This window comes from Bacillus rossius, chromosome 1 (assembly GCF_032445375.1).
Source record: "Bacillus rossius redtenbacheri isolate Brsri chromosome 1, Brsri_v3, whole genome shotgun sequence".
Taxonomy (NCBI): domain Eukaryota; kingdom Metazoa; phylum Arthropoda; class Insecta; order Phasmatodea; family Bacillidae; genus Bacillus; species Bacillus rossius.
This window is the reverse complement of record NC_086330.1, coordinates 11,515,668-11,659,846: the sequence shown is the minus strand read 5'-3', so window position 1 is coordinate 11,659,846 and position 144,179 is coordinate 11,515,668. Positions and strand designations below refer to the sequence as shown.

Genomic DNA, 144,179 nt, shown 5'->3' with positions numbered 1-144,179 from the left:
AAAGAAATGACGAAAATTGTGACCGCACTGTTGCTAACAGTACACTTAAGCAAAGCGGTGAGTTGGGTTGAATGTACCAAGGTTGGGGGTCGGCCACGGGGCCGATGGGGAAGGATTAGGAATAACTTTAACTATTGCTGCTGCTAGACATGAGAACAAGCAGTGATGACCCCGTGGTGCACGCACATCCGGTCCCTGAACCGGTCAGAGGACGGTGGTCTTGTTTCTCGTGCAAAGTACACAGTGTGTGGGAACGACTCGGACCGAGATTTGTGGCTTATTTGCACAGTGAATAATACTTGTTTTATTAATAAAGAATCATGATTATATTTTAATCGATAGTTAACAATTCAAGGAAAACCTAATAAAGTTTGGTGATTATATTTAGCGGAATGATACATGAGATTCCTGCGGAGGAGCACAAAAGTGTCGCGTGATAACTACGTGGGTGGTTATCGATATATCGGCTACGGTATCGTTGTACTCGCTGCACCGTTTTTACATTGCTGTGACGTTCGTGGCGCGCAACATGCTACAGGACTAGCGTCGATGTGACATAACGTCCAGTGCGACAAGAAGTACCGATGGTTGGCATCACCTTAACAGATGGAGGGTTTTTTCACACAAAAACTATACCTCTTTTTTTTATTGATGAACTTTTTTTATTACAAAAGAGTGGGTGAAAATTTACTTGCATGTCAATTTTATATCTGATTTATTTCAACAAAACTATTCAGTTGTATGTCGACCGATTCTAAGGATAACCCTCATAGAATAAGCGATGAATTATAACATAAAGTGTATCATCTATACGTTTGCTTACTCTATGTTTTGAAGCCGCTATTATTTGAAATCGGGATTTGTTTTATTTTTGCGCAGGAAAAAATTAATTCAAATATTAAAAGTAGTCTGTTAGGTGAGCTACATTAAAACACTTTAAAACACTATGGACGGTTAGTTCGGTTAGTATAGCTACATTAAAATAAACAGAGAAATATAAATAATTAAATATATTTAAATAAACCCGAGGGTGGCCGAAGGTGAATATTCGGGCGTGTTCGGGCAGGGACAGAACTTGATGGACATCTTAGGCTTCCCGCCATTATTTTTTGTTTATTTTATGAACACTTGTTTGGTTGTTGATGGTTCAAGATTTTTGTGAAATGTCATGAGCGATCCCTATAATTTATTTTTTTATTGCACAGTATGTCATGTGTGCAAGTCGGCTGAAAATGTTAAGACATGCGGGGGATGTAAAATTATATCGTATTGTAGTGTATCACATCAGAAACAACATTGGTCCATACACAAGAAATTTTGTAAGTGTATTCAGAATCTTGCTACAAAAAAACATTTATCATTCTTCGAGATGGTGAAGAAAAGTGACGAAACTGTGGAATGGCTGTGGAATGATTTTGGTTGTATGGTCATCATGGAGACATTTCTGGCGCGTAAGCTGTTGCCATTTGAAATTCAAATGTTTATGTTCCCAAAAGTGTGCGAATTTTGTAGAGAGCTGTGCCAAAATGAGATGTACACTTGCAGTGATTGCTTGTGTGTATCTTATTGCTCTATTTTTCATAAAGAAACGCTGTTCTCGTGCCACAAAGAAGTATGCAATTCCTTAAAACTGTGTTTTCAGTTGGATAAAATGATTTTACGCAGCAGTGATTTGTTTGGTGACTATTCCGTTCCCTTCCAGGAATCGTTGATATCGCTACCGCAAGACATGTGTGCATTCATTAAACATAATTTTAGTTCAGGACCAGATCCATCCTCACAACAGGTGGCTTTAGCATCAGAGTCGCTCACGTGCCCGTTAAGTTTGCTTTACTGCCTAGAAAATAGATTTAGTAAGAATAAATTAATCCTTCATGTGGTTGGTGCTAGTGTTTTTGAACTGACATTCGTACATGCTTGGGAATCAGTGTTACATTGGATACCTTGCATATCATCCTTATGTATTGTTTTTATTGGTCCTGAAGTTGCAGAATCCATGAAATGTAAGTGTGTAAGTAATGTCTTATGCCAAAAATGTACAGAAAAGGGGGGAGTAATGATTACTAAGTTCTATCGTAGTTTTTACCATGAGTATGTCAACTCTAAGTTTTTTGAAATGCCAGATGTTGTGTTAGTCTTCAATTGTGGATTGCATGAAAATGAAGGTACTGGGCATGATACGTGGAAAGAGTCAGTGCCGTATCTAGTGGGCTATGAGGATGTGTACTTATTGATTAGTTCGTACACTGAAGTAGAGGCTGAAAAAGACCTTGATAGGTTAAACCATAGTAAAGCCAAGGCCACACATTTGAAAGTATGTGTGAAAAATCCTTTTGCAAGTCTGAGGCCAATGCGCACGTGGTTACATAATCAGCTTGGTGTGTATTATCATAATAATTATTTATCTTTCATAGGGTTGGGAAGAAAACCTTTTAATAGTTAATAATATAAACAAAGTAAATAGCTGTGTAGGCTATTATTTTTCTTGAGTAATTTTTCATAAGAATATCCCAGCTTAAAAAAAAAAAAAAAAAAAAAAAAAAAAAAACATGTCTGTAACAAATCAATATTTATGGTCTGCAGACCAAATTGTAATGAAATGGCAAGCAGGACCTAACACATAGTAGATACTACTTCTTTTAATGCTTATAACAGGTATTATAATTAGTTATAATTGTGTTTAGGCTGAAAACTTTTGTGTGTTTAACTGTCTTGCAAATTTGAGAGGGTAAAGTGCATCTAATTTTGACAGCTGGTTTCAATGTACACGTTTAATAGCAACTGTCCATACAGGCAAATCAATTCAGAGGACGGTGAAAATCACCAAGTAATTTTAAACGACGTGCTTCAGCTTGAACCACAGGGCTTTGTTTGGTGTAAACCTAGGAAATTGTTTATAAATATCTTACTTCGCGGCTTTTCCGCAAAGTTAAAATAAAATTACAAAAATACCATTTTCAACACTAGAGACTGACGTCCCTCGGCTTCAGGTCCCCGTTTTCCCGTTGAAATAAATGTCCTGTTATGCCCGTACTGCCCTCGTCGGAGAGGTGTGGGTCCAGGCCAACGTGGCCGGGACCGGGAAAGGCGGGACCTGGAGGGAGAGTGAAGTGATTGCGAGGAATGTTGGTAGGTTGTCGCAAGCAGAACACGGCATTAACGAATTTCACGAGCCGTCTTTTATTAACGCTTATAAAGTCCTGCCGCAGCCTGGCGGAACCGTCGCGGAACAAGTGCCCTACCACGGCGACACGGACTCCCTGATGACGGGGCGGTTCTCAAATACGTTTCGGCGCGAATCGTAAAGTTTATTAATGCTAGGCTGACCCAGTGAGAAAGGGCCCGAAGACGGAACGCTGTACATACGCGGCCCGTTACGTAATGTTCCGTGGACGGCGAAAAGTTCAGAGACTCGTAGCACCACGTTCGCGTTGTAGAAACTGCCCGCTAGACACGTCTCCCGATGACTCGTAAGTTAACAATGCTAAGCTGATTCGCGGTGGCAGCTCAGCTGCCGTGACCGACTGCGGACTGAGCGAACGTTCAATCCCGAGCGCAACGTGCGCGGCTCGCGGAGCAACGAACACGTCTGTCTCCGCTCGAGACCAGGACGCGACTGCCTCTCCCCGCTCGCCCGCGGGCCGGCGCCCGCGGGTGGCGGGGAGGGAGGGGAAAATCGGCCGGCGTGGGAGAGAGCTCCGTCCCGCGGCGCGCCAGGCTGCAATTACATACTACGGCGAAACACTTCAGAAAAAGTTATTGAATTATTTACAAAGACATACACGAGACATTAATTACACAGCGAACTTGCACAATGAATAATAAATAAAATAAGTTAATTACACACATTCAAATCCCTTAATCGTTTACAAATATATACACACTGAAATAAAAGATAAAGTCACATAGAAAAAACACTCGTTGGCATGCTAGGGCGCACGCGGGTGCGTCCCTGGCCGTCGCACACACTGGGGTTCACTGGGGGGGAAAATAGGCCCCCTCAGGCCCGCGTCGGTGGCCAGGTACGGCCTCTGTATCTGGGAGGGTACGACGACTGTCGTCATATGCCCCCCCTCTCCCGAGGCCGTCCCGGCCCCCGACGCCGACCTAGACCGGCAGCTGCGTCCGCGTCCGGCCACTTGTCTGGTCGTCGGAGCTCGTCACGTCATTCCGTCCGGGTCGGGCAAACTGGGGCAGGAGCTGCATCACGCTGCAGCGTAACCCCCCGTCGGTCGTTTGTCTTACGTCGCGGGGTTTGCGCTGACTCCCCCACTCGTAGTCCCGGAGGTAGTGGGGGGCCGTCTTCTCACGCGTGGACCGGCGCAACGCCGGTCCCCTCCCCGCGTGAGCGGTCATCCTCGGCTCCCCGGAAGGCAAGTCCAGGACCACCTGCTGGGCCCTGTCGACATCGCCCTCCCCACTGAGGAGCCGGACCGTTACCCCGTCTGTCACGTCCTTGCTCACGTCCGTCCCCGTCACCCGCCGTTCCCAGGAGTGGACGTACCTCCGTCCACGTCTCTGGGTAGGCTCCGGCAACGTCACCACTGGTTCACTCAGGTCGACCAGGTCGCCCTGAGCAGTGTTGTCATGTGTTACGTCCTCGATGAGCGGTCCATCAGTGTCGTTGGCGTAGGCGCTGACGTCATCAGGCGGGAGCACCCGGTCCACGAAGCGCTCCAGCTCTGCCATGCTTGCGCCACGCGGACCCCTTCCGCCCCTTCTGACGGGCGTCCGTTCCCCGCCCCCTCTTGCCAGTTGCCAACCACCGTTCCCCTTTTGCTGTCCCCCCGTAGGAGGCTGAGTCGGTGTCGTCGTGGGGGCCCGTCCATGTGTCGTGCCCCAGGTGTCGTCGTCCCTGTCAACGTTCCTGCCAACCCCCCGCAGTGACTTGGGGTGGGCGTGTCCTCGTCGACGTCCCTGATCCGGCTCCGGTGGCGTCACCACGGGGTCACCGAGGTCGACCAGGACTCCTACTGCGACGTTGTCATCGGTCCTGTCCCGTGTGTCGTCGTCCCTGTCAACGTTCCTGCCCACCCCCCGCAGTGACCTGGGGTGGGCGTGTCCTCGTCGACGTCCCTGATCCGGCTCCGGTGGCGTCACCACGGGGTCACCGAGGTCGACCAGGACTCCTACTGCGACGTTGTCATCGGTCCTGTCCCGTGTGTCGTCGTCCCTGTCAACGTTCCTGCCCACCCCCCGCAGTGACCTGGGGTGGGCGTGTCCCCGTCGACGTCCCTGATCCGGCTCCGGTGGCGTCACCACGGGGTCATCGAGGTCGACCAGGACTCCTACTGCGACGTTGTCATCGGTCCTGTCCCGTGTGTCGTCGTCCCTGTCAACGTTCCTGCCCACCCCCCGCAGTGACCTGGGGTGGGCGTGTCCCCGTCGACGTCCCTGATCCGGCTCCGGTGGCGTCACCACGGGGTCATCGAGGTCGACCAGGACTCCTACTGCGACGTTGTCATCGGTCCCGTCCCGTGTGTCGTCGTCCCTGTCAACGTCCCTGCCAACCCCCCGCAGTGACCTGGGGTGGGCGTGTCCCCGTCGACGTCCCAGGTCCGGCTCCGGCGGTACCACCACAGGGGCGCCGAGGTCGGCCAGTACACCTTCGGTGACGTCATCCTCGGCCTCGTCACCGTCCACTGGTCCGCTGTCGTCGTGGTCGTACTCGTCGTGCGGGTCGCCTATCAGTCGAATGTCGTCCCTGTGCACCTTAGTTGTCCGTCCGTCGGCGCGACGCACGAGGTACGAGGTGGTGCCCAGTCTGTCTACGATCTCCTGTGGCCCCGCCCACTTAGGAGCCAGACTGGCGCAAAAGCCCCGCTCGCCAGCCGACAGGTGATGACACTTAACAAACACCTGCTGGCCAGGCTCTAGTCGTGCTGGGGGCTGGTGCGTCTGCGGCGTACGTCTAGTCAGGTAGTCAGCTTGGCGACGTCGGGCGTCTTCGCGCAGATCGTCCGTGGTCATGTTGTGCAAGTCGGGGGTTGCGCGCGCTTCCCCGGGCAGGGCGAGGTTCCGGCCCTGCACCAGTTCAGCGGGGGAATGGCCCGTGACCGCGTTCGTCCGACGGCGCAGGCAAAACAGCAGCGTCGGCAGGTGCAGGTCCCACTTGGTGTGGTCCTCGTCCAACCGGATGCGCAGCTGAGTTTTAATGTCCTGATTCCGCCTTTCGGTCGGATTCGCGCGCGGATGGTAGGTGGGCGTCGTGTGATGCTCCACCCCCCAACCCGCGCAGGACACTCGCCAGCTTCTCCCCGTGAACTGCACCCCGTTGTCCGTCAGCAGGACCGCGGGGTACCCGTATCGCGGGAAGAACTCGCGCTCGAGCAGGGCAATCACGGTGCCGGCCTTCACGTTTGGTACTGCGAACGCCTCCGCCCAGCGGGTGAAGACATCCGTGACCACAACAATGAATCGCCGACCACGGGACGTGCGAGGATACGGCCCCATAATATCCACCGCCACAGTGTGGAAGGGATTCCGGGGCCGTCGTGGGACCTGCTGCTCCTTGCCGTCGGGTCGCCTGGACTTCCGCTCCTGGCAACGCAGGCAGGCCCGCACGTAGCGTCTTACTTCTGCCGCGTCGCCAGGCCAGCGGAACGTCCGTCTGACCTCACGCAGCGTCTGCTCCGCGCCCGGGTGTCCCGCCAGGGGGTGGTCATGCAGGTAGCTCAGGACCCAGCGCCTGGCCTCGGGCGGCACGTGGGTCCGCCACCCGCTCGACCTGTGAGCCCCCCTGGTCTGGAGCACCCCGTTCAGGCTCCGGCAGCCCGGTATCACCCCCTCCCCACACTCTGTCAGTCGGGTCCGGGTGTCGGGGTCCCGGAGTTGCGCCGCGTGGACCCACGCCAGCAGGTCAGTCATAGTCTCGGGTCGCGCGTCAGGTGCAGGAGCAGTGGGGCTTGTCAGCGCGTACAACGCGCACGGTCGCGGCACCGAGTCCTCTACCCCGCGCTCACGCTCAGGGAGGAGCACTTCCTCCCAGCCCTGGTCGTCGTGGAACTCATTCTCAGGGTCCGGATTCCGGGACAACTCGTCGGCCAACTGATTTTCACGTCCAGGAATGTGCTCGACCGTGAACGAGAATTCCTGGATCAGCATGGCCCACCGAGTGAACTTAGACTTCCGGCCCTGAGCGGAGTCCAACCAGCGGAGGCATTGGCTGTCGGTTCTCAGCGTGAATGAGCGGCCCTCGACGTGGTGACGGTACCTCTGTAGGGCCCAGACCACCGCAAGGCACTCTTGCTCATTCACGTGATACTTCCGCTCAGCCTGCCCAAACTTGGCGCTGGCGTACTCGATCACGCGCCTCTCGCCCCGGTCATCCATCTGGTACAACACCGCCCCCATCCCCTCCTGACTCGCATCCGTCTGGATGAAGATGGGGCGGCTGGGCACCAGGCGTGAGAGCGTGTGACAGTTCCTGAACCGGCGCTTCACCTGTCGCAAGGCCTCGTCCGCGGCGGGGGTCCACCGGAACTTAGTCCTCGGCGACAGTAGGTCCGTCATCGGGGCCGTCACCGTGGCGAAGTCGGGGACGAAGGACCGCAGCCAGTTGAGCAGCCCCAGCAGCTTCTGGAGCTGCTTCCTGGTCTTCGGTGCCCCCTTTCCCTCTATTAGCTCCAACTGCTCAGGTCGGGGGCGGCACCCCTCCGCCGTCACTATGTGTCCTAGGAACTCTATTTCCGTGGCCCCAATGTGGCATTTCTTTGGGGCGCACGTCAGTCCGTGTCTGGCCATACGTTCTAGCACCAATGCCAGATGGTGCGCGTGTTCCTCCCACGTCCTGGACCAGATGATAACGTCGTCCAGATAGGCACTGGCGAACTCACCAATGTACCCATCCAGAACACGTACCATCAGGGCCTGGAACGTGGCAGGGGCGTCCATGAGACCAAACGGCATGGCGCAGAACTGGTAACGTCGACCGTCTGGTGCCGTAAACGCCGTCTTAGGGCGGTCCTCCAGACATACCGGCACCTGCCAGTAGCCTGATTTTAAGTCTAGTGTCGTGAAAATAGTGGCGTCCCCCAGTCCTGCCAGTGCGTCTGTGATATTGATCTGCGGGGGCGGGGCGGGAATGGTCAGTTTGTTTATCGCCTTGAAGTTTACGCAAAAGCGTAGACTTCCGTCTTTCTTGGTGGCCAGCACCACCCGTGAGTTATACGGGGAGGTGCTGGGTTCCACTACCCCGTCACGTAACATCTCGTCAATTTGAGTCTGTATGGCCTCCCGTTCCCGGATGCCAAATCCGTATACCTTCTCAAAGGGAGGGCGGTGCGGTACCATCGGTATCCGGTGCTCCGTCACGTTTGTCCGTCGTAGCCGGTCCGCGGCCGCAAATACCTGTGCCTGAGAGGTGAGGACATGGTTGATGACATCGACGTACTCCTCTGGAACACCGTGCTGAAGGTCTTCTAGGCGAATGACTGACTGAGGGGGACTGGGGGGAACCTGGTGCACGCCGTACACCGTCCAGCGCCCCTGGGTGCCGAAGTGCATCCGGCCAGCTCGTACTTCCACGGTGGCGTCGACCTCGTGCAGCCATGGGACCCCCAGAATCAGCCCCTCGCGGAGCTCGGGGACCACCCAGGCCTCGACGTGGCTAACGTGACCAACGATGCTCATTGTTACCTGAGTGATGCCCCCTGCTGCAACGACGGCATCCCTGGTGGCCAGCTGCACCAGCTCCCTCCGCGGTGTCACTGCCTCCGCTCCCACCAGGTGGGCCGCGATGTAGGTTCGGCTGGCGGCGGTGTCCACCAGGGCCAGCATCTCCCGCCCGTTAGCGCGGACAGGAATTCGCAGCAGCTCCGGCTCCTCGGGGCCGACCTGCCCCAGCTGTGCAGTCGTCTGTCCCCCACCGCCCCCGGCCACCTGGCCGTCCGGGCGTGGGGAACTCGCGGCGAGGTCCGCGGCTCGCTCCGGCGCCGACGTGTTGACGTTCCGGTGGTCCACCTCGTCGACGACAGGTCGACGAGGCGGCTGGTCCGGCCCTGGTATAACCGGCCTCAGGGCCGCGGCGGTGGCGCCGGCAGTCAGCTGTCCCTGCACGGAGATGGCCGGCGGGATGCCTGCGCTGATGCTCTGGTTGTCCGCCCCGTCGACGGCGTATCGACGAGGCGGCTGGTCCGGCCCTGGTCTACCCGGCCTCAGGGCCGCGGTGGTGGCGCCGGCAGTCAGCTGTCCTTGCCCGGAGATGGTCGGCGGGATGCCTGCGCTGATGCTCTGATTGTCCACCCCGTCGACGGCGTGTCGACGAGGCGGCTGGTCCGGCCCTGGTACACCCGGCCTCAGGGCCGCGGTGGTGGCGCCGGCAGTCAGCTGTCCCTGCCCGGAGATGGCCGGCGGGACGCCTGCGCTGATGCTCTGATTGTCCACCCCGTCGACGGCGTGTCGACGAGGCGGCTGGTCCGGCCCTGGTATAACCGGCCTCAGGGCCGCGGTGGTGGCGCCGGCAGTCAGCTGTCCCTGCACGGAGATGGCCGGCGGGATGCCTGCGCTGACGCTCTGGTTGTCCACCCCGTCGACGGCGTGTCGACGAGGCGGCTGGTCCGGCCCTGGTATAACCGGCCTCAGGGCCGCGGTGGTGGCGCCGGCAGTCAGCTGTCCCTGCACGGAGATGGCCGGCGGGATGCCTGCGCTGACGCTCTGGTTGTCCACCCCGTCGACGGCGTGTCGACGAGGCGGCTGGTCCGGCCCTGGTATACCCGGCCTCAGGGCCGCGGTGGTGGCGCCGGCAGTCAGCTGTCCCCGCAGTTGCCTCGGCATGGGGACAGCTGATGAGGAGTAGTCCCGTTGTCCCCTGCTTCCCGGCGGCATACAGGACGTTAGTGCGGTAGGCGCCGGTGGTGGTCGACGTGTTCTGTCAGTTACTGGGACTGCCGGTGGCTGGCGGGCCGGGGAGCGGCACCCAGTTGTCCCTCCGCCCCCGGTCCTGCGTTTCCCGCCTGCGACGTGTTGCCTTCGCGCGCCTCCTCCCACGCGGCTCTGGTGGGGCAGAGGCGATGCCAATGGTACGCGTCCGGGCAAAAACGGCATCGCGGCGGACGTTCGTCCCTCTCTCTCGTATCTGTCCGCTCGTGACGTCCTCCTCCTGTCGCAGCTGGTTCCGGGCGTTCCCTGGTGCCACCGCGGTCTGTTGTCCTGCGCGGTCCCGCGCCGCCGGCGTAGCTCACCACGGTCAAGTCACTGTCCGTGACCTCTGTGACGGTGACCCCTCGCGGCCCCGAGCGAGCACGGGGAGCTCTCGCGCCCCTGAGTGCCGTCCTCCACTGCGACATGTCACGTTCGATCACGCGGGCGAGGGCCACGAACTCCTCCGTGTCACGACCAGCAGCCGTCCTCATGAAGGGGCGAAACTCTGGCAGCAATTGTTCGACAATGGTTGGCAACGCCGCACTCACGTCCCCACTTGTCCCCAATCGGCGGAACATGCGTAACTTCTCGTAAATGAACTGCTCTGCACTCTCGTCCTCCTCCTGGTTTCGGCAATAAAATGTCCGCAAACACATTGCCCGCGCCTGATCGTTATCAAACCTAGTTTTGACTTGGCGCACAAAATGTCCCCACTCGGTATCAAAACTCCCGGCCATTGACCACCAGTTCCTTGCCTCGCCGCGGAGCTGTCCCGCCACTCGCGGCGTCCACTCCGCCCGTCGCACTTCGTACAGTTTTAGGGGGTGTTCACACTCCCGCAAAAACTCCCGCGGGTCCTCGTTGTCTCTCCCCGCAAACTCTGGCAACTCAAACTGCGTGCTCACGTACCGCACTACCGGCCCATCTGCGTCCGCGTGCCTGTCCCCCTGTTCCCGTTTACTGTCCTCAACTGTGCTGTCCGTGCTGTTTGCGCCCTCGGCCGCGCCGCCGGACCCGCAAACCTCGTTTTTTACGTCCATTTTCGCGGAGTCTCCCTCCTCACACAAGTCCGTTTCGAAACTGATTAGATCGTATCTTTCTTGTCCCGCCTGTTTCCACGCCATCCTGTCCTCCTGTGCTACTGATCCGCGGATCGTGAACACAATCTCCCCCAGTAATACAATACGATCCTCCCCAGCGCGTTATCTTCAGTCCGGGATACCGCTGCACCGCCGTCTTGTATTTCTGTCCCCCACGACGCGCTATCTCTCGCCGAAACGTCTCGTGTTCGCGCCGTTCCCGCGCTGCGTTATCTCCCGCCGGCGCGCCGGCGCGACGTCTCGAATTCGAGCCGCTCCCACGCCGCGCAGCCGCACCTGCTTCCGTTCTGTCCTGCACCTGCGCGCTTGCGTGCGCTTGCGTGCGCTTGCGTGCGCTTGCGTATGCTTACGGCCACACTAGTTGGGCGCCAAATGACGTCCCTCGGCTTCAGGTCCCCGTTTTCCCGTTGAAATAAATGTCCTGTTATGCCCGTACTGCCCTCGTCGGAGAGGTGTGGGTCCAGGCCAACGTGGCCGGGACCGGGAAAGGCGGGACCTGGAGGGAGAGTGAAGTGATTGCGAGGAATGTTGGTAGGTTGTCGCAAGCAGAACACGGCATTAACGAATTTCACGAGCCGTCTTTTATTAACGCTTATAAAGTCCTGCCGCAGCCTGGCGGAACCGTCGCGGAACAAGTGCCCTACCACGGCGACACGGACTCCCTGATGACGGGGCGGTTCTCAAATACGTTTCGGCGCGAATCGTAAAGTTTATTAATGCTAGGCTGACCCAGTGAGAAAGGGCCCGAAGACGGAACGCTGTACATACGCGGCCCGTTACGTAATGTTCCGTGGACGGCGAAAAGTTCAGAGACTCGTAGCACCACGTTCGCGTTGTAGAAACTGCCCGCTAGACACGTCTCCCGATGACTCGTAAGTTAACAATGCTAAGCTGATTCGCGGTGGCAGCTCAGCTGCCGTGACCGACTGCGGACTGAGCGAACGTTCAATCCCGAGCGCAACGTGCGCGGCTCGCGGAGCAACGAACACGTCTGTCTCCGCTCGAGACCAGGACGCGACTGCCTCTCCCCGCTCGCCCGCGGGCCGGCGCCCGCGGGTGGCGGGGAGGGAGGGGAAAATCGGCCGGCGTGGGAGAGAGCTCCGTCCCGCGGCGCGCCAGGCTGCAATTACATACTACGGCGAAACACTTCAGAAAAAGTTATTGAATTATTTACAAAGACATACACGAGACATTAATTACACAGCGAACTTGCACAATGAATAATAAATAAAATAAGTTAATTACACACATTCAAATCCCTTAATCGTTTACAAATATATACACACTGAAATAAAAGATAAAGTCACATAGAAAAAACACTCGTTGGCATGCTAGGGCGCACGCGGGTGCGTCCCTGGCCGTCGCACACACTGGGGTTCACTGGGGGGGAAAATAGGCCCCCTCAGGCCCGCGTCGGTGGCCAGGTACGGCCTCTGTATCTGGGAGGGTACGACGACTGTCGTCAAGACGTTCCATGTATTTATTCTGAAAACAGGGTTAATAAATAATAGTTCATGAGAAATCACACTTTCAACTTACATTATAATACCTGTGTATGGACGGTGCCAACGCCATTTATTGTTTACTCATTCATGTTTCTGTGTTCATTTTGGAGAACTTAGTAAACAGAGGTATTATAATAAAAGTTGTTAATATAACGAAGTATTGCAGTTGTAGGGAAGTATTAATGTTTTTATTTTCTGTTTGTTGTTTGTTTGTCCAAATTTCATTGAAAGAGGCAGAGGATACTTGCGGAAAAAGGAGAAATGCAGCGTAGAGATCAGGAAATAATAAAATTAAAGACAAACTAACAAAAAGTTGAGGTGGTTTTAAATTAAAAAAATATGAATGAGAAATGAAAAAGGATGTCCAAAAGAAAATAAGACAACAAAACTACACAGATCATACACTTTTTTCTCAAAGTGCCATATGTAAAGCAGTTGTTTGAGTGAAAAAGGCATTACCTTATTCGCCAAGGAAAAGTGTTGAGGTTCTTGAAAATCTTGTTAGAGCCTTTTTCACCAAACAAATTAAGTAAATTTTTGGATATAGCAGGGCTTAGTAATAATAAAAAAAGTGGTAGTTGAAAGGAAATTAAGAAGACATGCCTTTACAGACGAAACTGTGAGAACAGTAAAATACTTTTTTTTTTTTTTTTTTTAAGAGATGTGCAGGTCAGAAATGCTTTGTGACTGTCCAAACTGCAAAATGCAGAATGTGGTATCAGAAACTTCTATTGCTTGTGAACTTACTGAAGCAGTCAGTATTTTCAAGAAAAAATTCAGTAATGTTTCATTAGGGTATTCCAAATTCAAATTGTTATGCTCTAATCTTATAGTTCCTATTTCTCTTACAGATCAGGATGTGTGTATATGTAGTTATCATGGAAATGCTGAAATGCTTATAGGCTCATTGAGTACATAGTAACTTTGAAACTTCCCTAATTCTCTAAGCAAAGTGATTAACAAACATTATGCGACACAAATAATATTCATTGTATAGACAGAGAATGCAATCACTATGGAACTTCAAATTTAGACATTAATTTTGATGACACTGATTTCAATGGAAGTAGTTCCTATTATAAGTGGGGAACAGAAAATTGCAGACTTGTAAAGCAAAAAATACAGACATTTAATCAGTAAAATGTAAGCTTTACACACAATTATGATATCTTTTTTGGCACAGTTATAATTCTAAAAGATAATGTAGTGAACTTGAACTTTAAAAGAAATGCTTCCAGAAAACAAAATAATTACTTGGGAAGACTTTGCAGAAAATTATTTAATTAAGCATGTCTGAAATCAAGCAGGCCCACTGGAGTTCACGCAGTGTTAGAATTTTCATTGCATTAGTATAGTATTACAAATTTGAAGGTCAATTACAACATATTTGCTGTGCAATAGTTACAGATTCATTGAACCATAATAAAGACAGTGTGCATGCATCCAACGAAACCATTTTCAATGATTTGAAGACAAGGCTTGACACCGTCCCGAGCTGTGCCCTTCTGAGCCCGATGTGCCACCACCTCCCCCCTTACACGCTGCGAGCCCCCTCCTTCCACCTCCACCCTCTACGACCGCCCGCCGAAGTGTGTGTCGGCCCGCGCCCACCGGTGTGACGTCAGTGCTCCGCTCCCGAGAGTTGCCGAGCGAGGACGAACGGTCAGTGAGTCGCGAGCGCTGCGAGAGGAAGGAGCTTCATGCACCTGTCGTCGTTCTCGGAGGTTTTGAGTGCTACAGGGGGAAACGGGCCTCGCCACACACGGGCTACGTCACGGCCCTGAGAACAGAGTAGCAGAGTCCATATGCCCATTGTACATGTGGTGGCGCCCTAGGCTTCAACGAACACTTCAACCCCCATTGCGGTAGCAAGCTACTGTTTTTTTTTTTTTTTTTTTTTTAAATTTTTTTCACTATTTTTCTGATGGTGCAACAAGCCAATTCAAAAGCAGGTATAAAGTATGTGATCTTCTTTTCCATGAAGAAGACTTTGGCTTTCCATCTGATGACTGTTACTTTGAAACGTCCCATGTAAAAGGGCCCCATGATGGTGTTGGCGAAGTAAAGAGAATGATATTAAGATCGGAGCTTCAAAAAAAAAAATTAGTAAATGGAACTCAAGATTTTACAAATTTTGCTGCCAAATGAATATAATATATTATTCCACTGTATGTTCCTGAAACTAAAATACAAGATATTGCATGCAAGCTATATAATTGAGAAAGTTGTCTCCCAGTGCTTGAACTCCGTAAGTACCTATCTCTATGTGGGGACAGCTGAAAAAGCAACAGTGCTTTTCCGTTAACAAATTCAGTGTTTTATGGACGGGAGAGTAATGTGAAATTATTAAGAATGTTAACACTATACTACTTACCAGGAAACATTGCAAAACTCTCCAGAGACATTGTCACAAGAAAGTATTAGTTTGGAAGTTTAAAACTCTAAACTAAGTCAAGGTAAATGTGTGCTATGCAAAGTGATTTCTTAGAAGAACTCAGTGTTTTGTTACTAGTGTATAATTAATGAATTATTATCTCCAAGTGATTTTTAACTAATGGGGTTGAATTCAATAGACAACCAAGTAATATAGTGAAAGTGATATTTACAGTTTCAAAAAGTGATGTGTTGCTTTTACTCCCTGATCCACTAATGGAATGTCTAATTGGTAGTGATGGGGTTATTGCTCCTACTGATATAAATGATGTTTAATTTGCTTCTAACGTGTGTGTGTTCATTTTACTATGTAATATTAACAATTTATTAAGCCCTTGAATTTATAAACAATAATGGGACAAAATATATTTCTATGATGGTACTAAGTTTTTTCATAACTGAAAAATGTTAGTAAACAAAACCATAAAAAATTTTGTTGTATGAAAATGAGGTACATACCTGGAATATTAAGCAAACAGAGCCTTGTAAAATTAGTGTTATACTCAGAGGTAAAAAATGCAATCTCACATTAAATTGACAACAGTATGTCTTTTTCCTGTCCCTCCGTGATGTTACACGTTATAATTTTTATAAATTAATTGTACATATATTAAAAAGCTAACTTGTGTCAAACCATTCCCATCATCTTACATTTTCTTGCAAAACAATTTATTAACTAATATTTATAATACTCAGGAAATTATTATGATTGAATTAACATGCCGTCCTTCCGTAACAAAAAAAAATACTGTGGCCTGACCATAACGCTTAATATTTTCCAATTTTACAGGAAAGCAGTTGCCATTTGAAATTCAAATGTTTGTGTACAATATTGTAACAGCATTTTATCTGTAAACGTATTATTCTCTGTGTATCACAAGGAGTAAAATGTCAATTGGACTATAAAAAAAGTGTTTTCTTTTGATTTACCAATAACTATATTTATGTGTACACTAACCGAACTGTGGTTGATTGACCCTAGTTCTGTAGCAATTAAAATTCTACTGCTAGCCTTAGAATTAAATACTTATTATTTAAATAAACTTATAAAAAACACATATAAAAAATCGTCTACAATTTTCAACAAATTTTGTTAATTCTGTTATTTTTTTAAATTTCTGATATGTAATAGTAATAACTTATAAAACTTGTCATTTTGAAACTTAAAATTACTACCTATCTTTTTATCACACCCCCTTGCAATGAAACTATCTTTTACTTTCCAATATTCTTGAGAACTATATCTAAGTTTCACACCAGTACAGCAAGAACATGGTACCCACTACAAAATATTATACACCTGAGTTACCCAAAGTTTGGGTAATCCTTGCCTACTGTTTATCCAAAATAATTATGCTTCAAAAGGTATATCTCGTAGTAATAATGTTGTGTATGACTTTCAGGATATTACCATAAATTACTTCTTTCATGATAATAAATGTCATAATTTTTTAAGTGTAGCATTGTAAATCTTCCAAAACGTTAGTCATCTTCAGTTGTTTGGACACCTGAAGCAGGGTCGAAATTGAAGATTCAAGAGGGGGTAGGTGCGGGGGTGGTGGAGGCAGGAGCACTCCGAGTTTACTCGCTGGCTTCGTTCACATCATTCTCTTCTTGGCTCAGTTCAGTTAAATTCAAGACTTTGTTTGCAGTCGGGCTTTCGCCCAGCGGCAAGGAGTAAGGAGTACTCTTCTCTCCCCCCCCCTCCCTCCTCTTATAACCTCTCCCGTTTCCCGAAGCTTCGTCCGTAAGCCCTTCCCACTTATCACAGCCAGTATCTTCCCCTCAAGGCCATTTCTCACCTCTTTCTGTTTTGTCACCACTCCCTTTGGATATTCCACTGATGATCTCTCTGTACGCACCACTGTGCAACCCCAACCTCTCTCCCCCCCCCCCCCCCCATTACCATGTCAAACAGTCTTAGCAGCCTTTCTACCCACTTCCTACCCTGCAGTGCATTTAACCCCAGATCCATGTTTATCACCAATGGTCTACGCATTTGTTTATTTTATTTTTGTTCCGTGGATCCCAAGTGGAATCAAGGCTCCGAGATATAGAACGTGACAAGCTGTACAAGTTGTACAGCATGTAAAATATGTATGCACATATATTGCTATTTACATAAAATAAAATTTAAGAATTCAGATGTTAATTCCTCCTAAAACCAACGCGGTGGATACGTCAATCATGTGCCGTGTCCCCAATGATACCCAAAACATTGACAACGTAGCTTATTTGAGTACCTAGTAAATAATGTATTGTGAATGCATGTCTGTTGATGTCATTCAAATACTACCGTAAAACATCAAAGTTATGAGGTTTGATTTGTCTTTTCCATTTTTAATGTTAAAATATAATTTAATTATATTCAAAACCAACAATCGCTAAGGTTTGTGACGAATCTGAGACAGAATTGACTACATTTAAGGATTCGTGATTCAGTTAATATGTATTACACCTAAATTAAATATTTTACGGGTTTCCTTTGGATGAATCTTTTAACAGACCATTAAAACAAGCTTTTCGGAGAGAAAACTGAAAAAGACCAACTAGCAGATTGTGTTCTGTTCATTTTCAACCTGGTGTGATTGTGTGTGTATAAAGCAAGTCAGATTAAAGAAAAATGCAATTCCTGTGATTTTTCATGAATTTCCAGGTCATTTTCAGCATGTAGGTTTTTTTTGCAGAAAAGTATTTCTTAAGCCTACTCAAACTGATGAGCACATTGTGAGATAGATGATACTGTAAGTTATAAGTAGTTGAAAAACTACTTAGAGCCCTTAATATTGCATGCTTGTTCACTTTTTGTCTAAATTTTGCAGTATCTATTTCATAAAAGTTCAGGCAATTCGTTTCAGTGGATTAAATCCTGTTGCAACTCTCCACGTTCGTAATTATGGCGATGGGCACCACGAAAATCAAAAATTAAACATATGAAATTTTTTTTACAACTTCCTTACATTATTTCTGTTCATTCTGCAATAGGGCATTTGTGATATTTCTATAAGTTTGTATGTTATTACCATTTTAACAAGTCCATAGTTTAGATTAGCTACATTTGAAATTTTTTTAAATCATGTGGACGGTTGGTTGCACAATTTTTATCTTTTTTCCATAACACTGTTACACACCAAAGACTGCCAGACTAGCTCAGATATTTTACGTTTTGGTCTTCGAAGGGTAACTCGTAACTCAGGATACACTTGCATACTCGGATGCTGAAAAAGTGAGGTTATGTTTCCCTCAGAATATTAGTTATGGGCGATTGTTGAATTTCAATGATGTCTCTCGTACACACAATGTTTTTTTTTACTGTTTATTTACTTATACCTTACGAATTCATGAGACATTTGCCGCCATCTTGCGACCACAACATTTACAAGTTAAAATAGTATTTTCCTTTCCCACAACAAATAAGTTTCATTCATTTGAATCACTCGCTCACTGGCCGAAAATTGAATATAAAAACAGTTCGAAGTTAACTCACGCAGTTGCACTCAACTTTCGGTACAATGCCGAAGAACAATGTCCTCAAGAAACAATGACGAATTTTACTAAGTCCTGTTTTGGGCGATTACCGACGACTGTAGTCTAAATCAAAGATTATGTCTAAATTCAAATTATGTTAAAAAAAAAAAAAAAAAGGTTGACTATAAACTGGAGACGCCCAGACCACAGCCGCGAAATTTACTCTTTAAATAATCTTCATAATTAAGTTTTGAGCCACCTGCTCAACTAGTCAACTCCTCAGTCGCTGTTCAGTAGATGACTAAGGACGGTATTCCAAGACGTTTGAGTAACGTAGCGAATATGCACTGCCTTGTTGGGCAACTGCCGTACCCTAACTCTCGGGTCATATTTGAAAACGTGTCCTAACTGAACCCCTGTAAGGTATCAGATCGGCAGCCATTTTAATAAACGAGGACTTGTGCGAGGCTATAAACAGTTGTACTTCGTGGAATCCATCGTAATTTTAGTTTATTTTTTAAAACTATGGAATTATAATGTGAAATAAAATATTTAATTTTGGTTGTACAAGTATAAGCGATGAATTTTTTGCCGTATTTATGTTTGCTGTTTTTTAATATATTAGGAGGGGGGGGGGGAATTTTAATAGTAAAAGTTCCGTTAAAGTTCATTAAAAAGGAAAAATATATATACAGTTATGGATGAAATCGGTAACAGATAGGACACCAAAAATCAGTGCCCTAAAAATAATGGACTGGCTGTGTCCTATCGTGCACTTGGAATATGGTTTGGGTAAAGTTATTGCATATTCAACACCTAAACCCTTATTTTTTTGTCTTGGAATACGGCCCTAAGGGCCCTTACACACGGGCGACTTTCTGTTGCAGCGACTGAGCGACAGAAAATCGCAGCTTCTGGCGACAGTCGCTTGACCTTGCACACGAGCGTCTTTTTTGTTGCAGTATCGAGATAGATTTCGTAGAGTTATCATGCCTTTCTGTACTTCTTGTTCGAAACGCACGTGATAAAAGAAAAAAACGAAGTCTGCGATTGTGACGTCGACCCAAATGTCTCACCAGCTCCTTCAGGCTGTTGTGCCTCGCCAGCGCCATCTCTTGCGTGTGTAGTGCGACGCAAGTGAAAGTGACGTGCGAAGTTTTGTTTCCATACAGGATTTGACATATTATTTTATTGTAAATATATTTTTGTTTTACGTTTTTGTATATATTTTGCTTATATTTTATTATAATTTATTTTGTATTGAAGGGTTATGTATTAGTGTAAGTTTTATTTGTTCACCGGGTGCCAAGGCCGTGGCTTCCGCCTGTGACCAATCAGCGTGTTCCGTGAGCTCGCGGAGAGGGGAGAGACGCGGGCGCTCGGTCGCGCCAGGCGGGGGAGTCGTCAGTCGTCAGTCAGATGCGAGTGGCACCGGTCACAGAAGTGGGCCGCTCCGCGCTAGTGAGAGTCAGTCGTGGACCCGGCACGAGAGGCATCGGACGTGTTGGTGACGTCGCTCCGGGACGGTGAGATTGAACGTGCGCGGTATTTTCAGGAGCTCTAGACTTTCTCATGCTGAAGCGATTTCAGTTTTGCCGTCGAGTTTGTTACTTTGTCATTCAGTCGCGTGCTCTCATTTTGTCATTTTTTTGCTCATGTGTGTTCTCTTAATTTTTGCGAGTCGTGGTTTATTTTTGAAAACTGGACATTCGCCATCGTATGCTCTGTGCTTTTACTTTTCTTCCCGGTCATTTCGGTGCACAGTCGGACAGACATCCTATTGCGCGTGGGTCATAGAGAATTCTATTCCTTATAGTGTAAGAAATACTCGTCGCGGGTGGGACGTCCCATATTTTCATTACCATATTAGTGCGCGGAACCGGGCTTAGCCCCATATAGAAATAGTCACAGGCGGAAACGCGGCAGCCCCATGTAAAGTGTTCATCTTCTTGAGGATAAAGAACCAGGAAACTTTATTCGAGTTGTTCTCATTTCAAGTCAGGAGACTAAGGGCCGTATTCCAAGACAAAAAAATAAGGGTATAGGTGTTGAATATGCAATACCTTTACCCTAACCATATTCCAAGTGCACGATAGGACACAGCCAGTCCCTTATTTGACGTCCCTCGGCTTCAGGTCCCCGTTTTCCCGTTGAAATAAATGTCCTGTTATGCCCGTACTGCCCTCGTCGGAGAGGTGTGGGTCCAGGCCAACGTGGCCGGGACCGGGAAAGGCGGGACCTGGAGGGAGAGTGAAGTGATTGCGAGGAATGTTGGTAGGTTGTCGCAAGCAGAACACGGCATTAACGAATTTCACGAGCCGTCTTTTATTAACGCTTATAAAGTCCTGCCGCAGCCTGGCGGAACCGTCGCGGAACAAGTGCCCTACCACGGCGACACGGACTCCCTGATGACGGGGCGGTTCTCAAATACGTTTCGGCGCGAATCGTAAAGTTTATTAATGCTAGGCTGACCCAGTGAGAAAGGGCCCGAAGACGGAACGCTGTACATACGCGGCCCGTTACGTAATGTTCCGTGGACGGTGAAAAGTTCAGAGACTCGTAGCACCACGTTCGCGTTGTAGAAACTGCCCGCTAGACACGTCTCCCGATGACTCGTAAGTTAACAATGCTAAGCTGATTCGCGGTGGCAGCTCAGCTGCCGTGACCGACTGCGGACTGAGCGAACGTTCAATCCCGAGCGCAACGTGCGCGGCTCGCGGAGCAACGAACACGTCTGCCTCCGCTCGAGACCAGGACGCGACTGCCTCTCCCCGCTCGCCCGCGGGCCGGCGCCCGCGGGTGGCGGGGAGGGAGGGGAAAATCGGCCGGCGTGGGAGAGAGCTCCGTCCCGCGGCGCGCCAGGCTGCGATTACATACTACGGCGAAACCCTTCAGAAAGTTATTGAATTATTTACAAAGACATACACGAGACATTAATGAATAAATAAGTTATTTACATTTAAGACCCTTGATCGTTTGCAAATATATATACACAGACATAACCCTCACTGGCATGCTAGGGCGCACGCGGGTGCGTCCCTGGCCGTCGCACTCCACTGGGGACACACAGGGAGGACGTTGACGAGGCATAACGGCCTGAGGGAGCCGAGGAGACACTTGGGTCGACGTCAAATGCCCCCCCTCCGACGAGGCCGTTATGTCCGTCAACGCCTCTCATTTATTAAATGGACATGAAGCACCAGGCCGTGGCACTGGAGAACTGACCTGCTGAGTCCGGGACCCTCGTGACAGATGGAAGGGGCGTGGCACCTTTCGCGTCGCGCGCGGCAGTGGGCGGCGGCGTCGCGTCAAAGGTGCCCACGTGATGGTCCGAAGGGGCGTGGCACCTTTTGCGTCGCGCGCGGCAGCAAGCGGCGGCGTCGCGTCAAAGGCGGCCCGCATGACAGTCCGAAGGGGCGTGGCACCTTCCGCGTCGCACGCGGCAGCTGGCGGCGGCGTCGCGTCAACGGTAGCCCCCGTGACAGTCCGAGGGGGTGTGGCACCTTTCGCGTCGCCCGCAGCAGCTGGCGGCGGCGTCGCGTCAAAGGCGGCCCACGTGACAGGTTGAAGGGGCGTGGCACCTTTCGCGTCGCCCGCAGCAACAGGCGGCGGCGTCGCGTCAAAGGTGGCCCACTTGACAGTCCGGGGGGGCGTGGCACCTTTCGCGTCGCACGCGGCAGCAGTCGGCGGCGTCGCGTCAACGGTGGCCCACGTGACAGTCCGAAGGGGCGTGGCACCTTTCGCGTCGCGCGCGGCAGTGGGCGGCGGCGTCACGTCAAAGGTGGCACACTTGACACTTAGAGGGGGCGTGGCACCTTTCGCGTCGCCCGCAGCATCAGGCGGCGGCGTCGCGTCAAAGGTGGCACACTTGACAGTCCGAGGGGGCGTGGCACCTTTCGCGTCGCCCGCAGCAGCTGGCGGCGGCGTCGCGTCAAAGGTGGCCCACGTGACAGTCCGAGGGGGCGTGGCACCTTTCGCGTCGCCCGCAGCAACAGGCGGCGGCGTCGCGTCAAAGGTGGCACACTTGACACTCCGAGGGGGCGTGGCACCTTTCGCGTCGCCCGCAGCATCAGGCGGCGGCGTCGCGTCAAAGGTGGCACACTTGACAGTCCGAGGGGGCGTGGCACCTTTCGCGTCGTCCGCAGCAACAGGCGGCGGCGTCGCGTCAAAGGTGGCACACTTGACAGTCCGAGGGGGCGTGGCACCTTTCGCGTCGCCCGCAGCATCAGGCGGCAGCGTCGCGTCAAAGGTGGCACACTTGACAGTCCGAGGGGGCGTGGCACCTTTCGCGTCGCCCGCAGTAACAGGCGGCGGCGTCGCGTCAAAGGTGGCACACTTGACAGTCCGAGGATGCGTGGCACCTTCCGCGTCGCACGCGGCAGTTGGCGGCGTCGTCGCGTCAAAGGCGGCCCACGTGATAGTCCGAAAGGGGCGTGGCACCTTTCGCGTCGCCCGCAGCAACAGGCGGCGGCGTCGCGTCAAAGGTGGCACACTTGTAACTTCGAGGGGGCGTGGCACCTTTCGCGTCGCCCGCAGCATCAGGCGGCGGCGTCGCGTCAAAGGTGGCACACTTGTAACTTCGAGGGGGCGTGGCACCTTTCGCGTCGCCCGCAGCATCAGGCGGCGGCGTCGCGTCAAAGGTGGCACACTTGACAGTCCGAAGGGGCGTGGCACCTTTCGCGTCGCCCGCAGCAACAGGCGGCGGCGTCGCGTCAAAGGTGGCCCACTTGATAGTCCGAAGGGGCGTGGCACCTTTCGCGTCGCGCGCGGCAGCAGGCGGCGGCGTCGCGTCAAAGGCGGCCCACGTGATAGTCCGAAGGGGCGTGGCACCTTCCGCGTCGCACGCGGCAGATGGCGGCGGCGTCGCGTCAAAGGTGGCCCACATGACGGTCCGAAGGGGCTTGGCACCTTTCGCGTCGCGCGCGGCAGATGGCGGCGGCGTCGCGTCAAAGGTGGCCCACGTGACAGTGGTCGCGGCACGCCCTTGTGTGTGCAGAGCGGTTGTGTCAGCACAGCCGGTTCGCACCGCGTAGGCTCCTCGTGAGCCCCTACGGCAGTTGGGGGCGGCGGCGTCAGGGGCGGCGTGTCTGAGTCGGCCTGCCGTATCCACCCGGACGTCGCGTGCCAGTCGTACCACAGGGGCTGGACGGGTGCGGCTTCCTCCGTCTTCAGCGATGTCCTGCTCGGCGTCTCCACCCCATAGGGCGGGGGCTGTGTTGGAGGCGGTGTCGGAGGCAGCGTCGGCGGCGGTGTCGTGGGCAGCGTCGGCGGCGGCGGCGGTGTCGTGGGCAGCGTCGGCGGCGGCGTCGGTTGCAGTGGCGTTGGGAGTATCGCCGACTCCTGCAGCGTGATGGCGCCCGCCCAGTGTGACCACTCGACCTTCGCGGTCGAGACACTTGCGGCACCACCCACGCCCAGTTTCGCTCGGCACTGGTCACACGTAAAGCAGGACGTCCATTCCTCTTCTCGCGCGACCAGTTGTGAACACTCCCTGTGCCACAGATTCCCGCACGTCCCGCAGATCCGCCCATCCGATGTCCCGCCGGGGCACGAGTCCGCACCGCACATTGTCCTACCATACGCCCGGTACTCAAAGCAGAAACCGCACTCGTAATCTGCGAAGTGCTCGCAGCACTCGCCGGGCTCCGGAAAGTCTGCTTCCGCCCATGTCTCGTACGCTTCCTGGAAGTCGTCCATGTTTATCGGGAGTGTCTCTGTTCGGTAATTCAGTCCGTGTCTTCCTCTCGCGGCGTTATCTTGAACCGAAGATCCCTGCTGCGTCGCGATCTCAGGTTCGTGGCGCTCCCACGACACGTTATCTGTCGCGCCACCGATCCCTGTCGCGTCGCCCGCCGTCTCCGGTTCACACCGCTCCCACGTCGCGTTATCTTACGCCGAACGTCTCGAGTTCGCGTCGCTCTCACGCCACGGTATCTCTCGCCGAAACGTCTCGTGTTCGCGCCGTTCCCGCGCTGCGTTATCTCCCGCCGGCGCGCCGGCGCGCCGTCTCGAGTTCGCGCCGCTCCCACGCCGCGCGGTCGCACCTGCTTCCGTCCTGTCCTGCATCTGCGCGCTTGCGTGCGCTTGCGTGCGCTTGCGTATGCTTACGGCCCCACGTTGGGCGCCAAATGACGTCCCTCGGCTTCAGGTCCCCGTTTTCCCGTTGAAATAAATGTCCTGTTATGCCCGTACTGCCCTCGTCGGAGAGGTGTGGGTCCAGGCCAACGTGGCCGGGACCGGGAAAGGCGGGACCTGGAGGGAGAGTGAAGTGATTGCGAGGAATGTTGGTAGGTTGTCGCAAGCAGAACACGGCATTAACGAATTTCACGAGCCGTCTTTTATTAACGCTTATAAAGTCCTGCCGCAGCCTGGCGGAACCGTCGCGGAACAAGTGCCCTACCACGGCGACACGGACTCCCTGATGACGGGGCGGTTCTCAAATACGTTTCGGCGCGAATCGTAAAGTTTATTAATGCTAGGCTGACCCAGTGAGAAAGGGCCCGAAGACGGAACGCTGTACATACGCGGCCCGTTACGTAATGTTCCGTGGACGGTGAAAAGTTCAGAGACTCGTAGCACCACGTTCGCGTTGTAGAAACTGCCCGCTAGACACGTCTCCCGATGACTCGTAAGTTAACAATGCTAAGCTGATTCGCGGTGGCAGCTCAGCTGCCGTGACCGACTGCGGACTGAGCGAACGTTCAATCCCGAGCGCAACGTGCGCGGCTCGCGGAGCAACGAACACGTCTGCCTCCGCTCGAGACCAGGACGCGACTGCCTCTCCCCGCTCGCCCGCGGGCCGGCGCCCGCGGGTGGCGGGGAGGGAGGGGAAAATCGGCCGGCGTGGGAGAGAGCTCCGTCCCGCGGCGCGCCAGGCTGCGATTACATACTACGGCGAAACCCTTCAGAAAGTTATTGAATTATTTACAAAGACATACACGAGACATTAATGAATAAATAAGTTATTTACATTTAAGACCCTTGATCGTTTGCAAATATATATACACAGACATAACCCTCACTGGCATGCTAGGGCGCACGCGGGTGCGTCCCTGGCCGTCGCACTCCACTGGGGACACACAGGGAGGACGTTGACGAGGCATAACGGCCTGAGGGAGCCGAGGAGACACTTGGGTCGACGTCAAATGCCCCCCCTCCGACGAGGCCGTTATGTCCGTCAACGCCTCTCATTTATTAAATGGACATGAAGCACCAGGCCGTGGCACTGGAGAACTGACCTGCTGAGTCCGGGACCCTCGTGACAGATGGAAGGGGCGTGGCACCTTTCGCGTCGCGCGCGGCAGTGGGCGGCGGCGTCGCGTCAAAGGTGCCCACGTGATGGTCCGAAGGGGCGTGGCACCTTTTGCGTCGCGCGCGGCAGCAAGCGGCGGCGTCGCGTCAAAGGCGGCCCGCATGACAGTCCGAAGGGGCGTGGCACCTTCCGCGTCGCACGCGGCAGCTGGCGGCGGCGTCGCGTCAACGGTAGCCCCCGTGACAGTCCGAGGGGGTGTGGCACCTTTCGCGTCGCCCGCAGCAGCTGGCGGCGGCGTCGCGTCAAAGGCGGCCCACGTGACAGGTTGAAGGGGCGTGGCACCTTTCGCGTCGCCCGCAGCAACAGGCGGCGGCGTCGCGTCAAAGGTGGCCCACTTGACAGTCCGGGGGGGCGTGGCACCTTTCGCGTCGCACGCGGCAGCAGTCGGCGGCGTCGCGTCAACGGTGGCCCACGTGACAGTCCGAAGGGGCGTGGCACCTTTCGCGTCGCGCGCGGCAGTGGGCGGCGGCGTCACGTCAAAGGTGGCACACTTGACACTTAGAGGGGGCGTGGCACCTTTCGCGTCGCCCGCAGCATCAGGCGGCGGCGTCGCGTCAAAGGTGGCACACTTGACAGTCCGAGGGGGCGTGGCACCTTTCGCGTCGCCCGCAGCAGCTGGCGGCGGCGTCGCGTCAAAGGTGGCCCACGTGACAGTCCGAGGGGGCGTGGCACCTTTCGCGTCGCCCGCAGCAACAGGCGGCGGCGTCGCGTCAAAGGTGGCACACTTGACACTCCGAGGGGGCGTGGCACCTTTCGCGTCGCCCGCAGCATCAGGCGGCGGCGTCGCGTCAAAGGTGGCACACTTGACAGTCCGAGGGGGCGTGGCACCTTTCGCGTCGTCCGCAGCAACAGGCGGCGGCGTCGCGTCAAAGGTGGCACACTTGACAGTCCGAGGGGGCGTGGCACCTTTCGCGTCGCCCGCAGCATCAGGCGGCAGCGTCGCGTCAAAGGTGGCACACTTGACAGTCCGAGGGGGCGTGGCACCTTTCGCGTCGCCCGCAGTAACAGGCGGCGGCGTCGCGTCAAAGGTGGCACACTTGACAGTCCGAGGATGCGTGGCACCTTCCGCGTCGCACGCGGCAGTTGGCGGCGTCGTCGCGTCAAAGGCGGCCCACGTGATAGTCCGAAAGGGGCGTGGCACCTTTCGCGTCGCCCGCAGCAACAGGCGGCGGCGTCGCGTCAAAGGTGGCACACTTGTAACTTCGAGGGGGCGTGGCACCTTTCGCGTCGCCCGCAGCATCAGGCGGCGGCGTCGCGTCAAAGGTGGCACACTTGTAACTTCGAGGGGGCGTGGCACCTTTCGCGTCGCCCGCAGCATCAGGCGGCGGCGTCGCGTCAAAGGTGGCACACTTGACAGTCCGAAGGGGCGTGGCACCTTTCGCGTCGCCCGCAGCAACAGGCGGCGGCGTCGCGTCAAAGGTGGCCCACTTGATAGTCCGAAGGGGCGTGGCACCTTTCGCGTCGCGCGCGGCAGCAGGCGGCGGCGTCGCGTCAAAGGCGGCCCACGTGATAGTCCGAAGGGGCGTGGCACCTTCCGCGTCGCACGCGGCAGATGGCGGCGGCGTCGCGTCAAAGGTGGCCCACATGACGGTCCGAAGGGGCTTGGCACCTTTCGCGTCGCGCGCGGCAGATGGCGGCGGCGTCGCGTCAAAGGTGGCCCACGTGACAGTGGTCGCGGCACGCCCTTGTGTGTGCAGAGCGGTTGTGTCAGCACAGCCGGTTCGCACCGCGTAGGCTCCTCGTGAGCCCCTACGGCAGTTGGGGGCGGCGGCGTCAGGGGCGGCGTGTCTGAGTCGGCCTGCCGTATCCACCCGGACGTCGCGTGCCAGTCGTACCACAGGGGCTGGACGGGTGCGGCTTCCTCCGTCTTCAGCGATGTCCTGCTCGGCGTCTCCACCCCATAGGGCGGGGGCTGTGTTGGAGGCGGTGTCGGAGGCAGCGTCGGCGGCGGTGTCGTGGGCAGCGTCGGCGGCGGCGGCGGTGTCGTGGGCAGCGTCGGCGGCGGCGTCGGTTGCAGTGGCGTTGGGAGTATCGCCGACTCCTGCAGCGTGATGGCGCCCGCCCAGTGTGACCACTCGACCTTCGCGGTCGAGACACTTGCGGCACCACCCACGCCCAGTTTCGCTCGGCACTGGTCACACGTAAAGCAGGACGTCCATTCCTCTTCTCGCGCGACCAGTTGTGAACACTCCCTGTGCCACAGATTCCCGCACGTCCCGCAGATCCGCCCATCCGATGTCCCGCCGGGGCACGAGTCCGCACCGCACATTGTCCTACCATACGCCCGGTACTCAAAGCAGAAACCGCACTCGTAATCTGCGAAGTGCTCGCAGCACTCGCCGGGCTCCGGAAAGTCTGCTTCCGCCCATGTCTCGTACGCTTCCTGGAAGTCGTCCATGTTTATCGGGAGTGTCTCTGTTCGGTAATTCAGTCCGTGTCTTCCTCTCGCGGCGTTATCTTGAACCGAAGATCCCTGCTGCGTCGCGATCTCAGGTTCGTGGCGCTCCCACGACACGTTATCTGTCGCGCCACCGATCCCTGTCGCGTCGCCCGCCGTCTCCGGTTCACACCGCTCCCACGTCGCGTTATCTTACGCCGAACGTCTCGAGTTCGCGTCGCTCTCACGCCACGGTATCTCTCGCCGAAACGTCTCGTGTTCGCGCCGTTCCCGCGCTGCGTTATCTCCCGCCGGCGCGCCGGCGCGCCGTCTCGAGTTCGCGCCGCTCCCACGCCGCGCGGTCGCACCTGCTTCCGTCCTGTCCTGCATCTGCGCGCTTGCGTGCGCTTGCGTGCGCTTGCGTATGCTTACGGCCCCACGTTGGGCGCCAAATGACGTCCCTCGGCTTCAGGTCCCCGTTTTCCCGTTGAAATAAATGTCCTGTTATGCCCGTACTGCCCTCGTCGGAGAGGTGTGGGTCCAGGCCAACGTGGCCGGGACCGGGAAAGGCGGGACCTGGAGGGAGAGTGAAGTGATTGCGAGGAATGTTGGTAGGTTGTCGCAAGCAGAACACGGCATTAACGAATTTCACGAGCCGTCTTTTATTAACGCTTATAAAGTCCTGCCGCAGCCTGGCGGAACCGTCGCGGAACAAGTGCCCTACCACGGCGACACGGACTCCCTGATGACGGGGCGGTTCTCAAATACGTTTCGGCGCGAATCGTAAAGTTTATTAATGCTAGGCTGACCCAGTGAGAAAGGGCCCGAAGACGGAACGCTGTACATACGCGGCCCGTTACGTAATGTTCCGTGGACGGTGAAAAGTTCAGAGACTCGTAGCACCACGTTCGCGTTGTAGAAACTGCCCGCTAGACACGTCTCCCGATGACTCGTAAGTTAACAATGCTAAGCTGATTCGCGGTGGCAGCTCAGCTGCCGTGACCGACTGCGGACTGAGCGAACGTTCAATCCCGAGCGCAACGTGCGCGGCTCGCGGAGCAACGAACACGTCTGCCTCCGCTCGAGACCAGGACGCGACTGCCTCTCCCCGCTCGCCCGCGGGCCGGCGCCCGCGGGTGGCGGGGAGGGAGGGGAAAATCGGCCGGCGTGGGAGAGAGCTCCGTCCCGCGGCGCGCCAGGCTGCGATTACATACTACGGCGAAACCCTTCAGAAAGTTATTGAATTATTTACAAAGACATACACGAGACATTAATGAATAAATAAGTTATTTACATTTAAGACCCTTGATCGTTTGCAAATATATATACACAGACATAACCCTCACTGGCATGCTAGGGCGCACGCGGGTGCGTCCCTGGCCGTCGCACTCCACTGGGGACACACAGGGAGGACGTTGACGAGGCATAACGGCCTGAGGGAGCCGAGGAGACACTTGGGTCGACGTCAAACATAGCCTCGCACAAGTCTTCGGTTAAAGAAATGGCTGCCGATCTGATATCTTACAGGGGTTCAGTGAGGACACGTTTTGGAATATGACCCGAGAGTTAGGGTACGGCAGTTGCCCAACAAAGCAGTGCATATTCGCTACCTTACTCAAATGTCTTGGAATACCACCTTAAGTCCCTCGGCCACGCGGCCCGGACCCCCCTCTACCGAACCCTGAGTAGCCGGCAGGATGGAAGCATGTCAGGGAATAGTCGACCAGCCTACGACATGTGGCGCCCTAACTAGTGTGGCCTAGCCAAAGTACGTTTTCGAACTTTTTCTATGTTAAAAGATTACGCATGCAGAACATTGAATAGTGGCAAAAGTCATAGTGCGCGGGACATCGGACATAGTTTTTCGGACATTGTGTGCGGGGCGAAACGAGACGCGGAGACAGTCGTGAGACGTGGGAGCAGCAGCACAGGAAACGGGCGCGACACAGTGGCGCGGGAGCGAGATAACGCGGAGCGTCTCACGCCGGCATCGTATTTCGCGCGGCGGAGCAGCACGGCTTATCGCTGGCCGTGCGGGATCACGTATCTCGCGACGGGAAGAGATCGCCGACCAGCGGGAGATAACGTCGCGGGAAGATACGATATAAGGCGGAGATCGAATACGTCGGTAAGACGAGTAACGGATAATGGCAGATAACTACAAGCAGTGCGAGTGGTGCGGATTGCCGCAGACGGGACTGATCGGCGTGGTAACTTGCTCGTGTCCTTTGGGTAGCACGGTAAAGTCGGAAAAAATGACAGTGCAACACGGAAACACGGACACAGACAGTGCGGAAAACAGTCGCGAGCAGCAACCGGCAGAGTCAGACGCGGCTAGCCAGGGGGAAGTGCGGCGCGGAGCATGCGGACAAGTGATTGAGTGCGAGCAATGCGGGCACGGACAATTACAGGTAGTCATGCGTGTAGTGGAGGTGTCGGAACTGTTACCAAGTTTTTCAGGGGAGGCATATGAGGATCCGCGGACATTTTTTCCAAACTTGCAAGGACAGATTGAAGGGTGTATCGCAGGACAGATGGGTGTCTAAAGTGAGTGAACAGTTAAGGGGACACGCACAGACATGGTGGGCGGAGGTCAGGCATTTTCTCGCGGAATGGGATGAGTTCGAACGTACATTGTTGAGACGTTACTATGGACCAATGGCGTGCTCCAGTTGTGAACGACAGCTTTACTGTACGCCTCAGGCGGAAGGGGAAAAAGCGGAGGCATTTATTCATAGGAAAGTGTGCCTGTACCGATGTTTAGGCACCAATGGACCATTGAGTGCAGTGTTACCAATGATCTGCGAACAGTTGCATCCGACTTTGAGGCCGTTTTTGCGCAGTGCTATCGGACTAGACTTGTGGGAGTTTGTGGAGCTCGCGCGCAGTATAGAAGGGGACTTAGAGGTGATTAGGTGCGGGAATGCTTCGAAGGACAGTGCACAGAGATCTTGTGTCGCGAAACAGGAGAATCGGGAAGAGACTTGGGCAGTTGTCCTTTACGTGGCCCCACCCCCTCCGCGTCAATCACAAGCAAGATCGGTGGCTAGACATGACCCGGTGACACGTCAGGAGGAGCGCCGCGTCGACAGGCGCATGACTGGTAGCCGACCACCTAGGTGCCTGTACTGTGCCGCGGAAGAGTATCATTGGCACGCAAAATGCCCGACCAGAAACAATGTGTGGAAGAAAATGGCAGACGAGTGACGCCAGCCGGGAAACTACTAGTAGGGAACAATGATACAGTCAACCACTGTTTCCGGAGTTTCAGCTTGACTGAATAACGTGAGTCGCCACAGGAAACACCGGCACGGCGGCGTGGGGAATGCGAACGGAAGAAGGACATTACCGAAGTGCGGGGAAGAGGTGCACGGACCGTTAGGCCCCGGACAGCTGTCACATCGACACCGGAGGGCTCAGACAACTCAGCACAACCGGACGGGCGGAAGCAGAGGGACAGGACTACGCTGATGCGGACCAGTCAGCATGAGGAATCGCCGAGGGAGGACCTGGACACCACCACGAGATTCTCCTAGGAGACGACGCCGATCATCACACCTGGAGCTACCAGCACACCGAGGGCACCAGCCGTCAACGCCGGAACAGCTGATGTCGCCGACGAGCGGCCCGGTCAACCGGACGTCCTGGCCTTTTCCTGGCAGACGTGGGGCCGCGTCTCCGCATCTCGGACAGCTGGGGGACGATGCAGCCGAGCTCCTCCGGGTGCCAGTCCACCTGAACGGGCGCCCTGTTCGAGCCCTGGTGGACACGGCGGTCAGCCAGACCTTTGTTGCCGCTCACCTGGTGCCGGAGGTGGTCGTGGAGCCGTACGAGGGGAACATCCAGCTGGCAACGTAGGGAATTATCGCACCCACGTCTGGGTGCGCCAAGGTAATCATCGGCGTTCGTGATAAATTGAGTCAGACAACAGCCTTGGTGATTCCAGGACTGAGAGAGGACCTGATACTCGGCCTACCTTGGTTGATACAGGAAGATACGGCAATAGACATCAGCGAAGGTGACGGTGACGTGCCACGTTTAGTTTTTTTTTACAGGATTTGATGTATTATTTTATTGTAAATATATTTTTGTTTTACGTTTTTTGTGCATATTTTGCTTATATTTGATTATAATTAATTTTGTATTGAAGGGTTATGTATTTTTATAAGTTTTAATTGTTCACCGGGCGTCAAGGCCGTGGCTTCCGCCTGTGACCAATCAGTGTGTTCCGCGGGCTCGCGGAGGAGGGGGGAGACGCGGGCGCTCAGGCGTGATAGGGGAGTGGGAGAGCAGTTGTGGACCCGGCATGAGAGGCGGCGGACATGTTCGTGATGTCACTCCGGGACGGTGAGATTGAGCGGGCGCGGTATTTGCAGTAGCGCTAGGCTTTGCCGTGCGGAAGCGTTTTGAGCTTTGCAGTCGAGTTTGTCACTTTGTGATTCAGTCGCGTGCTTTTATCTTGTTTTTTTTTTGTCTCACGTGTTGTCTTCTGCTAGTCGCGGTTCTTTGCAAATTGGTCATTCGCAGTTTGTATATTTTGTGCTTTGTTACTTTTCTCCGTGGTCATTGTGGTGTTGACGCCAACCGCCGGTGCTCCCTCTGGTCCGCAAAGGTCGTTATGCCACAACAACACTGGCTCCGAAGTGCGTCGAACACGCCCGAGCGTGAGTGTATGAAAGTGCGCCGCGACGAACACCGAAGCGATGTCAGCGCCCGGCCGGGTGTGGCAATGCGCCTAACTAATTATATATAATTATTTGCCAAGTTTAAACAACTAAATTAATAACAATTTAAAAGAGGATTCATGTAAGGGAAATTATGTCTAATTGTTTTATAAGCATATATTTTGTAACTTGTCTTTAAGTCCAAAACTGGCCGGGTCGGTTTTCCCGCGTTTCACGTGGTTAGGCGCGAGGCCGCAGGGCGGTCTCGCGCTCAGTTACCGTCTGGGACTCGAAGGGGTCGGACGCTCCGCGATCGTCGGGTCTTCAACTTTAGCATCTCTTCAACATTTCAGCAATAGTGTAAGTTCTCGGAAACCTTTTGATTAACTCGGCGCCGACCCCAACCCAGTCGCACGATATTTCGTGCGGCTCTTAATTAATTTAAATTCTTCCCACCAGGGAGCTTTATTTATCATACGTAAATCCATGTCCAGTTTAAGGACCGCATAGTAGTGGTACGCAGTTTCCGGCTAAGGAGCCAATTAATCGTTATCGTCGTAGATCCTCAGTAATAAGTGTTGAGAATAACACTGACTAACTTTCGCCTTGTAACTTTCTCCGTTTTATTGTGCAAAGTGTAACGTGTAATTAAGTGACTAACTTTTATGTGTAAGAAATTTTTTCGTGTACGTCTTCAGTCGGCGTGCCCACGTAATTTCAGAGACGTTAATCTCGTAGCAGGCTAGACTGCAAACTATCCTGAGCATAGGATCTTTGCTACGTATTCACGTGCCAGCCTAAGTTGTGGCAATAACCATTCATTTACATGCTAAACCTTCCATAGGGACGTGAAGCCACGGTTTCAGTGTGTCAATATAACTTTGCAATCTATCTTGGTCGCGCGAACCGTCACGTTTAGAGATACGCGTGTCATAGCGGTCCGACAACGGACGCGGCCAGTCTCGGGGCGTATGAGTGTATTGATACTGAATAAAGTGCAGTGTCCTTTAAATCGTTTACCATTTATTTACAAGGCATCCTGGGTGGCCTGAACAGCCCAGGTAATTTTTGAACGTAATTTTCAAACTCCGAGACGCGCTCCTGCCTGCAGCCACGAGGCCGATCCCCCGTAAAACCCCTGAGATATTTCACATTATTAATAATTAAATAAAAGCTAAAAACAGGCAGCGGGAGTAGCGTCAGTGTACAGTCGGGCAGACATCCTATTGTGCGCGAGTCGTAAAGACTTCTATTCCTTACAGTGTGGGAATACTTGTCATGGGCGGGACGTCCCGTATTTTCATTACCATATTAGTGCGCGGAACCGGGTTTCGACCCACATAGAAATAGTCACAGGCGGAAACGCGGCAGCCTCATGTAAAGTGTTAAGCGTCTTGAGTATAAAGGACCATCAAACTTTATTCGAGTTGTTCTCATTTCATCTCTGGAGACTAAGTCCCTCGGCCACGCGGCCCGAACCCTCCTCTACTGAACCCTGAGTAGCCGGCAGAACAGCAGCATTGTCAGGGACTAGTCGACCAGCCGGCGACAATGTTTCACCGAAAACATAGCTGATAGTAAGTATGAGTTAGAATCTTCGTCGTTAAATACAGTCACATTTTGAAATATATGTTTAAAACTATTGCCACAATGCAAAAACTTCACTTCAGTCAATATTCTGGGTGTCTAATAATATGAAATGAACATGAACTGAATATAAAAAATGTGAATATGAAAATCATTATAAAAAATAACGTTGCTAAGCAATGGCCATCCATTTTTTTTCCAATGTAGGCGACATAAAATAAACCAAATATTTTAATTTGAAACATTTTTTGTTAATCCCGTATTGCTAAATATTCCTTCTCTTCGCTACGCAACTACACTTACAACATCTATGCCTTTTTTTTGGCCTAGTTTGATTTAATCTTTGAGGGGTGTGTACTTGTGTCATTTTACAGTGTTATTTTTGATTTGTGGTCGCTGTGTGGGACATCGCTGTAGTACTGTGGGGTATCTTGTATGAAAATAAGTTCCTGTATAAAATTTTCTAATCTTTTGGATTGTTGGTAAGATGTTTGACTATATATTTTGAAGGTTTCTTACTTGACATGTGGGAATGTCTATTTACAGTGATGATGGCTATGAGTAATCATTCAGGGATGTCTGTATGGTAATTATGATGTTAGCGGATGGTTTTTAATATGTTTTTACTACTTAATACCCCCATTAATTTGTCTAAAGTTTTCATAAGCCTTCGTGATAAATATAAATATTAGACGTCAAATGTACAACCTTTTTTCAGCAGGATCAATTTGTTTAATTTTACTCTTAATTTGTTATATTTAAAGGGCGCTTTATTATAATACTAAATAAAATTGAGTGTTTAGTTCACTTTACTGCTCATGAGAAATGCAGAAGATAGTTTGAGGGGTTAATAGGTGTAGTAGTTTCAACAATAGCATATAATTTGGATATAAAACATACGTATTGCTAATTGTGGATTTTGGTAATGGATATATAAAAAAATTTTTTTTGTTGCACTTTTTCATTGGAAAACTATGTTAAATACTGTGCTCTGTGGAATGTGAGTGATGAGTATAAAAGACACACCTATCTACCTGCAGTATTTTGCATCTTGATTTTATAATATGTTTGGTAAATTATTTCTTTCATTTTCTAAATACATAAATTCTTTTACTCTCATGTAATTCCTCTTTATTTAATAAATAAATAAATATATATATATATATATTTTTTTTTGCTGCAGGTAGATGGGTCTTGTCTCCATGTCTGCTTTTAACCATTTTGGGATGCATAGTGGTGCGGATTATTGATTAAAGACAAAATGAAAAAAAATTAATTCTATATTAAAATGATTACCTACTCTTTTCCCCACAAATTGCAACAATTGAAAATAGCCCCTTATTAAACATGAAATTCAACATGGCTTCAATAATATCTTTCAATGAACATGCTACTGGTAAATAATTCTGCCTCAGATAATAAAATAAACAATCATCACTTTTTTCTTTTACAGAACTGTCAGAAGAAATTTCAGAAAAAAAAAAAATGATTTATGGGTAATTTTTGGATACCCTTTTCTTTTTGACACTTACCTTCAAAGAATGTGAATTAACCAAAAACATATAATTTGGTATGCGTAATTTATTTGTACCTTATGTATGTGTACTTTATTTTTATTGTGGCACATTGTAATATTACAAGATATTTTTTACTTTAAAATTTTTGGTAAATCTGTATTGTACGGATTAGCGCCAAAAAAAATCGTACAAATATGAAATAACTTTCATTATATGCTATCTTACGTCCTCTTTTCAGAACCGCCTGCGGAGATTAAAAATTCCAATTACTTTTGGAGATATCGCCGTTCTTATTTTGCAATACAAGCCCTATGTAATCATTCAACAGACGCCATTTTATATTTTGCCGTGTGTGCGTGAATGCCTAAATAACAGAAATTTTCCATTAGGTAAGGTTAGTTACATGATAAATACTTCAAAATAAACGGAAATTAAAAATAATATTAATTAATTTTACTTGTATAGTTTTAAGTATTTATAATGTAACTGACCTGACCTAACAAAACGGGACAAAGGTAGATTAGGTCAGGTCAGCTACAGTATAAATACTTTGAAACTGAACGGACATTAAAAATAATAAAATTAATTTTAATGGTTGTTTACTTTTAAAGTATTTATAATGTAGCTGACCTGACCTAACAAACCTGGAAAAAGGATGAACAGTAGGAACTCACGTAATTTTCTTTTTACGTGATGTAGTCGTTCAACTACGTCGCGAAAAAAAAAAAAAAAATCATACTTGTAAACAAGCAACAATGGAGCAACAAGCAACAAAGCATCAGTGCACATCACGAAAATTAAAAAATTCCATATCTCCTAAAGTATTTGGAATTTCTGATCTTCGCCGGGTTTAATGAAAAGAGGAAGTTAAAGAGCACAGAATAAAGGTATTTTCGGATTTTTAAAATTTTTTTTTAAAAAAATCGCCAAAAAATGAATATTAAAAAATTCGGTATCTCCAAAAGTAATTGGAATTTTTAATCTCCGCAGGCGGTTCTGAAAAGAGGACGTAAGATAGCATATAATGAAAGTTATTTCATATTTGTACGATTTTTTTTGGCGCTAATCCGTACAATACAGATTTACCAAATTTTTATGTTTTTGATATTTTTGTTTGGAAACAGAGGTTATATTTTGCATTTATTGCATTTTATCTTGGTCAAGTAAAATCAGTTGTTGATGTGGTATTATTTATTCCATGTGGCTAGCACTAAATTAAGATATTTTGCAATTTATTTAAATTATTTTCTGCTAATCCTTACAAATTTCATTGTAGTTATGTGGTTTTTTTTGTGCAAATTTTTGAGTAAGCTATTTATATTTATTTTCTTTATTTTACTGATTTATTTAACCTAAGTGTCTCATAATAAAACTGTAGAATTTTTGGCGTCTGGGAAATAAGGCAAATAATAAGTAAAGTGAAAGGTGGGTTATATTGTGTCAGCTACATTAATAACACTTAAATTAAAATTTTCCGTATTATTAATGTAGCAGACCTAACATATCCAACCTCTCACTTTAAAAGGCTCCGGAACATTATTTGTAAGTCAAGAATTTTGCAGCTTGAATATGCCATAATTACCAAATAATTTTAATGATTGAGGTGCATAATATTTTGACTTACACTACTTTCCCCAGAATTATTTTCCCAGAAGCTGTTACTCTTTACAATTACCTATTTTACTAAATAATTCAAGTTTTTTTCCCTTTCAACTTGAACAAAAGTAAATTTTCTGTGAATCTAAAGCATATACTTTATTTTATATGGCCAGTCTTTTAAATTTCAGAGTGGTAGAATGATCATCCTGAAATTTTAATTTAGGTTTTTTTTTTTTAAATGCACAATTTGTAGTGGTGTGTTTTATACTGATGTTAAATAGATTCATCTTTGTGAATTTGTTTGATAGAACATAATTGTTTAAAAATTTAATTTAATTCATGGTGCATTACCATGGTAACGTAAGGATTTGTGATGTTTCTGAAAGAGCTGAGGTTATGGTGTTTCTTTTCCTTGTGTTACCATTTGTTTAATTTTCGTGTACATTGTCGTAGATTTCTGTAATTCCTTCTCAAAGGAAGGAATGTAACTAGAAAATCATTAAATTTTCCCATTCCATTATAGATATAGGCCAGTTAGGTCTGGCCAGATATATCTACAATACGTTAGAAGTATTATTAGATTATGGGAAATCTAAAAAAAAAAAATTAATTAATTCTGACTGATTAAAAAAAAGCTCGATAGTTTTAAAGGAAATAAAGAAGAGAAATATAATGCTATTTTATGTTTTATATACAAACAAATAATGGTAAAAAATTCTTAAAATCAAAATTACTTAAGCAGTAAAAGGATTTCTTAAAATTAATAGTAATTTTATAAAGGAAATAAAGTTTGTTAATCAGGGTGTTGGTCACAAATCACTGCCATTTTGCTTCCCGAAGAAGTGGAGCCTTGCGATGGTGGCAGTTTTAACACTGCAATTTGTCTACCTTTTAGATTCTTTTACGTTCTTCATTTATTTCATATTGTGGAGATTTAAAAAAAAAGCAATTTAAACATTTTTACCTTTACTTATAATTCTTTGTTTTTAATTCACCCCTTGATTTCAGTTGTGTTGATAGCCGTTCCAACTATAGAGTTCCTTAGAATCCAGTTATAACCAATAATAGTATCTAGTTACTTAGAAAAATGCCACTTAAATTTATTTATTTTTCCAAAACAGCCCCAACCCACCTTTATAGATAGCTGTTTCTTGAATTGATTCTTCGAACTGGTATTGTGCACACACTTCTGGTTAAAAATGAAAACCATCCATGTGAAATTTTTTTTTAACTTATTTATTTGTAACCAGTAACATACATTACTGGACTACTAAAGTAACTGAAAATCCACTTGGTTTATTTTGTAATTATAAGCATCTTTTATAAAGTAAAACTAGAGTATAGCAGAATTTTTTTAGATCTGTAAAGTCAATATAGAAAACCAGGGAACGTAAATTTCCTTATTATTGCTCTTTTCACTCTTACCAGCTTAGTAAAAATACATTGCTGGGTGCTTACTGGTAAATATTTATGTAAGCTGTATTATTTCTACCGCTATTGCAGAACCAGTTTGTGCTTTGTGTAGACTTATGATAAAAATATAAAACCCTACATGTATAATTTACAAATCTAAGGCAGAAGTGATTCCAAGCGAGGATGAAAAATGGAGAGAAAAATTCTGCCTACTTATCTCTAGAAAAACACAAAAAAATTAAGTCTAGTGTTTAATGCCAGTTGTTAAAGAGTTTCGTAGGACTGGTGGTACATCCTTCAGTGTTGTGGTTTGCAGGCGAGGCAGGAAAGATGATGACTGAACAAGATTTCCCAAATCCTCAGGTCACCACTACGGTGACCACTTCAAACACAACTGTTCAGACCAACATCAGGTTTGATCCCTTGTACATCCGCACCATACCTGGCATCTTGAAAGTCGTGCAGATTGTAAGTACCTACCCGACGTTTCATTTCAGTAGTAGAAAAAAATTCGGTAAATATGTAGTGTAGTGGTATTTGCGAAAAAAAATGTTAAAAATCCAAAAATACTTTCATTATATGCTCTTTCGCTTCCTCTTTTCATTATGTAAACCCGGCGGAGATAAGAAATTCCAAATATTTTAGGAGATAACGCCGTTTTTATTTTGCAATACAAGACCTGTGCTATCATTTGACCGGCACAATTTTTTTTATTTTGTAGTGTGTTCGTGAATGCCTAATTAATTAAAATGGTCGATTAGGTCAGGTCAGTTACATTATAAATACTTTCAAACTAAGCGGACATTAAAAATAATATGAATTAATTTTAATGGTTGTTTAGTTTTAAAGTACATATTTATAATGTAACTGAACTGACCTAACAAACGGGGACAAAGGATGAACAGTAGGAACTGACGTAATTTTTTTTTTTACTTATTACTTGCGCAACAATATCCAAATAACAAATAAAACATTAAAATTTGAAACGTTAAAAACTCACCTAAGTTAGAGGTGGGTAAATAATGGTGAACGCCGCAAGAAAAAAAATTTCATACTCGTAAACAAGAAACAATGTTGCATGCTGCATGAATGCACAGGTATTGAGATGAAAATTAAAAAATGCAATATCTCCTAAAGTATTTGGGATTTCTTATCTCCGCCGGGTTTACTGAAAAGAGGAAGTGAAAGAGCATATATTAAAATTATTTTCGGATTTTTAACATTTTTTTTTTTGCAAATACAGATACTCTACATATTTACCAAAAATTCAAGTAGTTTTTTTTTTCCGATCTAGTTTAATATGTACATAAAATACGTATCTTTTATCATACAAGTGGTTATGCTCCAATCAAAATATTTTTGAAATCAAACCTTTAGTTACCAGGAGGTAGTAAGGCACCCATTGAATGCTGAATGTAACAAACACTTAAATATACACGAAATGTTTTTAAAAATTCAATTCCTTTTAATACTGTACAATTGGTAATAATTTCTGATATATAATTATTAATATATGAGATGATAAAAACATTTTTGACAAAAAATTATACATTTTAAGTGCATCTGTGCTACATGAAGTGCCAATTGTAACAATTCAGTCCTCTGGCTAGCTCTCAATTTGTCTGATTTGCACACACACAAATAAAAACATTTGAAGGATTTGTTGGGTTTGAAAATACTGTTCAAATTTTGTACAGATGTTGATGTAAATTATTACTTATGAAAATTGTCTCAAGAATGACTTTTTTTTATCATTGACCGAAACTTCAAAATAGCACAATGGCAGCCATCTTTCAACCACAACACTGTTCTAGATTATACACATTACATTACAAAAAAAGTTCTTTGCTTCAAGAAAAAAATTCTAACTGCAAATGGCGCCAAAAATTTGTTACTGTTATTAAATACCATGATTTTAAACAATCTCACGGTAGGTATATTTTGTGTGCTAAAACTTTGTTTTCAAACCAGTACAATAGATGGGAGAACATTTTTTTCAATCATTGTACCAATCTTGGTAAAAACAAATCTTCATTGCTTCAGTTTTAGTAATAGAAGTGAAAATTATTTTATCACCACATATAGAAGACACATTGAACTATTAAAAAAAACAATAATTTCACCGTGCTGCAATGTTACTTGTCGCATATTCACAGTTCATCTGTGTTGATAGTAGAGTAGGGTGACCAAATCATAAACTTGAAAAAACGGGACACATCCAAGGAGGGTTTGGGGGCGATACCCTCCAGCTAAAGGGGGTCCGAGGCGCCTCCATCGAGACGTAATCATTGAAACATGCTCTTTTTTGCTAATTGGTGATCTATAAATCTTTTTCAATTTACCTATGAATATGTAATTTAATTTAAATTGTGAGGCATATAATAAATAAAAACAACAATTTTTCAGTGAATACTTATTTATTATAAGTATTATGACATACTTCAAAACATAATCAAACAAGATAACTAAAATTGTTAGTCAAAGTTATGTTAAAAATCTTTAGTATTTTAATTGGGGATATTTTTCTTTCGTTCCAGCCAATTTTAAAACCTCTTTCTTTTCCAATATAAAGTTGTAAAATCTAGAACAGTCCATTTTTAAATTGTAGAGTACCTGCAAGATTGCAGAAAGGATATCCACTCATCTTGTTCCTTTCATCCGTCCATTGAATGTTCATAAGCGAAAAGATTCTTTCAGTATTACCATTATGGGCAGGGATAACACATACTGGCATATCTTCAAAAATTCAACTGTCGAGGAGAGGGGAAGGCGGCCCGTGGAGAGGCACGAAAAAAGTGTATCATAAACCCAACGTAAATACGGGACATTTAGGCGTCCCGGGAGACTTTTTCGGGACCCCGTGTACGATCGTTAAATAACGGGACAATCCCGTTTTTACGGGACGTTTGGTTACCCTATAGTAGAGCTGCAGGGTATTGGTTGTTTTTGGTTCACTTTCAAGTACATAAACCTTAAAACATTAATTATGCTGGGACAGTACGTACTTGTTTTATTGTGAACAAAGTGAATTTCAAAAGTGCTTTATATCCAGATCACCTTTACCTCGATTGTAATACCTAATAATGGCTCATTTTAGAGACGAGTGTACTACTTGGAATAACTATGTAAAGTACATGAACAGAAACCATTTTTGAATTTTTTTTTGTGTCTAAATTCCAAGCTGCCCTATTTCGCCACGTATTTATGCTTGTCATTAATGTTATAATTAGAGACCAGGAAATTTCGCGGATTCTTCTGGCCTCAGGATAGAATTCAAAGTTATAGGTGTGCTCAACCCATGTTTACTTTCCCATTGGTTAATTTCTTAGAGAGAACATTTTTATCCTTGTTATTTGGCACTACCTGATTCGCTTACTTCTCTCCTAGCTGGGCATCATTGGCTCACGGTCGTAGACGGGCGTGTCCAAACAACTACGTGCCAATCATGAACACAGTGCGAGAGTGTGGAGGTTTGCATTCTAGCTTGCGACTAAATGAATCCGCGAAATTTCCGGGTCCCTAGTTATAATGCTTTAAATAAATTATTTTTTTTTTCCTTGTAGGTGTTGAACTTGCTAGGTTTCATCTGCATCACCATATCTCCGTACAGATACCACTCTCGTAATAGCTGGTTCAATACGGTCGCCATGACTGGCTTCTGGTTCACTGGCATCATGTTGGCACTCTACTTGTTCCACATCATAGAGAAGTTCTACAGGATCCCGTGGCTCAAGATTGTGAGTATGGACTGACTTCAGTGTTCGTGGTGTTGTACAGTGTACACTACAACTCACTGTATGCCCTGCTACCAGCTAATAACATTGGGCTAATCTTCTAGAGGTTGCAATTTAATTCAAAGGCTTTCTCAACAAATTTTTTTTTCTTCAATAAAAACAATGTCAAATACATTTCTATTTGTCAGGAAATATAACGTAGGCCTACCTACATTATATAGTATAAAGCGTACGTTGTATAATTGCATACAAGAAATAAAAAAATGAAAATATTGGTACAAAGACTAGCAGAATAACATAAAAAAACATAACCTAACCAACTAGAACAAGAAAAGATCCAACACAATCTTTAGTGTGTCAGTCCCCGGCTCTCCCCAGTTTCACAGAGTATTTTTATGCCATTATGTTTTCCAGTAAGACCGGGTATCAGCTGATTGAATGGTCCAAGGTCATAGTGACTGAATTTTTCATACTTGTATTTTATCATTAATAATCTACCTAATACTATTAAATAAGCAATTATTGTATGTAGATGTATGCATTAGCATCTCGGAAACGGCTCTAACGATTTGGATGAAAATTTGTAGTTTGATTAAGTTATGCTTTTAAAGTTTAGGCATTGAGGTGTCTTTCCCCTAAACTGGACTGGACCAGACATGGCGTTGAATGAATGTAGGCAGGCTAACAGTTTCTTGTCTCTACTGATTGACCATCGCTTCACTATCTGTACATTTCAATTTTAACTAATGATTGTCAAATTGTAAAGCCAATATTTTAATGTATTTTATAAATCATCGTTATTTCCTTTTATGACTAGAAATTATAACATAATGTATTAAAGGATAGTTTTACTATTACAAATTTATGTTTAACACATCAATATGTTTGGTATGAACCCTTTTAAATTAGCTACTTAACTCAAGTTGTAGTTTTAAATTAGATTATCACAACAGATGGCACTCGCATCCAATAGCAATACAGTTTTATTGTGTTAAGTAATCAACATTTATATTAGCTAAGTGTTTCTTTGATTATCTTTGGTTATACGTGTCTTAATTGTTAACCAATGCGTGTACTGTAAATTGCCTAGGAAACCTTTAAAAAAAATGTTTAACTTCAATAAACTTCACGCAGAAAAGACTCATCTCAAAAAATTCTAGAAAAAAATCATCTCAACCATGTTTCTTAAACTACTCCTAGTGAAGACACATTTCAAGAAAAACTTTGATGAAAATCGACCGAATGAGGTTTCTGTTCAAGAAATGCTGCCATTAGCTCGACCCACGCATGCTACAAAAATAAGATACTTACAAAACTTATCTAACATTATAAGTGAAGAAAGATCCCATGTTATAAATGTTCTGAGATCGTAAACGATTGCGTGCGTCACAATGTGTGGCCAGTGAAAGTCCAAAGCGACGTGAGCAACGTCTTGAAGATCTATGACTGCGAGCGTCACATCTTATTGCCACTGAATGTAATGAATAACATGAGCACCAATTAGAACAACAAAGATGTCGAGAGACAAGATGGCGGAGATTTTTAGAAATGAAGTATTTATCAACATATAAATGCGCCATCAGTGCAAATGTACCAAATCACACCTTAGGACCATTTGAAGTTTTGTGTATCCATTGTGGTGCATTGCTTTTTCCTGGGGAATGTGTTTCTAATCGTATAAATATAAATTCTTTTGGTGACTGTTGTTTGCATGGACAAATTTTAATGGAGCCAACAACATTTTCAAATTAATTAGTACGTCTGTTTTTGAAACGTCACCCACATTCAGAAGAATATGGTGGTTTGAGTAAATCAGCTTCCAAGTTTTATAAAGTACTGTTATATGTTTTAGTGGAGTGCCAATGGGAATATGACACTCTGTCTGTGATTATTTTACCTTTATGCCATTAAAAAATATAAGAAACACATATTTACAAGAAGTGTGAAATTGAAAATACAGTTGTTGTTGACTGCATCTCGGTTAGCTGTCATCCAAATGACAATCATTTTGAGTATACGTAGAACAGCACTGCAGACTTTTTAAAGCAACTTGCACCAAAAGACACACACGCCATCAGGTGCAGGTCACGTTGTTGTAGTTTGCTGTGATATTGTTTGGGTGAATGTTGTTTTGGGCGAATCATTGGTGCATGCGTGGCTCCACAGGAATTTTGCTTCTGCGCCCTCTGGACCTTCTTCTACCTGATTGCAGCATCGTTGGCTGCCGATCAGGGCAGATACGACGAAGCTTCTGGGGCGGCAGCGGTAAGTCTGGCGAGTGATGTCCGTGGGTTGTAGAAAATCCATATCTGGGAGGCATATCCTGATGCGTCACCACTTGGGGATACATTGCATGGCTGTAGAAAACTTTGAAATCCATAAAATTTTTAACAATGAGCTAATTTTTCTTGTGTTAAGTACTCAGCCAGAAGAATTGGTTGTTTGTGTTGTATAGAAATTACCCTCTTTTATCGCATAATCGTTGCACGCGCGTAATTGTCGCACCTATATCGACGTCTAAATTTTCTTTTAAAGACGTTTTTAAACGTTATTTCCTTTATCTTATCGTCTGCGTTGCCGCGGTGTACCGCTTATGAACATGTAGCCAGCGCGAGTTGGCATCATTCATGTTTGGTTATGTTGCTTCCCGTATAGAGCGCGTGCACGTAGTCTAATATCGATATCTCGCCGATTGCATGCAGCGCGCGCACTCTGTCGAATGCCGAGTTAACTACAATTGATAACCCGCATTCTTTCGTGGAAAATGTGTACTACAGCAATAGTTACGCGTTAGTTCACGTCGCAAATTCAAGTGGCTTGTGTTCGCGTTACAGTTTGGGTTTTCTATTTAAAGTTTAAGAAAGGTTTTTATTTAATGAAATATTAATATAAATTGTTTGGCGTGCTCTTGTATACTCCACCTTTTTTTTAAAAATAAATGTACTTTCCATGAACGGGTTTTTTTATGAATAACTTTACCAAACAAAATTTTTTTTCCCGTATAATCGTCGCATCCCTACTTTTCAATCTTGATTTTAGAATAAAATGTGTGACGATTATGCGAGAAAACACGGTACCTATAAATTGATTGGAATAATTGTTTAGAGGCCTGTGTGGTCTCAATAATGTGTTTATTATCATAGTTAAGATTATATATTATCAAAATATTTTATTACTAAACCATTATCTGAGCTCTGCTCATCCATTTCAATAGCTTGAGAGAACAGGCATGCTTTCTGGTTATTTCAATGTACATATTTATTTTTTAAATTGTTTGACCAAAGTCCTTTAAGGGTGTGTTTTGCCATTCACCTCATTATTTAATACTTACCTGACCCACTGTTAAACACATGAACTGACTTTTTAAGTGAGTTATCTATCTTCTATAAAATAAATGTTTTTTTTTTTTTTTTTTAAATAGTTTTTGCACAATTAGCAGTCAGTCAAAATGTTAACATTTTTTGGCAAATGTAAGGTGGACTAAATGATCCTGGAATTGAAACTTGAAATATTTTTTTCAGTGCTTCTGACTACTTTATGTTATATGTTGTTTGAATTCCTTTCAGAGAAATCTTATTTTACTTGGAGAGCAAAATATTTGGTTTTTCTGCTCAAAGTTCATTTACTTAAAACCATTGCTAGTTCAAACTCTTTGCCTTGCAAGAATGCACACTTTTTTTCTTCAATATGCTTTTGAGAGAATTCTTGTTTCTGCTGTACTAGGTATTTTTTTAATAGATATCTGATCACACTCTTTAAGATTTTGGTGCATATACAGAAAAACCCTCTTAAGAAAATCCCACTAAATAATTTCCTGCATAATAAATTTAAAACATTTAGCACTGGTTCTTTGCCCTTTTAATTAAATTTTCCTGTTTGACTTATACAGTATAACCCTGTTACAATGTACCTGCTTATAACATATTTCTCAAGTCCCTAAATTTCCCCCATAAGAACAATGTACCTATTTCCTGTTTATACGTTTCATGTATGGTGTATTTTCTACTTATGTTTGCTCTCTTAAACTCAATAAAAAAAAATTAAGAGTTTTTAAAAACCTAACTATTCCAAAACTTATCCCACCTGTGAAGTTTAACATATAAAACTATTTACAATATACATATGTTATTGATTACTATCATTGCTACACCGTAAATGTAGATTGTTCAAATAGGATTGATAGTATGCCAAAACAAAATGTAAGCGTGCTATAAAACTAGCACTAAACATTAGTGCTAACGCTGTGCACTCTATGTATCGATGGCACGTAAAGTTTGCAGTTACGTGTCGGTTGGCACATTTGTCTTAAAACAAAACAAACAAATTCTTCATTTCTGTGCCATTCTGGTTTGTTTTCAGTTTACCAACTATTTTGCAATGGCAAAAAAAAAATGTTTTCTATTGCTAAAAAAAGAGTTGAATTAATTAAATTTGGTAGCTAGGACTCCCGAAAATTCACGTGTTCGAGTGGCAAAGGAATTGGACATAGGCATTTCCACACTAAATGTCACTGTCACGAATCATGAGACAAGTTTTAAAAGTCCATTGGTAAAAGTGTCTAAACAATGACAATTGCTAAATTCATATTTCCTGCGTATGTTTTTTTTCTTTTGCCCACTTGAAAAACGTTACAACAGGGTTCTACTGTAGTGTAAATTTCTAAGTACCCTGAGAATTAACAGGGATTAACTGTATGTTCTTACTGTTAATAAATCTCCTTGTTTTTTTTTGTTTTTTAATGGTTGAATTTTTTTTTAAATGTGGCTTTTTTTTTTATTCTAGTTCTTTGGGTTTGTGGCCATGGTGGCTTACGGCTACGATGCGTTCCTGAAGTTCACCGGCGTGCGCTCGGGCAGCCTGGCCCAGGGCGAGCGTGTCGTGTCCAAGTCCACGAGCACCGTCACGTCCCCGGCGTACTGAGCCGCGCGGCGTCGCGCCGCCGCGGCAACGCACTACATTCCCTCCCCCCCCGCCCGGCTTCTCGTTCGTCTGCACTGCAGCTGTCCTCTCGGGTATCAACCGCGAGCAAGTGGAAGAAGGTCTCGTCGAGACGTTTCGAGAGGACCACGTGATGAGATTTTTACTTTTTGTGACACTTGTCTCGTACTACTGGAAGCAATAATATACAAGATCTGTTTGAATCTGCGCGGTGCTTGCTTATGAGAAGTTTTCACCTTATTGTTTGCGTGCGATGCTTATTTTGTTTTGAATGTATCTATATAAATAAGTGATGTGTAAGCTCTTAAATTTGTCTGGTTCTCGGTTTGGTTCCCAGTTCGTGAAAATCGGTTTTCTGTTTAACCTGCACGCTATTTCCTGTTTAGAGATTAAATTTACAATAAAATACTGAAACTCATTTATAGCAGTAGCAACAACACACAAAAATAAATTGCACGTTACATATAATGGGTAGGCCTTGCTTCCTGCGTTATCAAAGGTCTGTTAAAATAGTAATTTACACTAAAGATTTATTGGTCAAGTTAGTGATGTTTTTTTCAATGGCAAATGTTAGATTTTTTTGTTCTCGTGGAACCAAGGACCGAGATCTGGGACAGACACATCTCTTATAAAAACAATTAAAACTACTGCTTTGCAAAATACATATTATGAAACAGTTTTGACTTGCAGTTCTTTGGGAGATATATTTATAAATAATATTTATCAGGGAAAGTTTTGGAAGTATTTATCTGTAATGTTCAGAGATTGGAAAAACAATATTTTTTTGTTATTAAACTTTATGTACCTTTGTAAACAGTATTTATCATAGCTAAACTGTTACTTGTCAAAGTTTGTTAATAGATCACATATAATTATGATGTGTTATAGATATTGTAATTGTGTTGTACAAATGAGTAGAGCTAATTGCTTTAAATACTAGCAAATTTTTTAAATAGCTAATTTGTTTTTCTTAAATATTTGCCTTTCTCACTAATAATTTCAGTGCATTTTTTATGGTTGATAAGCTTTAAGCTGAAGTTATTTTGTACTTTATCTGTAGCTTGTATATACTAGCAATCTTAGTCAGTATTTATTTGAGAATTGTAATTTTTTGTTATGGACTTTTTTATTGTTTTTGTTTAATTAATTTTTTTTTTCATTGAATTATTTTAAATGATGTAAATCTTTAAGTGATCATCATATATTTGAAATAAAAGTGTTAAGCATTGTTAATGCATTGTCTCGTACCATATTCATAACATAAGTCATAACTGTATGGTTTTCAACAGATTAAGTGATATGATATATACCAGAAAAAAATATTTTTTTTCATTGAAATCTTAATATGTTTATGATTAATATCTAAAAACCATTTGGATAAACTAATTTTTATGTCTAATAAATTGCATAAAGACTTAAGTTTTGTGATGATTCCATTGGTTCTGATTGTATCTTGATACAGAATCTAAGAAAAACACATGGGGAGGTTTGAAGTTAAAGTGAATTGTTTGATTATAAGTGCATGCTAAATTTTAGCTATGCAACTGAAGCTCTAAAAATGGCCAGTGTATTATTCAGTTATTTAGCACTAGTTATGTGTTAGTAGAAAGTATGTTATGCGTACAACTCAACTAGCAGAAATTTTGCATTAGGTAGGTATTTTAAAAATGTAGGTCATTAATTGGGTAATATTTACAAGTGCTTCAGTAACAAAACATTGCATTACCTAATTTTTATTTTTGGTATTTCTTGAGTTAATGCAAATATTGTATCAGTGGTCAGCAGTTAGCATTGTTAGTTCGACAATACATAATGAATAAGACAGTGGTCTTAATTCTGTTACATGGATTATGCTTGTTACTGTTGCTAATTTGGTGTTCTTATGTTTTAATATGAAACACTTTATTTTCTTCCATATTTTTAACACGTGAGATTTGACTATAGTGTGGAAAAATGTACGAGAAGTAAATCTTGTTCAACTGCTGTTAATTCTTCTCTCGTCATCAAGAGTTTAGCTGATACTATTAAGAGTACCATTTTTATATTTAATGATTGTATTGGTTTGCCAGCAGTGCTGCTTCAGTATTTTTTTAATTGATAGAAGTATTATATATATGATCTCTCTCTGTGTGTGTGTGTACACACACACACGCGCATTCATACATGCCTGGGCTTAGAAAATTACATGGCCTGTGATTTCAATTCTATGGCCATCTCTGAGCGAGTTCACAGACATTCAGAACGGCTGATATCAGTAATCATTTAGGATGGTTTTCAGCCAATGTGTATTTTGTTTCCCCCTAAAATATTTTAATGGAAGTTCTGTGAACTCGGAAGCTTAAATCTCATGAAAGTTTGACAACCTGGGAGAATTCCTGCGATATAACCAGAATTAAACTTCCCCCCCCCCCCCCCCCCCTTCAAATGTGGAAGTGATTCTGCAATGTTCAGTTAATCTATAGCACCACAGTGTTTTAGCAGTTGAATGTTTAATAATATAGCCATCTTTTTTTTTTTTTATTTAAAAGGAAACGTGGGTGCATATTCACATTTATAGCTGAAATATTGATTATTGTGTCATTGGTTGTGCGAGGTGTTCAGCTAATGCATATAATCACAGGTAATGTAATACTAAGTATATATCCTAATTTATGAGGAGAAAATTATCTACAACTTAATTAAAAAAAAAACAGATTTTTTTTTTATCTGCTTACACAGTTTATGTACTTTATTTTTATACCAGTTGATACTACCAAGAAGTTATTGTTAGTAAAATTACTAGCAATGTGTTGATTTCAGTATTTTATCATTTCCGATTCCAGTGCAGAGCTTGTCAATCTACTTATCAGTTCGAAGGTTAGTTCTGGATTATTTTTCAAACGTATTCAGTGTACCCAAAAATGATTTATTAAAACATACCTTATTAAGAATGTATGAAACATTTTATTATTTAAGTAGTAAATGGGATTTTGTAATAACTTACAATAAAAAAGGGCATTTTGAAGCATAACAAAAAGCAAACGCTGAAATCTGAAAATTTATTTTAAAACCCTAAGTTCACTACTGGGTAATATGATTGAGGCCAAGTAAGCATGTTCCCAACATTGTTTTAGATTTATTTCAATGTCATGTTGTATGTAACATTTATTTCTATACTAGATTCTGTTCAAAGCTATTTATATATTCTCTTTTATTCTAGGTCAACCATTAATTTGAAGTCACCTGATATTGTGGTATGACGTATGAGTGGTTTCCTGGTCGTGCAAGGTTGACTGGTATTCAAAACCACATGATCTTGTGATAGCGAGGTTCCTTGGTTGTACTCGATTACCTCATATATGAGGTTTCTTGGTACATATTTGAGTTTGCCTGGTAGTCACCTAGTTTGGGAAAGCATCTTCTGGTATTCAAAAGTCAACTAATATTGTGATATGTGTGTGGTTGCCTGATTATAAAGGGTTGCTTTGTTGTATGATGTAACCTGATATGTGAGGTTGCCTGGTATTCGAGGTCTCCTGGTTTTACGTGGTCACCTTGTTATACTAGGCCGCCTGGTATGCAAGGTCACTTGGTATTCGAGGTTGCCTGGTATAATTAGGTCACCTGCTATCACATTATGCAAGGTTGCCTGGTATTTGGAGTCACCTGATTATGTAATGTTGCCTAGTATTCTAGTTTATCTGATATCATGTTACTAGTTTTCCTGGTTGTCGGAGGTTGTCTTGTTACGCATGGTTGCCTGGTGTGCAAGCTAGCATACTTAAGCACTCTTTATTTTTGAACTTAACATTTTAAAACAGATATTCTATAATTATTAATAGTAACTTAAAATTTTATTTCTCTGATTCTAATTGCTAATTGAAGAATACTAAAATGTATTCAAAGTCATGTTTTTTTTTTTTTTTTGGTTTTATGAAGTTTTGAATAAATTATTTTAGCATTTATAGTATAATGGTTTTTACAATAAATGTAAAACTAGCATTGGAAATCAGTATTGTTGATGTGGATAGCTATTTGAAAGTGAGAGAAATTTTTTTAAAATTATTTGTACTGTGCTGAATAATTTATGGGTAGATAAATGAAAATGTTTTAAATAACAAAAAAAAAAAGACAACTTAAAGCAGCATAGTTGAAAAATTACAGAAGTACAGATATTTATGAATTGCATACCATTTTAAAAATAGTTTTAACTAAAACATTAAATTCTTAAGTTAAATTTTTGGTACCTTCTGTGTGTTTGGCATTCTAGTGAACTTAATTTTTTTATATATAAATTTTACTGTGTAAAAGAATTTCTTATATTATGATCTAAGGAGCAATTTGATTGGTGTAAATTTACTAGCTGTACTTAGAGCAAAGGGCAAGAGACATATCAGGTTATCACCAGTCATAGTTATTTCTTAGAGAATGTATTCAGCTTTGCTACTTTTGACATATCAGATGAACGTAAAGAAGACTTTTTTGTGCACCTGTTCAATGAATTGAAGCTTTCATGAGCTGGCCGGTGAAACCAAGCAGATAATTAAAAGTTTTAAAGTACTGTGTATCAATATTTTGTGTAGCTGGAAACAAATCCGTTGAAGGAAACTCTTCTTGGGAAGAATTTTTGTCTGTTCAGTAGTGGTATGCCAATCACTTCCTCAGTCTTAAGCATTTGAAATATTTGATGTAGGAAATGAGTTGAAGAAAAATATTTGACATAGGAAAATTCGGAAATTCAAACACAACCACCTCTAGTGGATGAGGCATGTAATTATTTTACCCTGAAAAAAACTTGTCAGTAATTTTGAGTTTTCCACTAGCTACAATGCTTTCAGAATTTGTTTAGCACTCCAGAAAACATTTGTGACAGATAAATAAATTTATTATTCGGGCAAAATTTTCTTCAAAGCGTAAATATCTGTGTATTTGCTTTTATTTTATTTTAATTCGGGCTCCTGAAATTAATATTCGTATTCAAGGCAACAATTTAAGAATATTTGGATTTGAGAAAAATTGTTTTCGGCCAACCACTGCTTTTGAGCGATTTTTTTAAACTTATTATTTATTTTTTATTTAACCGAATTTTTTTAATATAATTTTTTGAAGCCTAATATTATGTGACTTAATTTAATATGAAGTGGATTTGAAAATTTTGATTGTAGACCATTCCACTTAAGAAATTTGGATAAGATGTTTGTTTTCTCAATTTGTTTTCTGTTTTCTGATGGAGAATTTTGGGTAGTGAAACAGCCGTTTTAAAACGTGTGTATTGAGGAAAATAATTTTGTGGATTTTTGATGTTGAATTGAAAAATGGTGTTTCAGGAATCGTGTTTCGACCTGTAATCTAAATGAAATTTGTGGAAAATTTAAAGTAAGGTATGTTAGTAGTCATAGTAATTAAGTTTTAGGAGAAAGCATTCAAATAAAAATTCAAGAAAAGAATTACAGAATTTCTTCAAAACTAATCTTAGTAGAATTAATGCATATTATCACACATGTTGGTAGCCTTCACATAGCTCATACCAGGCCATGTGTGTTGAATTATTTCAAGATAGGCTTACAATCAGGAATGATTTTTCATAGTTGATGTCAAAAATGTTCAAATTGGGAGAAATGCACTGTGGAATGCCAAATTTGTTCTCGATCTTGTGTCAGTTCCACAAATTTAACAAACCGTGTAAATCTTGGCTTGGAAATGTGACATATTCTTGCTTGTAAGGTATTCAAGGAATTGTTCGTTGCTGCTGCAATGTTCAGTAACTTGACGCATATCTGATGTGTTCTGTAGCGAAGTAAATTTCTTTACTAAATGATGTTTTGTACAACAAAATTAAGTTCTTGGCAGGGATGTGTTAGTTTATAATTTAAAAATTGATCAAGTTACCTATTTGTAAGAGGTCTAAACCTTATTATATCTTACTGGTAAGGGATTTAATAAATCTATTGTTGATACTCAACATGTGCAAAGTGAATAAGAATGGTAAAAAGCCTGCCCAAGATGGAAATGGAGGTAAAGTGATGGTAATAGAAAAATAATTTGCCAGCTCATTGAATAATAATTACTGCCTTATTGCTAATGCTGGCACTTCCATACCAGTGCATTAATGCAATCTAAATTCAAGTGATTTTTTGCTGTTTTTTTTAATAAAAAATAATGTCAATGGTGGCTGTTATAAGAGTATGTTTTGCTGTAAAATTTAAGTACATTTAGAAGTCCTGTGTTCAGTTTCTGCTTTCACACTGTGTACGTTTCAAAACTAACATTGCTTGTACGTCTGTCATGTTGTGTGAAAATGTGGAATTAATGCAGTATATATCCACAGTACACAGTAAAACATGTTACAATGTAACAGTATGTCTAGGTGGATAATTAGTGGAGCTAGACAGATACCGATTTACAATCATTTAATTGGCCAATATTGTCTGATGGATTGTCACAATCGGAATCATGGCCGCCGATATTTCACGCTGATCAGCTACCGTATTTTTCTGCAGAAGGGTAGCCCCTGTGTATGAATCGCACTATATATCTGTCTTCAGTAGAGTCCACAGATACAAGAAAGTTATATTATGCGTCTAAGTTAATTGTTCTTCGGCGCATAAGAAATATGTTACTTTTTATCCTTGGTCCTTTGTCAGCTTTCTGATTTACTACATTATTTACTCTCCCTCTTCCAAACTTTATGACCCATTCTTTTCCTGCGCCACCTAACAAAAGACAACGTAAAATAATGCTATTTTTTATACCAGTGTTTCCCTTCATGTCTATTGCATATATTTTTGTTTACCTAGTCCCTTTCCCGAAGAGAGGAAAGGCATTAAGCTAATCTTTGTCAGTTGCTTCTATAAAAACTAGCATGCTTGCTGGTAATGTATTTTTTTGTAAGCGACTTGTGTTTGATGTAATCAAAATTTTTCGATCATCTTTAGATATTGCATGTTTAAAACTTCACTGTGGTATTTGATAAAAGTACAGTTTATACTTCATACTGCATTTGAAATAAAGGTTTGCAAATAAACCAATTTTTCCTAGTTATGGGTTACATAGATAAACAATGGCAGATATTTACTGTGTTTGGTTTCATTTAAATGTGAATATTGTTCCAAACAGAAAAAAAAATAAAGGAAAAAAATAAAAACAAATGCTATTCTTGCAGCCCATTAGACAATACCAGCGTGATTTTATTTCAGTTAGCAGTGTGGTTGCAAGTAATGTACAGTACAGCTCTATCATTCTAGTCAATGGTTCGACACATTCTTTAATCCAGCACCGATAAAGCAGTTTGCTTTCAGGTCTTCTCAGATGCAGGGTTGGCTGATTTAAACCACAGTTTGAACAAAGTGGTTTTTATATTAAAAACAAAAAAAAAATTTTTAAAAAACAGAATATCATGATATTTTTAATGAAAGTTTAATTCCACTCTAATAAAAAAGTTTGCTCATTAATGTTCGCTGTGATTTACATGAACAAAAAAATATGTACTAATCAAGATATTATCATTTAAAATTATCTGAAAAAGTTTTAAATTATACCCAGCTAAATACTTCTATAAAATTAAATATTGAATTGTAGTCGGTGCAAAAAAAGAATAAATAAATATATTATTAAAAAAAAAATTCATATTCTGTGGGAAATCCCAGACTACTGTAAATCCCCATTTCTGTGAGAGAAACACTCCTGTGGGGAAATATCCTTTGTGGTTAAGTTCCCGTCAGATTTGCAGATTTGCAGTTTTGCAGGACTTCAGATCTTTGATGATATAACTTTTCTGGATCAACATGAGTGGCAGAGAGTGGAATGTTGTGTGGCTTTCATTTGAACATGCTGAGAAACAAAATAACTAATGTATGGTAATAAAAAAAATGCTGGTTTGAACCTAATTAACTTGGTTTAAATAAAAAAATTTGTGTGCTGAATCCTCATGGGATGGAAATGAAACTTCTTGCTTATTATTAGGTATAGAAAACATAATTCTCTTTGGCTGAGGTCAAAGGTAAAAAAAATTGTAAGTATGTGATTGTTAAATAATGTTGTTGCGCAAGTGTGCAAGTATGCTGCGTCATTTCTACCTCTCCCCTGCTGTCTCTTCCTACACAGGTTCCCCCACCACGTACCTAACTATATCTTTCATGTGATCTGATTTTTTGTAACTTTCAAAACTCTCGGCAAAGAAGTTTAACTTAAAAGACCAGGGGTTACTTATAAACCTGCTCAGTAGCTTACGGCTGTTATCCCCGGCTGCCAGGTTGAATTGCTGTGCTGCCCACATTTCTAATTCACTCAGAGTTTATCGCTACTGTCGATTAGCATTTCATTACAGTGTTTTCTGTTTTATTTCAGTCCCCATTTAAAATTTCACAGGTACATTTCCATAAAATTTGTTTAAGATCAACCACTCTCATTTGTCTTTTCTTTTGCCAACAACAGACATTATCAGCTTATTTCAACTTGTTTTAAATAGTACCATTGTAACTGTATGTTCGTATTTATTTGATATTCCTGCCTGTTAAAACTACAATAGAACCCTCTTTAAGAAAAAGCAACTTTTTCCTGGATATTAGGTTTTAAAATCACTGGGCCTACTAATACATTCATTTTTATTCTTTTAAAAAAATTTCGCTGTTTTAAAAGTATAAATTTATATGTACCCTGAAAAACCTCGTAACAGGGCTGCACTGTGTATTGACGTTCAATAATCCGTCGCGGTAGTGTTCCGGCATGTGGCAGATCTAAACAACCTCCTGTGGAGTCATTGTGGAAGTAGACTGCTGTGTTGGGAGAAAATTAAAGTGTTTATCTGATGTAAAGGTTCGGCTTTACTCACCATGGTGAGTTATTATTTTTTGCTAATTTCTGATTTTTACGAAGAAATATTTTAAAAATGTGACTTCAAAAAATTGTATACTTTGCCTAGCTGAAAAGTGTTTGTATAGGTGACTTGCCGGACTTATTTATTTGTTCATTACAAATATCATGTAGCATATATCTTTCAGATAAAAAATTTGCAAACCATGCAGTGCTTGTATTGTGAAACATTTGTAGGGATTGTCCACTAATCAAACTTGGCGACAATGAAAATGTGAACACCGAACATTGGGGTAAAGCCGGACCATAAGTGTATGTTTAAACGGGCACTGTTTATGTTCCATTGCAAAGAGTCTTCACCATTTTTTTGCTGATGTAAATCTGTATGTGTTAAAAAGCAATTATGGCAAAACACAATTCCAAATTTTGGTAGCTTTAGCATTGGTATTTGTTCAAGACCTCATAATGTGCTTGATAAGCTCACAAGAATAGTTAGCAAGGAAAGTGGAAAATCAAAATGTGTCTGTGTGTAGTTGTAAAATAAATGTGTTGTACAGAGAGATATAATTGTAACTAAAGTTAATTTTGATGTATGTATTTAACTTACTAACATCTAAATGTACATATTCTAACGTAATATTTCCAGAGGGACCAGATAGAGCAACGATGTTTGTGTTTTTTTTGTAGCAGTTGATTAGATTGCAGTTTTATACCCATGAAGAATATAAATGTTTGTAGTAGTAAAGTTCTTGCTTCTCTCAAATAATAATGTACATCTTATATAAAACTATTAGGTAAAGTTCAAGGAACATTTTTGTTTTTCAAACTAAGCTGACAACATATACAAATTTTTACATTCATACAATATTGTTGCAAAAAATTTTTCAGTACTTGTGTACCGTACTTGATTTTTTTTAGTGTTGCCAGCTATCCAAAATGCTGTTGCCAAAGCTCTATTGTGTTTGTAATGATAAGCCTTAAAAAAAAGCCTAAAAAAGTTTCAGTAAAGAAATATTGTTATTACCGTATTTACCTGAGAATTCTGCATCTCTGAATATAATGCGACCCCAAACTTTTTGATTGAGAGTCTAGGAGAAATAATGTAGAAATCACAGTTAAAATATAAAATTATGGACAGGAAATCACAGTTAAAAAACAAAGCACTTAATATTAAAAAAAAAATTAAATATGTAATAAAATTTAAATAGTTAAATTTGCCTAGTTGAGTTTGTCACAACACTAAACAATAGTACTATATACATTAACACTTATTTGACATACCTGTTGATATATTAACAGAGTTTGTTATGATGCTGGTAAGAATAATCATTCACTTTGTGTCTGCAATGCTGCTGCTGCTACTGCTGACACTGCCGTTATCTTCGTCTTGCCAGCACAGATCGTCTTACGTGCCATTCATGGCACGGATGGTTTCGTAATTTTACCCAGTCGGTGTCGGATAATAGTCACCCGTAAGCAGCCAATCACTATACTGTGGCCGAAGGTGGTTCTTAAAGGCTTGATTACGACAACGAGAACTTGTAGCTGGCTTGTCATTCCAGCTGGTATAACAACCAAGTCTGTGTTAAAATTATTTATCGTAGTTTTAACCTCAGGTGCCAGATGTGCACGAGATGCATCAAGGACCAACATTATACTTTTCTTCAGAAGTACACCCGGGTGGATATTCCACACCAGTCGTAACCATTCTTGCATTAAATCACTCGTCATCCAGCCTTGTTCTTGACAACGAATGATTACGTCCGGCAGAAATGCTTCTTTGGGAAGAGTTTTCGTTTTTAAGATGGATGTTGGCAGTTTCTTGCCATCTGCCGAAACAGATAACATCACAGTGACTCGCAACTTCTCATTTCCAGTTGTGCGCACGGTGACAGCCATTTACGCCTTTTGTTTCAACGGTACATAATGTTGCTGGGCATGTCAAAATACACTGCCATTTCGTCAGCGTTTCCAATTTGGCTGTACAAATAATTGTGTTGTTTACGCAAACCAATCACATGGTGCCTAAAGTTAATCAATTTCTCTTGTGAAATCTTTTGGCAGTTTTTGCGCTATTCTTGTTCTGCGACGCAAACAAAAACCGCAATGGTGCATCATTCTTAAGCACCAACCAGTACTTGATGGAAGCTAGTCTGCGGAACGTTCAATTCACGGGCAATATCTTTGGCTTTTAATTTTATTATGTCTCGTGAAATTGGAATTCGGTCTCCTCTCTTCTTTACCGCAGGGGTTTCAATATCCGAGAACCGTCCCTTTTGAGGCCTTCTGAATGCTTTCCTCAAACCATTTGCATTCTTGAGATGAAGAAAATGCCCCCTCCAATTACGCACGTTGCTTTCAGTAACGTCATATTTACGAGCAGATTGGCAGTTGGTTTGAATTGCGTGATTTGCCACTGTAATCTTAAAGTTAGCATTGTAACTTCGTCTCAGTCTTAATGACATTTTAAATTGTGATCTCCCACGCGCCTCTACACTATCCATTTTATAAAAAAAAATTTCCCTTTCCTACAATGCAAAACAAAAGTACATACAAGCGACCAAACGACAATCACTTCTAATCATAGAATAAAGAGTAGTGCTTCTAATACTGACCCAAGCGCTGATTAGTAGTGCTGTTACTTCACGCTTTGGCCGCATCACTGGCACCGGCGGTGACCTTGACATAGTTGTCTTGCCGTTTCAAAACATTCTTCCAGCAGCAAAGATACAGGTTTCCGTGTATACTGCGACCCTTACTTTCAGTTTAAGAAGTTTTGACAAAAATCATCGCATTATATTGAGGTAAATACGGTATTTTGTTTTATGGATGATATGGTGTAATGTTAGTTATGGTATAACTCGTTGAGAAGCAAACACATTTGTTAGTTAAGTATTGCTGTTACATTTGCTTGTAAATTATTAATTGGATAAAGAATAATATTTTGAATACTATAATATGAAATCACCTTTAAACCACTCACTATTAAATACTAGGAGAATTATTTAATAATATTTGTGTAATAATTTGGTTATCATTCACTTATTCAAGTTAAAAAAAAATAATTTCATTATGTTCTCAGTTCAGAAATGCAGTTGCTGAAGATACTGTTTATTATGTGGTTTATTTACTTTTAAATTCAGTTTGATAACAGTGTGTCACTATTACCACTACTAACTAGTATGTGAAGTAGAACTTGTGTCTCAATATGTTACATCAATTTGTTTTTGAGTTGTGCTTGAATTAATTAGTTGGCATTCTTAATAAACTAGTGACTTCATTTTTGGAATTTAGTGTCTAAAATTCATGGAGCTGTGAAAGGATTCTGATTCCCAAAATAACTTTGTTGTTTTTTGCTATTGTTTTAACTGAATCTTTGATTACGATGAAACTTAAAATTAAATTTGAAAATAAATTAATTCTTTGGCAGGTATTACAATTACCTAACATTTTTGTATTTTGATTGGTTGCTGGAGTAACAGAAGCATCAACATAATTGAGCTATTATGTCCTATTTACATTGCATGTAGTGCTAGATAACATGTTTGGGTTAAGAATACAGTACGTACTTTGGCAGTTCTGAAATTTAGTTGAGAAAAATAAGAATCACATATTTTTTTTGAATGGACTGTCTTAAGTTTTTTTTTTTTGCTTGATCAATTTCCAATATGTGCATTGTGAAAATGTTATGCTGTCTGCTGTTCCCAAAATAAAGTTCAATATTGGATTTGGTTTCACTGCATTGTTATTCCCAACATCGTTAAAGAGATAAATTGCCAGTATTGCTTTTTTGTAAGTTAACATTAATAGCAACCATAACAATTTGATTAATACAAAATACTTTACATATGACGAAGGCATCTTGGAATTCCCACCAAGTTTCTTATTTCTAGAGACCTGCAAAATTCGTGGATTCATTCGGTGATAGGCTAGAATTCAAACACACATACCTCTTAGATAATTTTGCTATTGGCATACTGTTCATCTGGACGAATCTCAACCAGTTATAAACCCTCAACCAAAGAAGGATCGAATCACAGACAAACCAGCTGAGACGACTTACAAGTCGGCAGCCAATGAACTTGTGTTATTTGCCCGAGTGTACAGGGGTATGTGCAGTCCTGAAGGCCATCGAAACCGCGAATTTTGCAGGTCCCTACTTATTTCTTATTAATATTAATGTCAGGGGATGTGCGTATTTAAAGGTTACAGATGATCGTCGCTAACACTAGGGCGCCACCACGTGGACCCGATGGAGACTTACACGAGGCCTTGACGTGTCCCGTGTGGGTGCTAGGTTCGATTCTTCTCACAGTACATCTGACAAAATGAAAACTCACCAGCTCTCAGCGGCGGTTACGCTACTTACAAATGACAGTTTGTAATTATGTGGGCTCTTGAGGCGACCCAGATGCCTTGGTCTTTCGATGGTACTACACGCCCAAGCCTTCTGTGGTCCCGAGGAGGGGAGTGACGGGAGCGCTAGTGTCGCAGTGAGAGAGGGGTGGGGAATGAGGAGGGGTTGGCAGTAGGGGAATACCGTTAGCTGTGGAAGCAAGGAGTATACACATGCGTTCATAAGTGTACGCAACGATGGCCATGAAGCGCAGTCGTGCAGTAAGAAATGTTGTGATAAGGTGAAGGTACAGTTGTATGAAACAGCGAAACACAGTGTCTACGAAGATGTCACAGTGTGTACCAAAGTGTGTCACAGCATCACATCGTACCGTTTGTGTTATAATAATTATTTCACTTAGCACCATATTTAACATACATGTCGGTATACGTATGCCTATAATCAAAGAAAATATTGTTTGTGTGATTAATTAATGAAAAAAATGCAAGAAACATTTCAACACAGTTTCGTGCATAGTGCACGTAACAAACGCCCACTCAGCCATTTAGTTCTACAATTCCTGATATGTTACCATTGGAATATGTGCTGCTGTTGTCCGAAAAGTCCCATTCACTGTCTGAGCTGGACTCGCCAAAGTTAACAACAATTTTCTCAATTTCGTGCTCTATTAGACAGTCACCTGTCCAGTACTCTGCTTTTGTATGTTTTACATGTAAAATAGCATTTTGCCATTCTTCTTTGGTGACGCTATTGATTGCTTCTGTTGTGATGTTTTCAATGGTACGTGATGATTGAGCGACATTTTTTTCAGCAACACGTGATTTCACAATGTTCCATACATAATAGCATTAAGCTCACAGTGGTATGGTGGTAATCTTATTACTTAATGCCCATGTTCTTCTAACATCTCATCTATGCAAAACCTGGGAGGTGGACGTCGACCACGAACGAGCTGGAGGAGTTCACATTTTGTCATATCATTGTCATGCGGAATGTTGTTGTTCTTTAACCATTGGATGATATCTTGTTTTCTTGTACCGGCTGTTGGTGGCTTATTTAACTGGACGGAATGATAAGGGGCATTATCCATTACAACCAACGAATTAGCAGGCAGATTTGGAATAAGCTTGTCTTGCACCCATCTGGAAAAGTAACTGGCTATGTATAGTTTTTTGTTTTGTTGTACTGCCCGATGCCATTTGTCAATACACGTTATATTGACTTGATGTAAGCTTTTGGACATACGCCATTGCTTAGCACACGTATGTCTGTAGAAGAAAACTACAAAAAAACACAAATGACAAAAAACACAAATTAAGCAAAAAATTGCTGTTGTCAGGATTTAACGCCACACAATACTCCACAACAGGAATATGGTCAACAAACAAAGAAAAATGGACTAACAGAATGGAAAAAAAACCACAAATGATGACAGCACAAAAATACCGAACCCAAAAAATTCAGCACAACAGTTGAAACGAGACAGAAACACAGCAAAACGAAAAGACGAAACATACATCAATAGTTTTCCAAAAAACAATAAAAAAATAGAAACGAAAAAACCCCCACAAATGATGACAGCACAAAATATTGAACCCAAACAATTCAGCACAACAGACAAAATGAGACAAAAACACGACCAAACGAAAAGACAAAACAAACACAACAGTTTTCTAAAACAGAAACAAGCGACGTTTCGGGAACTGCTATCTGCTCCCGTCCTCAGGCAGAGACGCATATGGTATGGAAGCACAGGTGCGTCTCTGCCTGAGGACGGGAGCAGATAGCAGTTCCCGAAACGTCGCTAGTTTCAGTTTTAGAAAACTGTTGTGTTTGTTTCATCTTTTCGTTTGGTCGTGTTTGTCTCACTTTGACTGTTGTGCTGAATTGTTTTGGGTTCAATATTTTGTGCTGTCATCATTTGTGGGTTTTTTTCGTTTCTCTTTTGTTTATTATTTTTTGGAAAACTATTGTGTTTGTTTCGTCTTTTCGTTTTGCTGTGTTTCTGTCTCGTTTCAACTGTTGTGCTGAATTTTGTGGGTTCGGTATTTTTGTGCTGTCATCATTTGTGGTTTTTTCTTTCTCGTTCTGTTAGTCCATTTTTCTTTGTTTTTCTTTGTTTGTTGACCATATTCCTGTTGTGGAGTATTGTGTGGCGTTAAATCCTGACAACAGCAATTTTTTGCTTAATTTGTGTTTTTTGTCATTTGTGTTTTTTTGTAGTTTTCTTCTACAGACATACATGTGCTAAGCAATGGCGTATGTCCAAAAGCTTACATCAAGTCATGCACTCCCATTGCACAAATCTTTCAAAAATAACACGTTATATTACAGTCACGCACGCTTCGAAACCTTGCTCCGCTTTCAAAGGATCCGTGAAATACTTGAACAGCGATACGTATCCGCGCACTGTGTCGTGACTTATGGTGACAACTCTACTTGCCGTCCCACCCGCGACATGACGCGCTTCGACCATTGAGGCGGACTAGGGAAAGGGAGGGGACAGTGTGGGGGAAGGAATGATGGCGGAGGAAGGGGTCCGTCTGACCTTGGGTAGTTCACATTTTTCCCGGGACCATAGTTGGCTTGGGCGTGTAGTACACTCGTGATCGTTCGAAAGTAAATAGCGGTATTCAGGCCAGATTATATTTATTTGCGATAATTGTTACACAGAATTATTAAAATAAACACTGTAAATAAAGTAACTGCAGGGTAAACAGCCAACGACACGTAATCAGTTTGAGTGTGTTCCAGAGTAGAATGTGACCTGGAATGGAAAAAGCAGTTCTTCGATGTCGAAAATTTGCGAGCGAAATTAAAAATAATTAGGTGAAACAGTTTACCATCTGAAATGGGCCTCGAGCACACAGAAAAAGGTTTAGATTATTTATTTATTTTTTAACTTTCAACATAAAAAAACCGGTTGAATTTACAGCAAAAACCTTTTTACTTCCACGTATGTGTTTACGTAACACAGAACTAGTAGTCGGAAGCCGGAATTGTTTCTGCGTAGATCCATTACTTGCAATTACGAATAACTATTGTTTCTTTCAGGTTAGTTCTTCATTGAAAATTCCGTAAACTTACTGAAATTTATAACAGTGTAGCCGGTCTCTCATTGGCCGAGAGTCCTCCAGTTAAACTATCGGCAATTTTCCCTGTCGCTACCTAAAGAGAACTTCGGGTGGGCACATATGTTGTAAGTATAACAAACAGTTGACGTGTCCCGGCAACAGCGTCGGGTGATGGAGTGACGTGAGGTGGGGCGAAAGGCCCTCTGGTAGGCTGGCAGCTGCTCCTTGACTCACAGATATTGGCACTATCCTGCCCTTTTGCTGGGCCACGGGTAGAGAAGGGATGTGGTCAGGTACAGTGCGAGGAAGGGGCGGTAGTTGGTGCCTTAGAGCGAGCACCCCAAGGGCCGCTCCAGGGGAGGGGATCTAGAGCGAGCACCCAAGGGCCGCTCCAGGGGAGGGGATCTAGAGCGAGCACCCAAGGGCCGCTCCAGGGGAGGGGATCTAGAGCGAGCACCCAAGGGCCGCTCCAGGGGAAGGAAGAGGAGAGGTGGGCAGAAAGCAATAACCTAATTTCCAACTATCTGCTTTATTTCCCCCAGATTTCTCTGGGGTAGGGATCTCAGGCCATCCTGTGCCCTCCCCAGTAATTCACACACTAGGATATTATTTACTTATAACATATATAGCACTGACACACATTTTATATTATACAGTCATTAATAAATCTATATGCACTGCTATAACCGTTCAAAAGATGCGTGCTGCCATCTATGATATGTTCGCAGCACCACTCGTAGCCTATATCCCACGGCTGGTGTAGAGAAGCCTGTTGGGATACGGCTTTCTTGGCGCAGCGGCCATGTTGGTTGCAGAGAGAGGCCGAGGACAAATATAGGACACAACACAGTTAATGCTTTCATCATTTCGAGCGAGTAAGGAAATCGAACGGGAACATGCTTGAAGTCCACTCTGTCCGAACGAGTTATCGAAACTCGTATTAGAACATTTATTAAACGTTGATTTAAATATTTGAGAGACATATCATGTACGTGTCTTTGACGCTTATTATACTTTTGAATCTTACCTTGTAAAAATTAATCCTATCCGTTTGATGAAAACTTCATGAACGAAAGTCATAGAATCAGACTTGTATTAAAAATCTTACATACAGGGAATATTCATTTCTTGCTAGGGGTGATGGCTCAGAACTCTTCGGAGATGTGCTGTTATCTTTTCAAGGGGTCATACCTTGATTTTTCGCAAGTAGTAAATCTATCTTTTAAAAGTGGGAGGGGGAGGGGTTATGTCGTCATCTCTCGCTCTTATCATATACATTTGTTTCTGCTCCAAGTCAACTCCTCGTCTCTCATCCTATAATGACCTTGATGTCGCCGAGAATAAAAAAACACATTCATTCAGTTAGTTTGCATATAGACTTAATTTTTTCCCCTTCAATATACAGCTAGATTTAACGAAATGTGTAGTCGTAATGGTTGCTACTAATTGTCTAAACTCCACGAACCATTAAACATTAAAATTAAACTTATCATTTGATAATGGAGAACTAAAATACTTAAAAAAACAAACACATGATCAATTCTGGTGGAATTCTGGCAGAAAATAAAATGCCGTGGTAACATCCGATGAGTAAATGTCATTGACTTGATAAAGTACAAGTTTTTTTGACGTGATAACGTCTTATAAATCGCCGAATGCCGGCTGCACGCACGAAAAAGCACGACTCATTGTCACGTTCCGCAGGTTTTGGCGGACTTTTCAAAAGCATCAGTTTCGTGAATTTGATTTATGATTTCAATTTCATAGTTTTAAATTAACACTTCATTAACATTAATTTGATTAAAGATTATTTCTTAAAAAAATTGCTCATAATTATTTTAAACAAAAAATTTACATTAAACGTGCAAAAATCGACAGAAAAAAATCAAATCATGGTTGAATTTAATCAAGTGTATTGATTCGTATTTAATTACATGTATTTTCATCTAGATCAACGCCAATTTAAAAAAAATCTCAAGTTATAAAATTTTTATTAACAATGTATCAAAATGTAATTTTTCATCAATGTTTTGTTATGACGTTATCACGTAAAATTATCATCCCCCCCCCTTTTTTTTTGCGCTAGTTGGCACGAGTTGCAGGACACTAATAGCTGTGAATATAAATTTAAAACGTCCCCATTAAATCCTCCACCAGCAGCTACGCGGCGGGCGGAGACGAGGCGTGCTGGTGACCCGGTGCTGGTGACCCTGAGCTCGTGACCCGGTGCTCGTGACCCGGTGCTGGTGACCCGGTGCTCGTTACCCGGTGCTGGTGACCCTGTGCTCGTGACCCGATGCTCGTGAACCGGTGCTGGTGACCCGGTGCTCGTGACCCGGTGCTCGTGACCCGGTGCAGGTGACCCGGTGCTCGTGACCCGGTGCTCGTGACCCGGTGGTCGTGACCCGGTGCTGGTGACCCTGTGCTTGTGACCCGGTGCTCGTGACCCGGTGCTGGTGACCCGGTGCTGGTGACCCTGAGCTCGTGACCCTGTGCTGGTGACCCGGTGCTCGTGACCCGGTGCTGGTGACCCTGAGCTCGTGATCCTGTGCTGGTGACCCGGTGCTCGTGACCCGGTGTTGGTGACCCTGTGCTCGTGACCCGGTGCTCGTGACCCGGTGCTGGTGACCCGGTGCTCGTGACCCGGTGCTCGTGACCCGGTGCTGGTGACCCGGTGCTGGTGACACTGTGCTGGTGACCCGGTGCTGGTGACCCGGTGCTCGTTACCCGGTACTGGTGACCCTGTGCTCGTGACCCGATGCTCGTGAACCGGTGCTGGTGACCCAGTGCACGTGACCCGGTGCTCGTGACCCGGTGCTGGTGACCCGGTGCTGGTGACCCTGAGCTCGTGACCCTGTGCTGGTGACCCGGTGCTCGTGACCCGGTGCTGGTGACCCGGTGCTGGTGACCCTGTGCTCGTGACCCGGTGCTGGTGACCCGGTGCTCGTGACCCTGTGCTGGTGACACGGTGCTCGTGACCCGGAGCTGGTGACCCGGTGCTGGTGACACTGTGCTCGTGACCCGGTGCTGGTGACCCGGTGCTCGTTACCCGGTGCAGGTGACCCTGTGCTCGTGACCCGATGCTCGTGAACCGGTGCTGGTGACCCGGTGCTCGTGACCCGGTGCTCGTGACCCGGTGCTGGTGACCCGGTGCTGGAAACCCGGTGCTCGTGACCCGGTGCTGGTGACCCTGTGCTCGTGACCCGGTGCTGGTGACCCGGTGCTCGTGACCCGGTGTTGGTGACCCGGTGCTGGTGACCCGGTGCTCGTGACCCGGTGCTCGTGACCCGGTGCTCGTGACCCGGTGCTCGTGACCCGGTGCTGGTGACCCGGTGCTGGTGACCCTGTGCTGGTGACCCGGTGATGGTGACCCGGTGCTCGTGACCCGGTGCTGGTGACCCGGTGCTCGTGACCCGGTTCTGGTGACCCGGTGCTGGTGACCCGGTGCTCGTGACCCAGTGATCATGACCCGGTGCTGGTGACCCTGTGCTCGTGACCCGGTGCTGGTGACCCGGTGCTCGTGACACGGTGCTTTTGACCCTGTGCTGGTGACCCGGTAATCGTGACCCGGTTCTTTTGACCCGGTGCTCATGACACGGTGCTGGTGACCCGGTGCTCGTGACCCGGTGCTGGTGACCCGGTGCTAGTGACCCGGTGCTGGTGACCCGGTGCTGGTGACCCGGTGCTCGTGACCCGGTGCTCGTGACCCGGTGCTGGTGACCCGGTGCTGGTGACCCGGTTCTGGTGACCCTGTACTTGTGACCCGTTGATGATGACCCGGTTCTCGTGACCCGGTGCTGGTGACACGGTGCTCGTGACCCGGTGCTGGTGACCCGGTGCTCGTGACCCGGTGCTGGTGACCCGGTGCTGGTGACCCGGTGCTCGTGACCCGGTGCTCGTGACCCGGTGCTGGTGACCCTGTGCTCGTGACACGGAGCTGGTGACCTGGTGCTCGTGACCCGGTGCTGGTGACCCTGTGCTCGTGACCCGGTGCTGGTGACCCGGTGCTCGTGACCCGGTGTTGGTGACCCGGTGCTGGTGACCCGGTGCTCGTGACCCGGTGCTCGTGACCCGGTGCTCGTGACCCGGTGCTCGTGACCCGCTGCTGGTGACCCGGTGCTGGTGACCCTGTGCTGGTGACCCGGTGATGGTGACCCGGTGCTCGTGACCCGGTGCTGGTGACCCGGTGCTCGTGACCCGGTTCTGGTGACCCGGTGCTGGTGACCCGGTGCTCGTGACCCAGTGATCATGACCCGGTGCTGGTGACCCTGTGTTCGTGACCCGGTGCTGGTGACCCGGTGCTCGTGACACGGTGCTTTTGACCCTGTGCTGGTGACCCGGTAATCGTGACCCGGTTCTTTTGACCCGGTGCTCATGACACGGTGCTGGTGACCCGGTGCTCGTGACCCGGTGCTGGTGACCCGGTGCTAGTGACCCGGTGCTGGTGACCCGGTGCTGGTGACCCGGTGCTCGTGACCCGGTGCTCGTGACCCGGTGCTGGTGACCCGGTGCTGGTGACCCGGTTCTGGTGACCCTGTACTTGTGACCCGTTGATGATGACCCGGTTCTCGTGACCCGGTGCTGGTGACACGGTGCTCGTGACCCGGTGCTGGTGACCCGGTGCTCGTGACCCGGTGCTGGTGACCCGGTGCTGGTGACCCGGTGCTCGTGACCCGGTGCTCGTGACCCGGTGCTGGTGACCCTGTGCTCGTGACACGGAGCTGGTGACCTGGTGCTCGTGACCCGGTGCTGGTGACCCTGTGCTCGTGACCCGGTGCTGGTGACCCGGTGCTCGTGACCCGGTGTTGGTGACCCGGTGCTGGTGACCCGGTGCTCGTGACCCGGTGCTCGTGACCCGGTGCTCGTGACCCGGTGCTCGTGACCCGCTGCTGGTGACCCGGTGCTGGTGACCCTGTGCTGGTGACCCGGTGATGGTGACCCGGTGCTCGTGACCCGGTGCTGGTGACCCGGTGCTCGTGACCCGGTTCTGGTGACCCGGTGCTGGTGACCCGGTGCTCGTGACCCAGTGATCATGACCCGGTGCTGGTGACCCGGTACTGGTGACCCTGTGCTCGTGACCCGATGCTCGTGAACCGGTGCTGGTGACCCGGTGCTCGTGACCCGGTGCTCGTGACCCGGTGCTGGTGACCCGGTGCTGGTGACCCTGAACTCGTGACCCTGTGCTGGTGACCCGGTGCTCGTGACCCGGTGCTGGTGACCCTGTGCTCGTGACCCGGTGCGCGTGACCCGGTGCTGGTGACCCGGTGCTCGTGACCCTGTGCTTGTGACCCGGTGCTCGTGACCCGGAGCTGGTGACCCGGTGCTGGTGACACTGTGCTCGTGACCCGGTGCTGGTGACCCGGTGCTCGTTACCCGGTGCAGGTGACCCTGTGCTCGTGACCCGATGCTCGTGAACCGGTGCTGGTGACCCGGTGCTCGTGACCCGGTGCTCGTGACCCGGTGCTGGTGACCCGGTGCTGGTGACGCGGTGCTGGTGACCCGGTGCTCGTGACCCGGTGCTGGTGACCCTGTGCTCGTGACCCGGTGCTGGTGACACAGTGCTCGTGACCCGGTGTTGGTGACCCGGTGCTGGTGACCCGGTGCTCGTGACCCGGTGCTCGTGACCCGGTGCTCGTGACCCGGTGCTGGTGACCCGGTGCTGGTGACCCTGTGCTGGTGACCCGGTGATGGTGACCCGGTGCTCGTGACCCGGATCTGGTGACCCGGTGCTCGTGACCCGGTGCTGGTGACCCGGTGCTGGTGTCCCGGTGCTCGTGACCCAGTGATAGTGACCCGGTGCTGGTGACACGGTGCTCGTGACCCGGTGTTGGTGACCCGGTGCTCGTGACACGGTGCTTTTGACCCGGTGCTGGTGACCCGGTGCTCGTGACCCGGTGCTGGTGACCCTGTGCTCGTGACCCGGTGCTGGTGACCCAGTGCTCGTGACCCGGTGTTGGTGACCCGGTGCTGGTGACCCGGTGCTCGTGACCCGGTGCAGGTGACACTGTGCTCGTGACCGGGTGCTGGTGACCCGGTGCTCGTTACCCGGTGCAGGTGACCCTGTGCTCGTGACCCGATGCTCGTGAACCGGTGCTGGTGACCCGGTGCTCGTGACCCGGTGCTCGTGACCCGGTGCTGGTGACCCGGTGCTGGTGACGCGGTGCTGGTGACCCGGTGCTCGTGACCCGGTGCTGGTGACCCTGTGCTCGTGACCCGGTGCTGGTGACCCAGTGCTCGTGACCCGGTGTTGGTGACCCGGTGCTGGTGACCCGGTGCTCGTGATCCGGTGCTCGTGACCCGGTGCTCGTGACCCGGTGCTGGTGACCCGGTGCTGGTGACCCTGTGCTGGTGACCCGGTGATGGTGACCCGGTGCTCGTGACCCTGATCTGGTGACCATGTGCTCGTGACCCGGTGCTGGTGACCCGGTGCTGGTGTCCCGGTGCTCGTGACCCAGTGATAGTGACCCGGTGCTGGTGACCCTGTGCTCGTGACCCGGTGCTGGTGACCCGGTGCTCGTGACACGGTGCTTTTGACCCGGTGCTGGTGACCCGGTGCTCGTGACCCGGTGCTTTTGACCCGGTGCTCATGACCCGGTGCTGGTGACCCGGTGCTCGTGACCCGGTGCTGGTGACCCGGTGCTAGTGACCCGGTGCTGGTGACCCGGTGCTGGTGACCCGGTGCTCGTGACCCGGTGCTCGTGACCCGGTGATGGTGACCCGGTGCTGGTGACCCGGTTCTGGTGACCCTGTACTGGTTACCCGTTGATGATGACCCGGTTCTCGTGACCCGGTGCTGGTGACACGGTGCTCGTGACCCGGTGCTGGTGACCCGGTGCTCGTGACCCGGTGCTGGTGACCCGGTGCTGGTGACCCGGTGCTCGTGACCCGGTGCTCGTGACCCGGTGCTGGTGACCCGGTGCTCGTGACCCGGTGCTCGTGACCCGGTGCTGGTGACCCTGTGCTCGTGACACGGAGCTGGTGACCTGGTGCTTGTGACACGGTGCTGGTGACCCGGTGCTGGTGTCCCGGTGCTCGTGACCCGGTGCTGGTGACCCGGTGCTCGTGACCCTGTGCTCGTGACCCTGTGCTGGTGAATCTGTGCTGGTGACCCTGTGCCGGTGACCCTGTGCTCGTGACCCGGTGCTGGTGACCCGGTGCTCGTGACCCGGTGCTGGTGACCCGGTGATGGTGACCCGGTGCTCGTGACCCGGTGCTGGTGACCCTGTGCTCGTGACCCGGTGCTCGTGACCCGGTGCTCGTAACCCGGTGCTGGTGACCCGGTGCTTGTGACCCGGTGCTGGTGACCCGGTGCTGGTGACCCGGTGCTCGTGACCCGGTGCTGGTGACCCAGTGCTGGAGACCCGGTGCTGGTGACCCGGTGCTGGTGACCCTGTGCTGGTGATCCGTTGCTGGTGACCCGGTTTTCGTGACCCTGTGCTGGTGACCCGGTGCTGGTGACCCGGTGCTGGTGTCCCGGTGCTGGTGACCCGGTGCTGGTGACTCGGTGCTGGTGACCCGGTGCTAGTGACCCGGTGCTGGTGACCCGGTGCTGGTGACCCGGTGCTCGTGACCTGGTGCTCGTGACCCGGTGCTGGTGACCCGGTGCTGGTGACCCGGTTCTGGTGACCCTGTACTGGTGACCCGTTGATGATGACCCGGTTCTCGTGACCCGGTGCTGGTGACACGGTGCTCGTGACCCGGTGCTGGTGACCCGGTGCTCGTGACCCGGTGCTGGTGAGCCGGTGCTGGTGACCCGGTGCTCGTGACCCGGTGCTGGTGACCCGTTGCTCGTGACCTCGTGCTCGTGACCCGGTGCTGGTGACCCGGTGCTCGTGACCCTGTGCTCGTGACCCTGTGCTGGTGAATCTGTGCTGGTGACCCTGTGCCGGTGACCCTGTGCTCGTGACCCGGTGCTGGTGACCCGGTGCTCGTGACCCGGTGCTGGTGACCCGGTGATGGTGACCCGGTGCTCGTGACCCGGTGCTGGTGACCCTGTGCTCGTGACCCGGTGCTCGTGACCCGGTGCTCGTAACCCGGTGCTGGTGACCCGGTGCTTGTGACCCGGTGCTGGTGACCCGGTGCTGGTGACCCGGTGCTCGTGACCCGGTGCTGGTGACCCAGTGCTGGAGACCCGGTGCTGGTGACCCGGTGCTGGTGACCCTGTGCTGGTGATCCGTTGCTGGTGACCCGGTTTTCGTGACCCTGTGCTGGTGACCCGGTGCTGGTGACCCGGTGCTGGTGTCCCGGTGCTGGTGACCCGGTGCTGGTGACTCGGTGCTGGTGACCCGGTGCTAGTGACCCGGTGCTGGTGACCCGGTGCTGGTGACCCGGTGCTCGTGACCCGGTGCTCGTGACCCGGTGCTGGTGACCCGGTGCTGGTGACCCGGTTCTGGTGACCCTGTACTGGTGACCCGTTGATGATGACCCGGTTCTCGTGACCCGGTGCTGGTGACACGGTGCTCGTGACCCGGTGCTGGTGACCCGGTGCTCGTGACCCGGTGCTGGTGAGCCGGTGCTGGTGACCCGGTGCTCGTGACCCGGTGCTGGTGACCCGTTGCTCGTGACCTCGTGCTCGTGACCCGGGGCTGGTGACCCGGTGCTCGTGACCCGGTGCTGGTGACCCGGTGCTGGTGAGCCGGAGAGCGGCCACCTCGCCTCGCCGCACGGGCGAGGACGACGGCAAGAACCTGGCGCCGCCGCCACGACTGGCCCTGGCCCCTGCCCCCTGCCCCCTGACCCCTGACCCCTGACCCGGACACGCAAGAGGCGTGGCCGGTGACCTCCCCCCCTCTGAGGCCCCCGCTCGCTGTCCGGCCGAGCTGCGCTCCGTCGTCAACATCCCCGACGACACACTTCCCGGTATCTGTGAGGTGTTTGCCGTCAAAATTTTACGACGAGTAAACAAATTTGCTGTTATTAAAAAGAAACAACTGTATGGAAACTACTAAATTAAATAGTTATCAATACATACATACAAATAACTAATAAGTAGAGACCTGTAAAATTCGCGGATTCATTTCGCGATAGGATAGAGTCCAAATACTTCTGACATTATTTTGCTTCAGTGATTGGGCCACATTTTATCTTTATGGACTCTGGGGCAATGAAAAATCTTTAACAGAAGTATTAGCGAATCACGATCATTCCAGTCAACAGGTATTATAAGTCGGTAACCAATCAGCAGATGTAATTTGCACGAGTGCATAGAGGATCATGGAGTCTATCCTTTAGGGATTTGAAATCGCGAATTTTACAGGTCTATACAAATAAGTAATGGTGATCACAAAACACATTTTCGAGCGCGGTTGGTTTTCAAGAACAACTCTGCTTAGTAGCCAACTGTTTACATTTTGCCACCCCCAAAAAGGAAACGACCAAGTTTACCGCAAGCGGTAAAGGTGTATCTTCTTGGCTGCCTTCTCTGCCCCCCTTTTTTTCAAGGCCGTAAATTCCGTTTCTATAAGCCATTAAAACTATGCCAATAAGACATTGCCTTAAAAAGGGTATTTTATGCAACTGTAATTGGGTCCCCAAAATTTTAATTTAAAAAAAATAGTTTAGCACAGTTGTCATAAATATTTCACGTAGAAAATTAAATGGAAGGCTCTATTGATTTTATCTCACACTTAAAGAAAATTATATATATTTTATTATAATAAGTAACCAACTGTTTCGCCATTAAAAATGCAAATAATAATTCTGTGGATTTAGAACATATGGGCTGTTCGGCGTTATGGCAGCGTCCACTGAAGTACAGGTTCCTTGACTGTTGCTCGCGCATGGCTCTGAGGAAGGGGTAGCGCGGAAAGGGCGGGAAGAATAGGGGGTGGGGGTTACTCTCCATGCCAAGAAGCATGCAAGTAAACAGAGATTTTCACTCCCCGGTTTTAACGGGTGTTTATCACAGCCCCGTAATTTTTTTTTGACGTGACAACGTCTAATAAATCGATGAACGCCGGCTGCACGCAGGAAAAAGTGTCCCGTTGCGCACATTTTTCCGTTACGCTGTGTCCCGTTACACTCATTGTTCCGTTACGCCGTGTTCCGTTACGCTGTCGGCGAGTGCAGTAATAATAGGTTATGTTACAATTGACTAAAAAATTATGGTGATTCATATAATTGATTATAGATATTTTACTACAGTTTATTTATATGAAAACTTGTTCATAATTATATTTAAACTTTATAGCTAAACGCCAGTTTTTAAAATTAATTACAAGTCATCTACACGTGAACTGTTTCGTCGACTGTTTATAAAGTGAAGTGAAAAAATGTGGTTTTCATTGCTTATTACAACAACAATTTCGGCAATAAAGGTAAATTATTCTTGCATTTTAAAATTTTTATTACTAGTATAATTTCAAGTATTTATTCTTTTGTTATTAAAATAAAAATGATTCAATTTTATTCATAAAAGTATGCAATCGTTTCATCAATGTTTTGTTATGACGTTGTCACGTTAAACTATCGTCCGTAAACCGACTTTACAGACAACCAATATATTTTTCAGTTCGATGCACGAGATGTTATGTCGCAAGCCTGGTAAGACGCAACCCGTCTTGCTTCGAGCAACGATGGCCCGGAAGCTCTCTGCCCGGCGGGTTATGCAACCCGCCCTTCTTCGACGAGGAGAGAGAAGTATATTCTCGTTAATAACGACCGTTGCCTCTGCGACGGTACATGTAGGTACCCCGGATTGTGCAGAGACACGACGAGAATACACCGCGACTTCGAGAAGCATCGAGAGCCCCCTTCCCCCCCCCCGGGTCGGCCGAAGAATGACGTCACCACAGGGTTAAGCCCCGAGCCGAGGCGATGTCATGACGTCACCAATGCAGAGGGTCCTGGGCTCGAGTCCAATGGCGGCGAGTAAATTAATTTAAGAAAACGAGTTAACGGCGAGTGACTACAAGGTGACGGCGGGGCAAAGAAGGACAACAACGCACGTAGCTGGTTCGAGTCCCGGACGAGCGAGTGACACTCGCTCAGCGAGTAGCACCAAACAGATTAGGAGGAGTTGATAACCGCCCCAGAAGCTTCTGCCAGCTTGTGAACTTCTCATTTGTTGAGCACGGATAGAGTTCTAGAACAAGCCAGAATGTTTTTGTATTTTGTTTTAATTTTTTTTTATTTCCTGAACCTTGCAAACACATTTCATATCGAAGAAAATTTAACATGGAAAATTTATTGTAACGATTTTTGTGTTACGTTTTTTTTTTCAGTGAAACGCCAAAGAAGACAATTAGGAAAAAAAACTGCTGCTGTAGTTTATGAGTTTATGTCATATTGAACGTTATAATGAAGACTGAAACCAATCAGCCCCTCATAGCAGCGTGACTCCTTAGCACATTAGAAACATTGTTTTGCCGTATAGAGACCCAAAAGTTATTACTTTTTAAACTATAAAATGTTTGTAGTGTTAATGTTTGTGTTACAAATAGATTTAGCCAAATATGCACATAGTTTATTACCAACAGCAACTTTCTTTAAAGTATAGTAAGGCAAAAAATAAATTAATAAATGAAAAGTATTTTCAAGAAAGAGTATATTTCTCTCAGACCCATTCATTCGAACACGGTTACAGACGAAAATAAATCATAAAAATTAACTATGCGTCTACTAGGACAGCAAAAAAAATAGTTTAGTACTAAACTGTCTAAAAAAAAAATGTTGGGACATTTAATTGTCTTAATTGGTTTTACAAAAGACGATAGTTGTTATTCAAATAGTTCCGTGATTTCTATTATTGGTTTCTTTTTCGTCTCGGGGAGCTTGGCAAACACGAAGAAGGCGAACACAACCAGCAGCACCACGAAGATGAGGAACACATACGAGTGCATCACCATCTGCAACACAACCACGGCACACATTCCAACTTCAAACAAGAATTCCGTGGAAGGAATGTAGGGAAAAAAAAATGGTTGTCTGTAAAGTCGGTTTACGGACGATAGTTTAACGTGACGTCATAACAAAACAATGATGAAATGATTGCATACTTTTATGAATAAAATTAAATCATTTTTATTGAATTATCACTATTTTGTATGGATTACAAAAAAGGAGTGAATGAAATCTACAATTTAATTGATGAATTCACTTTTATTTGCACTCATTAATTCAAATATGTTTGTTACTTTAACGAAGAGATTATTTTAACTATAACTTTTATACATGTTTGCTATTCAACTTCTTCCAATCTGTGTTATTCTGTTAAGGATAGGACGATGATAGGAAAAGTAGGAAACGAATGGGAGTGTTTCAAGTTTAATGTGCCTCGAAAAAGTCAAATCGATGGCTGTTCCAATCGAGTGGAAGAGAGCTATGTGCGGCGCAAGCGTACACTGAGCGTAACGGGACACAGCGTAACGGGACAATGCGCGTAACGGGACACTTTTTCGTGCGTGCAACCGGCGTTCATCGATTTATTAGACGTCACGTCAAAAAACAAATAACAGGACAGATGAACACAGTGGGTTAACAATGACGAGACAGTTTCAACAATAACAGTAAATGCAGGAAGACAACGCAGCGAATATACGAACACCACGATGAAGATGAACAGGTATTATGGACAACACAACGACGAAAACACCGACAAACACTGTAGGTTTCATGTGACAAAATAGTTGCGACGTTTCGGAAACTAGCATTTGTTCCCGTGTGCTGTCTGATATTTAAGTTTGAATGTGTCTGTGCTGTCGTCGTTGTGTTGTACATAACACCTGTTTAGGTTAATCGCTGTGTTTATCTGTTTGACATGGCTAATTTAGGCTTGTTATCTGTGGGTTTATGATTTCATTTTTATTTCTTGATTTGCTTTCAACCAATTTCTAGAACTTTAACAGCTGAGTAATATGAGCGATACGGGCCAATTTATTTTGGGGATACACTATTTTTTTAAAAAACATAATAAGGCCATGCGGAAGCAAACATGTCCTGACTGGCCCGGCCAAATAGGGGATTGGCTTCTCTTGTAGACTGCCGCCAATTGCAAGCAAAATCGCCTTCGCAGGAATTATTATTTATTGCAGTCTAATGAGTCACCAGATTGTTTCGCGAAAAAATACAGGTTGTCCATAAAAGAATATCATAGTTTCAGTGGTATATTATAACAGTTTAATTTAGACTATTTATAACAAATCAAACATCGAATTGAAGGTAAACTAACCTAGATTTTTTTTTTAATGTTCAGTATGAGCACGTTTAGTTTTACAGCACACATCTAACCTAACATCCGGAGTAATGGAAGCAATAGCCTCTTCAATTCTGTGTCTCAATTCTGGCAAAGCATTAGGTAGCGGCGGAACTTCGACACTATCTTTTATAAAGCACCAAAGGAAAAAAAAAAAAAACATGGCATTATATGAGGTGAACGCGAATGCATAAATAAAGACTTTTGAACTAAACTGAACGTTTCAGAAGCGCGCCACCTCACGCTCGAATGGTCGTCTCGACCATTACGACTAATCCAATGGTCAGGGACTTAAACATTCAGCCACTCTGGTACAAAGAGATTCCAACGGGGACGGGCTCCATCCTATACTAATTCACCTATACTAGTTCACCCTATACTAATTGGGGAAAGAGCCATATTTTCAACATATCCACATAAGCAAAATGATCCGTACATTTATCATCGGAACACAGCGCAGAAAACGTTTAATTTTGGGGAATATCTTTTGTGTTGCACTAGTTTATGAGGATGTTCTGACCCCCAGATACGAACATTATGGGTATTTCTTCCCATCTAGATGAAAAAAATGACTCATAACTGAACACTACACGACCAAGAAAGCCATCTACCCGCTCAAACAATTGAAGAGCAACATTACAACGTACACAATAACCATCTGGCTTGAAAAGCACGTAGGAACTGAAACCGTACGGACGTACATGCATCATCCACATGGTCGTATTTGGCAACTGAAGTTCAATAATGGCTTTCCGAACATATTTCTTAGGATTATGCAGGTAAGATGCTCTGACATAGCCGACATCCTGTACAGACACTTATGGACATCCCATGCATAGAGACCGGAAAAATTCGCGGATTCGTTTCGCGCTATGCTAGGATCCAAACAGCTGTACCTTCATATTGCTTCTGTGATTGGCTCACAGTTTATGTTAAGGACTTTGAGCCAGTGAAAAACCCTTCAACCAAAGAAGTATCTAATCGGAAGCATTCTCGTTGACAGGTCTCAGAAGTTAATTAGCCAATGCGCATGTGGCATTTGCCCGAATACGTAGGGAATCGTGGAGTCTATCCTAGAGGGCATTGAACTCACGAATTTTTCCAGTCCCTACCCATGCATTATTCCATTTACAAACACATTCGGTCGTTTCGACGTTATGCTACACGGGGGATCACAATTAAACTTTGAACAAAACGCACGATAAACTGAAATTACAGATTCGCTCTTGGGAAATTGCAGAACACAAAAACGCTTTACCCTTAAGCGTCGCTGCGAGCGAGAATACATCAAAGCAGTACTGGAAAAGCGCTTGTCGAGTACTGTTTGAGTTCATCATCCATTGAGAGCTCGGACCAACGCTCTACAACGCTAACAGTATTCTCTCATGGAAATAGCGTGACACGCCGGTGATGACGGATGGACGCGGGAGCTCGCACCTGCAGCGGCAGGAAGACCATGCTGACGACGAAGTTGCAGAGCCAGTTGAGGCAGACGGCAGCGCTGCTGGCGGAGGCGCGCGCCGAGTGGCTGAACAGCTCGTCCACCAGGAACCAGGGGATGGCGCCCGGCCCCACGGAGAAGGAGCTCGCGAACAGCATCAGCAGCAGCGCCGTCAGCCACCGCACCCACGTGGCCTGCTCCTGCAGCCGCAACACCGCGGTTCCCAAAGATAGGCCAGTAGCCAGCTTCTTGTGAAGGAGGGGCAGGGACCCAGCCAGCAGGGAGGTCAGTGGCCAGCATCTTGTGAAGGAGGGGCAGGGACCTAGCCAGGGGGAGGTCCATGGCCAGCATCTTCTGAAGGAGGGGCAGGGACCTAGCCAGGGGGAGGTCAGTGACCAGCATCTTGTGAAGGAGGGTCAGGGACCCAGCCAGCAGGGAGGTCAGTGGCCAGCATCTTGTGAAGGAGGGGCAGGGACCTAGCCAGGGAGAGGTCCATGGCCAGCATCTTGTGAAGGAGGGGCAGGGACCTAGCCAGGGGGAGGTCAGTGGCCAGCATCTTGTGAAGGAGGGGCAGGGACCCAGCCAGCAGGGAGGTCAGTGGGCAGCATCTTGTGAAGGAGGGGCAGGGACCTAGCCAGGGGGAGGTCCATGGCCAGCATCTTGTGAAGGAGGGGCAGGGACCCAGCCAGCAGGGAGGTCAGTGGCTAGCATCTTGTGAAGGAGTGGTTGGGATCTAAAGTCATCAATAGTTGGAGTTTATAGAAAATGGTTGTGTTCGTAATCACCCCGCTGGCTAAGTCACTACCCACAGGCCTTGCTGCAGTGTTTAGGACTTTCTGTAATCCAGCACCAATCTGTTGCCTCTCGCGTTCATATATCTCGAGTGGATTCCGGTTGTTGATGCATTACTGCGCTGCCAGTGCGTTCAGAATTTATCGACACTGTCGGTTTCCATTTCAGTATGAGTTTCCTGCTTTCCAGTGGGAGACATTGCAGGTCTCACAGGTACATTTTCGCTATGACTGTTCAGAGAGGAGATCCGAATTACTGATGCGATATCATATCAGATACTTTTTTTAATAAATAATGTTCACCCGTATTTTTGATATCGGTATACAGCGTTTGGTAAGAGTAATTTCGTGAATATGAAATGGAAATACGTTGCAACGTTCCTGCGTTTGCAAGAAGTCTCAGATACCTTTAGTTTTATGTTATGGCAGATTATTTTTCCCAGTTTGCTTGGCTATGTTTTTGAAAGTATCGTCTCATGAGCTCGCCGTCTGTAGGACGTTAAACCCACGCAGTATGTTTGCATGTTTAGGAAGATAATTATTTGAACACTATATTATCCTATAATATATTTTGAAATGATAACATTTTAAATATTTTACATTTCTTATAATATTAACATGGGTCACACAAACATTCTGTAATAAATACAGATTTTTCATAATTTTGGGGACCAAAATGCTCACATAAATATAAATAAAAATGTAAATGGTCGTTCAAAATCCTAAATCTCTGTAAGTTCTTCACCGCTTGCTTTGAAATTTTGACACAACATTGCATTTGAATACGCGCGTGCGTGCTTTTATATACTTAAGTCAAAACTGTCACAGGTAAAAAAATATAAAAGCATAATTAAGTTAAACCTAGAATTTTAATTTTAATTGCTATAGTGACACATATATGAATATATGTATAGTATATTGAGGAAGGTTTTTATATAGATAGAGAGGTATATATATACATAGATTAACACTTAAAGTTATACATAAAGAAATATAGAATCAGATAAGGACAGAAAGATGCTTTGTACATTAACTAGTAAATAAATAGCTCAATTAATTTCGCTTCTTTTTTTAAATCCGAATTTTGGAAACTAGTAATTCGCAACGTGTGTACTCCATTAATTTAATTTTACAGTGCAATTAAATAAACGAATGAACGATCCAGACAAGCAGAAAGTTTGGCGAGAAGTGCCACAAGGGGAAGCCGAGGCTCGTGGGGTGGCAACATGGCAACATGGCAACACGGCAACATGGCAACATGGCAACATGGCAACATGGCAACAGGGCAACAGGCCGGCTCGACGCACCACGAACAGCAGCATGACGGTGAGCAGCACGGCCGAGCCGCACATCCCGCCGTAGCCCGCCAGCAGCAGCGGCCGGCGGCCCGCGCGGTCCACCAGCGCCGTGCACACCAGCACGGACAGCATCTTCACCACGCTCACCGCCAGCGTCGCCAGCTGCGCGTCGCGCGTCGACATGTCCGCCGCCACGAAGATCTTGGTCGAGTAGAACATCACCTGCCGGCAGCGACACCCCGTGAGCAGCGCGCCCCATTAGCTGCGGCATTGTAGCCTGCTAGTGCGGAGTAGCGGCTTGTGCAGAGTAGCCGGCTAGTGCAGAGTAGCCGGCTAGTGCAGAGTAGCCGGCTAGTGCAGAGTAGCGGCTTGAGAAGAGTAGCGGCTTGTGCAGAGTAGCGGCTTGAGAAGAGTAGTGACTTGTGCAGAGTAGCGGTTGTGCAGAGTAGCGGCTTGTGTATTATAGCGGCTTGTGCAGAGTAGCGGCTTGTGAAGATTAGTGGCTTTTGCAGAGTAGCGGGTTGAGCATTGTAGCGGCTTGTGTATTATAGCGGCTTGTGCAGAGTAGCCGGCTAGTGCAGAGTAGCCGGCTAGTGCAGAGTAGCGGCTTGAGAAGAGTAGCGGCTTGTGCAGAGTAGCGGCTTGAGAAGAGTAGTGACTTGTGCAGAGTAGCGGTTGTGCAGAGTAGCGGCTTGTGTATTATAGCAGCTTGTGCAGAGTAGCGGCTTGTGAAGATTAGTGGCTTTTGCAGAGTAGCGGCTTGAGCATTGTTGCAGCTTGTGCACTGTAGCAGTTTTTTCAGAGTAGCAGCTTGGGTATTGTAATTTATTATGAAGAGAAGCGGTTTGTTAATAGTAGGTGTTTGTGCACAGCAACGGCTTGTTGCAGAGTAGTGGCTTGTGCAAAGTATCAGCTTGTGTAGAGTAGTCTTTTGTAGAGTAGTGGTTTGTGGATTGTAGCCACTTGTGCGGAGATTGGCTTTCGCAAAGTGGCTCGTGCGATGTACAGTATTGTATTCTCGGAAATAAGGCGAATTATAACTGATGTGAAATTTTTATAGGTTTGGAATGTTGAAAAAAAAATTTATAAGGAGTACATAATTATGTACCTAACCGCACCAACATTTCACAGTAGTTATTGTTCGCCTGTTTCCGAAAAGCCGTTATTTCTGCAGAAGAAGCTATTATTCGGTACTTTTTGCCGTTTAGAACGTTCAGGAGATGGCGCAAGATGTTACGTAGTTGAATGTCATTTTCTAACTCGCCACTGCCATTTTGTAGCAACCTGAACATTGTGGAAATTATGTTTGACAACGCTTTGATTTTAGTCGCTAAACAAAACAACTTCCATAAAGTACACATTCTTTAAAATTATTTCCACAGTTCGAACACTAATTTTTCTTAGTCTGTTCTCGACAGAATGTTATGTGCCAATATAATCTCCAAAATACTTTCTTTTATCCCCATGCTGTCGGTTGAAGTGTGTGTGTGTAACCTAGCTTTGTTCTCAGGCATCCCACAGCGCAACATACACGACCTAATTAGGCCAGTCCAAGTGCGGAGCTAACTTCATTAGTCGCGACATTGAAACTCATGCATAAGTCACGAACAAAGTGTGTTGAAAACTACCAGGCATTCACATATATTAACACCCTTAATATTACACAATTTCCATCACTAATATTCACAAGAAATAAATGTTTTCAAGTTTCATGGACCGGCATTTCAATATCAGTGACCGAATTATATTATTTCAAAGCACATATTTGTATGTAGACCGACTTTTTTTCCAGCGTGGTGCAAGCGCATCGTTATGATTAAATGTCATTATTTTGTATATGTTATTATTTTGTATATGTTATTATTTTGTATATGTTATTATTTTGTATATGTTATTATTTTGTATATGTCATTCTTTGTATATGTCATTGTTTGTATATGTCATTATTTGTATATGTTATTATTTGTATATATTATTGTATAAGTCATTATTTGTATATATTATTATTCGTTTATGTTATTATCTTGTATGTGTTATTATTTTGTATATGTCATTATTTGTATATGCCATTACTTGTATATGTCATTATTCGTATATGTTTATATATTGTATGTGTCATTATTTGTATATGTAATTATTTCTGTACCTATGCTATTATTTGTATATGTCATTATTAGTATATGTAATTATTTCTGTATGTTATTATTTGTATATGTCATTATTAGTATATGTAATTATTTCTGTATGTTATTATTTGTATATGTCATTATTAGTATATGTAATTATTTCTGTATGTTATTATTTGTATATGTCATTATTAGTATGTGTTATATGTCTTATTTGTATATGTCATTATTTTGTATGTGTATAAGTTAAAAAAAAGCGCAATGCTAAGCTGAGGACGCAGTGCAGTGCAGTGAGGTAAGGGAAGCAGGGAGGCTGACCACGTTGATGCCGGCGAGCTGCTGCGACGCCATGACGACGAGCGCGATGACCAGCGGCTCCCGCAGCGCAGGCTCGGCCAGCAGCTCCCGCAGCCCTAGCATGGGCCGCTCCCCGGGGGACAGCTCGCTGGCCAGCTCCTGCAGGTCCTCGTCCACGTCGTCAGTGTCGCGCAGCCACATCAGCGCTGCGACACCACCCGGGTCCCTGGTCAACTGCTGACTGGCCAACAGCAGCGGACCCTCGCGAGCAGTCCCAGGCCGCAAACCTCCTGTTCTGTGCCTTTAAAGGGGGCTTTGAAATAACTGCCGACACCGCCCGGGGCTCTGGTCAACAGCTGACTGGCCAACAATAGCGAACCCCTGGGAGTAGTCCCAGGCCGCTAACCTCCTGTTCTGTGCCTGTAACGGGGACTGTGAAATAACTGCCGACATCGCCCGGGGCTCTGGTCAACAACTGACTGGCCAACAATAGCGTACCCCCGGGAGTAGTCCCAGTCCGCTAACCTCCTCTTCTCTGCCTATAACGGGGACTGTGAAATAACTACCGACACCGCCAGGGGCTCTGGTCAACAGCTGACTGGCCAACAGTACCGGACACCGCGAGCAGTCCCAGGCTGCTAACCTCCTGTTCTGTGCCTATAACGGGGACTGTGAAATAACTGCCGACACCGCCCGGGGCTCTGGTCAACAGCTGACTGGCCAACAGTAGCGGACCCCGAAAACAGTCACAGGCCGCTAACCTCCTGTTCTGTGCCTGTAACGGGGACTGTGAAATAATTGCCGACTCCGCCCAGGGCTCCGGTCAACAGATGACTGGCCAACAGTAACGGACCCCCGGGAGTAGTCCCAGGCCGCTAACCTGTTCCCTGCCTATAAAGAGAACTGTGAAATAACTGCCGACACCGCCCGGGGCTCTGGTCAAAAGCTGACTGGCCAACAGTAGCGGACCCTGCGAGCAGTCCCAGGCTGCTAACCTCATGTTCTGTGCCTATAAAGGGGACTGTGAAATAACTGCCGACACCGCCCGGGCCTCTGGTAAACAGCTGACTGGCCAACAGTAGCGGACTCCGCGAACAGTCACATGCCGCTAACCTGTACCTATAACGGGGATTGTGAAATAACTGCCGACACCGCCCAGGGATCTGGTCAACAGCTGACTGGCCAGCAGTAACGGACCCCGCGAACAGTCCTAGTCCACAATATCCTGTTCTGTGCCTATAACGGGGACTGTGAAATAACTGCCGACACCGCCCGGGGCTCTGGTCAACAGCTGACTGGCCAACAGTAGAGGACCCCGCAAACAGTCCCAGGCCGCTAACCTCCTGTTCTGTGCCTATAACGGGGACTGTGAAATAACTGCAGACACCGCCCAGGGCTCTGGTCAACAGCTGACTGGCGAACATCAGCGGACCCTCGGGAGCAGTCCCAGGCCGCTAACCTGCTGTTCTTTGCTTGTAACGGGGACTGTGAAAATACTGCTCACACCGCCCGGGGCTCTGGTCAACAGCTGACTGGCCAACAGTAGCGGAGCCGCAGGAGCAGTCCCAGGCTGCTAACCTCCTGTTCTGTGCCTATAAAGGGGACTGTGAAATAACTGCCGACACCACCCGGGGCTCTGGACAACAGCTGACTGGACAACAGTAGCGGACCCCGCGAGCAGTCCCAGGCCGCTAACCTCCTGTTCTGTGCCTATAATGGGGACTGTTAAATAACTGCCGACACCGCCCGGGGCTCTGGTCAACAGCTGACTGGCCAACAGTAGCGGATCCCACGAAAAGTCCCAGGCCGCTAACCTCCTGTTCTGTGCCTGTAACGGGGACTGTGAATTAACTGCCGACACCGCCCGGGGCTTTGGTCAACAGCTAACTGGCCAACAGTAGCGGACCCTCGGGAGCAGTTCCAGGCCGCTAACCTCCTGTTCTGTGCCTGTAACAGGGACTGTGAAATAACTGCCGACACCACCTGAGGCTCTGGTCAACAGCTGACTGGCCAACAGTAGCAGACCCGCGGGAGCAGTCCCAGGCCGCTAACCTCTTGTTCTCTGCCTATAATGGGGACTGTGAAATAACTGCCGACACCGCCCGGGGCTCTGGTCAACAGCTGACTGGCCTACAGTAGCGGACCCCGCGAACAGTCACAGGCCGCTAACCTGTGCCTATAACAGGGACTGTGAAATAACTGCAGACACCGCCCGGGGCTCTGGTCAACAGCTGACTGGCCAACAGTACCGGACCCCGCGAACAGTCCCAGGCCGCTAACCTCCTGTTCTGTGCCTGTAACGGGGACTGTGTAATAACTGCCGACACCGCCCGGGGCTCTGGTCAACAGCTGACTGGCCAGTAGTAGCGGAACCTCGGAAGCAGACCCAGGCCGCTAACCTCCTGTTCTGTGCCTATAAAGGGGACTGTGAAATAACTGCCGATACCGCCCGGGGCTCTGGTCAACAGCTGACTGGCCAACAGTAGCGGACCCCCGGGAGTAGTCCCAGGCCGCTAACCTCCTGTTCTCTGCCTATAACGGGGACTGTGAAATAACTACCGACACCGCCCGGGGTTCTGGTCAACAGCTGACTGGTCATCAGTAGTGGACCCCCAGGAGCAGTCCCAGGCTATAACCTCCTGTTCTGTGCCTGTAACGGGGACTGTGAAAATACTACTCACACCGCCCGGGGCTCTGGTCAACAGCTGACTGGCCAACAGTAGCGGACCCTTGGGAGCAGTCCCAGGCCGCTAACCTCCTGTTCTGTGCCTATAAAGGGGACTGTGAAATAACTGCCGACACCGCCCGGGGCTCTGGTCAACAGATGACTGGCCAACAGTAGCAGACCCCCGGGAGCAGTCCCAGGCCGCTAACCTCTTGTTCTCTGCCTATAATGGGGACTGTGAAAGAACTACCGACATTGCCCGGGGCTCTGGTCAACAGCTGATTGGCCAACAATAGCGTACCCCCGGGAGCAGTCCCAGACCGCTTACCTCTTGTTCTCTGCCTATAGTGGGGACTGTGAAATAACTACCGATTTTGCCCGGGGCTCTGGTCAACAGCTGACTGGCCAAAAGTAGCGGACCCCCGGGAGCACTCCTAGGCCGCTAAGCTCCTGTTCTCTGCCTGTAATGGGGACTGTGAAATAACTTCTGTGCTGGAAATTAGCTATTTCGGCACGTTTTTAAAAATTGTTATTATAATTTTTAATTAATTTTTGAAATTTTATTTTTTGCGTATATAATTTAGCTACAAAAGGGTGATATACACTTTGTTAGGCTGGTGTACTGTACTTAGTTAATCTTTGCGGCAGTGGACCTAGGCACCTTTTCTCAGGGTACAATCTGATCTTTTGCAAGTCTAAGACATCTTTAGCAGCCCGGATGACATTTCAGCCGCTTGCAGTCACGCCCGTGGGCCTATAACCTTAATTCTCTTATGACTAAATTTGCATTGAACAGCTATGGCTTGCAAGCTCTATATCTTAGAGGCCCGCTGAAACCAGCGAGTGTCGGCACGAACGAGTATCCCGTGGACCTTCTTTCCCAGCCTCGTTGTGTTTTTTGTCCACTCTCACCCCACAGTCCCCCCCTTTTGGTTCTCAGAATTCAGCCTAGGATCATTGCTCTGACGTGAACCCGCCAGGCAGTGGCCTACTTCAAGGACGATTTGCCATAGAAAAAATATGTGCATAGATGGACCACACACGACATCTAGCGGCAGAAATAGTAACTTCTTCTCTTATCGCCAGCTAGTGGAAATAACGCCCGCGACATCTGGTAGCGATATTGCTAACCTCCCAGCTACCTTCCCCTGTAGGCCGCCAGACAGCAGCACCGACTGAGCCATTAGCCCCAGGCTGTAGCAAACGTATCGGGCGAGTCGATCCCTATTTGTTTCAGACGCCCCTCAACAGGTAGCGCTAAAATCGGCCAGTGCTACCAACTTCGAGATATCGAAGTCAGAGTTTTTTGTGATTCCCACTCGGAGAACTTCGGAAACTTTCGGTCCGGACGCCCCAGTCTCCCCCACCACCTTTTGATTGAGTTTTTCCTTTTAATTACGAGACGCGGTCTTTCCGCGGACACTTCGTGTCGCGATTCCAGACGGACTGTTTTAGATTATCGGCGGATCGGCGAGACGTACTTTAAGACTTCTGTCCAGCCGTAACCAACGATGTAGTCGATTAGACAAAGGGTGATATCCCTATTTATTCTTTAAGTAGTTTAATCTGTCTGTACAGTACACAGAGTAGTAGTTATTTCTTTTAAATAATTTTTTTTGAAATGATGGAAACGTCCGCGCCTCCCGCGTTTCCGGGATCTTCAGATCCGGACGTGCTACGCTTCACATCCTAGAAGCCAACTTCCCTGTCTGGTGAGTTACAATCAGCTTTATTCCCCGACCTCCCCTTATCTTTTTGCGGGCATTTTCTGCCCAGTTTGCTAACTGTCTGTGTACCGGTTATGATCATGTTTGATTCGGACTGTTCACAGACAGGGTCAAGAGCCGGATGAGGAACTAACCACATTTTCACTCCCTCCCCAAAAAACAGGCATCCTGACGCCATGTTGACTGCTGAACTCTGGCCAGCAAACATCAGACCTCCGGTGCTACAGTATTTATGAACCTTCTTGGAACAACATTTAAATTACTACGTTCGAAGAAATAAGAACTATATAACACTTTCGTTCTGGACTTTCACCGTCGGTATTGGGATTGTTATACCGCTTTGTATTTATTTTTCTTGAATTTAATTGAGTTTGTTTATTTATATTAAGTGAAACATTAATAATCTAATTTAGGGCCGGCCCATAATTTTTTAACATATCCGAAGGCTCTTTTAATTATGTAATTGAAATTGTATTTTAACACATCTTAATATCTGTTATAAGTTTCCTTAAATAAATATGGAGTAATTATTTATATTTAGACGGAATCACACCTTGATTCTGTTCATTCCTCATGTCCTTGTGAAACTAAAAGATCCAACGTTACAGCAGTGTATAATTTTTATAGTAGTATTTATGTACTTAATCTGATTAACCTACACTGCCTCAATGTAACAAAAATGGTAATCAGAGCGCAGTGCTGTAACAAAAATGGTAGCATTTAGCGTGGTTAACTTTCTGTCTGCTTTGGTTTGATTAATGAACAAGGCTGTAACACTGCCGACACCGCCCGGGGCTCTGGTCAACAGCTGACTGGCCAACAGTAGCGGACCCCGCAAGCAGTCCCAGGTCGCTAACCTCCTGTTCTGTGCCTATAACGGGGACTGTGAAATAACTGCCGACACCGCCCGGGGCTCTGGTCAACAGCTGACTGGCCAACAGTAGCGGACCCCGCGAGCAGTCCCAAGCCGCTAACCTCCTGTTCTGTGCCTATAACGGGGACTGTAAAATAACTGCCGACACCGCCCGGGGCTCTGGTCAACAGATGACTGGCCAAAATCAGCGGACCCCCGGGAGAAGTCCCAGGCCGCTAACCTGCTGTTCTGTGCCTGTAACGGGACTGTGAAATAACTGCCGACACAGCCCGGGGATCTGGTCAACAGCTGACTGGCCAACAGTAGCGGACCCCCGGGAGCAGTCCCAGGCCGCTAACCTCCTGTTCTGTGCCTATAACGGGGACTGTGAAATAACTGCCGACACCGCCCGGGGCTCTGGTCAACAGATGACTGGCCAACATCAGCGGACCCCCGGGAGAAGTCCCAGGCCGCTAACCTGCTGTTCTGTGCCTGTAACGGGGACTGTGAAATAACTGCCGACACAGCCCGGGGATCTGGTCAACAGCTGACTGGCCAACAGTAGCGGACCCCCGGGAGCAGTCCCAGGCCGCTAACCTCCTGTTTTGTGCCTGTAACAGGGACTGTGAAATAACTGCTGACACCGCCCGGGGCTCTGGTCAACAAATGACTGGCCAACAGTAGCGGACCCCCAGGAGCAGTCCCAGGCCGCTAACCTCCTGTTCTGTGCCTGTAACAGGGACTGTGAAATAACTGCCGACACCGCCCGGGGATCTGGTCAACAGCTGACTGGCCAACAGTAGCGGACCCCCGGGAGCAGTCCCAGGCCGCTAACCTCCTGTTCTGTGCCTGTAACAGGGACTGTGAAATAACTGCCGACACCGCCCGGGGCTCTGGTCAACAGCTGACTGGCCAACAGTAGCGGACCCCCGGGAGCAGTCCCAGGCCGCTAACCTCCTGTTCTGTGCCTGTAACAGGGACTGTGAAATAACTGCCGACACCGCCCGGGGCTCTGGTAAACAGCTGACTGGCCAACATCAGCGGGCCCCCGCGAGCAGTCCCAGGCCGCTAACCTCCTGTTCTGTGCCTGTAACAGGGACTGTGAAATAACTGCCGACACCGCCCGGGGCTCTGGTCAACAGCTGACTGGCCAACATCAGCGGGCCCCCGCAAGCAGTCCCAGGCCGCTAACCTCCTGTTCTGTGCCTGTAACGGGGACTGTGAAATAACTGTCGAGACCGCCCGGGGCTCTGGTCAACAGCTGACTGGCCAACAGTAGGGGACCCCCGGGAGCAGTCCCAGGCCGCTAACCTCCTGTTCCATGCCTGTAACGGGGACTGTGAAATAACTGCCGACACAGCCCGGGGCTCTGGTCAACAGCTGACTGGCCAACAGTAGCGGACCCCCGGGAGCAGTCCCAGGCCGCTAACCTCCTGTTCTGTGCCTATAAAGGGGACTGTGAAATAACTGCCAACACCGCCCGGGGATCTGGTCAACAGCTGACTGGCCAACAGTTGCGGTCCCCCGGGAGCAGTCCCAGGCCGCTAACCTCCTGTTCTGTGCCTGTAACAGGGACTGTTAAATAACTGCCGACACAGCCCGGGGCTCTGGTCAACAGCTGACTGGCCAACAGTAGCGGACCCCCGGGAGCAGTCCCAGGCCGCTAACCTCCTGTTCTGTGCTTGTAACGGGGACTGTGAAATAACTGACTGAAAATTCGTTTGCGAAGCTTGGCGACTACAAATAATTTTTGACTTCGAAATAAAGTTTGATGTCATACAGCTGTGCATTTATTCCAAAAAAAAAAAAAAAGTTGGCACAATTTTGGCATTCTAGATTTTTTTTTGTGGAGGATGCAGAAAATACCATTTTTGAAAACCTGACTATGTTGGATGTTTTACAGCTGGTTTGTGAAATTTCCTGAAAAAACAAATATATATCCAATACAAATTTTAATCAATGTTTGACCACCTATTTCTTAATTAAATATTTTATTTCAGGAATTTGAGATTTTTGGACTATACACATCGCCTACCTGACTAAACCATGCTGTAGTAGTAAGTTATTTCAAGATTTTTCTTAAAATGGTTAAACTCGTGTGTTGTCCAGCCCTCCTTAGTTGTGTGATTGTGTGTGTGTGTGTGTGTGTGTAAAAGGGAGAGGGGGTGATTAAAAATCGATCTGACCACCCGGCGGGGCCGCTGCTAGCGCGTGACCCGACCTCCCTCCCGCCCCCTTGTCCGGCAAGCAGCGAGCACAGAGCAAGACAAGTACAACAGTTTAGGGAGAATATAGTCCTCATTAGTGGGCCGCCATACGCATCTCCTTTCCAGTTTACCTCGAGAAGCGTCAGGGGCGCAACAACTAAATTTCCAAAGGGGGGGCAATATACCTTTTTATAAAGAATCATCTTACCCCCCTATTGAAGCGGGGGGTCCGGGGGTCCTCCCCCGAGAACATTTGTATTTCAAGGTGGAAAATGGTGCTATTTAAGCAATTTTATTATCTAAAAATTGATTACTCAGCACTTTCTTTGCCCCCGTTTGCCCCCATTTCAAAGTTTCAGAAGGGGGGGGGGGAATACCCTTGCCCCCCCTGTTGTTGCGCCCCTGAGAAGCGTCAGTCTCTGTTTAATGCCGATCTGCACAGGTCTTAACGTCAGCATGTTTTTTATCCCCACACAAACCCAACACGCGGGTTTTATGTATTTAATAACACTAGCATATGTATTTTTTTTTAAATTTTTGAATAAAAATCACCAACTATTTGACTTAATAACCAGAAATTAAAAAAATATTATTAAATAAAAATTGAAATGTGAAATGTTCAAATTTTTATCAAGAAAAATCACTACTTGAATTTCTACGTGTAAACGTTGGGGTTATGAAAGTATAATATTCCCTGTGATTTTAAAATAACCAATGTTACATATTGCAACTATATTGTACCCTGTCCTTCACTGAATCGTGTCTACGGCACTGAATCAGTGACGTGAAACTGCCAGTAAAACCTGAATAATTAACGTGCGTGTTAAATAAACTATGTGTCAGTGAAATATGAAGGATTTGCTTCACTCATATGTTAAATATACTTTTTTTTACATTTTATTTATATTTTAGTTATTCAAAATATCTGAGATTTGTTTGAAAAATTTTACTTTTTAATTTTAAGATGGAGTAAAATAAATTTGTTTTGTCAATGTTGCAATACCTGTTCATTGCCATAGCAAACATAAAATCATAAATAAAAATTTTACTGCAAACAGAACCTAACCTCAAATATCTTCAGTGTTAATATGTTAGGCTCTTCAACAACTTTAGCTATGATAAAAAGAAAATTGTGCCACTAACATTTCACATAATTTAATACTTACTATACTTAAATATCGCTAACCTCTTATTCGTTTCACACACACGTGTTTATTTAACTACTTTATATATATATATATATATATATATATATATATATATATATATATATATAAAACTACTTTATATACCGGTGCGATAAATACTGTCCGGAATGTGTGTTCATACTCAGAGGTTACGGAGCATACCGTCAGAACATCATCGATGGTCGGAGTTTAACAGAAAATGTCGTGTTCGTAATCACGTAGCAGGCTTCCCACCGTAAGAAAAGTATTCCCTACCACCTACCCGGGCACGCATACGGTGTCCAGAGCTTCAGAGGAAGCCACGCTATTTCAAAACTCCTCAAGGTATCCCAGCGGTGTCTGTTTACGCTGGGTGCAGATGAATAGTTCTATTTCCGTATTTAGTTTTCGAACTGTATTTTTAGAAGAATGAAAATTGGCAAAAAATAAATAAATAATAACGCGTGTTTTATAAGCACCAGCGAAAGTCACTTATTACCCCGCCTCACTAAATCATTATCTAGACGGTTTCGCTATATTACTACGTTCTTATAAATTAACCCAAAATGCAAACCCACTGAACTAACAGGAACTATTATAAAAAAAGTCTAAAATCATATTAGGTATTGTAAACGTTCATGATTTTCACACCTCCAATTGCAGTCTCAAAGACGACAAATGTTCCTATTCTAACTATTGCACTTCACAGGCTTATTGATTTACAATGTAATGTTTGGAAATTAAAGTAACAACACAGTAGATATCACGTTAACGTGGTTGAAACTCACGAGATAAACACAGAAAGTATCCATTTTGTTTTTGAGAGATTGCCAAACCAATTAGTTCTTCTGGAACAGCTGTTGGCGCCATAAGGCCGATGTCACACTTATGCGGTTTGTCTGGACCGTTTGACAGTTTCTAGATCAATTGTTTACAATTTAGATTTTTATGAATAGACTTAATGCATTTTTGAGAGACCTGCAATGTGCACTCTATGAAAAACAGTCAAAAGAATATCCAGCAAAAAAAAAGCTGTGGAAGAGTAGTCGCGGAGGCAGAAACGTGTAGTGTGATACAGGCCTTAATAACTCCACTTTCTTAAAATACAGACTTATGATAGCTAAGGAGGGTCCACGTAAAACCAGCATAGGCACCGGGAAAACACTAGATCTGACAATTAGTCAAGGAATGCATCAATCAAGTGGGATAGTTACAGAACTACTCGATGGTCTGCTGGAATACCCGGGTTGAACATAAAAGAATTTCAAACAAGCGAGGAGCGGAGAACTGGGACTTCGTGGTACACATTATAATTTTATTTTTGGGGGATAACATAATAAATTCAAAAATTGTCGTCGTAACATGTTTTTTTGGCTTTGACAGGAAGATGCTTCCAAATTGTTGACTGCAAAATTAATTTCTTCAACACCTTTGTTACAGGAGATTCCATTATTATAAAAATAATCTTTAAATCAGTGATTAAGAATAATATTTTAAGGTCTTTATTGGTAAAATATTATGCAGGAAAGGTAGGTATTGTTTTCAAGTGTAAATACGTGCTCAAGTAGGTAACCAGGTGTTTTGGAGCCCACTGTGAAAAAGGGTGTCCATGAAAGAATGTCCTAGTTACAAAGGTATATTATAACAGTTCAATTTAGATTATTTATAACAAATAATACATCAAAGTAAACGTAAACTAACATAGTTTTTTTAAATGTTTAATACGTGCACCTTTAGTTATGTGTAGAGACCGGGAAAAATTCGCGAATTCTTTTCATGATGCGCTGGAATTCACATAATTATACCTTTAAGCTGCTTTTGCTATTAGCTCAGTGTTCGCCTCCACGGCTCTAGGCCAATGAGAAACCCTCAACCAAAGAAGTATCGAATCACAGACAAAACAGTAGAGATGACTCTCAGGTCAGCAGCCAATGAACTGGCGTTATTTTCCTTGGTATATACAGGACTGTAGGCCTATAGTCTATCCTGAAGGTCATCGAAACCGCGAATTTTTCCGGTCCCTAGTTATGGGGCACACATCCAATCTAAAGTCCAATTCTCCCCACACTTTGGTTAACACGTCTGGAGTAAAGGAAGGAAATAACCTTTTCAATTCTGTGTCTCAAACCTGGCCGCATCATTAGGTAGCGGGGGAACGCAGACACGATCTTTCATAAAGCCCTAAAGGAAAAAAAAAATCGCATGCCGTTATGTCAGGCGAACGTGGAGGCCAGCGAAAAAAAAAGAGCTCTGTCGTCTCGACCATTACGACCAATCCAACGGTCAGAGACTTGGTCGATCCACCATTCTCGTACAAAGATATTCCAACGGGGAGGGACTCCATCCTGCTGCCAAACAAAGTTCACAGGTTCACCCTTTACAAATTGGCGAAAGGGCAAATTTTAACGCTGAAAGCGAGAAAAAAACAAAACAAAGTAGTATCATTGAATATATATTCAATAGTAGTATTAGCGCATGCGCTTATTTAACATTTTTTTAAAGTTACTCTTTAATTGTAACCTTAAACCAACACTCTACAATGCTTCCAATCACAACTGTTGAATGTTATAACTGGTACATTCTTGTAGGTATGTACATGCTGTAACAGAGGGCACGTACAGGAATGAAACTCGTACCTTCTCTGGCGTCGGTGTCGTCGCCGGCCCCGGAGGCAAGCAGGTGCAGCGGCGACTCGGGCACGAAGCACAGCGACACCAGCTGCATCGCGGCGGGCACCGACATGAGGCCGAACAGGTAGGGCCAGTCCTTCTCCGTGCCCAGCACGGCCTGCACGCCGAACACCGTGGCCAGCACCCCGCCCAGGTTCACGAACAACTCGTACAGCGTGCCCACCTGCCGGCCACAGCTCCAGGTAGTGCCCGGTGGCACATTCCCACCCGCCGGCCTCAGTACCAGGTAGTACCCGGTGGCACATTCCCACCTGCCGGCCTCAGTCCCAGGTAGTACCCGGTGGCACATTCCCACCTGCTGGCCTCGGTACCAGGTAGTTCACAGTGGCACATTCCCACCTGCCGGCCTCAGTACCAGGTAGTACCCAGTGGTACATTCCTACCTGCTGGCCTCTGTACCAGGTAGTGCACAGTGGCACATTCCCACCTGCTGGCCTCGGTACCAGGTAGTGCACAGAGGCACATTCCCACCTGCTAGACAGAACTTCAGGAAATACCCAGTGGTGCATTCCCACCTGCTGGGCACAACTTCAGGAAGTACACAGTAAAACATTCCCACCTGATTGCCTCGGTACTAGGTAGTACCCAGTGGTACATTCCCACCTGCCGGCCTCAATACCAGGTAGTACCCAGTGGCACATTCCCACCTGCTGGCCTCAGTTCCAGGTAGTGCACAGTGGCACATTCCCACCTGCTGGCCTCGGTGCCAGGTAGTGCACAGTGGCACATTCCCACCTGCTGGTCTCGGTACAAGGTAGTACCCAGTGGAACATTCCCACCTGCTGGCCTCGGTACCAGGTAGTACCCAGTGGCACACCCACCTGCTGGCCTCGGTACCAGGTAGTGCACAGTGGAACATTCCCACCTGCCGGCCTCAGTACCAGGTAGTACCCAGTGGTACATTCCTACCTGCTGGCCTCAGTACCAGGTAGTGCACAGTGGCACATTCCCACCTGCTGGCCTCAGTACCAGGTAGTACCTTGTAGCACATTCCCACCTGCTGGAATCAGTACCAGGTAGTGCACAGTGGCACATTCCCACCTTATGGCCATAGTGTCAGGTAGAAAACAGTGGTATACACCCACTACCCAGCCACTGTTTCACTGTGGTAAATGCCCAACAACTGGTTACTGCACCAGGTAGTACTGTGCCGGAAATTAGGCATTTCGACACGATTTGTTTTAAATTTTTATTATCATTTTAAATTATTTTTGGAAATTTTATTTGCTCTATAATTTGGTTACTAAAGGGCGATTTACACTTTGTTAGTCTGGTGTACTCCCCTAAGTTAAACTTTGTGCCAGTAGTCACCTTTCCCAGAGACGTATCTGATATTTTGCAGATCTAATACTTTGTTGGCAGCTCGCTTAAAATTTCCCTCGCTTACAGGCACGTCCCAGTCCTGTAACGTTACTTCACTTCATGACTAAAACCGCCTACAGCAGCTCTGGACGAGCTGTTACCATTTCTCAGAGACGAGCTGACCATAGCCTTTACTGTCACGAATACGTATTAGGTTCACTCCCCTGGAAGCACGTCATGGATGCTTGTTCCCAGCGTCGTTGCGTTTTCTCCCCCCCTCTTACTCCACCCCTCTTCCCCACTCAGTTCTAAGAATTCGCCTAAGGCCAATGACCGGTCATACACCCCAGCAGGCAGCGACCGTCTCCAAGGACGCCTCGCATAAAAAATGTGTGTGCCAAGTTGGACCACCCCACGACATCTCGCGGCAGAAACAGTAACTTATTATCTTGGCCGCCAGAGTGTAGCACTAGACTGCGCCCTTTAACCCTTGGTTTAAGCAGACGCCTTGGGCGAGTCGATTCTTTTTATTTCAGACACCTCTCAACAGGTAGCGCTAAAGTCGGCCAGTGCCACCAACTTCGAGACATCCCCTCTCGGGGAACTTCGGGACCTTTCGGTCCAGACTCCCAGCCCCCTCCCCCCCAAAATTGTTCAAGATTTACTTTTAATTACGAGACGCGGTTCTCCGCGGGACACTTCGCGTCGCGACTGCAGACGGGCCATTTCGCGATTATCGGCGAGTCGACGAGACACTGCAAGACTTCCATCCGGCCGCAACCGACTATGTAGTCGCTTAAATAAGGGATGCTATCCCTATAATCTTCTTTATGGAGTTTAGTCCGTCTGCGTAGTATAAAGTGTAATAGTTATTTTTCTTTTAAATTTTTTTTGAAATGAAGAAATCAACCGCGCCCAGCCGCGTAATCGCGGGATCCAGTTCCTGGCGGGCGACGCATCTGCAAATAGAAGCCAACTCCCCTGTCTGGTGAGTGACGATCCGCGACTTTCCCCAACCTCCCCTTAACTTTTCCGGGCATTTTCTGCCCCGTATACTGTCTGTGTACAAGTTCTGATCAGTATTGATTCGGACTGTTCCAGACAGGGTCCGAGAGCCGGAAGCCGAATTGGCATTTTCATCTCCCTTCCTCAACAGGACACAAGCGCCCTGGCATCATGTTCCCGCGTGATCTCCGGGAAACGAAGCCCCGACCTCCGGTGCTTCTGTATCTTTTGACCCTTTTCTGAATTTTCTTTAAATTACGTCGTCAGATGCAGTTAATTAGATAAACATAATTTATGGACTTTAAGTATATATCCTGGGATCGTTTAAACATATTTGTAATTTTTTTTATTGGTTTATGTATTTTTTTTAGTAAATGAAACGTTTGATGATTCCATGTACGGCCGGCCATTAATTTTTTTAATATACCTGAGAGCTGTTTAAGAATGTAATTAATATTGTACGTTAATATTTTCTTGTATCTGTTATAAGTTTCCTCAGTATGGAGTAATTATATTTCAGACGGAATCACACCTTGTTTTTGTTCATTTCTAATAAACTGGTAAAACCTAAAGATCCACCCAGCAAGGCAAAGATGGTGATCAGACCGTGGTTTGCTGCTACAAAAATAATAGCAGTTAGCATGGTTTGAACCTTTGCTACAGTACAAAGTGGAATATGCCCATCCACCAGCCTTAATATAAGCTCACTTTCACAGGCGTGCACGTCAAAATAAGTGCAACGCAATTATTAAGCAGATTGAAATTTATTTAAATTGAGGTATGGTTAAATTTATCAAATAAAGATTGCGCATTTCCGACTCTTTACGAACAGTTTCTAAAGAAACATAGAAAAAATGACAAAACCCAAAAATAAATTAAACTGTAACTTATTGTTTGGAATCCAAACTGTAACACACAGTAAAGCATTCTAACAGGTGCTGTTGAATATAACCGGGGCGAAAATCTTGCTTGGGGAAGGGGGGAGGTACGGGATTAAGTTTCCCTTTCACAGTGAGGGGGGTTTTAACTCCTGAAGTGGCCTGCCCTCCCTGGCCCCCGAGGGATAAACGCCCATGAATATAACCAAACATATTTAGTAGGATAGTACAGTTAAGAATACCAGGTGTAAAACATTAAGTTTGTCGACATTTTCGATTTGTTGCCTGCCCTCATACAGGCCAAAGCTTCAGGCAATATACAGTGAAACACGCTCATCAGTTGACGTACAGCCACAGGTATTACATGTCCACATGAAAGCCACAGGGAAGCTTGCTTGGACTTATATTTGAAAATTTTTTCAATCAAGTTTTATTTAAGTTAACTTAAAACATGCTTTGAAAATATTTTAAGAGTTATCACTCAATAACATTTAACCAATTTCTAAATTCATCAATGAAATACATGTCACAAATAACTTATCTCAGCGAAAAAAAAACTTTTTATGCATACATTTTATGATTTTACATTGCATTTATTTATAAACTTTTTACAAAAATCCCTTACCTACAATAATTTTATTTTATATTTTAAACTGAGATTGCAGCAAAACTACACACAATATTTAGTTTAATGTTTATTGTAGGAATCATACATCACATTTATAAAGTGTGATTTGTTTACCCTCGAACTGATATTCGTGAAGAAAATAAAAAATCATTTAAGGAAAATAAAAAAATTTGAAACAGAAAATAAATTAAGTTTTAACCTAATAGTAGTTATGTTCTATTATAACATAGTTGCTTCTTGCAAAATATGTTAGGCGTGCCTTAATTACGTTGTTATTGAAATCTTCCATTACTTATAGAGAGGTCTGAGAACAAGTAGTAGCAAAAAATCTGACAAAACGAAAACAGAGACTGTGTTTGAATATTATAAATGTAAAACATTATTCATAGATCATAGTGTCATTACTTTATATCATACCTACAAGGGTTCCACGTGACATGGTGAATTGGAGTCAAAGTGTTAAAAAAAGAGGAAATAAAACTATTATAATATAACTAGCTGTACCCTGCCACGCTTCGCTGTGGCACATTGTGATTGAATAGTTGAGAAATGAGAAACAAAACAAAGAATACATTTCATATAAGTTTAATTTTGCAATACTTATGGATATACAATATTTTTTTGTTTTTCCACTGTATGCGTAGATATAAAGACTATCTGGTTTTCCGACTCGGGAACACGCAACATAAAGTTGTCCATGTGAAAAGCAATCCGCATCTAAATCTAAACCACACAATTCTAAAGATTGACCTTGAGCTTTATTGATAGTGATTGCAAATGCCAATCAAATTGGGAATTGCAATCTGTCATGTCCACCATTTTGGCCTCGGCTGGTATGATAGCACAAGCCCCAAGTGCGCCACCCCTCCTACACAATCTATGGTGGCGAACGTTAGTTCGCCACCCGCCCCTAGATGGCAGACAAAGGGGAATGTGAATTAAGGTAACTTTGTCTATCTGCCCAGCCTAATTCAGGACAAATATGTAAATATATAGTGTTGTGACAAGAAACCTGTTAATGATACAAGTGAATGTAAAGAGTATTGTAATTCGAATATGTATGCACAGGAAGGGTACAGATGTGCCCTCCCTACTGAATATGTACATACATTGTATATTTACCCTGGCTGAGCTAAGCCAGGCAGAAAGCTCTTCCCAGTAATTCTGGGCCAATAAAAGTGACTGAATACTTGAGCAGTATTGTTTTAGGCAGCGACCTCTCTGGAGGACTGCTCCTCCCCCTTCCCTCCTCTGGTAGGCAGCGACCTCTCTGCAGGACTGCTCCTCCTCCTTCCCTCCTCCTCTGGTAGGCAGCGACCTCTCTGGAGGACCGCTCCTACCTCTCCCTGTGCTTGGGCAGCGACCTCTACTTAGGGACCGCTCCCGCTCCTCACCTCTGCCCGATATTCCCCTGCTCTTGGGCAGCGACCCCTGTTCGGGGACTGCTCCTGCTTCTCCCCTCTGCCTGGGACAAGTCAATTTGGCGCCCAACATGGGGCCAGTCAGCTTGGATAACCTGAGGACCACGCCCTGCCTCTACGAGAGCTATCAGCACAGCCGGAGCCACATCCACTTCCAGGAGTGCAGAAAACACCTGGTGGCACCCAACCCAACTGAAGGATGTCTTCTGGATCCTGTGCCGCACCTCGCTGCAGTGCACCGGATGGACCCAGCATTCCCTGTGTATGCTGCAATGCCCAGTTTCACCTACAATGCCTTGGTATCGTGGAACAAGTCAGTGAACAGGCATATATCCACATATGCCAGCCCTGCAGACAACTTCTGGTAGAGAAGAAGCCAACAGTTCCAGCTCCCCGGCACTGCTTCGCGCCGAACTGCCCGGAGACAGCCCTAGTCATCGTCACCTGCCAGGCCTGCCATCGCGACTACCATCTCGCCTGTCTAGGCTGGGAAGATACACCACTGGACCTTGCTGGGATGTCGTTTACCTGCGCCCAGTGTAGAGTGAATCCCAGTTTACCTTCAAGTACAGGATCTGCAAGTGTACCTCGGCCCTTTAGAGGGCAGGATCATGAGGACCCTGTGCAATCTGTCCACCAATGGGAGCAAGCCCTACGGGCACATGCAATCCACCCCACCGAATGGGTGGACCAGATAGGCCCATTACTACTTGGGGAAGCCTCTAGATGGTGGAATAACCATGAGGGGCTGTATGACACCTGGGAAGAGTTCACAGGGGGCTTCCTGAACCATTTTGGAAGCCAATCAAGACTGGCAAAGCTTACTGCCCAATTATATGGTACCAAACAAAAGGAAGGAGAGGATGTCGAAAGTTTCTTACTACAGAAAAGAAAACTTTATAAGAGGCTACACCCAGGGAGAGACCCAAATGAATTTCTTCCTACCTTGTTGGAGCTGGTGCGGCCCAACCTACGGCCATTTCTACGGCATCCGCCTCCCGAGAATTTATCCGAACTTATGGTTCGAGCCACTGCCGTGCAGCGAGACTGTCTCGAAACTAGGGGCACTGTAACAAGTAAACCTTGTTCACCACCAACCCTGGTACAAGAATATTCTACCCCCAACAAAAGGTTGCCGAAGTGTTGGCAATGCCCTGAACAACACTTTCACAAAGACTGCCCACTGCTCCGCTGCCAACAGTCTGAAAGGAACAGCCTCAACACAGTAGACCCCTGGAGGGAAAGAGTGGTGCCAACGAGCCCTACCCCTACACCGAAGGTAGAAGACCTCAACTCCCAAGCTCGGCTCGAGGGTAGACCGACCCCGAGCCTTATGTGCGTACAGCACCACCCACAACAAGAACTGCCAAGAGTCAAGGTGCAACTGGACTCACAGCCCATTCAGGCTCTTATCGACTCAGCCGCCACCACTAATTATGTGCGCGAGAGTGTGGTGCAGATAATAGGGACCCCTATTAATTCCCAACCCCAAATGGCACAGCTTGCCACCCAGGGATCCACCATGACCTTACTGGGCAATGCTGTGGTACAATGCTACATAGCCGATATGGAGATGGAGAGCCCATGTTTAGTCGCAAAGGACCTTCGAGAAGAACTTGTGCTGGGCCAAGATTGGCTCACGCAGCAGCAGGCGATATTGGACTTTGAAGATCAAACTATACACTTCGGGCGAACGTCCCGCCGGACTCTTGACTGGGGCACCAAAGGAATGGGTGACCTGAATGCCCCTAATCAAAGTGGTGTTAACCCTAATCCTGGAATCTGCACTGAACAACACAGAGACCAACCTATGGTTGTGTTGACGCAAGGGGACCAGAGACCTCAAGAAATTCCTTCCCTTCGCTCTGCCAGAACCAAGCTAAGCCAAAATAACTCGGGCAGTGGTTTTCAGTGGTGCCAGAAAGGAGGAACCCCAAAGGGGAAATCGACCATGCAGTCATGGAGACAGCCGCTGAGCGGCACCCTCTCAAAGGCAAGATGCCACTGGAAGAAAGAGCCTTTTCCAGACCAAGGAATATGGTTTCCCCAGAACAGGATTCACCTGCAGCCATGGAGACGGAAAACAGATCTGTCCAAAAACCCCGAACCCCAGGAACCTACTAGCCCCTCTCCACCAGGACAACTACCTCCAGGACCCTACGACCATGGGAACGGCTGGGCAGCCCAGCCCGCTACCGACTAACCTCCGCGAAGTGTAGTGGCCAGTGTAGAGGAGCCAGCCCTGGGACTGAAGCCCAGCGTGCTGACTCCTGGCATGTGCAACGATCCCAGCCAAGGCCACAGAGGGAGGGGGGCGAATTGTCATGTCCACCATTTTGGCCTCGGCTGGTATGATAGCACAAGCCCCAAGTGCGCCACCCCTCCTACACAATCTATGGTGGCGAACGTTAGTTCGCCACCCGCCCCTAGATGGCAGACAAAGGGGAATGTGAATTAAGGTAACTTTGTCTATCTGCCCAGCCTAATTCAGGACAAATATGTAAATATATAGTGTTGTGACAAGAAACCTGTTAATGATACAAGTGAATGTAAAGAGTATTGTAATTCGAATATGTATGCACAGGAAGGGTACAGATGTGCCCTCCCTACTGAATATGTACATACATTGTATATTTACCCTGGCTGAGCTAAGCCAGGCAGAAAGCTCTTCCCAGTAATTCTGGGCCAATAAAAGTGACTGAATACTTGAGCAGTATTGTTTTAGGCAGCGACCTCTCTGGAGGACTGCTCCTCCCCCTTCCCTCCTCTGGTAGGCAGCGACCTCTCTGCAGGACCGCTCCTCCTCCTTCCCTCCTCCTCTGATAGGCAGCGACCTCTCTGGGGGACCGCTCCTACCTCTCCCTGTGCTTGGGCAGCGACCTCTACTTGGGGACCGCTCCCGCTCCTCACCTCTGCCCGATCTTCCCCTGCTCTTGGGCAGCGACCCCTGTTCGGGGACCGCTCCTGCTCCTCCTCTCTGCCTGGGACAAGTCAAATCTTTCAAACTGAAATTATGTATCGGTCGGGATCATGGGTATTCGAGGAATGAGGACATCTTCACCTTTGAAAGGCCCTGTTAAAATCGTTTCTTCCACTACGTTATTCATTAATTTCTTAACTGAAAGTCATGTGCCTTTGCAGAGTTTTGGCTGATTAATATTCCGCAAGAGGATAATTGGCACACCTATTTTCAATTTAAGTATGTGTGGTGGTATCCCGGGCAGATCAAGTGAGTTTAAAAATTCCGTTGGATAATTATCTACTTAATCTGCTTCCACAACGGTGTCTATCGACTTATATGTAATTTCATCACTTTGAATACTGTATTGAATAACATTATTAAGTTGATAGACATATTTATTCTTTGCGGCAAGGATAGCTTTTTCACTGAGCCAATCGTGATTTCTATGATTTTTTTTTTAATGTCAGGAAATACTTTTTCGATCAGTTCTTCTTTCGATGTTACTAAATTACAAAAATGATCGGGAAATGATATTCGTCTAGACGTCTCTTCGACTGGCAGCTGTCCGTTTCCAATTTCCAGTAACTGTCGTGAGAATACCTCAGCTGATGGATCATTCTGCATAGAGTATTCGTAGTCAACTGCAATGATTGATGCAATTGTTGTTATTGGCGATAGAAAATATTAATTAAATTAAAAATTAAAAAAAAAGGTATAGGGTCTAAGGAGCTCAAAAAATGAATAGCCTAGAACCATCTACATGAATTCCACATCAAGTGGTGATAGACCCATACAAAACATAACCTCTACTTACGATTTGGATAACGGCGCAGCTCAATCGAGACACGATCACACTAAAGTACCTCATTCATATTGTATAATTAGTCCCATACCGGTAGCTACGCTTAGTCATTTTATAATTATTGCACCTCACAATATAAGCATTCTCATTGTATAAAGCCATTTCCTGCTCGCTTCACTTGACTTAGTTTTTTCCATTGCTAAGAGAAATCCTTTGGCATGGAGAAACGTTTCCATAACAGAAAATGCATGTTTTTTGTTTTTATTGGTGAGAAAACACATTAATAAAATGGCAAAGTTATTTTTTCGCAGTCGCGGGTATGTTGCTGACGTGAAAAGTAGATAAAAACCATCCTTGATGCGGGTTGTATATAATGGTAAAATTTCAGCTCGATCGGTGCAGAACTTTTTGAGTTTTTGAAGCGTACACAAACCAACATAACATTTTTATATATATAGATTATTCAGAGAATCATATAATTTTAATTTCACAATTCAAAATGAAGCTCCCGATGTAACTCTCTATTTTGTATTCTCTGTACTTGAATTTCAAGCTGAATGTTTTCCTCTGGCATTTCAAGCATTAAACACAAATGCTTCGAGCAGAAATTCCAATTGACTTGACACAAACCTGTTGTAGGAAATGATTTTGTGCTTTTCTGTGTATAAACACTTTAAATCAATCATCACATGTTCAGAACCAAAATCATTATAACTATTGGCAATTAATTTTCGTTTAAATTTACAGGTAGGAATCAAAATTGAAGGTGCTAGAAGTGTACTATAGGTATAGGAAACGTATTTAAAAATCCTAGACATGTCTGGAAATATAAAAGACTCAAAAATCCATATAAATCTCAACAATTAATAACGAGTCATTTACGAACAATGTGATTGGCAGCTAGCGTGCACAATAGCACAACTTACCGCCATGATGGTCGAACAACAACTTTTTCTTCTTCACCAGTAGGTGAAGTGATCTAAATGATCAAAGTAACGATAGCTAATTTTTTTTAGTGAGCTGTATATTAACTACAACAATATGGCCTTATCTTGATCCATGGTAGTTATGTACCTTAGTGTTTTCTACCTTCAACCTCGTTTTCATATTATATTCGTTGGTTTCCTGCAGGGCCGCCAACCTTGGTAGGCAGCCTACTTCAAAACCATGCGCTGCTAGCCAGCAGGAAGTTCAAAAACCACACGTCTCTAGCACTGCGAACTAAATTTAGCACACACTATTCACACGTCCAAACGAAATGCTGTAAATTATATCTTGTTCCTTGGACTTACAGCTCCTCTGTGCAGCTTCGGAGAGATCTCGGAGAGATACATGGGACAAAGACCGGTGTTGAGGCCATTGTTGATCCCAATAATGAATCTCCCGATGAGAAACATCTCGTAGGATTTTGCAACCTTACACGTTCCTGTACAAAAAAAAAAGAACAGAATTTTTTTTACATGAGCAGATAGCGGTGCTCTCAAAGATCGTTATTGAATGTTAGCATAATGATAGATTTTAAGTTATAATCCACTTAAAAAAGATTTCTTAAAATAAATTCTACTTTGTTTGGAAATTTTAAACTATTCCAATTATCTTGCTAGTTTAATCTACGAATATAATTAATATTAAAGCTTATGGCAGTAGGTAGTGACCTACTTGAAAAAAAAAGTGTACAAAATGAGTAAAGACACAAAAGGTAATCTATTTAGTGAGCTGTGTATTCACCACACCACCATGGGCTTAACTTGATCCATGGTAGTCGTCCAACTTCGTGTTTTCTTCCTTTAACCTCATTTTCACAATGAGCATCCTCTCACACGAAGAAGGGTGGGGGGGGGGGGGGGGGAGGATTATAATGGTCGCACTGCCGATATTCTTGGAAACAGACAGCTGCGTGTAACCAAGACTCTTGATCGGTAGTGGCCAGGATAAGCTTAATTGCCCTAAGTACGCTTGAGAAATTTTAATGCTGTGTTGGCGGAACAATTAGCGAGAAATAAAACGCTTATTGAGAGAAACACGGACGATTCGACCACCAAACTGTTAAAAAATTTTACTTTAATTTTATGAATAACGTTAGTTACAAATCATCCAGGGATCTTCTTAAATTTACCTTTATCTTCGTAAATGTACAGGTACTAAGATCGCTTACTTTAAACACGAATTTACAATACTCTTGGAATATTATCAAAATATTCAAAAAATTGTATATAATTCTGAAAAACAAAAAAATTTAAATTTCTTTCACGTGTGTCTCTTACTGTCGAAACAAAACTTGGAAGTCCAAATACGGTGTAATTTCTACGAAGATCCAGTCATCAAGAATCACGAACAACTCTGCAATTTAATACGAGGTAGGGTAAATTCTTTGTTGAAACATAAATTTTCTGTGATTTCTAACAGAGTATAATGCCTGAGCTGAGAATGGTAAATCGTGTGCTGTAACAACCATTTTCCAGTCATCAACGCAACTCGATGGCGTACGGTTTAGAACTCTTCCTTGCAACCTAAAGTATCCGCGAATGTATCTGGTCCCTACCAACGAAACGATCGAATTGGCTTGAATTTACAGGGGGACTGTGGAATCTTAATTTGCGGGTCATCGGAAAACCTTGGATTTTTGCAGTAGCTGTACAGTTATAAAATTAAATTCTGCGTGTACGAGAATATAGGTCCATTGGCTATTAATTGGATGCTATTTCTGCTGTAAGTCAAATCCACGGTCCCAATAGTTCTGAGCCGTGTGTGGTGTTAGAAATAATCGATGGCCCAATTAACACGTGACAAAGAAACACGCAGGTTTTTTAAAAACAAACGCAGATAGCTGCGCTGTTAGATTCGTTTTATATCTGTGCTTGTTGCGTAAAAGGGGTTAAGTCCAAATTTATAGTTTTTTAAAAATCGCGATTGAAAATTATCAGGTTTCTTGAAGTCAGTTTTTTTAACTTTATTAACTGCTTTAGAACTTTAGAAACTTATTTACTGTTTTGAAATAAATTAAAAATAATTTCGCAAACTTGCCTGTGATAATGACTCATTGTTAACCATTTGTGACATAACCTCCTTTACGCAACAAGCTGCAGGGTAGCCAAGCGCCCCATACACTAGCAGATATGCTCGCTGCATGGCCGCCACCGCACACTACACGAGCATGCTCGTCTCTTTCTCTACAAAGACAGTCGGTGTTGTACTTGCATAATGGTTGCAAGTAGCATTGCACTGTTTGGCGGATTTTTGTTTGTTTGGATGTTCTAATTTTTCGCAGTTCAAGACGAAAGCTTGCACGTAAATTGTCAATATTTTTTCTTCACAAAGTCGACATCGGCGTCTGGAAAACATTTCTCTGGCTTTTTTTCACCAGCTGTTCGTAGCACTCTCGTTTTATATGCCCACTGACATATTTCTTACTCCCTATATCCAACACTGGTCGAAGAGTGCGATATAAATTTATGAACTCCTCCCAAAAAAAATAAAACTGTATTGTAATTAGAAGACATGACGATGCGGCAACAGACAGCACACTCGCTGTGGGCTCGGGGCGAGCATGTCGGGACCTGCCACTCACTGGCGGATATGCTCGGTCCGGAGCCCGGCTCGGAGGGAACTGCCATCCGACGGCGAGCCGAGCATGCTCGGTCTGACAGAGGCCGGACCAGCCCACACACTAGCAGATATGCTCGGTCAGGGGCTCGGCTCGGAGGGAACTGCCATCCGACGGCGAGCCGAGCATGCTCGGTCTGACAGAGGCCGGACCAGTCCACACACTAGCGGATATGCTCGGTCCGGGGCCCGGCTCGGAGGGAACTGCCATCCGACGGCGAGCCGAGCATGCTCGGTCTGACAGAGGCCGGACCAGCCCACACACTAGCAGATATGCTCGGTCAGGGGCTCGGCTCGGAGGGAACTGCCATCCGACGGCGAGCCGAGCGTGCTCGGTCTGACAGAGGCCGGACCAGTCCGCACACTGGCGGATATGCTCGGTCAGGGGCTCGGCTCGGAGGGAACTGCCATCCGACGGCGAGCCGAGCGTGCTCGGTCTGACAGAGGCCGGACCAGAGGCAGCTAGTGTACGGGGCGCTAGGGACAGCCGGGCGCGGGGGAACCAGGGACCGGCAGGAGGACAGTCACCGTAGATGGCGGTGGCGACGAACACCAGCACGTTGTTGACGAGCAGGCCCCCGCGGCGGCCGAAGCGCTGGGCCACGGCGCCCGTGGTCGCGCCGCCCACCATGCCGCCCACGCACATGACGGCCACCACGCCAGACCACACCCACGTGATGGTGTTGTCGTCCACGTCCTCTGGGGCCAGCCCGCTCCTGTCGCCCGCCACCTGGCGGATCCACTGCTCCAGCACCTGGGCACCCGGCATCCGCGGCGCTGCACTGCGCTGCACTGCACTGCACTACACTGCACTGCACTGCACTGTACTGCACTGCACTGCACTGCACTGCACTGCACTGTGCTGCACTGCACTGTACTGCACTGCACTGTGCTGCACTGCTCTGCACATGTACTGCACTGTGCTGCACTGCTCTGCACTGCACTGTACTGCACTGCACTGCACTGCACTGTGCTGCACTGCTCTGCACATGTACTGCACTGTGCTGCACTGTACTGCACTGCACTGCACTGCACTGCACTGTGCTGCACTGCTCTGCACATGTACTGCACTGTGCTGCACTGTACTGCACTGCACTGCACTGCACTGCGCTGCACTGCACTGCACTGCTCTGCACTGCACTGTACTGCGCTGCACTGCGCTGAACTACATTGTACTGGACTGCACTGAGCTGCACTGCACTGTAATTCCCTACATTGCTCTGTACTGCACTTCTCTACATTGCTCTTTACTGTACTGTACTGCACTGCACATTACATCATAGGGCGTGGCCTCACCCAGCAAAGCGTGCTTGTGTCGCTACCTCCAGGACTTTGCGAAGAATATTATTTAAAACAACGGGAGTTCAGAAGAAAAGTTGCAAGCATTGCCCAGCTGTGTGGACACAGAAAATTATACCCTAATGAATTACCTCAATGCAAATAGTAATGCAAAAAAAATAACGAATGAACCTAGATCATTGGCTCGCGGCCAGTCACTACACTAACTACTGCTTGGCTTCTGGGTCGAAGCCACGTCAGTATCATTGATTGTGTGCCCAACGTTTCGGCATGCCTTGCTCCAGGCATCTTCAGTGGCGACTGAAAACTAAAGGGTTGATATTTTGGCACAGTATTTACATGGTGCCATTCACAGCCGAGCTTCTGCACATTCTGTTTTTATTCGAATAGAATATAAAAATTTTCTAATATCGAATATTTTTCGAATCAAATTTTAACATACCGCGAAACATTTTTTTCATACTTTACAGGTGTCCAAGAAAAACTGGTCTAAAAACAGAAAAAAGAGATGTATAGAACCATAATGGAGAGGTGTAAAATGAAATAAAAAAAACCTTATTTATCCAACTAATTATGTAAAATAGAATAACATTAATAATTTTAAATTATAATCACACATTATTGCTACATATAAAAACAATATATGTATAATGTTGCAGAAGACAAATAAAATTTTCTCCATAAATCAGTTTAGCTTCATACATTGTTTAAAATTTTTTCAATTAATTTTTTTTTGTAGTTAATTTTCACTTGGTGTGTCTATTCGTAACAAAAATTTATAAAAAATGTGATTTGAAATATTGAATTGAATATAAAATTGTTCACGAATATCGAACATTTGCTGAAACTGGCAGACCGCAAAGTCCCTGTGGGTGGCCGCGATCAGAGAATGGCCTGGCCAGTCAGAATGGGCAGTTAGGTAAATATGTAGTTCAGCGGTATTTGCGAAAAAAATGTTAAAAATCCTAAAATACTTTTATTATATGCTCTTTCACTTCCTCTTTCCATTAAACCCGGTGGAGATAAGAAATTCCAAATACTTTAGGAGATATCGAATTTTTTAATTTTCATAGTTGAGCGATATTTGTTAAAAAAAAATTAAAAATTCCGAAAATACTTTTATTCTATGCTCTTTAACTTCCTCTTTTCATTAAACCTGGCAGAGATAAGAAATTCCAAATACTTTAGGAAATATCGAATTTTTAAATTTTCATCACAATACCCGTGCATTCATGCGGCTTTCACTATTGTTTCTTGTTTACGAGTATGCATTTTTTTTTTTCGCGACGTAGGTGAACTACATAATTTTCTACTATTGGCAAAGGAATTGTACCCGCCTCTAACTTAGGTGAGTGTTTAACGTTTCAAATTTTAATGTTATATTTGTTATTTGGATATTGTTGCGCAAGTAATAAGTAAAAAAAAAAATTACGTGAGTTCCTACTGTTCATCCTTTGTCCCGGTTTGTTAGGTCAGGTCAGTTACACTATAAATAGGTACTTTAAAACTAAACAACCATTAAAATTAATTCACATTATTTTTAATGTCCGCTTAGTTTCAAAGTATTTATAATGTAACTGACCTGACCTAATCGAGCATTTTAATTAATTAGGCATTCACGAACACACGGAAAAATAAAAAAATGGTGACGGTCGAATGATAGCACACGTCATGTATTGCAAAATAAGAACGGCGATATCTCCTAAAGTATTTGGAATTTCTTATCTCCACCGGGTTTAATGAAAAGAGGAAGTGAAAGAGCATATAATAAAATTATTTTCGGATTTTTAAATTTTTTTTTCGCAAATATCGCTAAACTACATATTTACCGGCAGTTATCTATCCTTCCTCCCCTCCATCAGCGGAGCACTCACCATCTGCGGAGGGTTGACCACCACCCCGTTGTACCCGTGCTGGAAGCCCGACCCGAAGGCGGACATGATGACGGTGAACAGCAGGGATCCCGTCATCCCTTGGATCCCCTGCGAACACAACACGGAGGAAACTCGTGCACACTCCATGTTAGGGTTAAGTGGGTCAGGCCCAGCCATCGCGGATTTTTCCCATCTTTTTGGCTATAATTCTGAATTTTTTAAAAACAATTTATAACGATTTTTTGGCGCGGCATATCTCCCATACCTTGCATATCGTGTTGCAAACCACACACGCACTAAGAGGCCATATAGTTGGTACGTGCCGCGTGGAAATAACTTATTATTCCTCTGGGCGACTAAAACTGTCATCACACCGGTTTACAAGTGTTGACTTCAAAAAACAACCAAAGCTAAGTCCTAGTATGCCATGTCAAACAAGAAAAAAATTAGCACAAAAGCCTTATTTCAAGTGAAATAAAAATATTTTAAGGCGCAAGATGGCTAGGACCTTATCTCCCTCTTAAACAGCGCAACGCAACTCGCTAACGATCCAATTGGTTCTAGATTGTATTGACTTGTGACTCAGTGATGTGGCTCAATGGTGAGTCACGTGATTCGTACATCGCAGGACACGGTTTTGAATCCCGCTCTGGGCTCTACGGTTTTCCGTAGTTTCTGGAAATCATGCCAAGCGAATGATGTGTTCGTTCCTTAAGCTGGAGTCACAATGCCACGACGGAACGACACGACAAATCCGATTATGCGTCGTACATCGTTCCAGCACGACAGACTTGATGGCGTCGGGTCACAATACCACGACAACATTAACACGACGAACTCCAATATGTGGCTTTCTGCAAATGCAGTATAGGATGCGCTTAGATCAGTTTAGTCCTTTTGGAAATCTTATTTTCCTGTTGATAGTTGATGTGCCTAAAAATATAACATTAAGTCATCTCTGGCACAAAGTGAGATTAAGCTTATTTTAAGTAACAGGGGGAAAAATAGGTCTGCTGTTAGCTGCGAAAAAATTAAACAACGTAATATATAGTTGAAACCACACTAAAAAAGTGAAAATGTACCTGAACGTAAAACAATTTTTTTTTCGGCATAAAGATTTATCAAGTAGGTAATAATTTTTGAAGTTTAGTTTTCTAAGGTTTCCTGTTTGGATTCCCGCCGAGCGGCACAACACGACGAGATTAAAAATATAACCTACTTCTTGCGGGCCGTTCGAGAGCGTATTTTGTGGTGTTGACGTCACCGCGACCTTGTCTTTGATTGGCGTGTGTCGGGGCTGTCGTGGTATTGTGACTCCAGCCTTGCTATAGGCCTGTGGCAACCAACTGGTGGCCAGCGACATGGCTTCTAACAGCCCGCCTGGAAAATATTTTAGCAAAGAAACATTGACATGTACCTATAGGCCCTGTCGTGTTTAACCTGAAACATTTTAAAACACATAACACTATGTAATTGTTTGTATATTTGTTTATGCTTAAACAACAGAAATCAGTCTTTAAATACTTCCTACAAACAAAACTCAACCATATTAGGCTTAAAAGTCTAATAAGTTGTTATCAGACACCATGATATTTTAACAGAAAATTTAAAAAAAAATTAAATACATCTAATTTTTCATGGTAATATTTAATGGATTTTGATTTTTGATTTTTTTAAATATATTTCTTTTAAGAGAAATATTTTACGGTTAATCATGCTCCACATTGCGTTTATTATTTACTCAACAAACGTTAAGAAAATGCTGCAATACAATTTAATATTAATTAAAATGTATCTAGCTCTCAGATTATTTTGAAGAATGATATCTGACCCTCGAAAAGACAAGTTGGTCATCACAACTATAGGCCATGGCCTATTTCCCCCCCAAAATCAATAGTCTGTATACGGATAAATACGGATAAATGAAATATTTAAAAAAGAATGCATTACTACAATGCATCAGAAACAATAAGATGCCGTCGCTCTTCACGTAATGGTATCATGCTGTCTTAGTTTTCGTTCCTTCTTAATAGTTCGATCGTGTGTAGGATCACTATGAACGAAGCGCAACTATTTTTAAGTCAGACATAGGACGTCCAAATGCACACAAAACCACTTTCTCCTCGTCCCACGAAAGTGCGATAAGATTTTTCTCTCTTGAATGGCCTGTTGCAAACCCAGACACACAATGTCAACATCTACCTTGTGTTATTATCCCATATATTTCGCTTCGAATATGCGCCTGGTATTTTTAAATAATTTGACTTGGTTCTATCCATTGTATTCGGTTTTCCTCGTTTAAATTGAACTATTCTATCAAGGATACTTTCAACTATACTAGGTTATTCAATAAGTTCCTCACGTGGCTATCTCTTTCCCACATACGTAAATTGCCTCACACGCATAAAGATAAGGCTCCAGCATTATTCCATCTCTGTCACACTGGCCAAAGGACACTTACCAACATGTTGCTATACAGTTTCCACCAGTTTAAGTCAAATTATGAAATTGCCTTTTTAATTATTAGCGCACAGTATTCAATTCAAATGTGAATAAAGAACTGACTTCACCAACCATATTAATAATAATAACAACCACAGCATAGAAAGCAAACAAGTAAATATTCTTTAAACCGTACAGGCAAGGAGAAAGTAATAACTAAAGTTGTCACTTTAAGATACTATTAGCGCTTTGACAGGAGTGTTTGTGCACTACATCGCTCTTAACAGTTAAGTGGTGGACGTCACGCCGGTACTTTGCAGTGCACAATGATGGAATTGATCTTATAGTAAGGTATTACTAGGGGCAGGCATTTTTCGCGAAAGAAATCTGTGCTACCATTAGACTGCAACACGGTATGCCCGCGTCAGCTGTTTCTTCCTCGTGATTGGCGGCCGTCTGCGAGATAAGCAGTTGCCTTATTTCACCGAGCCATTCAGGACGCGTTTGCTTCCGAACTTAATTGTTGTGATTGGTGTGCTGACAGTGGACAATGTACCCGAAAGAAACTCACCCAGTAAAGAAATATAGGTGATGCTACTTTGTTCTGACTCTCAACTAGTCTCGAAATGTTTTCGCGAAAAATACACGCCCCTACGTATTACGCACGTACTTTACCTAGGTTATAGTTATGTACTAAAACGGGATAAAAACAACTGTTTTATTGTGATTACTTTACAATCAAAACGTGTATCACGTGACTAGTTCAATGATTCTGAATTGATAATGTGGTGATACGCCGTCTGGGTCCTGGACTTCGCTCATGACGAAAAGGCAATGGCGTGACCAGGCGCGCTCACAGGATGATTGTGTAGTGGTTTACAGTTGCCATCTGTAGCGTGGAGATTTACAGAATAATGGTTAAAACGCGCGAAAACATCATTCAGACAGGAAATAAAAAAATAACGCCTTCCTTGGTTAAAAATAACCATTTAAAATTATTGTATAGTAAAAAGTACCCATAAAATATCGCCCGAATTTTTAGCTTTATCAGCGACACAATTTTCGTGATTGTCTATTAGTAAATTAATATTTAATTGTAAAATATAAGCACAGGAATTAAAAAAAAATTGATGTAGTAATGTGAGAATGTTACTGCTACTGACTTCTGTGTAATAAGTTTGACACTGCGCCTAGTAATGATTGCAGTACGTATGTAAAACTTCTAACCCTGAAGCAATTTCACGTACGTAGATCATGAGTTAAGGACGTTTAATTCTCTCATGTAGGGGAATATTTTGTTGATCAGTAACGAGGCTTATATTTCACAAAGAGAGTGGATGCCATTAAAAATACAGGTGTTGTTAAATTGTAACTCTATAGTAGTTTAGAGTATTGTAGTAATATTATTACACAATAACTTCAACATAAAAAAAAACCAATTATTATTTATAAAGACTTATGTACAAGGCAATTATTGCTTCTCTTGAAGACGGTCTCCAATTTATTGCAAGGAATAAATCGCTGGCGTGGGCATAACAGTCTAATAAGTGTTCAGATTCTTTTCTCGAAAAATACTTCATGGCCATGGCCTTACCTGTCAATTATTTTATGTGAGGGAAATTTAGGGCGTGACTCAAAATTAGATATAAGTTATTTTGTATTATAAACACATACTTGCAGAACAAAACATTTCTCATTAACCATGTAAACTGAAAATTCACGGAGAACTACAAAAAAACTCGATTTTTTTTAAAACACAGTTTACCTCCAGTTAACGTTTCTCTATGCATCAGTCTGGCTGCATCGTAAATTTTAAAGGTTATTGACGCAATGAGCCAGCCCTACATAACCTAAAAGTTAAAATGGTGTCTTGATGTAGGTTCTTCCGGCCGGGAGTCCAAATCTCTCGTGAATGACGCTTCAAACTGGCGATGAAGGCGCTGTGGGGCGCGCTCCGATGTCACCGGGCGTGACGTCACGTGCGGGCGACCCCCACCACAGGCGGATGGGGGTTATCCGTCAGCTGGGCCACGTGCTGAGACACGCAGACCCGAGGTGAGTGCGCCTTCCGCTCAGCCGAGGTCTGTTTTACGATTGTAAAGCTCCCCACGCACTAGCGGTAGAGACCGGAAAAATTCGCGGATTCAATGACTTGTAGCATGAACTCCATAGTTCTACGTACACTCGGTCAAATGTCACCCATTCATTGGCTGCTGTCTTGTGAGACATACCAACGTAGCAACCTGTGATTCGATACAGCTTTAGTTGAGTGTTTCTCATTGGCCCAGAGTCATCCAGGTGAGTTGTGAGCCAATAGCAGAGGCAGCACTGAGGTATAACAATTTGTATTTTAGCCTATCGCGAAATGAATTCGCGAATTTTTCCGGTCTCTATTCATATAACCTCGGTGATTGGCTCACAGTTTATGTTAAGGACTTTGAGCCAGTGAAAAACCTTCAACTAAAGAAGTATCGAATCGGAAGCATTCTCGTTGACGGGTCTCAGACGTAATTAGCCAATGAGCATGTGGCATTTGCCAGAATATGTAGGGAATCTTGGAGTCTATCCTAGAGGGCATTGAACTCGCGAATATTTCCAGTCCCTAACTAGCGGATATGCTCGCCGCATGTCCGCTACCGCACACTACACGAGCATGCTCGTCTCTTTCTCTATAAAGACAGTCGGTGTTTTACTTGCATAACGGCTGCAAGCAGCATTGCACTTTTGCCGGATTATTGACGTAACAACGTCTAATAAATCGATGAACGCCGGCTGCACGCACAAAAAAGTGTCCCGTAACGCACATTGTCCCGTTACGCTGTGTCCCGTTACGCTCATTGTACGCTTGCGCCGCATCTATCTCTCTTCCACTCGATTGGAACAACCATCGATTTGACTTTTTCGAGGAACATTAAACTTGAAACACGCCCATTCGTTTCCTATTTTTCATATAGTCGTCCTATCCTTAAAAGAATAACACAGATTGGAGGAAGTTAAATAGCAAACATGTACAAAAGTTATAGTTAAAATAATCTCTTCGTTAAAGTAATAAACATATTTGAATTAATGAGTGCAAATAAAAGTAAATTTATCAATTAAATTGTCGATTTCATTTTAACTCCTTCTTTGTATCCATACAATAAATTGATAATTAAATAAAAATGATTCAATTTTATTCATAAAGATATGAAATCATTCCATTAATGTTTTGTTATGACGTTTTCAAGTTAAACTATCGTCCGTAAACCGAATTTACAGACAACCAATTTTTTTTGTTTGGATGTTTTAATTTTTTGCAGTTCACGACGAAAGCTTGCACGTAAATTGTTAATTTTTTTCTTCAAAAATTCGACGTCGGCTTCTGGAAACATTTATCTTGTCTTTTTTCACTAGCTGTTCGTAGCACTCTTGTTTGATATGCCTAGGGACCGGAAAAATTCGCTTGTTCAATGACCTGCAGGATGAACTCCATAGTTCTACGTACACTCGGTCAAATGTCACCCGCTCATTGGCTGCTGTGTTTTGAGACGTCCCAACGTAGCAGCCTGTGATTCGATACAACTTTTTTTGGGTGTTTCTCATTGGCTCAGAGTCATCCAGGTGAGTTGTGAGCCAAGAGCAGAGGCAGCACTGAGGTATAACTATTTGTATTTTAGCCTATCGCGAAATGAACTCGCGAATTTTTCCGGTCTCTAGATATGCCTATTGACATATTCCTTACTCCTTATATCCCACACTGGTCGAAGAGTGCGATATAAATTTATGAACTCCTCCCAAAAAACGTTATTGTCATTAGAAGACATGACGATGCGGCAACAGACAGCACACTCGCTGTGGGCTCGGGGCGAGCATGTCGGGACCTGCCACTCACTGGCGGATATGCTCGGTCTGGGGCCCGGCTCGGAGGGAACTGCCATCCGACGGCGAGCCGAGCATGCTCGGTCTGACAGAGGCCGGACCAGCCCGCACACTGGCGGATATGCTCGGTCCGGGGCTCGGCTCGGAGGGAACTGCCATCCGACGGCGAGCCGAGCATGCTCGGTCTGACAGAGGCCGGACCAGCCCGCACACTGGCGGATATGCTCGGTCCGGGGCTCGGCTCGGAGGGAACTGCCATCCGACGGCGAGCCGAGCATGCTCGGCCTGACAGAGGCCGGACCAGCCCACACACTAGCGAGCATGTCCGCTAGTGTATGGGGCGCTAGTGTATGGGGCGCTTAAGCGATAAGCACTTTCAATTACAAAGCTTCACAGTCTTTGAGAAAAAGTCATCAATAACTAACAAGTGTACCAGAACATGTCCTTGACAGATGTGCGTAACAAGAGTCAATACCAAGTGGCAATCGCAAGTGTAAGTTTCTTGTGGGATGTTTAACCTAAAAATAACATAAATTATACTTATATTTATTTGGGCAATGTGAAATATGCCAAAATCTCTCGCAATTTGTAATAAAATGATTTGAACAGAAATTAGAGATCTGAGGGCCAAGCCCATTTTTTTTAGCCCATTTTTTTTTTAAGTTCCTTAACAATCTTATCATTGTAGATTAATTGGCACGAGACATATACTGGACTTACACCCCTTATTTTTTATGGCGAAATGTGAAAACAAATACCGTGATCTCGCCTAACCATCAACAAGAAAATATTTCTGATTTTTTATTGTTTCTTTTATTATGTAGTGCAGTTGAATGTAGCTACTTTTTTTTTAAATAAGTACTACATGCATTAACTATCCTTACATCACTTCTCTTACCTTATGATATCTTATCTTATCAACTTTAAGGAGACCACGTCACTCTGTAAAACAAAGTTTATTTTCACTTGTAAAGCTGTTTGTCTACCTACCTTTCAAGACTTGTAGAATAATTCAGTGAAATACAATATTTCAACCAAAAGTTTGGCATCAAAACTTGTTACTAACAAACTATACAATTGTCAGCAATAAGCAATTGGGGCCCGTTATACAATGACTAGAGACCAGAAAAATTCGCGAATTCATTTCTCGATAAGCTAAAATACAAATAGTTATACTTCAGTGCTGCCTCTGCTATTGGCTCACAACTCACCTGGAGGACTCTGGGCCAATGAGAAACACCCAACCAAATCTTTATCGAATCACAGGCTGCTACGCTGGGACGTCTCACAAGACAGCAGCCAATGAGTGGGTGACATTTGCCCGAGTGTACGTAGAACTATGGAGTTAATCCTGGAGGTAATTGAACCCGCGAATTTTTCCAGTCCCTAGTGATTACACATAGCTTGACTTAAATACAGCCTGAAGTAGCTTGGCTTCTGGGTTGTAGCCGTGTCATTGGAGAATAATTCACCGACGTTTCGGTCGACATTGCAGTCGCCATCATCAGGGAGCAGTTACCTACTGAGTAGCCCTGATGATGGCGAATGCAATGTCGACCGAAACGTTGGCGAATTATTTTTCAAGGACACGGCTACAAACCAGAAGCCAAGCTACTTCAAACAATGGCCGTGAAAGCCTGCGAACATTATTAAATGCAGCTTGACTTACAGTTGACTTGAGGAAAGTTTTGCAGCGAATCAGGCAAACTTATTTATTTCTGCTGTGCTGTTTCGTGGACTACGAGGTAATTAGAGACGAATACGTAGTGAAAATGGCCGGTTATCCGCGAAACAAGCGAAGTTTCCTTTTGAATCCTTTTCGTACTCAACACACTTGAGTTTCAAGTCGCGTTCCATGCATGTTTCATTCCATGAAATAAGGTTGAATTTTTATCTTAGTAAATTATAGAGAATATAAAACACTTCCAAAATTTTATTTTCTGCAGGTTATCAGGGAAAGAAAGAAAAACATCCTTTTTGGTACTGTTGACACTCTTACTGGTAAAAAAGATTTAAGATTTAAGAAATAAGTTTCAAGATTTATGCGCATGAGCATATAAAGAAAACCGCAAGGAAAATAAAATGTGCAATCAATGGGAGAAATAAGTAACAAAATCAGAGCAACGAACTAGAAAGTTCTTGTTCATACAGTCATAGATCCCCTTGGTTAAGATAATGTAAGGAATTATGCAGCCACGAGTGGTTAATATATAAATAATAATGCAACTCAGAAACAGACCATGAGCTGGTTATATCAATATTTAGCCTATAACCCTGTATGTTTAGTATAATTATATAATATTCGTGCTTTCACAAGATTTTACTGACATATAAGCGGACTTTAACTAAATTCAGTTGTGTTGCTTGGCGGCATATGATCATGTTTGGATGTCCTCAGAAGGATACACTTGCATATATATTATTGTATAACTTACATCATTTGTCTAACACCTTACACGAGGTATATTAAACCAGCCCACCGAGTAAGTAACTTACTAAAACGAGACGATGCGAGTTAAATGCGAATTATATCAAAGTCCGAACGTAGGCTCACTGGAGTTACGACAAACACTGAAAACGGCCAGAGGACTTTACTATGAATGCTCCCATTACACAAAACACCGTATTATTCTCATACAGCCACAAAAGCTAAATAAATTAGAAGATTTTCGACATCTATAGCATGTAAATCTTGTATATATTCCTAATTTACTAAAATATTCATGTGAAAATTTATCTATAAACGAATGCCTGGACCAAATATGGTGACTAAAAACGAAATTTCTTGAAATAATTTCATGAGAGAAACTTATTTTTTCTATATTATATGGTTATAAACAATTTCCTTTGTTATATTCATGACTTTTGTTGAATTGATTATCTCTAGTTTTAATAAATTGTATGCTCTAGCAATAGAAGAGTATGGTCGTCAGAGAACCAGTCTCCTGTACGTTTGACCGAAACCAAGCCGTTTCAAACCTCCGGCTTGGACATCATACACAGCTTAATTAATATCCCCTCCACCACACCACCTTTCCCGATAGACACACAGTTGCTCCACGTTAGTGATGATGCTGGCCCGCCACAGTCCCACTTCACAGGCCCACTTGTTCGGTGGGTGTCTCCTCTACTCAGGGGTTAATCCCAATTAGAAACTTGTTTGTTTCCGTGAACTCGCAGAGCGCTGGGACATATGTGTTGTTCCCAGGCTGTTTAGCGCTGACGAAAGACTGAGTTGGGCTGCCTGCTGGGCGACTCTTCCGCCGACACCAAGAACCTGGTGCGCCCCGGGGAAGCCACCGCACCGACCCCTGGACGGAGGTTCGGGTCGACAACCGGCGGGCAATGTTCCGCGGAACAGCTCTTCGCGTGCCTGGCGCTGTCCTTCCGGGCGCGCTCTGCTGCCTCCTCGTCCGCTGCTGCGCTTGGACAACTGCCCTCTTTGCGTTCGTCAACCTCCTCCCCCTTACTCACCTCAACCGTATTATCCGCCTTATCACCCGGCAAACCGCGCACCATTGTCTTCCAGACCGCCACCCCAACCGGGCTCTTCATCCCCTGTTTCCGGTCTTCATACTCCTCCCTCTTACTCACTTCATCCGTATTGTTCGCCTTGCCACCCGGCCAACCGCACTCTATTGTCTTCCAGACCGCCACCCCAACCGGGTTCTTCATTCCCTCTTTACGGTCCTCATCCTCCTCCCCCTTACTCACCACAACCGTATTGTCCACCTTGTCACCCGGCAAACCGCGCACCGTTGTTTTCCAGACCGCCACCCCAACCGGGCTCTTCATCCCCTGTTTACGGTCTTCATCCGCCTCCCTCTTACTCACCTCATACGTATTGTCCGCCTTGCCACCCGCTGCCCCAGGCTGCCCCACATCCCAGGAGCTGTTCCCGGTGCCAGTCCCAGCTTGTCACTGTCAGGAGTCCCCCCCCGCGACACCTCTTCCCCCCCGGGTGTCCTCTGGGCCGCGCGGCGCCGTCACAGGCTAGCTCCCCATGCCGTCCTTGCGAGCAGTGTGGGCCCTCGCCACCCCCAGCCTCGTGTCCTCAGCTGTACAAGCCCTGGTGCCCCACGCCCCAAGCCCCGTGTCCTCAGCTGTACAAGCCCTGGTGCCCCACGCCCCCAGCCTCGTGTCCTCAGCTGTACAAGCCCTGGTGCCCCATGCCCTCAGTGTCGCTCAGTCCTCTGCTCGTCTGTAACAGCCGGGATGTCGTCGTCGCCATTTTCAAACCATGTTATCACTCACAGTAAATTATGTACGAAAGTGTTGTGCTGTAATAAAGTCGTCGAACAGCGCATAAATCTTGTTTTAACCATATTTTCAAAGATTTATAGATATCACTTTAAGAAAACGTTGAAAAGGTTGAGTCACGATTATTTCGCAGTTTCATCTCATTCCAGCCTTGACATAACTGCCATAAACATAATAAAATCTTCTTAGAGTTCTCATTCGTCGATTGAAAGGCCCATACTTGGGCGGATTTCACATGATTGGATAACAACTTCTTCTCATTCTTAAATAACTGTCTCAGGGTCGTCATGGACATGTCAAAGCAATGCAGTAAACAAAAGTCAAGGAGACTGTTTGCTTGCAAATGACTGTTAAAAGTACCACAGCATCAAAGTGTGCAAGATGGAAGATCTTTTACCACAACCTTATGTAGTAAGGGGTAACGCTTGACTATTCACTTAAATAACCACGGGGTTCTAAACAAGACACCAACTCACTTCTGAACTTAGGCTTGTACTGCCCAGTTTTTTTGAAACTAATACAAAGCCTCTAATCCACAGGCGACCACACCAACATGCCAGCCAACTAAAATTTAAATATTTAACTATGTTTTATTTACATTTATAGCATCATCTTAGGCAGAGGGCAAACCTGACTATTTGTCGCTTCAGCAGACCCATCGTCGTGCGAACTGTCATAACTCGCTCACACACATCTTTACCAGGGAACACCTCAAGGATACATCTAAGTCACCATTGTAAAGGCTGGAGCCTGTCATCTTTTAGAAGGACCATGATCACTAGTTCAACATTTATTTTTGCGTCGGTCCATTTTTGCTGCTGCTGCAGTGTGTAAATATAGTTCGTGTGCCAAAGTTTCCAAAAATCTTGATCAATACACTGTATTAACTGCTAACATTGGGAATGATTCAAAGGTACATTAGTAAAATCAGGGTGACCAATGGGATCACTGTAAGAAAAAGGGCTGGGATAAAAGGGGCTAAGTCACTGGGATTGAGCTAAATTCTGATACTGGCATGGAGTTAAGCACTGCCTCAATCCATACCAGCAGTGTGTTCAACTCTTCATAATATAGCAGCCAGTCACCGACTACACATGCAATATAGGTTTTCACAGATTTTACAGCTTGAGAGGATGAATTACAATCAAGGCACTGATATTATCTTCAATGGCGCGATCGTTGATTTGGCCAGAAAAAAAAACAATGTACACCACAGCAGGATAACCATAAATATTTTCGCTGTTATATCACAGAAACAATTTAACATAAAATGCATGGCATCAGCCAAACTTATTATATGAGGTAATGAAGATACCAACAAATGCACTGACTTCTTCTCTGAACCTTTCCCATTTTACAACAAAGTCATTAGGTGGTATGATGTCCTAATCCAGACCCAAAACACTCAGTTTCTGAATGAAATACATTGCAAGGAAGTTGACTAGGGACAGCATCCCCGATGGGTTAAAAACTCTGGCTAATTATGATAATATTAATTGTTTGGACGGACCTGAGTTGGTTGGAACAATTTTTTACATAAATTCATTAGTGTGTGGTTGCCACTGAAGACCAAGTATGGAAACACATCCAGTTGTTCAATCAAATAAAAGCACAGTAGTAAGATATTTCCTCAGGTGCATCATTGTTCATGAATTTCCTAAGCTCAAACTTCCCTATCTTCAACAATTGGATGAGCTTATGTCGTAATGTTCAGCAGCCATTAAACTAGAAGCTCCAGTGACTAGATCATCAACACACATGACTATTTTACAGATTTCTGTGGCATAGGGTAACATAGTATCCTAACAGACCATGACAAATCATATGAAGTGCAATAAATGGTGCTGCAGAGACTCTGTACATAACAATCATGAGATAGTCTTCAATGGTTTGATCCCTAGGCGTCCTCCAAACTATCCACTGACAAACCTGGTAGTCTGGCCTTACTCCAATCTGGCTATGAATTTGTTTAATATCATCAGTTAATATAGTATGGAGACACCGAAATCATAACAAGATGTCATGAAGATTTTTTTGAAGTTTGGGCCCAGTTAACAACACATCATTTAGACTGGTGCCACAATCAGCTTTAGCAGATACATTGAAAACTACTCGAAACTTGTGGGTGGAACTATCAGGTTCCAATGATGTCGTATGTATTAAGATGATAATTTATATTTATGTGTGTCTCAGAGCACTTTCATATGACCACTGGTCAAATAATCATCTATAAATTGTTCAGAGGTCTACTGGAGTTGGGGTTCGTGTTGCATTTTTCACCCCATACTGTTTAGAATTGTACTGCCTGCATGCAGGACTCTCTACACACTGGTTTAGGGTCCGTTAAAGGTAAGTTAACAATGTAATGCCCACAGTCATCTCGACTGACAGTCCTTCCATACTCTAGCACACAGTTCGCATCTTTTGGCGAACTACATGCTACTCTTGGAAGTTCTTCCATATCCCAGAACTTTTTAAGTGATGAATCTAATGGTGGTACAGCAGCATGAAGAGAGAGGCAGAAATATGTAACCAGAACTGATGTCCTGCTTGTGACCTTGTCCAACAGGATCCCCCTAAACCCAGAGGTCATGGCAATGGGAGACCCAACCTCTCCCTCAAGTCTTTGGGTCATCACTGCACAGGAATACACATCAGCACCAAGCATTATATATATATATATATATATATATATATATATATATATATGTCCAGGAGTAGAGCATGTAAAGCCAGTTTGGTGTAATTGGTCAATTTTCTTCCATCTAGAAGGTGACATCACATTAGGGCAACAAGTTGGTGACATGTACAGAAAAAAAAATGCATCAAACTTGAGCTGTGGTGTATTCTTGTTCACTGGTTTGACAGCACACGACATAAAATGCTTGGCAACAATGATAAGAGCATGTGAAATGCCACGAACAGTGGCATTTGTTTACTCTGGTGTATGGTAGACCTTGTTGCTTCGCACAATGTTCTGGGAATGAAACTGGCCTGGCTCGCTGAAACTAGTAATGCCTGAATTTTTCGGAATTATTCGTTGGAGTCCTGAACCGCGACAATTGCGGTATATGACAATACTCTTGCTGAAATTGACCGCAAAGCTGCCAAGGAGGTCAGTTTATAGTCCGTAGTAACCTGATCATCACAAAATTCTTCAGACATAAGAGGACATGGCTGTATGGTTTATATTGTCTTCTTGACTCTTACTGGATGGTAAGAAGTGTAGACGTGTGTAGTGTCGAACATGGCATGTGTAATGTCTACTATTAGATTGGTAAAATGGTCTCATACAATGTAAACATACACCACTCTGTCCCACCATTAAATTTAGTTCGAAATGGTTGCACTGGGAGTTGTGAAGTTTGCCTTACAATGGGCACTCATTGAGCTCTGGCAGTCTTTTTACAACATAGGCCTTCGTATGGCTCAAACTCCTACCACCCCTGGTGGAGATAGACAACTTAACACTGACTCCTATATTTAGTGATAGAGTGTCTCCAATGACCGACAATAGAATTCTAATAGTTCAGCCAACTGAGCCCATGTTGGCCATACTGCTTCCGATAATGATAGTTCCAATTGATTGCAAAAAAGTATGTGCAGCAGCACCAAACCCCATTGGTCTACAGGTACTTTCAAACTTATTAAATGCTAAAATGTTTACTGACTGTGGATAGGAATGAACTAAGACCAACAACATTGTAGAATAGTACTGCAGGCACCTGTAGTAATGCATCAAAGTGCATAGATAACCTATTTATTACCGTACCTCTTGGTCAGCAGCGACACGACCAGTCCAAAGTTCTCTTCAGTGATGACTCGGTACAGCAAAACCAAGTTTGCTGCGAGATCTTAAAACGGTACCTACGAGATCATCTATTTCGTCGTCCTGTAAAGGATGTTATCTGAGGGAAGTTTAACCACTTGGAAAATCACGACTTAAATTAATTAAAAATAACTTAAAACTAGTTCGAAACCAAAGTACATTTATTTTAAAAAATTCTAATCGTCATGATCAATATTTTAGTTAGAAATGGAACATTTCCACATGATTTCCATTAACCATCCGACTCTAATTCAGAACAGTTAGCCTTATTCCGTGGTTGCAACACACGGTCAGAGTCCAAACTAAGGAACACTAAAATTTGAATAAGATGGCACTGAAACATTCTGAACCGCGACGATATAGCTAAACACAGGCAGCATTTTCAACAATACAGATTAACACGGACAACATATTTATTTTAATTATTAACAACAGGCAGCATTTTTAATTTCCTCAATGAACCATCGCAGCAATATTTTGGTCGCTGAACATAAACAGCATATTTAACAGTTACATATGAAGGATTTGTATTGTAACTGCTGAACACATGCAGCATTTCTATGGGGTCATTAAACCCAAGAAGTAATTCATTGAAATTGCAAACCAGGGATTTCTTTATTTTTAGTGATTGAACAATCTTAGTTATTTTGTGGCATTTTTTCTTGATTTAATATAAGCTTTTTGACATCACTAAAAAAAACCCAGCATATATATTTGTTATTCTACACACATGTATTGTTTGAAGGCTACTTAGCAAATCGTTCCAGTGAGAAATAATCAGTTAAGAATAACGTGAGATAATTTCTATCATTCATTTATATAAATATTTCTAAATAAATTCAAAATTATAATTTAATTTTTCTCGACAATCATTCATACAACAAAGGATATCACTAGGGCTGGAATTGATTTTTTTTTTTTTAATTTTTCCGCGACTCCAACAAAATATGGCTGTAATAAATTGTTCTGTGCACAAATGAAGCAAAAAAAAGAAGCAAAAAAAAAACAAAACAAACAAACAATTTACATTATTTAGAGTCTTCACTATTACTCCAGTCGATTAAGCTAATTGAACCCACGAGAAATACGAGTAAAATTTTTATGGCGACAAAGAGTAATTTCCAACTCTTCAATAAATATCCACTTTAGTGACCAATCAAGCGTGCGACAGAGTTTTCAGCAGAATTCAATAACGACTCTCTCAGGGGTGCAAAATTTAATCAAGCCATACAAACATCAAAAAGCATTGAATTTACTGTATTAATTTATGTTATACTGTCACACGATATATTAAAACTTTCAGCATGAACAAAAATGCACGGGGAATGTCTTTTTCCACACTGCATTATAATTATGATTATAAATACCGCATATACGTACAGCGTAATTATTCAAGTTTATTCAAACAGTGAAATTGAGTCCTTAACTAAGTTTATTTAACCTTGAAATGTCACAAAAAATGTTTCTGATTTCTTAAAACATTTTCGAAAGTTCTAAAACTGTAGACAAAATGAAATATTACGACCAAAAACAATATTTTCAAGTATAAACAAAACGTTACTATTATAATTTTGATAAAAAATTGTATGGAAAAGGCCTACTTAATTGCTTAAAATCAGGACAAAAATATTAATACTCTTTATTAAGGTCTAAATAAAACGTTAGTATTTGCAATACAATATTTTACATAATATTACGATATTTAATTTCATATAAAGATTATTTAAATGTAACACATTAAATTTTAAAATAATTTCATCTACTTTGGTGTTTCATGTATTTAGGAAAAACAATGAATAAATTAAAATAGGTGTAATTATTTCGGTACCAACGATAATTGGTAAATTCTCATAAATGTTACCACTAACGTATATGTGAATTAATTTTATTTCATTGCAAATTTGAACCCAAATAAAAATTCCCGAACAAAGTTTTTCAAATGTTTGAATTTGAAATTTATACAAAAATGTTTTTATAACTTACCAGTAAAATATATAATTACTCATCGACCTATAGACGGCAAAGAACCGTGCTATTGTGATCTTTGTAAATAGCGAGAGGAGAGAGCTGCAGTCCTATCAGTATTATCTAAAAAAATTTGAAATCAACCGTTGGAAAAAAAAAATATTCCTGCCCACCTACTGGCAATGAAAGAACGTGCTCTCAATGTGGTGAACACCTAGTTAGATTGGCAACATGTCACGAAAAGTATTTCCCCAAGTTGACGTCTTATAAAAAGATCTGTAATTGAAATTGGTGGGTTCTAAATTTGTTTCATGCAAATAAATTATAAAAACATTCAGTTTGATGTAAACATTTTCATATTTCCAACAATGTAACAATTTCGTCTTGCTCGGCGCATGCACACATGCCACTTGGCTCATGATAATGTTATAGAGCTCTACGGCGGAAGGATATTAAAATTCTAGCTTAAGAACTGCTCCCAAAAATTTTTTTTAAGCGTGAACCCACCGCATTTTTTTCGATTTTTTTAATTTCTCATAACATAATTCACATTGTGAAATTATGCAAGCCAATTAGGTAAACATTTATAACAGCATTACAAAATTTTATTTTACCAATTGAATAATTTGCCAGGGCAATTTATCAAATCAATGACCACACTCTGAAGTTTTCCAACTTAACGAAAAACTTTACGACCATTTAATTCCTTTGATGCTGAGCTTGAGCGGGAGGCCACGATAAAAGAGACCGCCTAACTTGATGCTTACCGCCATCTTCTTCAGAGGTCTCCCCCACTCTCGTCTGTTACGACTCGCCGCAGCGCGGATAACCTTTGATGTAGCTTCTCTCGGCTCGCAGAAGGTTTCATTTTTTATTATGGTTTCGACGAGACCGGTGGTGGAATCGCTTTAAAATTAGAACCCTAAGAGGATCCCAAGATTTTTTATTTATTTATTTTTTTTTTTTAAACAAGATGATGAAAGGAAACAACTTTCCGGCTACTTCAAAACTTCTAAGGTTGTAGGCCTCATCATGATATTGAAAACACGATTAAAAATAAAGTTTTCTAGATAAGTTACTGTTTAAAGATAATTTTTTTTTGTCACCTGTTGTTGGCATCATAGTTAACGTTTTTTTTTTTTAATTTGACCTCGAACTTGAACACGTAGGTATCGTATTCGGTGGAACTATTGTTGCGCGATTGCCGTGGCATTAAAACACGACTAAAATGTTGTTACACCCCTGCAGGGCTACCAACTTGCCCAACGAACGTTAACAAGTCCGTCGCTCTTTCGCTGGAGTGAATAAACTGAAATAAAAATCCTTAAAGGAATTTACTAACGACTCCAACGTCTGAGAACGACGCATAAACACACTTGCAAAGAAAATTCGAAATTTTGGAGCAAATATTTTACTGCAGATTTTACCAACATAATTGAAGACGACTATTATAAAGTTATTAATATATTCAACCATAAAAGCTCAATATCAAAGATGTTATAATTTGCAGTGTTACCAAAAACTACTATCAACACTTGCGGGAGTAACCTGATAATTATTTGCTAAAAAGCAAATACTAAATAAGTTATAAATATAACTTTAACCTTAAAGTGTACTTTAAAAATATTACATTCAAACTCACAGTACCACTGAAATATAGCAAAAAAATAATTTGATTTAATACTGGCTTTATAATTCTTAGTGCCTCAATATTATTTAAATGGTTTCCCCAAAAAACGTGTTTTACTAAAACGCATATAAAAAAAATTGTTGTTTAAAAAATATTATTATTATTTTTTTTACGAAATCTTTACAGTACTGCGCTCGTTGAAAATCGTGCACAGCTATTATTTTATACAATTCATAAAAAATATTGATTAGTAACGGCCAGTCTGTTTCATGAAGTACAGTTAATTTACAGAAGTTAAATACAGACATACAAATCAGCGACGTAACGACATTGTCCGAAGATCGTTTCCACAGTTAAACATTTTCAATTTTTTTTTTGTTTCAAACGAAATTGCAAAAACTAGTAGGTGTAATAAAGTCTCCCAAATTTATCTAACACAGCAAGTCCTTCGCATTTACTAAACATCCGTTTGAATTTAGTTCGTAAGTACGAAACACTTGACGTATAAATAAAATACGTTGGTATGAACAACTGCCACAGTTAAGTTTGTACTATGTTGCGTTTGATTGCGGTTAATATCCCAAAAAGTCCTAGTTTGTTCCTTAACAGTGGGTTTTCAAATATAAACTAAAGTACATTAAAATATAATGACGTTAAACTTGCACCAAATATTCACAACGTTTATTGGTTGAGGGCTCACTTGCGGTAAAATACACAAATTGCAATTTTACCATTAAACTCAACCAAACATTCTGCCGAAGCAGTTAGACGCGGCTGGGATAGTAAAAGTTTCAGGGAGCGAGCAAACATGTTGTAGAGATAAAAATCCACTTTAAAGTTACTAAAACCACCAACGTCTGTTGACGCGGCAAATTACTTGGAAGTTCTTCCCTCGCCAGAAAATACGAAAGAACCAGGTGTACTTCTAGCTCTGTTGCAGTTGGTCTCAAGATGGTGGGCCCATCGATCGGCCCGGTGGCAAAGTTGGTAGGCCGCTGTTTGTTTCACACCACACTCGTCAGCGTCCACTCCCGTTCGTGGTCAGCGCCATAGAACGGGAAGCCTACAACTCACGTAGTTTCGGTTCCCTGCAAGAATTTACGAAGATTTCCGAAGTTTTGCGTTTTGGTATTAACGCCACTTCAGCCGCTAAATCAGAAGTTTCCAATGAAAACAAGCATGTTGTGACTGACCTAACCTAACCTTATTCTTCGATTTTTTTAATTTTCAATTTTTGAGAGAAATCCGAAGTTGCACGAACGTGGCAGGGAACCGAAACTATGTGAGTTGTAGGCTTCCCGCCATAGAACAAGGAGGGAGGCATAGAAGTGCGAACCTTGCAGTGGGAACTGAAACCGTGTTTCGCGCGACACGTGTCGCTATCTGTTGAATGGGGTCTACAACAACTAGGGGAAAAAACAAATATCGGACGGAAGGTTCATATCCAATGTGTTAGGTTTATAATGTAAGTAAGTAGTTTATTGACACAGAAAATATACATAAAATGGCGCTTAGTACGTGAAGCTATCCTTAATAAAATGTGTATCATTACATGCTCCAGCCAAATTGGCTCTTTCATGTAACACGTAACAAAAGAGAGACTGTTTACGAAACAAAAGTAGAAAAACAAGTTACTTATTCAGAAAACAAACAGAAAAAAAAATTCCTGGAACATCATTCTTATTTTATCCAGGTTTATAATGTTAATCTAACTACTTGACGACTATGCGAGAAACATTTAATGTTGTTTTGTAATAAAAAAAAAGCATGTCCCATATAAATTATTAGGAGATGAATAAGTTCTGGTATGCAAAAAAAACAACATAATATGTGACTACCAATATAAAATGAATTAATTTTCACTGGTTTGTTTGCTTGTTCTATGCATTACTTATCACAATCAGTATAGCTATGTTAGTAATATATTTTGAAAGCTGCCATCTCGCGGTTGGGCCCAGAACTACTTGAAGAAACCGAGTCTCAGGCACAGCAGTTATAGTTCCTTCCCGGTGGTCGTCACCCGCAGCGCTCTTGGCTCGCCAATGACAGTCAGCTGTTTCGGTGACGTCAGTAGAAGCCATTAAAAATTATTACCATCTCTAGGTATGATTTATTGTACATTCTGCAGAATCTTATATTCTTAAAACGTATTTTAAAAATAAAATTCTGATAGCCTGAAAATGTTGGTGAAGAGTATCATGACCACTTATTTCAAGTAACATTTTTTTTTCTCTCTCTCTTTTTGATGTGTAACATTTATTAGCTCTCTGTATACGGCATTTCGAAGGAGTAAGTACGTTAATCGAACGGATGTGACACGGAACGGAAATGTGACAGCACGATGCTGCTATGTGTGGACGTCTCAGAAATCTCAAGAATATGGTGGACCCGCGTGATTCATCCGTATATATTAATTTCGTGATCATCGCAAAATTGGTCCGCTTAGCCGCTGCCGAGCGCGGGAGCAAAGTCGCTTCATTACCTCACATTTTTAAAAATACATTAATAAAAATGCAAAATTTTAAGGAAAATTATTTACTATAATTACACTAAAGAAAGCAAAATATTAAAAAATAAACTAAACTTGCCTTTTAAATTCTGTATACAAATAACGATAAAACTACCAGAACATTTCTTTTTACAACGGGGCTGCCTGAAATAAAACTAATAACAATTCATACACAAAAAATACTAATTTTTGTTAATTAAAATGTTAAATAATAAAGGTAAAATGCTAACTTACACACGTGAGTGACGCGACAATACCGTGGCCGGCCCTTGAAGACAATGGAGGGGTTACAAATATTCTTGTAGGCAATCGGAGTTATATATGTGAAGGCATTTAGTAAGCATTATTTTTTAAAACCAAATAATGGAATCTGGTGGAATTGGAATCGAAGAATTGAATCACAAATGTAAGTGTTGGAACTGAAATAGTTTATTTTACATATATATATATATATATATATATATATATATATATATATATTAGGCCGTACATATTTGCAGTGTAGCCAGTGCGAGCGATGCCGGCAGCTGCAGCAACAGGAAGGAAGTGTATCTAATTTCTTTCCTTTTAGACGCGGCGCGAGGCGTTCTTCCCTGCCAATTCTCTTTCCATTTCAAAAAATACCTTCATCCGCGCTCGCCTCCAAACCTTGTTTACCCTCCGGTAAAAGTCCCTCCCCCCTCCGATACACCCCCTCCAGGGGTCCATCTGCAGGGCGAACAAATCCCGCCGACCGCGAGGCAGAAAGCAGGGGATGCCAGGGGCGGGAGGGGTGTCCAGCATCCTTCATGGACCCGCCTGTACGGAGTGGTCGCTGTCGTACGAACGAGCACCGTTCAACCGATCGCCATGGGGAAACAGAAAATCATAGGCCATAGACCTACAAACAGCAACATTCAATTCTTTAAGTCCACCACACTATTATGTAGCGTTATTCATTTTGCTTTATTTCGCGGACAATATATCACCCTGTGTGCAGCCTGGGCAACGCCGGGTATTGCAGCTAGTATATTATGAAACAAATATAACACTGTGTCTCATAAATCAAATTTTCATGACAGCAGCTTAAGAATTTTAAACAGTGCCTCACTTTAAATAGTAGTACTCAACAGTTTTTTACCCAAAATATGTGAATTTTTGACATATCGCAGATCTTAGAATTCTTGCCACCAGAAAGAATGTTAAACGGTGGTTCAGTTTATGGGTTAAAGTGCGCTTTCCCCAAAAGTGGACAAAGTGACATATGCCTTCGAGGTAACGAAATATAGTTGAGTCAAACCAACATTTTGTAGTGGGAAAATATCTGTTGCCCAAACCAAATGGTTACGTTAACTCAACTGTATATTTTGTTATGTGTACAGAATAAATATTTAATCACGTAAAAATAATTTGTCAGACCAAATAAATAATATGTCACAGCAAGTAATTAAATTTTTTGGCCATATACAAACAATTATTTGGTTGTATCAAACGAAAATTTTCCTCTGTGTGGCCATGAGTGCAATAAATAAATAGATATATGATGACTTGATGTAAGTTTTTGGACATACGCCATTGCTAAGAACTTTTTCTGTTGAAGAAAAACTAATAAATAAAATAAATAAAAATACACAAGAAAGACAAAAAACACACAAAATTAAGCAAACAATTGCTGTTGTCAACAAGAATATAAACACCACAAAATATTCCGAAACAGAAATATGGTCAACAAACAAATAAAAAACAAAGAAAAAAGTACTAAGTGAACAAAAAAACAACACACAAATGATGACAACACAAAAATATTTAAACCAAAATAATTCAGCACAACAGTTGAAACGAGACAAAAACACGACAATACGAAAAGACAAAAAAAAAAAAAAAATACAATAGTTTTACCAAAACAGAAACAAGCGACGTTTCGGGAACTGCTATCTGCTCCCGTCCTCAGGCAGAGACGCACATGGTACGGAAACACAGGTGCGACTGATATATGATGCTTGAGTCCGGTCCCTGAGCGCAATATCAACTGTCAGGTTCTTCAGCAGAATGGTGCCAAGATTTAACGAGTCGTATATAATGGCATTTACTCCCTGAAGGACTGAGTCCTTACCTGCACGAGCTCCCTAGAGCCATGGGGGAAATGGATACGTTATTTAATTCGCAACTTGGAGGTGTCTGAGGAGGAGCTACAACGAGAGGCTGGGGTAATACATCCTAGCGTCGTTGCCATCCAGCTCCCCGTATCCCTCAGGCTGACCTGTGGTTCACTCGGAGGGTACCCCAACCTGCGAGTACCAAAAGGCACCTAACCAAGTCCATTCACATCTCTGGGACTCCTCAGACATCTCCGAGAGCCTGTGACCAGGACCTATCCAGCCTCCGCTAGCTGTCCAGGCTAGCAGATGGCGGGCCATTTGCTTCCAGGTCTCTTCGGCTGATGCCAGCATCCCCAGTGCGCACAGTGACAGCAATGGCACAGTGACAGCCATGGCACAGTGACAGCCACGAGCCCCACAGGAGGAGCCGGCAACACGCATCGGTTTGCTGGTAAACTCAGACTCACAGCTGGTGAATAGACACCATCTGCTGGTTAGTACACATCAACCACTGATAAACACACCCATAAGCTGATGGGAAGCACACGAGCACTTGGAACCCTTATGAAATCTTTTTTTTTTTTTAAATTTTAACACCAAAATAAATTTTCATGATTGTTTACGGATAATTCTCTGCACCGAAGCAGTTTCGCAGCTTACTGTGTCCACCATTCAGCTTTCAGTGATAAACAAAATAATTTTAAGACATTTATTAGCTGCCGGGTTGGGGTTCATTGTGGTCAGCGGATCTCACCAATTGCTATGGACATCGTGGGTAATCGAATCACTATGGGTGAGAGTTAGTTTGTTAGTGTGTTAGTTTGCTTGTAAGCAAACCCTCACTAAGTTCTGTGACATTACGAGGACATGGGCAATACTCTCTAAAATAAATATAAAGAAGTGATAAATGCCAACAAGTAGGCCTCCCCTAACCAGCATAGTTCAGCCTTTCGATCGACCTTCCAGGCAGAACTGACGTGTGTGGGAGATGGCCGATCAGCCAACCGGGTGTTAATTTATTTTACACACGTGCGAAGCCAATCGTCATGTTCTCCCAGCTATTTTATTCTACCTACAGCGACATGGTCAACCTATTGTTTAGCGGAGCAGTTTTTCATTGATCTTTATTGCTTCTCTCATTCACGTATAATTTTTCATGATTTGAGGAGAGACCATATTTAAAAGCTGTGTGTATGCTTCTTCAATCATGTGTTATTAACTGTTCCAGTCTTTTGGTTACACTTTCAGTTCATCAACTGATGACTCTTTCCCTACGAAATAATTTTACGCGTGTAAACTGAACCAGATCGCAAGGTGGGCTGATTATCTTATGCTGACAGTCCGAACTGCAGCTGTGTTGGGGAGCAGCCGTAACAGGCGGAACTGCCTCAGTTCGTCCTGTCAGTTTGAAACTGACGGCCAAACTGTTCCTTAAGGTCCCAACACACACGATAAGTCCAGCTCCCGGTTCGGACTGCTCAGCCCGAACTGACAGTTTGGATTGAGTCGAGGCCCTCTGCACACTCGATCAGTCCATGTGCTCAGTTCTGACCGGACAGTCATAACTGACACTTTGGACTTAACTTTTAACTAAAGCCTCTCCCACACAAGATCAGTATTTTTGGTTGCTGTTTCTGTTGGATGTAACGTTTCATCGTAGAATTTTCAAGGAAACCTTAGGTGCTGCAGTACTAGTTGCACTTTTAGGTGGGGAAAAAAAAACCCAATAGCAAAGCAACCACAAAGTATAAACAAAGATGTCGGCCACGACGCTCAGATGATGGACTCATCGTTTGGACTGACCGTTTGGACTGGCGAGAGACGCTGTTTCCCACACACGGCAGTATGGACACTGTGGGCTCTCGAGTCCACAGTCCAACTTGATGGACTCTTCGTCGGGCCATCAGTTTGCGACTGATCAGTCCACCGTCCTTGCACACACACACACACACATTGCAATTCAAGTTGTTAGGTTCCAACTGATAAGTCCGCAGTCCACCACTCCTGTACACACACACACACGCACTGCATTTCCGAATGTTTAGGTTCCAACTGGCACGTCCGCACTGGTCGTGTGTGAGGGCCTCAAGGGTCTAAGCATAGCTCTCGTGGGCAAAGGGCGGGGGGTTGTACCACCCCTGGTTCAGCGAAAGGGACAGGAAAAGTGGAGGGTGGGAGGGAGGAAGTAAGGTCGCCGGCAGTAATTGGAAAGGGAGCAAGGAAAACTGTGGAGATAGCTACCTTGAGGGGGAGGAACCCCGTAATCTCGGCCCGGAAAGCTCCGGTGCTCTCCGGGAGTCGCACTCCGGCATCCGGGAGCACAGTGTATTTCCGGGGAGGAGGGGGAGGGAGCTGAGATTCCGGATTCCTTCTCCTGTAGGGACCTTCAGCCGCGACGGCTCAGCTCGGAGCTACCGCACCTCAGCGCTCATCTAGCCGAGATTTAAAAACATTTCAAAGCAGTCATGAGGACTGCCGACAGAAGTGAAAACATATTCTGCAATTTTTACGAAAAAATATTTTCAACACAACAAATTTGTTATAAGAAAATTATTTTGATAAAAATCAGAGACTTTTTCGCAGTTTTTACGAAAAAAATATTATCGCACAACAAATTTGATTCATCACGTTAGAAAAAAAACCTCCTAAATTACTATAAAATACGAATTGCATAGTAATTGTAGGTATATTAAAAAAATAAATATAAATGTTCTTGATTTTTAGATTATCTTGCTACAAACCCTCCGTTTTATTCGTTATTCAATCTATGTATTTATCTATATGAGAGTATTAATAAATTTTATACTCACTTCTTACTGCACAGTAATCGTATACTTAAGATTTAAAAGCTCAATAAGTTATACTAATAGGAACATATATAGTGTTATCGTTAACACGTCACGTGACCATGTCGATGACGACTTACATGAATTTACTCCCTATCCAAACCTTCCCATACCTATTTCTTGACTATTTTATTAGAAAAAGGAATTAACACCTAGCTGGTATTCTTTATTCAAGTTTTATTCTTGGATTCAAGTGGAGAGGCATTTTTTTTATTAGCAGTCAAGTTTCCCGAACAGGTTACGATGTTTCGCTACTTCACATTCAGAGGACTGAAGGAGAGCTAATGGAGACGCAGCAGTTTAATGTTACACTGAAAAAAAAAAGGTTTGTGTGTTTGTATAAATATTTACTCGCTGTAACAAACCATTCAGTTGGCCCATAGAAAAGAAGTTGGCCTAACTAAATGCCAATTTGATGTGCACCCGGAAAAATTATACTTATTGGTCAACGAAAACGATTTTATTTGTTTTTTAAAATGATTCATGCAATGGGGAATTTAGATTTAATACAATATTGTTTTTTTTTAATAAGTCATTGCAGTCTTGCACTGCTTGTCGTAGAAAAAAATTCAATTGTACAAAATAAGAAAAATGAAAACATAAACCCACAGAGAACAGGCCTAAACCAGCTGATGTCAAACAGATGGAGCCAACGATACAACTTAACAGGTGTAATGGACAGTGGTGGATCCAGAGGTTCACCTCGGCGAAGGCACTCTAGGATTTCAGAATAGCTAGAGAAATAAATGTCTTAAAATTACTATATTTGTATTTAATCTACTCACACTACACATAACATCCAACCGCCAGATTTTATGATTCTACAAGAAATTCATTAATTATATTAAAATATTTTATTGGTTTCAGAAACAATCATTTTTGTCGGCAATATTAATGTAGCAGAAAACTGTTTTTTTTTTTCGCGGGGGGGGGGGGGGGTGGCACTTGCCACTGGTGGCCCCCCTAACCCCCCCCCCCTGGATACGCCACTGGTTACGGACAACACAGCGACGAAAGCACCGAAGAACACTGCAACTGCAATGGCGTATGTCTAAAAAAAATTATATTAAATCGAAAGTTCCCATTCCATGAATCATTTAAAGAACGTGTGTTTGAAGCATGGACGCATATCCCGAGGGTGCCCGGCCCTATGGAATTAAGAACCCCTTCATGACCCGAGGGACCGGGGGGGGGGGGGGGCACTTGTAAAAGCGTGACAGTAAAACGGGTTTGATGTCAAAATCATGTTTAAATGGGAAAATGTGTGTGTTTTTTTAATTGTTCTGCTTATTACATGCATTTAGGCCAAAAATATGGACAGAACAACATACAAGCACCGAATCCGTAGATAACGTGTGTCTCTTAAACCCACACGCCTCCCCCCCTGGAATTTTTTTTTTGCGAATCCTACTGATTTTGCGCCTTTGGCTTCGAGTCTACTTTGCTACCCAATGAATCCGTGAAATAACCCTCGCTCTACTAAAAAAACCGCAAAGGAAAAAAAAATCATCCTACGAAAAAAGCAGACTTACGTCTCGAGGAAAGAGTTGGCCTAAAGCGAACAGCGCGCAGACCAGAGGCGAGCGAGCGAGTGAGTTTCGGAACACTCCGGTGCGTCCAGGCGAGGAGTGGTCGTCTCTCGAGCAGTCGCGGACGTCGGCGAGTGAGATTTTTTTTCCTAACCTAAATTAAAACTAAGTGTGTCTGGGAGGGTTCCGGGTTAGGGAGGGAGACTAAGTGCGTCTCAGGCCGAAGCCCATACGCTCTAATCATGCAGGGTGTTAAGCCATGCAGGAGAGGGTCGCATGCATCGTGTGCTAGATAGTGGGATTGGCCAGCCATGGCAGCGATCGGCGCCATGATTAACTCCCCTCACTGACTATACTAGACTAAAAACAAGATAAGTTGGGCCCAGATAAAACCTGCACAGACACAGGGTAAAACCTGGGGCTCTGACATGCGGGATGCAAAATTTCATGCATTAATATCAAGCAGGAGGATGCTTACGGGAAAACAGAAGGATGGATCTGGAAGAAGAGTTGGACAGAGTAGGAAAGAGTCTACCATGCGGGGGGGGGGGGGGGGGGGGGGCTTGGACATTGCTGTCCGCATTGTGTTTGGGTGGCACTGGTTGTTTCGGGGGCGACTTTAGTCGTTTCCCGCCGGGCTGCCAGCCAGCCCTGGGCGAGTGAAGCCTAGCCGGTGGGTGGGGGTGGGAAGCGATGATGGAGGGGGGGGGGGGAGGGTCAGCCGGCGACCAGGAATTTACGGTCGCGGCGGATGGGTTAAATATCACGCCGTCTCGCGCGACGGTCAGTTCACCCCCCCACCCCCCATCCCCCGTCACCACAACACACACAAACTACAAGACCGACCCGGAAACTTTGTAATTAACATTCACGGCACCTCTCACCGCCCCTGGCCCACTTCCCCGCCTGGTCGGGCGGAGGTGTATCCCATATGCAGTAGTCAGCCAGCAGACGGTCAGCAACTCACACCGAGGCACTACCTCCACAGCTTTTCTCGTAGAGCCCGGGAACAAACCCGCGGATTCATCTCACGATACACCCACGATACATCTAAAAATACGTCTACAGTTTCGCTTCTGCAGTGACCGGACCCACACGTTATATGAAGGACACCGAACCGACGAGAAACCCTGAACTCAAAAAAAAAAAAAAAATTCAAAGCAGTTATGAGGACTGCCGACAGAAGTGAAAACTTAAAACTATAAACAAACAGTTGTTATTTTTGGATATCCAAATTAATCATCACACAACAAATTTGTTTTATCACGTTAGTAAAATAACTCCTAAATTACTATAAAATACGCATTGCATAGTAATTGTATGTATATTAAAAATAATAATAAATGTTGTTCTTAATTTTTAGGTTATATTGCTACAAACACTCCGTTTTCTTCGTTATTCAAACTATATAATCTAGTTGGGAATATTAATATATTTTATACTGACTTCTTACTGCACAGTAATCGTATACTTAAGATTTAAATTAAAAATTGAACAAAAACAATTTGTATACTGTATACACACATTCGATTCACATTTGCACAGCACTGATGTTATCGTTAACACGTCATGTCAATGACGACTTACATGAATCTACTCCCTATCCAAACCTTCCTATAAAAGTTTTCACTTCAAAAATCGAATCAAAAGCATCCCGGTTAGCACGCGCCATGAGTCGGTAGCCAATGAGCAGGTGTAATTTGCCCGAGTATTTAAAGGATCGTGGAGTCCATCCTAGAGGTCCCTAGTGATTGGTTATAGTTAGTCCCACGACCATTCCGCGGATTCATTGGGTAGCAAAGTGTACTTGAAGCACGTATACATCTGCTCCACTTTAATGATTTGACCTCAGTGCTCTTGGCGACCCCGAGCCAGTTGTAAACAAGAATAATAATAATAAAATAAACCTGTGAGCGAGTCTTTCGGTACTCGCCATTGACATGTAAACATTAAACCACGGTATCGAGCAAATTCACGTGTTCTCACGTGGTTCACGTTGCAAATAAACTTATAATATGAAACTCGGATAATGCCTGGCGTGATACATATACTATACGAAAATTGTGTGTAGCGGCACCCGCCGCTATAATTTGTTGCCGGAGCAGCCACGTCGACTATCGAATCATTCCATTTTCAGAGTGAAATTTAAAACTACTTATATAATTGTAAGGCTCTGATAAAAGCGAAAAAGACTTGAAAAAAAAAACCTGAAGCCAGGGTTTGGACTTGATTTTCGAAAAGGAATTTTACTAAAATAGTGCCCATTTTTTTGTTAAAATTTATTAAATAGTTAAAATTATAAAGTTTGCCTTTTGGCTTTGTGAACTTTGGTTCGCGCTAACCGCCCCAGATGGCAACACCGCGTTTGAACATTTCCGTTCCAATTGACACGCGCTCCGTTCACGGGAATTTCTCCTACCAAATGCCGTATACCGAGAGCTAAGATGTTACACATCAATAAATGTTTAACCAAACACCAATAACCCGCCAAAGGATGCGACCTGGCTATCGACTAATGGGCAGTCTAAAAATGATTTATTACTGTTGCGAACTAATGTGGGGGAACTACAGGGTTCGTAAGAGATGGCCCAATTAAGTTTTAATTATTGCAGTTTTATTAATTACTAATAAATGATTGTTCTTAAAAATGTCTGATCACCAATCACTCGCACTTAAAATTGTTTATTCACAAGTATCTCTATGTCTGTCAAATCCACAGTTCGCACTCCTCACTGGAGCTAGGCTCAACAGTGGTTCGCCTGTCCACACACACACAGTCTGGCGCCACTCTTTCGCACTCTCACAGTCCCTTTTTTTTAAATCTTGATTAACGTATTTCATAAATGTAAAAATAACCATAGCCATGTGTTGTATAAATTTACAATAACTTTCTTGTAGTGTTGCAAACTGTTCATTGGCAACTGGTTTTCAAAGGAGTGTTTTGTAAAAGTAAGAAGATTTTTATTTCTGCGTCTCTCTCCCCCGTCCTGACCTCTCACTAAAGGTTGTATTGGCGAGCTGACATTATGCGCTAAGAAATTACATCACACTTGGGTCTCGCAGGCGAATAGTCAATAAGTTATTCAGGCGATATCATACAGACTTATTTACGTTCCAAATTTATATCCTGGCACGTGTATGTTTCGGTCTGATTGTAAATATGTTTCACGCAAAAGGAAAATAAAATAAATTATTATTTCAGTTCATATTAAGTAGATGAAACGGCAAAGCTGCACGTAGGCAGTGGAGGAAGTGACGTCAGGCATGCCTGCTTTCCAAAATGGCCGTAACAGTGCCTGCCGTAACGCCGGGAAGCAGTTAGAACATACAAGTTACCAACAGAGAAGCTATGATGATAGAATTTGCGAATAACCAGTTACAAATTACCCATGGATCTTCGTAAATTTACTTATGTCTTCATGAATTCGCGGGGCAATGAAGTTACTTGTTTCGAATATGAACTCCCAAGCATCATGCTGGATTATTAAAAAAATATATATATGTATACATAATTTACGGAAAACAAAACGTGAACGAGTCTTTCAGTACTCTTTAATGAGGTGTAAACTTTCATTCTAGGTAACGAGCAAATTCACGTGTTTTCGTCTTATACTATAGTATTTAACGTAGAATTCTTTAATATAACTCTTGAGTGATATATATATATATATATTGGAAAATCGTGTTTTCAACTACATTTCTGGACGCGAATCACACGTCGTTTCCACTACTGCCGCTAGAATTCGCTGCCGGAGCAGCTACGTTGACTATAGAATCATTCAATTTGCCGAGCAAAATTTTAAATTATGAAATGAAACGGCTTTAAACCTTATTTTCGACAAGGAATTTAACTAAACATATTAAACTGATAAATTTCACAAAAACATTTAGTTCTATAGCGTTTTCCTTTTGTCTCCATGAACTTTGTCTCGCGGCACCGTGATGACACACTTTCCGTTCCACGGGACTTCCGTTCTATTCAACGCCGAACACCGAGAGTTAAGTTCACACGTCAGAAATTCTTCTTTCTTCCTTGGCAATTTCAAACATGTGCACAACGGAATAAAGAACTCTGAGTGGGTTCTGTGAATCCAAAGAAATCTTCGTTTTAGGTTGAGGTGCTTCATCCGTTGGGAAAGTGCTGATATTTAGAGACCGGAAAAATTCGCGGGTTCAATGATCTCCAGGATGGACTCCACTATCATCTACACACTCGGGCAAATGCCAACTGTTCATTGGCTGCTGACTTGTGAGTCGTCTCGACTGGGCAGGCTGTGATTCGACACTTCTACGAGTGAGGATCTCTTATTGGTCCTCATTACTCCAGATTAACCGGGAACCAATGGCAGAAGCAGCACCAAGGTATAATTATTTGAATTGTAGCATTTCACAAATTGAATCCGCGAATTTTTCAGGTCTCTACTGATATTCGCTGGCAAATGTGGAAGAGCGTGGGGGAGAGACAGCCTCGGACCAGTACGTGTGGCCCCGGGAGGGGAGAGGGGGCGGTGGTATGTCCACACTCTCGCCACGTAGCATCTCCCGGGCGGCCACAGCCCCGCGCAATAACCGCTACAGGTCCGTCAAGGAACGTCTGTGGTCCGGGGGAAGCAATATGGGATGAAGAAGCGCGGAGAACAATGCGCTGAAAGGAGGTATGGGGGAGGGAGGAAGGGAAGGAAATAAGAAGCGATAAAGCGGGCGGGATCAATCGATTGCAGTTTGGTTGGCCGGGGGTTGGTAGTAAAGGGAGGGTGTTGCCGAGGGCGACACAAGTTGTTGACAGGTTCCCGCGACTTCCTCCCTCTCGAGGGATTGTCGTTGTGGCGAGGGATTCCCGCAAGTCCTCGCACCCGTAACAAGACATCCCCTCTCGACGCCTCAGCGAGGCTGCATTAGTCCCCCCCATGTTGGATTCTTGAAGCGTCAAGCCTCAGCTTTGCAGAGCCAACGGCTTCAGTGGTATATAAGTAGAGACATGAAAAATTCGCGGATTCATTTCGTGAAATGCTACAATTCAAATAATTATACCTCAGTGCTGATTCTGCCATTTGGTCCACTGTTAATCTGGAGCAATGAGGGTCAATTAGAGACCCTCACTCATGGAAGTGTCGAATCACAGGCTGCCCAGTCGAGACGACTCACAAGTCAACAGTCAATGAACAGTTGGAATTTGCCCGAGTGTGTAGAGGATAGTGGAGTCTATCCTGGAGGTCACTGAACCCGCGAATTTTTCCGGTCTCTATATATAAGTAGTATATAAAGATTGGGGATTCGAAAAAAAGATTGGGTTTCAATGACCTTCAGGATAGACTCCACAGGCCTCTGCACACTCGCGCATTGGCTGCTCACACGCTAGAACGTATCACCTGCGTGTCCTGTGATTCGGCAATCTATTGGTTGATTGTTTCCGATTGGCCCAGACACCTCCAGACGAACTGTGAGCCAATTGCAGAAGCAGCACAAAGTCATTACTGTTATGAATGATAGCTTATCGCGAAATGAATCTTTGAATTTTTCCGGTCCATGATAATAGTTACTCCGGCGCCATCTTTGATGACCTTGGCCGTGGTCTTTTATTCCCTAAAAACGGAAATTTTTTTGTTCCATTTTGGCCAATTCTGAGTCAATTTTGGAAAAATATTTGGTAAATGATAGAAGAACAAGGTCATCCAATACGGCTGTATTGACGTCACAATATACAACCTTGTACCTGGCGCCGTAAGAACTATTTTATACTACTAAGCTTCTTTTATGCACTTCACGACGCGACAGAGCGAGGGATCTACATCCAGTGATCAAGACACATCTGCTGAAGTGACTGCCGGAGACTGAAGTAAGTCGTGAAAGTCCAGAAGCAAGACTAACATGGCCGCTGGGTTGAGACCACGCCAGAGGAAATGATGAATCGCCCGTCGTTTCAGTATTTCTTGTTGTAGCGCCATCTGCACGGAGAATGAGAAAATTTTAATCGATCATTTTGTAACATTGGAGAACATAAAGTTTTAAAAATGTTTCAGAATTTTATAGTAGTTTCCTAAATACATATTTACAGAAGAAATAGGCACTTGGAAATCTACCTAAGCCCGTATACTGTGCCGAAATGGATTTTTTTCTAAAAAAATGAACGGTGCTAAGAGCTGAAACTGCATTACCAGATTAATCCGCCAACACTGAAAATATTCCTCAGGGTCGCAAACAGCTCGCTTGAAAAAAAGTGATTTAATATAACACTTCTGTTGTAAATTGAACAGCAATATTCATGTAAAGTTACAGATATTTGAAAATTTGTACATTTGCATGAAAACAACTGTATGTAGGTTTATAAAATAGTATTCGCAGTAACTTTGGGCTTTTATGATTTGTGTTGTCTCAGTACCTTTAATAGTTAAAGTTTTTTGTAAACCGTTCCCGGAATAGGTTTCCAGTATAAACTGCGCTCTTTAATTCGTATAAAACAAAATAAAACAATTATTGAATCTTAAATTATCTTCTCCATGGTTAAAAAAAATTCTTGAATGAAAAATCATTCAAAATATTAAATTATGCACCAATATTCGTAGTAAATACTCAGTATTTTCTCGAAAAACGATTTTACATATATACAAAAATAACCATAGCCATGTTTTGCACAAATTGACAATATATTTCTTGTAGTGTTATATTATGAATCTTAAATACATAAAAAATAAATGGAAGCCAAAATTCAGCACGCGGGTTTAGCTTGTTATTAAATAGTATAAATGTGTTTTTTGAGTAATACTAAGTAATATTATAAATGTGACTGAAAATAAAATTTATCGAAGTTGATATACTTTTTAAAACGTGTATAATTTGTACTTAGAATTGTTTTCATTCCATAGTAGGGGTCCTGAAAATCTTAATATAACATTTTATGGTGTGATTATTTCAACTTTGAGTAATTTTCATTCTTACTTAACCATTATTGATTGATTGATCAGTAATTATGGAACACCCGAGAAGTTATTTTTAATGAGTAATAATTGTGTTAATTCAAAATATTTAGAAAAATATCTTCTTTATCTTTTGTCTTACTCTGCTGTTTTACCCCTTACGATATATGTACTGAGACCAATCCCAACTGGTCCCAAACACTCACTGCAAGTACTAACTCCTTACCAACGCACAAGGTAAACATTTGCTTGCCCATACGGAGCCTAACCTGCATATTAAATGAAAATAAGAGGAAATAACTTAAATTTTGAAAACTTTATAAGGTGGCAGAACATTAACAAGAAAAAAAGTAAATTTTATTA

At 44.4% G+C, this 144,179-nt stretch overlaps 4 protein-coding genes across 5 annotated transcripts; 3 read left to right on the top strand and 1 right to left on the bottom strand.

Moving 5' to 3' along the window:
• Positions 1-1,073: 1,073 nt before the first annotated feature.
• Positions 1,074-2,965, top strand: LOC134532106 (putative protein MSS51 homolog, mitochondrial). Its single transcript, XM_063368417.1, has one exon. The coding sequence runs from the start codon at positions 1,169-1,171 to the stop codon at positions 2,441-2,443; it is 1,275 nt and encodes a 424-aa protein (XP_063224487.1). The 5' UTR covers positions 1,074-1,168; the 3' UTR covers positions 2,444-2,965.
• Positions 2,966-34,620: 31,655 nt separating this feature from the next.
• Positions 34,621-60,078, top strand: LOC134532101 (CKLF-like MARVEL transmembrane domain-containing protein 4). Of its 2 annotated transcripts, none has more exons than XM_063368404.1 (5): positions 34,621-34,789; positions 39,153-39,304; positions 42,400-42,573; positions 44,737-44,835; positions 47,353-60,076. In XM_063368404.1, the coding sequence occupies exons 2-5, from the start codon at positions 39,167-39,169 to the stop codon at positions 47,488-47,490; spliced, it is 549 nt and encodes a 182-aa protein (XP_063224474.1). In that variant the 5' UTR covers positions 34,621-34,789; positions 39,153-39,166; the 3' UTR covers positions 47,491-60,076. The 2 variants fall into 2 exon arrangements, with proteins under 2 accessions (XP_063224474.1, XP_063224463.1); XM_063368393.1 differs by lacking the exon at positions 34,621-34,789 and adding an exon at positions 35,766-35,877 and having other exon boundaries at positions 47,353-60,078.
• A 15,181-nt stretch (positions 60,079-75,259) lies between these two features.
• Positions 75,260-112,614, bottom strand: LOC134542060 (solute carrier family 2, facilitated glucose transporter member 1-like). Its single transcript, XM_063385983.1, has 9 exons — positions 112,418-112,614; positions 109,957-110,064; positions 107,312-107,537; positions 104,473-104,606; positions 94,129-94,345; positions 82,896-83,080; positions 80,461-80,673; positions 78,359-78,562; positions 75,260-75,575 (listed from the first exon to the last, which is right to left on the bottom strand). The coding sequence occupies exons 1-9, from the start codon at positions 112,421-112,423 to the stop codon at positions 75,447-75,449; spliced, it is 1,422 nt and encodes a 473-aa protein (XP_063242053.1). The 5' UTR covers positions 112,424-112,614; the 3' UTR covers positions 75,260-75,446.
• A 1,553-nt stretch (positions 112,615-114,167) lies between these two features.
• Positions 114,168-134,963, top strand: LOC134528631 (uncharacterized). The gene is made up of 3 exons (XM_063362382.1): positions 114,168-114,453; positions 119,465-120,570; positions 134,826-134,963. The coding sequence occupies exons 2-3, from the start codon at positions 119,602-119,604 to the stop codon at positions 134,961-134,963; spliced, it is 1,107 nt and encodes a 368-aa protein (XP_063218452.1). The 5' UTR covers positions 114,168-114,453; positions 119,465-119,601.
• Positions 134,964-144,179: the final 9,216 nt, after the last annotated feature.

Coding starts and splice junctions, on each gene's coding strand:
- LOC134532106 (XM_063368417.1), top strand. CDS start 1,169: ATGAGCGATCCCTATAATTTATTTTTTTATTGCACAGTATGTCATGTG.
- LOC134532101 (XM_063368393.1), top strand. CDS start 39,167: ATGATGACTGAACAAGATTTCCCAAATCCTCAGGTCACCACTACGGTG. Junction 39,305..42,399: donor TCTTGAAAGTCGTGCAGATT/GTAAGTACCTAC, acceptor TTTTCCTTGTAG/GTGTTGAACTTGCTAGGTTT. Junction 42,574..44,736: donor GGATCCCGTGGCTCAAGATT/GTGAGTATGGAC, acceptor GTGGCTCCACAG/GAATTTTGCTTCTGCGCCCT.
- LOC134542060 (XM_063385983.1), bottom strand. Junction 94,346..104,472: donor CGAAGCTGCACAGAGGAGCT/GTAAGTCCAAGG, acceptor TGTGGCCGGCAG/GTGGGCACGCTGTACGAGTT. Junction 78,563..80,460: donor CCGTCATGCTGCTGTTCGTG/GTGCGTCGAGCC, acceptor TTGCGGCTGCAG/GAGCAGGCCACGTGGGTGCG.
- LOC134528631 (XM_063362382.1), top strand. CDS start 119,602: ATGTTCCGCGGAACAGCTCTTCGCGTGCCTGGCGCTGTCCTTCCGGGC. Junction 120,571..134,825: donor TCGAACAGCGCATAAATCTT/GTTTTAACCATA, acceptor GCTCTCCGGGAG/TCGCACTCCGGCATCCGGGA.